Genomic DNA, 144,179 nt, shown 5'->3' on the forward strand with positions numbered 1-144,179 from the left:
AAAAGCTACATTTACAATGTAAAGAAATATTGATGGAATCCGACACTAAATTATAATTTCAGTATAAGCAATTCAGTATATAATATATTTTTCAGCTATAATATTTGTGTACAGAAATATGCTATTCGCATCAAGAGAGTAGCCAATAACAGGAAAGCAATTCACATGCAGCACCATATCATTCATTATACGTGCCTATGGAAGGACTAGATAGAGACGTCATTTCCCCTAAATTTGATAAACAACAACCACAGGAAGGGATGTGTGTGTGTGTGTGTGTGTGAGAGAGAGAGAAAGAGAGAGAGAGAGAGAGAGAGAGAGAGAGAGAGAGAGAGAGAGAGAGAGAGAGAGAGAGAGAGAGAGAGAGAGAGAGAGAGAGAGAGAGAGAGAGAGAGAGAGAGAGAGAGAGAGAGAGAGGGCTCTAAATTATTACTATTATTATGTTATGCAAATAATAGTGTAAAATAGCAGACCCAAAGTAGCCAAGGGAGATGTAGAAAGGCATGACTTGCAACCAGGTCCTCAAGTGCTGAATGGTTTATTTACAGCGAGGGAGTGGAGCAGGTTGTCCAATGTCCATGTTTAGGCTACAGTGAAGAAAAATATCAAAAGACACAACTCTACATGACACCAAAAAAGGAAATTGACTCACAGACATAGCTGAATAAACCTTTAACGATAAATAAACAGTTTAACATGAATCCACTGCAGCTCAAAGCAGCACAGCCCATCTCCACGAATGCAGAATGTGTAAATGCACAAGGCAACTGGCTATCCCTTCCCTGTACAATACCACCCTCACCCTCATAACCAAGTAAATAACCAAGACCACAGACAAAGTGAAAAAACAAACCATGCAGTTCCTCTCTGCTTCCCTCATGTCAAAATAAAAGTCCCCCCACGTGCATGAGGTAAGTGAAGAGAAACTGCATGGGTCTACAACAGACCCAGGTTTAATTATACGCTCCATTAAATGTTAGTTATTTCACTTTGCCTGTGGTTTGGAAAGTCGGTTTAATTTATGTTCTATTAGATGATTTTTTCTAAATCCCCCCTGCATAAGGACCAACCCTACTTTATTTAACTTCTGGCTTCCGGTGGACTATCCCGTTTTTTTTGGCAAGCTAATTCCTAGCAATGCTAGTGTATACTAGCGTTGCTAAAAGCAGCTAAGGTCTAGGCTGATAACATCCCAAAAACATTCTGAGAATGTTTCTGACAAAATCTATTTATTTATAAAAATGTTTTAGATGACTATCCTTGCAATGTTCTAACGTTCACAAAAATGTGGTGCACAACATCTATAACAACCACCCCAGAACACTCCTCCAAAATGTATATGTTTGTATAAAATATTTCCCCACAATGTTCGCACCAGACTGTTTCCACAACCTAATGCAACATTCTGGGAACCTTCAAAAGAAAATACTAAATGTGTTGTGGGAACGTTCTTGTAATATCAGGCGAATGTTTTTTGCACCATAAAATAAATATTGTATAACTGGATCGTTTTAGTGTTTTGGGAACATGTCTTTTGTGATGTCTCCACAATGTTCTCACCAGACTGTTCCCACAACCTAATTCAATATTCTGGGAACCTTTTTAAAAAACAGCTTAAATGTGTTCTGGAAACATTCTTGTAAAATCAGGTGAGTGTTTTTTGCACCCTAAAAGAAACATTGTAGAATCATCCGCACAACAGGACAGTTTTTGTGTTTTGGGAACATGTCTCTTGTGATGTCCCCATTTTGTTCTCTTCCCACAACTTAATAGAACATTCTGGAAACATTTAAAGAACAGATGATTAAATGTGTTCTATGAACGTTCTTGCAACACCAGGTGATTGTTTTATACAAATATTCAATAATCATCACCACGACTGGACAGTTGTTGTGTTGTGAGAACATTTGCCGCGCCCTAACAAATGTTCTGGGAAGCTTTACAGAACCAATTTGGATTGCTGGGTTGGCAATATACACAGGGTACCAGGTAATTGAACTAGATATGTACATATAACTAGGAATAAAGTGACAGATGTTAAACAGTAGCAGCAGCATATGTGATGAGTAAAATAAAACATTTGTGCAAAAAGGGTCAGGGGGTGGGGTGTCATACATACTATGGATAATTTAGCTATTTGATTTAGAATGTTATGACCCCTTTAGGTATTAAAAATATATATAAAACAATAATTTTATAAAATATTGAATTTGGCCTTTACTACTATAGCCCAGAGAAACACATTGAATAGCACATTCGTAAATTGCGAAACAAAGACAAAAAAAATAAATCAGTAGACACAAGCTTTTGAAGTGTTTGTCCTTTATCTAGGAGATATAAGAAAGCTCAGGAAATATATTTTTTTTACACATACCGAACACCTTTTTTGGGTAGTGTCAAAACTACCTTCATACTTCCATTTATTTTTTAAAACCGGTGCCGGTTACTTTCAGACGAGTGACACTTTAGACGAGTGACACGGAGAACACCATCGCGTGAGAGTCTCCCCTTTCCATAGAGTGGTCATAATAGTGTGTAGGTCAAACCATTTAGACGCTACAGGCGTTTTCGCGAGAAGACCAATTTAGTTCTGCCACCTTTCACCACAGAAGCGGAAGTGCGACATCGGCGGACGCAGTGGATTGAGAACCACTAAACTGACAGATTTTTACGAGGATTTTTTTATTATGTTACTTAGATTGACGCACCGGTGACTTTAGAGGGTTACTAACTATTTAGCAGTGTTATGGCTTGGGGGTAGAAGCTGTTCAGGGTCCTGTTGGCTGTTGGTTCCAGACTTGGTGCATCGGTACCGCTTGCCGTGCGGTAGGAGAGAGTCCACGACTTGGGTGGCTACAGTCTTTGACAATTTTTAGGGACTTCCTCTGCCTGGTACAGCCAAGATGCTATCAATGGTGCAACTGTAGAACTTTTTGAGGATCTGAGGGCCCATGCCAAATCTTTTCAGCCTCCTGCATGGGAAGAGGCGTTGTCATGCCCTATTCACGACTGTGTTGGTGTGTGTGGACCATGATAAAGCCTTAGTGATGTGGGCACCGAAGAACTTGAAGGTCTCAACCTGCTCTACTACAGCCCTGTCGATGTGACTGGGAAAGTGCTCAGCCCTCCGTTTCCCGCAGTCCATGATCAGCTCCTTCGTCTGGCTGATGTTGAGGGAGAGGTTGTTGTCCTGGCACCACACTGCCAGGTCTCTAACCTCCTCCCTATAGGCTGTCTCATCATCGTCGGTGATCAGGCCTACCACCGTTGTGTCATCCTGCTCCTTGTAAGCGGCAGCTCTAGCCTTTAGCTCAGTCCGGATGTTGCCTGTCATCCATGGCTTCTGGTTGGGATATGTAAGTATGGTCACTGTGAGGACAACGTCATCGATGCACTTATTAATGAAGTCGGCGACTGATGTGGTAAACTCCTCAATACCATCATAAGAATCCCAGAATATATTCCAGACTGTGCTAGTGAAACAGTCATGTAGTTTAGCATCCGCTTCATCTGGCCACTTTCATATTGTGCGAATCACTGGTACTTCCTGCACACTCTTGGCATTCTCTCAACCAGCTTCACCTGGAATGCTTTTCCAACAGTTTTGAAGGAGTTCCCACATATGCTGAGCACTTGTTGGCTGCTTTTCCTTCACTCTGCGCTCCTACTCATCCCAAACCATCTCAATTGGGTTGAGGTCGGGTGATTGTGGTGGCCAGGTCATCTGATGCAGCACTCCATCACTCTCCTTCTTGGTCAAATAGCCCTTATACAGCCTGGAGGTGTGTTGGGTATTTGTCCTGTTGAAAAACAAATGATAATCCCACTAAGCGCAAACCAGATGGGATGGTGTATCGCTGCAGAATGCTGTGGTAGCCATGCTGGTTAAGTGTCCTTTGAATTCTAAATAAATCAAAGTCAGTGTCACCAGCAAAGCACCCCCACACAATCACACCTCCTCCTGCATGCTTCACGGTGGGAACCACACATGCAGAGATCGTCCGTTCACCTACTCCGCGTTTCACAAAAACACGGCGGTTGGAACCAAAAATCTAAAATTTGAACTCCTCAGACCAAAATACAGTTTTCCAACGGTCTAATGTCCATTGCTCGTGTTTCTTGGCCCAAGCAAGTCTCTTATTATTTGTGTCCTTTAGTAATGTCTGTTACTTGAACTTTGTGAAACATTTATTTGGGCTGCAATTTCTGAGGCTGGTAACTCTAAATAACGTATCCTCCGCAGCACAGGTAACTCTGGGTCTTCCTTTTCATGTGGCGGTCCTCATGAGAGCCAGTTTCATCATAGCGCTTTGTGGTTTTTGCGACTGCACTTTAAAAAAAATGTTCAAATTTCATTACATTTTCCGGGTTGATTGACCTTCATGTCTTAAAGTAATGATGCCATAATATCGACTTGGTCTTCTACCAATAGGGCTATATTCTGTATACCAACCCTAACTTGTCACAACACAACAGATTGGCTCAAACATATTAAGAAGAAATTCCACAAATTAACTTTTAGCAAGGCACACCTGTTAATTAAAATGTACAATGTAGAAAATAGTAAAAAATAAAGAACAACCCTTGAATGAGTATGTGTGTTTAAACTTTTGATTGGCACTGTATATTATCCATGTCCTTGCTCAGTCACAATTCCAAGAACCATAGGATATTACAATTATTCACTTCCCTTTGATAGGATAGTCTCAAACGGAGCTCGTCTAGTTTGTTCTCCAGTGATTCTATGTTTGTCAATAGAACGGAGGGTAGAAGCGGTTTATGAACTCGCCGACATAGTTTCGTTTCCGTGCCCAGTGCCCATACGTCAGCTTCTCTCACGCCACCTTTTTCTTTTCAGAGTCTCTGGGATTAGGGCCTGGGTGAGCAGTATGTCCAGCTCCTCAGATTCCTCGAAGTACAAATCTGCATCCGAATCGAGGTTAGTGATCGCTTTTCTGATGTCAAGAAGCTCTTTTCGGTCACAGGAAACGATGGCGGAAACATTATGTAGAAAAAAGCACAAAGATCAGCACAAAAGAACCATAAAATAACAGAATTGGTCAGGAGCCCGTAAAAGGGTTGCTATTCATTGCAGCGCGGTTCTCTACCAGTTGTCTGTGTGGTTGGTCCTTCAGCTGGTGTAAATGTTTGACAAAAATATCGACAGGAAAATATTATTTACTTAACCTTTTAGAACGCTGGTAGCGTCGTTGAAATTTCTATCACCTGGCACACGCGCAAAACCATGTAAACACCAGCAATACTTCAGTTAGTATGCATGCATTGCGTGCATGAACTTTCATCTTGGGCACGTGCCTTAGCTGATGAGCAAACAAGTATTGATTGCCACGCACAAAGACCCATGTTTAACTGACGCAAGCAGTAAAATTAGATTTAAAAAACAGATGAAAAAAAAACACTTTATGGAACAGCGGGGACTGTGAAGCAAAACAAACATTGGCACAGACACATACATACACACACGCACACACTCACACGATAACATACGCACTATACATACACATGGATTTAGTACTGTAGATATGTGGTAGTGGTGGAGTAGTGGGCTGAGGACATACAGTGTGTCATGAAATCTGCGAATGTTTAGTAATGTTTTTATCACGAACGTCGTTGTAAGGATTGTCGGACCAAAGTGCAGCGTGGTATGGGTTCAACATATTTATTTGGTGAACCGGCACAAAAAAAACAATCAAGCACAAACGGAACGTGATGCTATGGCGCGCTCACAGGCAACTAACCAAAACCACGATCCCACAAAAACCCAGTGGGAAAAGGCTGCCTAAATATTATCCTCAGAGACAACGATAAACAGCTGCCTCTGATTGGGAACCATACCATGCCAACATAGAAAACAAAACACCTAGTTAGGAACACCCCCCCCCCTAGTCACACCCCGACCTAACCAAAATAGAGAATTAAAAAAGGCTCTCTATGGTCAGGGCGTGACTGTACCCCCCCAAAGGTGCGGACTCCGGCCGCAAAACCTGAAACCAACTGGGGAGGGTAGGGGGGTGACTAGCGTCGGTGGCGGCTCCAGTGCGGGTCTTTGCCCCCGCCCAGACCACGGGTCTGGCCATGGAGCCGGGTAGAACGCCGTGCCCGGACTGGGCCTCGGTGCAGAGGAGGACCCCGGCCATGGAACCGGTGTTGAACGCCGCACCCGCACTGGGTACCGGCTCAGAGGTAGGCTCCTGCCATGGAGCAGGACTGGACGCCGTGCCTGGACTGGGCATCGGCGCAGAGAAGGGCTCCTGCCATGGAGCTGGAGGTTCTGGACCGTGGACCATCGCAGGAGGTTCCGGACCGTGGATCGTCGCAGGAGGTTCCGGACCGTGGACCGTCGCCGGAAGCTCTGGACTGGGGACCGTCGCCTGAAGCCCTGGACTGGGGACCGTCGCCTGAAGCCCTGGACTGGGGACCGTCGCCTGAAGCCCTGGACTGGGGACCGTCGCCTGAAGCCCTGGACTGGGGACCGTCGCCTGAAGCCCTGGACTGGGGACCGTCGCCTGAAGCCCTGGACTGGGGACCGTCGCCTGAAGCCCTGGACTGGGGACCGTCGCCTGAAGCTCTGGACTGGGGACCGTCGCCTGAAGCTCTGGACTGGGGACCGTTGCCTGACGCTCTGGACTGGGGAGGCGCACTGGAGGCCTGATGCGTGGGGCCGGCACAGGTGGCACCTGACTGGTGACACGCACTTCAGGGTGAGTGCGGGGAGCAGGCACAGGACGTACCTGACTGGGAAGGCGCACTTGAGGGAGAGTGCGAGGAGCAGGCACAGGATGTACCGGACTGGGGACACGCACTTCAGGGAGAGTGCGAGGAGTAGGCACAGGACGTACCGGACTGGGGACACGCACTTCAGGGAGAGTGCGAGGAGGAGGCACAGGACGTACTGGGCTGTGGAGACGCACTGGAGACCTGGTGCGTAGAGCTGGCACAGATGGTGCCGGAACGATGACACACTCCGCACGGTGAGTGCGGGGAGCTAGCACAGGACGTACTGGGCTGTGGAGGCGCACTGGAGACCTGGTGCGTAGACCCGGCACACATGGTACCGGACAAATGACACACTCCTCAGTACGAGTATGGGGAGCTGGCACAGGTGGCATCAGACGGCTAACACACTCATCAGGGCGAATGCCGTGCATACTATGCCAAACCCACAGCTCTCTCGCTTCACTCTCCTCCAATTTATCAAACAACTCCTCAAAGGTCTCTAACTCTCCCCTCCGTTCACTCTCCTCCAATTTAACCAATAACTCCTCGACGGTCTCTGACTCACCCCTCAACTTCGCCGACAACCCCATGTGTCCCCCCCAAAAAAAATTAGAGGCTGGTTCTTGGGCTTGCATCGTGGCCGCGAACCCCGGCGTCGTCGCTGTCCTTCCTTGCGTCTGCTTCCATGGAAGGCTTTCGTCTCCTGCCATTATCTCTTCCCAAGTCCAGGATGTCCTTACCGCCTGGATATCCTCCCAGGCCCGGGATACCCTCTCCTCCTGTGCAGGCTGCTTGGTCCGTGAGTGGTGGGATCTTCTGTCACGAACGTCGTTGTAAGGATTGTCGGACCAAAGTGCAGCGTGGTATAGGTTCAACATATCTATTTAGTGAACCGGCACAAAAAAAACAATCAAGCACAAACGGAACGTGACGCTATGGCGTGCTCACAGGCAACTAAGCAAAACCACGATCCCACAAAAACCCAGTGGGAAAAGGCTGCCTAAACATGATCCCCAATCAGAGACAACGATAAACAGCTGCCTCTGATTGGGAACCATACCATGCCAACATAGAAAACAAAACACCTAGATAGGAACACCCCCCCTAGTCACACCCCGACCTAACCAAAATTGAGAATAAAAAAGGCTCTCTATGGTCAGGGCGTGACAGTTTTTAAAATTGTATAAACTGCCTTAATTCAGCTGGACCCCAGGAAGAGTATGCTGCTTTAGGAGCAGCTAATGGAGATCCATAATAAATACAAAATACAATACAAAATGTTTTGAAGTCAGTTTAATACTACTCCCAAGTGGCGCAGCGGTCTATGGCACTGCATCTCAGTGCTAGAAGCGTCACTACAGACACCCTGGTTTGAATCCAGGCTGTATCACAATCGGCCGTGATTAGGAGTCCCATAGGGCGGCGCACAATTGGCCCAGCGTCGTCTGGGATTGGCCGGTATAGGCCGTCATTGTCAATAAAAATGGGTTCTTAACTGACTTGCCTAGTTAAATAAAGGTTAAACAAATTTTAAAAAATACATTCAATATTTTGTCTCAATTTTCGACGGCACGGACAATCAGCAGACTATGTTTATTCAACATTCATGACAGACAAGGGAGTTTTCGTTTTTTATTCTATGTAGCCTAAATGTGTGTGGCTAGGCCATACCGTCAATGGAAAGCTTCACCACAGTCAATTGAAAGAATCACCACATTCGAGACTAGCCTAGGCCTAGTCTGATTAATCAGGCTGTAATACACACATATTTGCTATACAGCCTGAGACATCAGGGGCGTGTGCTTAAATTGTGTAAATGTCCTTACAAGCCAGAATGTTGAATACAATTACATTTAAACGTACTCTACTGGTTGTATGTGAGGTTTCACCTGCTGCTCGAAAATTTAGACAAAATAGAGTAGTATTATTACTCCAACTTTCAGTATCTGGTCTCTATATCGGTTTGTACTTCCGGTTTTTATTTTCAATACTGATACAATTTGCAAACAAATACTTGCACAATATGGCCGAGCCTAACGAAACCACAGACCAAATGGCAAACACTTCCAGCTGATTGCGAGGAAACATGCTTCGGTTGACTACATCATCTGCAATGAGTCAAGAGATTTAATATACAAACGATGGAACGTACCAGCGCTGGAAAAAGTCAAATAAACAACACTTTCAGCCGCTAAAAGGACCAATAGCATGTACAACGTGTAAAGTAACCTCAAATATCATTTCCTTCAACATTCTCTCTCTCCCTTGCAGAGACTATTACAGTAACTTTTTTCAAACTGATATCATGGAGTAACCATGGTAACATCTGACGTTTAAGCAAGGCTAGGCTTACCTCCTACCCGTTTAAAACGCAATAGGCTACAACCCAAGCTAGGATACCCCAAGTATGTTATTGATTTATTGACCATCTAAATTCACAACTTTGTGGTGTCTATTGTAAAAAGATAGGGTTTTATCGACGTTATGAAATGTAGGCATATTCAATCATCACAGTTTGAATTGATGACTCGAACTTAGCGTAGCCATACATACAAACAACCCATGCTCTGTGTGCTTTTTTCTTTGTTAAAATGACCCAGGGATTGAGCTTCGGACAGACCACACAATACTGTACTTTTGTCCGTTTTCTTCACTCATTAATTCGGTCGGACAAAACACCATTGATTCCTCCGACCCACATTGGACTGGACTGCTGTATCTCGAAAGTTCCTACTGAGGTCTACAACCTGTTAACTTTATTCACCATCATAGTGGAGAGAAATAGCTTGAGATGGGTAAGTGAAATACAATTGTTTTCTTCTTGTTTATGATTTATTGGCGACTTGTTGATGCTACTTCCGAACAAGGATAACGGAACGTGGGTTTGGGTGCTGCGGTGATTGACACTTTCTGACACTGGATGAACGATGTTACAATAGAGCGTTTGAATTGCTGATTCGGAAAATGTTTAAATCATATTGCTAGTGCATGCATTTTAGAAAGAGGAATGCAATGTCCCCGCATGTGGAATAAAGGTGTTTTCATGATCTATTAAATAAACGTCAACATGTTTAGAACCAAATGCTGGGGAGGGATGGGTAGCCCGTGTCCAACCTTTATCAATCAGAATAAGAATTTGATATGATACAAGCAACAGTTTCTTTGTCTTGTGGGAGCCTTCTGTAACAGTATCTATTGAGTAGCCTTGAATAAGAATGAATGGCTTGAACTCAGTAGCTTTCCTGGGAAAGGAATGTGTACACTGTGCATGGAAAGGATATAACTAAAGTGTTTTCAATTGAGTTCCGTTGCCAGACGCCTTCAACCGAGTAATGAAATGGTATTGAACACACACGCAAAAACACACACACACACACACACACACACACACACACACACACACACACACACACACACACACACACACACACACACACACACACACACACACACACACACACACACACACACACACACACACACACACACACACACACACACACACTGTCCCCCCATACACACACACACACACACACACACACACACACACACACACACACACACACACACACACACACACACACACACACACACACACACACACACACACACACACACACACACACACACACACACACACACACTGTCCCCCACATACACACACAATTTCCTTAAAACATGTTGTTTTATTACCATGCCCTTTTATTTACCATGCTGCTAATATGTTATTAAGTAGTCCAGTATGAAGCTTATAATCAGATCACGCTGCTTGTCTGTTTGCTAGAAATGAGGAAGTGACAGAAGCTACGGTGATATTTTTAATGCAATTACAACTCACCAGGCACTAGATTTACAGCTACAATCTGGGATCTGGGAATTGGTTCAATGGTATATTCATTATTTTTCCAGCCACATCCCTCAGCTATAGAGCAAAACAAGTGGCAGGGCCGCCATTTTACTGAAAAACTGCTTTTACGACTGCTCATAATGACTGGATACATATTATACTGGTTTATACCACTGTTGTGTGTGGATGTCTAAAGATGCACAGTCCAATTGAAAACAAAGCAATGTACAGTATATCAAGAGCTTTGCCTCTTTTTCAATTTCCCCCCTGAAGGACAGGGCCGACTGCTATTTTCTTTGGTTCCCCCACTCTCTCTCTCTGTCTCTGTCTGTCTCTCTCTTTCTGTCTCGCTCTCACTTTTCGGTCCTGCTCTCTCTTTCTATCTCTGTCTGTCTGTCTGTCTGTCTGTCTGTCTGTCTGTCTGTCTGTCTGTCTGTCTGTCTGTCTGTCTGTCTGTCTGTCTGTCTGTCTGTCTGTCTGACTGTCTGTCTGTCTGTCTGTCTGTCTGTCTGTCTGTCTGTCTGTCTGTCTCTCTCTCTCTCTCTCTCTCTCTCTCTCTCTCTCTCTCTCTCTCTCTCTCTCTCTCTCTCTCTCTCTCTGTCTCTGTCTCACTCTCTCTTTTCGGTCCTGCTCTGTCTGTCTGTCTGTCTGTCTGTCTGTCTGTCTGTCTGTCTGTCTGTCTGTCTGTCTGTCTGTCTGTCTCTTTCTCTCTCTCTCTCTCTCTCTCTCTCTCTCTCTCTCTCTCTCTCTCTCTCTCTCTCTCTCTCTCTCTCTCTCTCTCTCTCTCACTCTCACTCTCTCTCTGTCTATCTCTCTCTCTCTCTCTCTCTCTCTGTCTATCTCTCTCTGTGTCTCTCTCTGTCATGTCAATTTGCTACTGGTGGAACACAAACAGATGTGAGGAAAGGAAAGAACAGCACAGCTGCCAGGAAAAACTCATCTTGAATGAGGGGAAGTGGCCTTGAGCCTCACCTGGCCCCTTGAGGAGAGTGTTTGTCACAGGTTCAAAGTAGTTTCTAATTGGTTTGTTATTGGTTTGTCTTTGTAGGCCTTGGTCAAAGGTGCTCATCAATCTAGAGAATGAAGGAAATAAATAATCTGCATTATGTCATCTATTGTTGTCTATGGTTGGTCTTTTATAAGGATATCTTTTTTCATGGACATTTGACACAGAGAAATTTTAGTGGGGTATATTGGCAGGGATATGCACCCTGAGAACGACTGCCATTTCATTGTTTGGAGTGTTTATAACCCGAGCAGCAAATTCCCCATGGTGTATTATGTCTGATGAAATCTCATGGAGAAAAGACAGACAGACAGACAGACAGACAGACAGACAGACAGACAGACAGACAGACAGACAGACATGGTTATTGTGTAACGGCCATTCAGTCTTTCAATCATTCTTTTTTGCATCATCCCTCCATTATGCATCCAGCAAATCACATGAGTGCTAAATGGTGGTATTATGCGGTTGTTCTGTGCCCCCTCCAAGCATTCTCCTCTTTCTGTGGGGCTTTTTGATAATCTTCACAAGCGTTGCAGTGTTTGTGGAACAATTTCACTTCATGTCCTTTGACTCCCTGCTCCAGCTGAGAACCGGGAGGATTTGCTAATGTGAATAGCTCTGTCTGTCTGTCTGTCTGTCTGTCTGTCTGTCTGTCTGTCTGTCTGTCTGTCTGTCTGTCTGTCTGTCTGTCTGTCTGTCTGTCTGTCTGTCTGTCTCTGTCTCTGTCTGTCTGTCTGTCTGTCTGTCTGTCTGTCTGTCTGTCTGTCTGTCTGTCTGTCTGTCTGTCTGTCTGTCTGTCTGTCTGTCTGTCTGTCTGTCTGTCTGTCTGTCTGTCTGTCTGTCTGTCTGTCTGTTTCATCCCAGGCTTTGCTGGGTCTGGGCCTACCCCACAGGTTGGACACAGACACTGACAGAGACACAGACATATGCACGGCTGCACACACACGTGCACACTCCTGGGGTCTCTAGGCGGAAACTCTTGCCACTTTTGCAGCCTTAGATCAAGTGTCATCAGATGGCATGAGAGTATGAGGCCCACAAACAGACCCCATCCCGCCATGCCAATAACATGTCTGCCTATCTCATTCCATCTGGCCAATAAGTCACCAATATGCCAATATGCTAAATATGCCAATATGCTAAAACGGCCATGACGCAGCTGTTCAGCCTCTACGTTGGTGAAACATTAGTTAGATGTTGTACAGACGTTACTGTGTGAAGAGTATGCAGTGACAGAGATTTGCACACTAATGTTGCATACACCGAATTAGAATACAGTTGCAGAGTTGAGTGATTTTTCAATTCTACCTGAACCTGAGAAGTTTTTCCGCTCCCTCACACCCTTAGCGAGGACAGATTACCCAGTGTGTGTGTGTGGCATGCACACACTACTGTGTAGGATAATTATTTATTATGATACAACAGCACTGTCAGCATTATGCTGTATGGAATTGCAATCATTGGCAGAGACCCCGGGCTAGAATCCCCCTTTGTTCCAAACTCCTATCTCCTTAATCGAAGTTCTCTCTGTGTGTGTGTGTGTGTGTGTGTGTGTGTGTGTGTTTGAAGAGAGGTCATTTTACTTTCCTGTATGGAATGACAAAAGCTCAAATCTCAAAAACAGACAATCTGTAGCAGGCGGTGCTGGCCAAGTTTTGATGTGCGGCTAATCCTGGCGCCAGCTTCTGTGTTTCTCTTCTTTCTCATCCTCCCGTCGGACTCCACGGTGTTGGATTTCCAAGCAGCAGTAAATAGTGAGCAAGCACTTGTATGTCTTGGGGGGGGGGTGAGTCATTGAGCCACCCACCTACTCCTGCTCTCCTGTTCTGTGTCTCTGCTTTCGATTTGGACGGAGTTACGGGTCGTGAACTGTTCCTAGATCAGATTTGGCCAGAGAGAGAGCCTGAAATACAAAACTCCCTTCCACCACCACTGACTCACTTCTCCAGATGCTCTGAGACACTGAACCAGTGAAAAGTCTCCTCTCTAAGTCACAGGGACTATCTAGCAGGGTTTACCCCCTAGCAGGGTCTAACTGTCTGCTTCCTGCTCTCCTTAGATGATCCTTTCCATCATAGGTTCATATTCTGACCAATTGTCTGTCGTTTCTCCCTTTCTCTATCATAAAGACCTTTCCGCTGTTGATTCCCTATAAGCCAAATCAAATCAATGTGTATTGGTTGCGTACACAGTTTGGCAGATGTTATAGCGGGTGCAGCGAAATGCTTACGTTACTAGCTCCTAACAACGCAGTAATATGTCAAACAAGTACCTGCACAAAACGTTACCAAATAGCCAAAAACTTGATCCACCGTTTTTTCCTGGTGAGGCTTTAGCGGAAAGTAGCCTCTTTTGCAACTGACCAGGGGCCAAAGGTGTTTGATCTAAAATCCAGACCCTCTCGTTCTCTGTCTTTGAGTCACATGGTCCTTCATCGTTGTTGGCTCCACTGTCTTGGTGCTATTCCATGGTGAGCTAGGCTGCTCTCTGTTCCTGTTTATTCCCTCAGGTGTGACTGTAAAAGAGGAACACATTGTGTTGTTCATATCTGTAGTGCAGCAGTGTACTGTAGTGAACACCCGAGTGTACACTTGTTGGATGCCCTTGAGTGTAGCAGACCAGCTAAGTGTGTTTAGTACAGTAGCTATGTCCTGCCACCAAAAGCGTTGTGGCTCTAGCAAGTGTACTTCACTGTTGCCAAGGCTCTCAGAACTCGGTGTCCAAACTCAATCCCCTCTGGAATGGAATTCAGTTCCCTTATGACACAATCGCCCTTTGACCTCCCGCATTCACCACACAATGGGTACTTAAAGAAGAAGAAGAAACATTCTCTGCAGGAGATTGTGTGCTGAGCTGGGACGGGCTGGCATTAGATGTAGATCAGGTCAGACAGACAGGGGGAGAGGAGGGAGGTAGACTGCGTTAAAGTTCAGACGGGCTATGGGGAGAACTTTATGGCCTCTGTATTGTGCATTTCAACAGCCTCAGCCCGCATTTTTTGCATATTGTGCAAAGTTACAATACACGCACGCACGCACGCACGAACACATTATGTAGGGGATTGAGTTGCTCTTTAGCTCTATTGTTAGGCTACTGTAATGAAACAGAGGTACCGTGATCCAAGGTTTAGACAGCCTTGTCCGTTCTCATCCCTTCAATATTGCATGAAGGAAGGGGACACATACTGTGTGTATTTGTGTGTGTGTGTGTGTGTGTGTGTGTGTGTGTGTGTGTGTGTGTGTGTGTGTGTGTGTGTGTGTGTGTGTGTGTGTGTGTGTGTGTGTGTGTGTGTGTGTGTGTGTGTGTGTGTGTGTGTGTGTGTGTGTGTGTGTGTGTGTGTGTGTGTGTGTGTGTGCACATGACGTCCACATGTCACTCTTAATCAGGCCTACTCTTTTGATTTCTCTCTCTCATATACACACACACACACACACACACACACACACACACACACACACACACACACACACACACACACACACACACACACGACCATATTCATTCTAACACAGTGGTCATAATTCACATCAGAGCTTCCACTAAAGGCACAGAAAGAGCATTCCCATGTCACTGAGGCATGGTGGCTATATGTGAGGAGAGGAGAGGAGAGAGGAGAGGAAAAGATAGGAGTAGAGAGCAGAGGATTCCCTCACTGATATAGCCCTGCCCCTTCCCCACTCTCTGTCCTCCTCTCCTCTTATAATATCGCAGTATAACTGTTATCCAGGTCATGGGTGGGGCAGACTGTCAAGTCAACCACAGCCTGCAGCCATAGCGCTCTGATACACATACTACACAAAACACCATCCTTCTTGGATACACACAATCTCCCAACACAGCCCAAACGTCATTTAATATAATCTCATTGAATGTCCCTGAGACTAGAAATGCCAAAGTAACTACCATGTATGTGTATTACATGTGGAGGCAAGAGGCAGTGCATCACACATGAGAAGCTTTCTGGAGCGTTGCCTGTATGTATGTCCCAGTCCCAAATGGCATCCTATTCCATTTATAGTGCACATCTTTTGACCAGGGCCCATAGGGCACTATATAGGGAATAGTATACGGAGTAGTGTGCAATTTGGGTCTGGTTCATAGCCATGACATCAGACTGTGATATGAGCTCCCGTCCCTCCCATCCCTCCCGTCCCTCCCGTCCCTCTTCCGCCGCCATCCCTCCATCCTCCACCTTCGTTGTTTCGCTCCTCCGTCCCTACATCCTCGCTGTTTCACTCTTTCTTCCTCTTCCTCTCATCTCTTAGCTGTTGTAGTGCCAGGCTCAGGTACTGTATTAAACCCAGACATAGACCATACATATTTAGACATTGGGCTTGCTTCAATCGAAGCAGGTAACATCTTTTATTGTGGTGTGAAAATACAGGACAACAATCTCAACTTAATACATCACATTACTTCAACATGCTAATTCACATAATCAAAAATGACATTCACTTCACAGAAACCCTAGTCCCTGGTTCCAATACAATAGTCATAAATATACATCGTTCCCTCTCATGGTACATATGCTCACCTAGTCACTCATCAGCTCCCTTTCTGTCTCTGAAAGCGTTAGTGCCTCTCTCACCACCTTGATGGCTTCCTCTTAGCAGCTATATTTGCACACACACACACACACACGCACACGCACACACACACACACACACACGCACACGCACACACACACGCACACGCACACACACTCTGCTCTTTCCCTGTAAAAAATTGGCCATTATGTGTTTGAAGCGGGATAATGTCCCCGAGACACATTTCCATCCATTTCCGACATAATAACTTTTCGAACTGCAGGAGGGCCAAACTGCTAGTGCTGCTCGAGGTGTTTCAGTTACTGACCAGCACACAGTCACCTTAGGCTGTTGAAGAGTTCCACCCACTTGAGGACAGAGTTTACCTTCTAAAAGGTTAGCTCATTTCCAATATATAGAGATTTTAAGGAAATTAACCGCAGAAGAGGAAGCGCTTAGCCTATATGTCTGGTACATCAGATGCTGAGAGCAAACAGTCACGTGCCGTTGCCTCGGCGATACCAGACCTACGGTGGCCTAGCGATGATGGAGCTGTTACTGAGCAGGTTGGTTTCAAAACAACCCAGATGTTGCTGGCTCACACCTGACGTCACCGCACTCCACTCTCTTCAGCGTCACAAGGCAAACATTACTTTGCATAAAAGATGCGTATGGCCATTTCTCCCAACTCCCCTGATAAGGGGTTTAAAATCAAATGCTTTAAAGGCACAATCCTGAGTTTAATCAGAGCAGGATCAGGTTCAGGGGAGAAACAGCTTTCAGTAGATCCATCATCTAAAGTGGATTGCGTACTGTAGGCTTAAAATAATAGGATAGGTCAGGTGAGACTGAATGATTGATAGGGTCTGTGTAGATATCAATATTGTTTGTGGTTGGGGTTATTACATTATCATAACAGGCTTCATTTTTTATTTAATATATTTATTTATTGAAATATTTATGTTGGTCACAGCTATAGTGGGAGGGAGAACCATCCACTGGATGAATAATACATACATGCTTTACACACACACACGCACACACACACACACACACACACACACACACACACACACACACACACACACACACACACACACACACACACACACACACACACACACACACTATGCTGTACATATCCCTATAGATCCCGTTTAGAAAACAAGGATGCTACTCAGTCTTTTGTCAGTGTAAAGAGAATTGGAACAGGGAGGTGGAGGGAGGAGGGTTAAATATTTGTGAATTAAGAAAACAAGTGAATGAATTTTTAATCCTGTTTTCGGAGAGCTATTTTAAACATCAAGGGAATCCTTGGGCGCCGCGATGCATGCATGCTCTGACTGGTCGGGAAAAATAGCACAATGAGGGGGAGATGGAGCGAGGGAGAGGAGGAGAGGAGAAGGAGTGAGAGAGGGAAGAGATAAGGAGGGGAGGAGAGGAGGAGTGTCTGTCCACTGTCTCTGGCCTGATTTTTGTGCAGTCTTCTTAAAAGATGTAATGGAATTATTCCCGGACCCGGAATAAGGGATGATAAGGAATCTGTACAGTACAAGTACTGTACGATGGACAATGAATTATAGCAGCCAAGAGAATGCCATCAGACATTGTTAAAATCATGTTACCAGACTCGTGTTGTCCTCGTTATTGTCAGTGGCACTTAATGGCAGACTGAGTTTAATTCACCCGAGGGAAGATTGCATTATGTTATATTGACTGGCAGATAAATAGATTACCCCTCTTTGACTTTACTGCAAAATCCAGTTTGGTATTGATAGTAGTTTATTACATCTTTACTAACCCAATGGTGGACAACTTGTGGTTCAGAATGAGTTCAATTTCTCCAAATGCCGCTGAGAATATGATGAGATATGAGAGGTGAGTTTGGCTATCTAGAAATCGTCTTTGCGTTGGTGTGACAATTTATGACGCATGCACACAGCACAGCAGAGCGATCATTCGTTTCAAGACGTTCCGTTTTTCTTTCACAATTCCGTGGACAGTTCTCTTTACATGGAGTGCCCGGTGGAAGTCACTGAAAGATAGAGGTCATTCACTTCTCAAACCAGGAAGTGGATCTCACGGTCGCCATGGTCGCCGTCTACCGTGGCGACCGAACTCGAGCCGTCTTGAATTGTTGTTTGATGTTTTGTGTCCCGTGGATGTGACCTCAGAGCTGTGTCTGAGAGCTTTAGAGTGTCGAGGCCATTCACTGACATGACCTTATACCTCTCCTTTTCTCCTTCTGTCTTTCTCTACCTCTTATCTTCCTCCCACGCTATCTGCCTGTCACTTTTTTCCCTCTTGTCTGCTGACTCTCTCTCTCTCTCGCTCTCTCTTCCTTTCCCCCCTCTCTATCTATTCCCTTTTTTCTATCTCTCTTTCTATGCTTCTTTGAAACACCAGTTGTCCTCTCTTCTTTCGACATGCTGTTTTGAAGCCAGTTGGCGGTCAGTCTGACTTTCAGCTATTCTACTGCACTGAAAAATATCTGCGGGACGCTGCAAGCACTGGTATACACACACACACACACACACACACACACACACACACACACACACACACACACACACACACACACACACACACACACACACACACACACACACACACACACACACACACACACACACACACACACACACACACACACACACACACACACACACACACAAACACACTTTGAATACATAGGCTACGTTGATCTCCTCCTAGCCAGGGTTCACAAAGAAAAGCTCTAGGAGCCCGTACAGTATTCACCGTGCTCCAACAGCATATCGTCACGATTACTAAAGAAGCGACTGCAGAGCCTAACTCTCTATGGCCGCCTTAATAAAACAGATTCCTGTCCAGCTCCTTCTCACGTCCTACTCAAACCGTGATGTAACCGTTGTAACCATTATCACTGTTAATAATGGTGTGATGACTGACTATTGCAAAATTCTATTCTAGATTTGAGCAGACACTTTTATCCAGTGTGACTTATAGCAGTGAGTGAACACATTTTTGTACTTGTTCCCATGCTGGTCCCCCGTGGGAATCGAACCCACAACCCTGGCGTAGCAAGCACCATGCGCTCCCAACTGAGCCACACGGGTCCATATAAAACATAATAAAAAATATTCCATTTAGCAGACGCTTTTATCCAAAGCGACACAGTCATGCGCGCATATACGTTTTTAAGTATGGGTGGCCCCGGGAACCAAACCCACAACCCTGCCGGCGTGCTCTACCACCTGAGCCACACTTAGAAGAACTTGACTCTGTAGCACTGTGACACGTTATTTGACAGCACTGTATGATCAACAGCCATCACTAATTATGTACCTACAGTATAACCTTCAGATGGGAACATCCATGTGGTAAAACTAACTACAGGGGGATACCTCGTAGGTTGACTGTCACACCAGTGGAACGTGTAAGAGATTGAGGGTACGTTATAACAATGTTCAGTGTGTTGACTGACTGATTGACTGATGGTGTTTGTTGTCCTTCTTTTCCCAGCGAGACTCCGGTCTACCCGCTGTAAGATATAGTCATTCACTGCGTCGTCTGACGTGAGTCAATTCAAGTCGTCTCTCTTTACTTCGCACATTATGAAGCCCTTTAGGGGAGACTGCCCAGGAATGGTAATTTGTCACACTATTGGCTAACATCACTGACTGACAGACAGTAGACCGCCAGTAAATAGTAATCCCACCTACCTACAAGTTGGCTTAGAGAGGCTTCACAAGCACAATCCCCGCTACTGTAATATCTTGTAGACAGACTACGTAGACATAAATGGTACAGACGATCTGTCATGATACAACGGGATGGTGAGATAACAAGCTGCATTGGTCCCAGTAGTTTGGACAATTCACCATTTTGTAGGTGTTTGGAATTTCAGAAGGGGAGGGGACATTTGGCCTGTAACTTGCAGAGAGAGAGAGAGGGTGGAGCTCCTCGTTCCGGTTCACGTATGGACCCAGAATTTATTCGAGCATCTGACCAATTACACAATGCTTTAGTGAGCAGTAAGCAGGAAGCAGCGGGCAAAAGCCCTATCACCCCCTCCGTCACTGAGCGAAGCAACACATCACGAGTAGCACACACACACACACACACACACACACACACACACACACACACACACACACACACACACACACACACACACACACACTAGTCAATCAGCTGTCTCATCATCTTCTGCATCGTCTGCTGACAAAAATAACAGCTCATCTTCTCATCACGCCGGTCACTAGACAGGGATCATATGTAACGCATGACTTGGATGTTTCATCTTCCTCTATATTATTCACTATCAGCCGTGTGTACACACACACACACACACACACACACACACACACACGCAAAAACGCACACAGGCACGGACGCACACACACACGTCGATGATATTGGTAATCATTACCGTTACTAGAGAGCGCCACCCTCCTCATTGAGCGCAGCATTCAGTCTGGTTTAACCAGGCTATCTTGCACACACCAAGCCAGGCTGATTAGTATCCAAGGTAGATTCAGGCGGTGCACAATCCATTGTATGTAGGTCACACAGTATACAGTATATTACAGAAGAGGAGAATCCCCCATCCGTCCTCCTTTCCTTTAGGCTAGTGCCGATGGGAATACCCAATTCATAGTGGGTTTGAGACACACTTATATATATACAGTAGATGAGGGATGCTATTTAAATGCAAATTCCATGTTTTAATTAGTTTGTTTAGGTTAGCATTTATAGTTATTTATTGGGTTGTTTGTGTTAATTCACTTAAACAAATAAGCTTTTTGTAGTACCTGTTATACACATACTGTAAATATGCATTTATGTAAGGTTATACACATACTGTAAATATGCATTTATGTAAGGTTATACACATACTGTAAATATGCATATAACCCTACATAATATGTCACTGCTACTGCATAGGAGGCTGGAATGGAATGCATTTTAACGGTATCAAGCAAATCAAACATATGGAAACCACATGTTTAACTCCGTTCCATTGATTCCATTCCAGCCATGACAATGAGCCCGTCCTCCTATAGCTCCTCCCACCAGCCTCCTCTGTGCTACTGTGAAGACTCAGTAGGAGACAATGTCCACCACCTTTGGCGTCATTCATGCTATCATGTGACATGGCTTTGTCTTGTCTGTGAAGGAATCAGTGACTTTGCCCTCACAGACACATATTCATTTCACTGCATATACTGTAGTCAGATATATGTGGCGGCTCGAGCTGAAAAGTGCAACCCGGCACCACTGAAAAATCTTTAATCTGCCATCTTGAAAGTGAAATGATGGTTCTTTGACGAACAGCCCTCTGACTTACTTCTCTGTTAAAGAACAAGTCGTGAAACTTCTGACCAAAATTCGAACTGAAAATCGTAGAAAATATGCTTTGTTTATTCATTAGGTGAGTTTCTTATGTTCACGAATGGTTCTGAAGCATCGTCATGATTTTCATAATTTCAACCAAAGACGTGTGTCTTAATATGTAAACATACACGCTTCCGTGCTTGTGAATAGCTTGCATATTTGTGTTAATAGCTTCCGCTCTCACGTAAACTAGCAACATTCAAGTTGTTCGTTCGGTTTGCTGAAATGTCCAGGACGTTCAAAATAAAATCCTCAGAGTGAAGATAGAAATGGAATGTCTAGAGCTGACTTGATTAGGTACATTGCATTCTGTTCTACGTAGACAGCCATTCCTGTTCTACACACAATACATTTTTATCGGAACACTCCTATACATTTCACCCCCCTGAACAGGCCGCATATGTTATAAGCCTGTGTTTCCCCACATAAACACATACACAGAATCTACCACCAGTTGTTTACAATGGAAATATCATGTGGAATCTAAAATGTCTGTCTCTCTGAGCCTGTGATTTCTGTAGGGTGCTAGCTCTACAGCACTACAGCCTCTCTATAATGGATAGGCTGCGCAGGCCGGCAGTCCCGATTCTGTCACTTCAACACTCCTCTGCTCCCAGCAATCCGTTTGAGCAATGAACGGCCTCCGCTAGGGGAATCCTATGGGGGCGTTTGGTTCTCTCTCTCTCTCTCTCTCTCTCTCTCTCCCGCTCTCTCTGCATGTGGAGGGGAGAGTGCTTAGATGAAGACACATTCTCTATGAAATGTTTAGGTATATGAACTCTTGAATATGTCAGAGAGAAAGAGAGACGTGTTTTTTGTAGCCTGTAACAGATCCAGAAGGTGCCTCAGTCTGGAAAGAGACGGCGTGTTTGAAGTGGTGTGTCTCGGAGATAGGAAGTTGGTAGCAGAGCAACAACACACACACACACACACACACACACACACACACACACACACACACACACACACACATACACACACTCACTCACACACCATCTGTTTGATTCCTAGAGTTGGTAGCTGTTGGGGAAATTATTTTATGATAACAAGGAGGCATACTGTCTAATCTCCTTATACCACCTATCAGCTGCTGACATACATACTCACAATTTATAGTTCTAAAATACATAGTAACATACATACTCACAATTTATAGTCCTAAAATACATAGTAACATACATACTCACAACTATTAGTCCTAAAATACATAGTAACATACATACTCACAATTTATAGTCCTAAAATACATAGTAACATACATACTCACAACTATTAGTCCTAAAATACATAGTAACATACATACTCACAATTTATAGTCCTAAAATACATAGTAACATACATACTCACAATTTATAGTCCTAAAATACATAGTAACATACATACTCACAACTATTAGTCCTAAAGTACATAGTAACATACATACTCACAATTTATAGTCCTAAAATACATAGTAACATACATACTGACAATTTATAGTCCTAAAATACATATTAACATACATACTGACAATTTATAGTCCTAAAATACATAGTAACATACATACTCACAACTATTAGTCCTAAAGTACATACTCACAACTTATAGTCCTAAAGTACATAGTAACATACATACTCACAATTTATAGTCCTAAAATACATAGTAACATACATACTCACAACTATTAGTCCTAAATAACATACTCACAACTTATAGTCCTAAAGTACATAGTAACATACATACTCAAAACTATTAGTCCTAAAGTACATAGTAACATACATACTTACAATTTATAGTCCTGAAGTACATAGTAACATACATACTCACAACTATTAGTCCTAAAGTACATAGTAACATACATACTTACAATTTATAGTCCTGAAGTACATAGTAACATACATACTCAAAACTATTAGTCCTAAAGTACATAGTAACATACATACTCACAACTATTAGTCCTAAAGTACATAGTAACATACATACTCACAACTATTAGTCCTGAAGTACATAGTAACATACATACTCACAACTATTAGTCCTAAAGTACATAGTAACATACATACTCACAACTATTAGTCCTGAAGTACATAGTAACATACATACTCACAACTATTAGTCCTAAAGTACATAGTAACATACATACTCACAACTTATAGTCCTGAAGTACATAGTAACATACATACTCACAACTATTTAACTGTACATAGAAGTCTTCCACCCATGTTAGAGCCAATACAGTCTCTGCATAGTACTGTTTGTCAACCTTCTACAGCCCTCATGTAAAACAACAAGTATGCTGCTATTTAATAACCTAGGTCCTAGAGGTAAGCAATGTTTAATATTGTACAATAAACCAAATAATGAATTCATAATTAATCTGTATGGCATATATTCAGAATGATTACATGACATATTCTAGGCTATCTGTATGTTGAGTCTGTGTCTTGGTTTCAGTAATGTGTCTCTTGAGAAAATTACAACTTGTATAGTAGAGAAGATTTGATTGTTTTGTCGTTGGAACATTGTCTTGTTCTACCAGTGATACAGAAGCACTAGTGAGTGTGTGCGGGCGCGCGGGCCTACGTCCAGGCCTGTGGTATGAGTCATCCATCCTGGCCCTAGGTTCTCAGAAACTCAACCTCTCTGCCATTCTAGCCAATTACAGCCCGTCTCTCAGGTTGTCATGGCGCAGCTCCCCATTGTCTGATTAGTATGCGTGAGAAACAAACCTGTAGCTGAGATTACAGACATTAATAGCATAGTAATGGCCAGAGAAGTGGCTGGTTCATAGCATAATTAGCAAAGGAAAAATAACTAAAAGTCTGCACTGTGAGTGTCACACACAAAAAAAATGTTTTAATCTGTCGTTGTTCATTGGCGTAGTAGGCCTACAATCCTGTCACTTGAATTCCACACAAAAGCACATGGCTTACTTCCAGATCTGTAGTATCTGTAGTATCAGTAGTTCATTCAGTATCGTTCTTCTATCTCTTATACGTCTAGACTATCTGCCTTGTACGTCTAGACGATCTGATTCAGTCCTGAGATCTTCAGTCAGCTGTCAGCCGAAGCCCAACCGGATCTGATTCCACATCCACTCCGTATTCCTATCTACAGTGTCTTTCATCAACGTGAGCTCTACACTCCCCTCAGACTATACCTGATGCAGGATCACTCCTCACTCCTCCTTTGAAACTCCGCAATTATTATCAGCTGCGCTGCTTTTCTCTGGAGTCTGCGGCTCAATCTCAATTTGTCATTCTGTGATTCCTTGCATTCTATCCCATCTCTTCCTTCTCAATTGTATTGGAGGACTTTCTTCTCCAAAGCATTTTGAGAAGGAGGCGAGGAGAGACGATGCAAGGAAAGATGAATTGAGAAAGAGTCGTCTTCGCTCCTATCTAGTAGCCATGAAAGGCCCTCGCTTCTATAGCTGCTACATTGTTAATGACCTCGCTGACTGCAGCCAATCATTTTCATCTCGGGCGCGGCCGCCACATCACATCTCACCGCCGTCGCCAGGCGCGCAGCTCGTGCTGTCGTTGCTAGGCTATTGTACCTGCCGCTGCATGCAGAGTGACACGCGCCGTGGTTACCGCTGCCTCCGTTCAGTTCATGCAGCCAGAGCACAGCAGAGTTGTGCTGTGGGTCTCCCACTCAGGTCTCCCACTTGTCTTTATGTGGACGTGCCACTGCTGCTGACAGCATAGAGAATGAACAGGATCAGATTCACACAGCAGTTAAAGACGGCTATGGTTTATTTCATCTGTGTGTGTTTTAATAATGAACTTGATTCATCATTTGTATTTTCATCATTTTTATCATCATGTGCTGTCTTCTATTGCCATCATTTAACACCAATTGCTAATATTGATTGATTGAGAGATCATTGATTTGGCTGCAGGTCTTATCTCAATGTGCGCGTGTGTGTGTACGAAGCAGTAACACGCAGCGCTACATTTTTGCGTCAACGCTTCCGCCAGAGTGAATGTGTGTGTGTGTGTGTGTGTGTGTGTGTGTGTGTGTGTGTGTGTGTGTGTGTGTGTGTGTGTGTGTGTGTGTGTGTGTGTGTGTGTGTGTGTGTGTGTGTGTGTGTGTGTGTGTGTGTGTGTGTGTGTGTGTGTGTGTGTGTGTGTGTGTGTGTGTGTGTGTTGGCTGTTGGCCAGAACAGTGTGATTGATTAGTGCTGTGTCCATCCCTGATTGTACTCTCCAACCATAACCAATCAGTGCCTCATACAGACAGTAGCCCTCGGTAGTACTGGTTGGGGTGCTGGGGAACCAGGCAGAGCGGAGATACACAACTCAAATCGATCTAGGTGTAACCAGTGATCAATTGTTTTCATTTAACCCTTATACAGGTTTGTCTCATTGAGATACAATCTCTTTTGCGAGAGGGACCTGTCTGATGACTAACCTTCTCTGAGACTAAAGCCATTAGTTCAGAGGGTTAACATAGTCTTCTGGGGCATCGGGTTCAAACACAATTACTGCCTGCTTCCCTCACCACCCCTGTAACCCTATAGGGATCAGCCAGGAGTGACCGTGTCCTGAGGCGCTATGAGAACCTGTCCCAGAGCTTTAAGACCAGCTACATAAGACAACAACACGTAGGAAACTTTGTCATTCTGTTCTCTTTGTGTCTATGACCTCCCCTGTAAAACCCCTACAGCATCCCCTATACTGTAAATCAGTCACTCTATATATGACGGAGATAGGTGTGTGTGTGTGTGTGTGTGTGTGTGTGTGTGTGTGTGTGTGTGTGTGTGTGTGTGTGTGTGTGTGTGTGTGTGTGTGTGTGTGTGTGTGTGTGTGTGTGTGTGTGTGTGTGTGTGTGTGTGTGTGTGTGCGCGCGCGCAATTGTGCGGGGTGTGTGTGTGAGCGTGCGTGTCAGGCCTGGGAATTGCCAAGGACCTTACCATACGGTATTATCACGATATTTAGGTGCCGATACGATATGGATTACGATTCTCACCATTCTATATGCATTGTGATTTGATACTGTGATTTTATTGTGATTTGATGTTCCTGAACATATTGCTCACTATTGTGACTGCTGCAGAGAGACAGGAGAGAGCATGGATCAGTCATGGAAATGACAGTGCTGAAAACATGTTGGCTCACTTTTTCAAAAGAAGATGGAGACAAGCTATAGGATGAAAAATGCCAGAGTTTTGGCGCAGGTACAGCCGACTAGCGCTGGCAACAACAAAAAAGTCTCATCAATACTTGGAGTCAAAGTATCGATATAATATTGTCCAAAATAATTTTGCGATATGTAATTGTATCGATTTTTCCCCCTATCACTAGTGTGTGTGTGTGTGTGTGTGTGTGTGTGTGTGTGTGTGTGTGTGTGTGTGTGTGTGTGTGTGTGTGTGTGTGTGTGTGTGTGTGTGTGTGTGTGTGTGTGTGTGTGTGTGTGTGTGTGTGTGTGTGTGTGTGTGTGTGTGCGCCTGCATGAGTGCGATTGTGCGTGCGCGCTCTTTGCCATTGAGAAAAGGGTTCCTTGAGAGCCATAGCACTGTATATATTTGTGACAAAACACAGACATACTCCCATCCAAGCCCAACACAGCAATGAAAAAAAGGCATTATTCAATTTCAGAAGGTCAAAACATATATCCTCTTCCTTTCACTAGTCAGTGCAGCATAACTTAACCACGGGCAGGCTGACTGGCGGGCTCTTCCATTTACTCTAAAAACCAGGGGGGTTTAGTGGGGGACGAGGGTGAGAGGGAGAGTGGCTGTTGGGCTGGTTACACCCCTCCATCTGCTCACAGTGTGCCGGGCTGCTGCTGCTGCTGCTTTCACCATCCTGCTTCTAATACAAACCCTCAATCCCTTGTTTTTATGGCTGAACACCTGCTTCTGTCTTTCTCCTTGTGGCCCGTTCCTCCTTTTCTGTCTTTCCAACTCAGCAGTGTTATTCCCAATTTACATTTAAAGAAACACACAGGGAAGTAGAGTTTCTCCTTCCATTCCCCCTGGACTCAGTCTCTCCTTTACACTCCTTTCTCCAAAAACATGGTTGTTCATATTTATGCTTAAGACATTTTAAAGGGAAGAGGAGTTTGATCTTTCTCTCCCAGTCCAGTTATGTGCATCCTGGTGTTGTGGTTTCTAGTGATGGACAGGGGGAATTGATCATCTTCAGAAGAACCCGAAGGAATGAGACCAGGGGCTGCAGCGCTCTGAGACAGAGAGATACGGGTGTGAGAGTCCGAGAGATGGAATGGAGTGAGAGCTGAAAGAGAGGGAGGCGTGTGAGTGCCGGAGAGAGAAAGAGAGAGAGAGAGAGAGAGAGAGAGAGGAGCGAGGGAGGGGTGTGAGTGCTGGAGAGAGAAAGAGAGAGAGAGAGAGGAGCGAGGGAGGGAGGGGTGTGAGTGCCAGCGAGAGAGAGAGAGAGAGAGGAGCGGGAGGGGTGTGAGTGTCGGAGAGAGAAAGAGAGAGAGAGAGAGGAGAGGAGCAAGGGAAGGGTGTGAGTGTCGGAGAGAGAAAGAGAGAGAGAGAGAGGAGAGGAGCAAGGGAGGGGTGTGAGTGTCGGAGAGAGAAAGAGAGAGAGAGAGATGAGCGAGGGAGGGTGTGAGTGTCGGAGAGAGAAAGAGAGAGAGAGAGAGAGAGGAGCGAGGGAGGGAGGGGTGTGAGTGTCGGAGAGAGAAAGAGAGAGAGAGAGAGAGAGAGAGAGAGAGGAGCGAGGGAGGGGTGTGAGTGTCGGAGAGAGAGAGAGAGAGGAGCGAGGGAGGGGTGTGAGTGTCGGAGAGAGAAAGAGAGAGAGAGAGAGAGAGGAGCGAGGGAGGGGTGTGAGTGAGAGTCTGAGAGAGACGACACAACACTGAGACTTCCCTAGGAGCTGCTCACTGCTACAACGCCACAACTCACAGCTAGGGGACAAAACACACCCCAACACACACTCACACTGTACACACACATAGCCGAGAGAGGAGGCTTTATACACTTGTGACCGAGAGGATTTGTGACATTTCTGTGTATTGAAATCGAAGTGGACACAAACCCAGTCACAATGGAAGAGAATATGGAAGAAGGACAGAATTCAAAAGGTATGGTGTAAAATCTTTTTTTAAATAAAAAATCCTTTGTGTTGCTGCTGCTGCAACTGTACGTACTGTATGCCTATGTTACACACTCTCTCTTTGACACAGACATGTATTTGGATGCTTCCAAGCAAAGAATAAGCTACTGATGCAGACAAAGAAACACATGGATTGTAATTACTTGAGTGTTTTTGGGAGATTTTTTTCATTACTATTGATTGTCATCATCATTCATTGGAATTGCGCTGGTTTTATTTTGATTTGAGCGATGCTGTTTTGAAAGGTGGAGGGAGGGGAGGATGGAGGGAGGGAGGATGGAGGAGGCGGGTGTTTGGGGGTCCCTTGTTTGTTGAGTGGTGGATTGGAGGGGGGGTCCGTGGGAATTGTCTTGTCTTCTGCTTGAACGCTTGTCTTGACGGCTCACAAGAGACAGCAGAGAAGTGAATTTACTTCCCTCCATCCCTCCCTCCCTTCTCTCACTCTCTCGATTTTCCCCGGCTATGGCAACAATGCAGCCATTACTTTGCTATCTAAGCTGAAATCAGCTCAAATCAGATTAGCGCGCCTGTCTGTCCTCCTGTCCCTTTGTCTCAGTAACAGTTGTTTGTTTAGTGGCGGGGTGCATGGCCACTGTACCGTTCATCTCATTAAACGGCACTGTGCTGGAGGATGGGCGGGTGTTGTCTTGTCGAGGGGGGATCAACAGAACACGTATGCAGCGCTAGCTAAGACTATATACCCGTTATGAATGACAAATGTGAATGCGTTGTCTGTTGTGGAGATGGAATGAATATTTTTGACTGTTTTTATAGATGACGAACACTCTTAGCCAATCAGAGCAAAGCATGGGGAGCCATCTTTAGCCCAAGCAGGTGCTTCCCTTCCCTTCCCTTCCCTTCCCTTCCCTTCCCTTCCCTTCCCTTCCCTTCCCTTTCCTTTCCTTCCCTTCCCTTCCCTTCCCCTCCCTTCCCCTCCCTCTCCTCCCCTCCCCTTTGCCTCCTCCCCCACACCGCTTTCACATACACAATGTACACATATGAACCACATATGCTCTGTTCACAAACACATACCAACCCCACAGAGCCACAGGACAGCAACACAATTAGACCCAACCAAGTCCTGAGAAAACAAAAAGATAATTACTTCACACATTGGAAAGAATTAACAAAAAAACAGAGCAAACTAGAATGCTATTTGGCCCTAAACAGAGAGTACACAGTGGCAGAATACCTGAGCACTGTAACTGACCCAAATTTAACGAAAGCTTTGACTATGTATAGACTAAGTGATCCTAGCCTTGCTATTGAGAGAGGCCGCCGTAGGCAGACCTTGCTCTCCAGAGAAGACAGGCTATGTGCACACTGCCCATGAGGTGGAAACTGAGCTGCACTTCCTAACCTCCTGCCAAATGTACGACCATATTAGAGACACATATTTCCCTCAGATTACACAGACCCACAAAGAATTTAAAAACAAATCAAATGTTGATAAACTCACATATCTACTGGGTGAAATACCACAGTGTGCCATCACAGCAGCAAGATTTGTGACCTGTTGCCACAAGAAAAGGTCAACCAGTGAAGAACAAACACCATTATAAATACATGTATAAATAAATGTATGTTTATTTATTTTCCCTTTTGTACTTAAACTATTTGCACATCGTTAAGACACTGTATGTAGACATAATATGACATTTGAAATGTCTTCATTCTTTTGGAACTTGTTATTGTTTGTTTCACTTTTGTTTATCCATTTCACTTGCTTTGGCAATGTAAACATGTTTCCCATGCCAATAAAGCCCCTTGAATTGAATTGAGAATGAGAAAGAGGGAGTGAGAGAGGGTGAAGGGAGAGAGAGAGAGAGAGAGAGAGAGAGAGAGAGAGAGAGAGAGAGAGAGAGAGAGAGAGAGAGAGAGAGAGAGAGAGAGAGAGAGAGAGAGAGAGAGAGAGAGAGAGAGAGAGAGAGAGAGAGAGAGAGAGAGAGAGAGAGAGAGAGAGAGAGAGAGAGAGAGAGAGAGAGTAAAGAGAGAGAGGGAGATGGAGGGAGAGAGAGAGTAAAGAGAGAGAGGGAGATGGAGGGAGAGAGAGAAAGAGAAACAGGGCAGCTTAAACATATCATTTTGTTTTTGTAGACCCCATAAGCTTTCTTTTCTCACTGTCTCTCTCATCCTCTCTCTCTATCTCTCTCCCCATCTCTTCGCTCTGTCTCTCTCTCTGTCTCTCTCTCTCTGTCTCTGTCTCTCTACCTCTCTATCTCTTCTCTCTCTGTCTCTCTCTCAATTCAAGAGGCTTTATTTGCATGGGAAACATATGTTAACAACTCTGTCTATGTCTCTTCTCTCTCCTCTATCCCTTCTCTCTCTATCTCTCTCTCTCCCTTCCAATGCCAAAATAACTACAACCATATGGCGATGGTACTCAATGTGACCAAATCCAAAATGTTCCCCATCACAGTTTGTCAGCAACAGCAACAGAGTCTGTCTATGTTTACCGACAGGGGTTGGTGGGATTAGATGGTTGTCTACTTCTGAGTGAGCACCACCCACCTCTGGGAGGAAATGTGTTAGCTCCAGCCTTTGGAAAATCTTCAACAGCTGGACTCGAACCATTTGAAGTTCCCAGTTCAATGAGTTGTTTCCCTGCATGTCATGTCTTCATTACCATACTCTCTAGAGTCTTAAGAGTCAGGTGCTGAAAGCAGAGTGTCTGTGACTATTTGTCCAGGCAGTTGTTGCCTTGAGATAATAATGAATGCCTTGGGGTGTTGGATAGCAGAATACTGATAGTCTTTCTCTCTCTCTCTCTCTCTCTCTCTCTCTCTCTCTCTCTCTCTCTCTCTCTCTCTCTCTCTCTCTCTCTCTCTTTCTCTCTCTCCCCCCCCCTTTTCTCTCTCTCCCATTTTCTCTCTCCCATTTTCTCTCGCTCTCTCTCCCCCTTTTCTCTTTCTCTCTCCCCCCTTTTCTCTCTCTCTCACGCCCCTTTTCTCTCTCTCTCTCTCTCTCTCTCTCTCTCTCTCTCTCTCTCTCTCTCTTTCTCTCTCTCTCTACCTCCCTCTATGCCGCTGCGGGTCTCCTATACTTCATTGCGGCATGCCTGGCTAACCACAAATATAGCCGAACCCACAGAAGAAAATGATCAATGCAAATCTCTTTAGCAGGCGAAGGGAAGGGACAACTGGAGGGAGAGGGCAGGGGATGACAGAAGGAGGGATGGAGGGAGGGAGGTAGCTGGGTGAGGAGAGATGTGCTGTGGAGAAACAAAACGACAGCGATGGTAGTGACGACGGAGAGATGGGAGGTGCTCTTTCGCTCTCTCTCTCTCTCTCCCTCTCTGATGGATGGAGGGATGTTGTTTTGGAGAAAGCAGGAGGGATAGCGGGAGTGGGTTTGAAGAAGGACGGATGGAGATTAACAAGGTAATGGTGTCGATTTTTGAGAAAGCAAATACCGCCTACCCATATATCAATGCGGCAACACACGCTTACACAGACATTAATCACTGTACGCACACACACACACACACACACACACACACACACACACACACACACACACACACACACACACACACACACACACACACACACAAACATATCTGTTCTCCCCAAACACTTAGATTTAGAAATACAGAGCATTAGGAAGTACTATGTGGGGGGAAATCACGGGCAGCTGTGGTCATAAAGTAGGCTCATAGCGGTGATGACGGTACTGACGAACATGGTGATGATTCTGATGACGTTATGGTGTTGATTATGGGGACGGTGATGCTGAATGTTATGGTGACGACTGGTTGTGACAAAAGTGCTATTTGTTGACTAAAATCTCCTGCCTGATTTCAATATCTGAGCAGCTAACCGATCACTGCAGCTGTACATAGTCCATCGGTATATAGCCCACCCAATTTACCTACCTCATCCCCATACAGTTTTTATTTATTTACTTTTCTGCTCTTTTGCACACCAGTATCTCTACTTGCACATGATCATCTGATGATTTATCACCCCAGTGTTAATCTGCTAAATTGTAATTATTCGCTCCTATGGCCTATTTATTGCCTACCTCGACATGCCTTTTGCACACATTGTATATAGATTCTCTTTTTTTTTCTTTTTTCCCCTACTATGTTATTGACTTGTTTATTGTTTACTCCATGTGTAACTGTGTTGTTGTCTGTTCACACTGCTATGCTTTATCTTGGCCAGGTCGCAGTTACAACTGAGAACTTTTTCTCAACTAGCCTACCTGGTTAAATAAAGGTGAAATAAAATAAAAAATAAAAAATAAAATATTCCTTGTCATCCTCAACCATCTCCAATCTCTTGTTGATTGTATCAGGAAGTACAACACTTCCACATTGCAAGGCATTCATAGCTTGGAAAATGGAGGGCTTGTAATATAATTCAATTAGAATCAAGCCGGTCTCTGAGGCAGTTTGAATATTGAAGCACTATTGATTTATCTGGGCGTGATGAGCCGCAGCGGGAGTGAAATGAAATACCCAGGCTGCACTCCCCCATCTACAGCTAGCATCATGCTGCCGTTGCTATCAACAGAACTCCGACGTATGCATGTATGAACAGCCATCCTTAGCACTCTCTTGGATCTTTGTAACAGCGCTGTGTGGGATATTCGCGGCTGATAGATTTATGTTGATCAATTTGAATGACTAATTGGCTCTCTTCCTTCACCTTGGGGTAAAGTTTTTGGATGTTGCTTGTCTTTTAGGACAGTGGAGCTTTTTTCTGTTCGTACAAACAGTCGAGTTGAGACAATTGTTGTCACATTACTGACTCCGGTACATAAATAATCGACTACTGGCCCACCGTGGACTGCATCAATGATTGAGCCTGAAAATATAGCTAGAGAGTGTACTGTGCTGTGAAATGAGGGCTGAAATGACACTGGTCCCTTCCAAACTGAGGTTCTGTGACCAAAATAATCTCATTCTCTATGCGCGTGGATAAAATGTTGAACCAGTGTTTTCAGTGATATAGTTCTATAGAGATCCCTCACACTCTACCGACTACAAACTCACCTTAGGGCTTGTCTAGGCTCTTTGATGACATTCTTGATGGTCTGTGACTCAGACTGTGGGTTCCAAGATAGATATCTGAATCTACTTGATACAGTACCTGTGCGAGCCATAAGCTACAAATCACCGTTCCCTTCACCCACCAGTGGGTATTGGCCTAGAGAACGTGATCCATAACACTCAGTATCCAAGAGGCAGAGGGAGTTAGTGGGCCGTGGGGGTCATGCAGAGAAGGAGGCAGGCAGGGAGAGAGGGAGGGACGCAGGGAGCAAAGGAAAGAAGCATGTAGGCAGGCCTATGGGAGGCAGGGAGAATGGGAGGGAGGGAGGCAGGGAGAGAGGGAGGGAGGGAGGCAGGGAGAGAGGGAGGGAGGGAGGGAGGGAGGGAGGCAGGCAGGGAGAGAGGGAGGGACGCAGGGAGCAAAGGAAAGAAGCATGTAGGCAGGCCTATGGGAGGCAGGGAGGGAGGGAGGGAGGCAGAGAGGCAACCCTACCGTGTTTCAGAAAAGGGTGCAGGGAGGGAGGCAAGTCTGGGAGTAGTGTTCCGTTGCTCCAGGGTGATTGCTAGACTGGCCTTGGCACTGATAAGACCTGAACCATAAAACTTCCTGCCTGGATGGTCCTAGTGTAGTCTATTTAGGCCAGAAAGACCCGGCCGGGGCTTCCCTCTCTTACCTTCTGTCTGCTCCACTCCTCTCCGGCCTGCAAATATGCTAACAAGCTTTATCATTGTTACAGCTTGAGGAGCATGGTGACTAAAGTTCTGAGAGAAAGGTCAAGGTACCAGGGCAACGCCACCGATTACGTCCGATGAGTGTTCTGACTGGGGTCTCTGGGAAAGCGGACTTTGGCTAGGGCTGGACTGGCTATAACTGGACGATAGTTCCTCTTACAGTCTTCTAGATTTTTGTTGTTGTTTGCTTGTATTTTGGAGCAGAATTGTATTGAAGTCAAGCAACTGTTTTGTTGTGCTCTGTTCAGATGGGTACGATTGCTTACCTCAAGGCCTTTGTTGATTAGCCTGCTCTACCAGACTGTATGTTGCCCAGGGCGCCACTGTATAACCCCATTGTTAGGCTAAATGACGTGTGACACCAAGGTCATGGGTTCAAAACCCAGCCAGGAATGCAGTCATTTGCTGACATTACATCAACACATACTGTCATTTAGTAAACATCAGCTGATTATGACACATTTAACATGTAGCTCGGAGTAAATTACTCTGTGTGTACTGTCAATCTAGAGCACAGTAGAACATACTAGAACTGCATACTCAATCCAGCTGGACAGGGTTATAGACATTGGTCTTTGATAGTGCACAGTGACAGACAATAAAACCTATAGATTGGTGCCATTTCACTGGCGTTTCAGGTTAATAGCAATTATCTGGCCTGAGATTTGTCATTTTCCATCCCATTGTCCTTGCGACAGGTAGCCTACATTGCGCCACATATTTGTGTTGAGAATCGGTGTTTTACAATGATCGCTTTACGATTGAAATTTCCATGCCACTGGCCAGTTCTAAAAGGACCATCTTTAAATGTATCATGGAATTTGTCCCCGGGTGAAAATGGGATGTTTTGTCTTCTATCGATTTTTGGCGTTCGCCTTTTGTTTTTGGGGCAGAGTATTATTGAAGTCAAGCGACTCGTTTTGTTATGCTGTGTGCAGACAGACAGCCAGACAGCAAACTGTCACTGTCCACTCATCATCTGTTCATTGTGTTGTCATCATAAAAGAATGTCAGCTAAAGAACAGTCAATTCCTTTTCATTTGCAGTTATCAGACGATACGAAGACCTTATGAGGCGTTCATAGATACTATAATGCATTATACCTGTTTGCCTGAGGTAAAGTGCTACCCTCGGGGGCTATATTGTACATTGTCAGTCTTTTGCAATGGAACAGGAAAGCATCATAGCTCCCTAGCAAGGCCACTAAATATGTGTATACAACCAATCAAATGTGATTTGATTTCATTAGCAAAGCCATTAGCAGTGGTGTCTTGCAGGATGGACTCCATCAAGAGACACTCTGTTTAATGCTGTGGCCGAGTGTTCCTGGTTTACGATGCTGCCTGTGTCTGTACTGACACAGAGGCTAATGAATGGCCTCTAATTACAGTGCAGTTAGTACCAGCACCATCATTTAGCACTTCCTGTTTCTCCCCCCGGCAAATGAACATGAATCAAACCCAGTTAATAACACTATAGCAGGACACAGACATGGACACTCTTCTCATTCCCCAATGTCATGCTGGTGTTAGGAGATTGTTGTGGAATTGGTGGCTTAAAGTGAGACCAGAGGGGATTGAGTATAATGATGGGGAGGAGGACGATGTTGAGGAGGAGGAAGGGAGGGAAGGGAAAGGGGAAACCTAGTCAGTTGCACAACTGCATGCGTTCAACCGAAATGTGTCTCGTTAGAGGATAATGGTGTAGCGAGACACACGAGATACACGATGAGGTCGCAGTGGTACATCGTTCCCGAGCTGTACGACTCCCAACGTAATGACTGCAGAGGTAGTGCAGTGTACTAATGTCCACAGACTGAGGCAGTTCAAATTCTGTTGATTCAGAATTTAAGATGAAGTACAGGGCCAGAAGGGAGAGGTCAGGGTTCTGTTGTTGTGTCTGCTGCTCTTGAGGGAAGCACCCAGGTACTTAACCCCTGTGTTTTATTACGACCCCCGGCTGACGTCGTAAAAATAGGCCTTTTATTTATTTGATGCCTCTTCTGGTTGATAGCAGCCACAGACCTCATGTATTATGGAAGACATGTGGAAAGGTTGCTGTTGGATTGTTGGACTGGTAAAGGGTTGCCACGGGCACCGATGTCTGTTTCAAGCCATGGGTGTTTCGTCCAAAGACTATTCTCTTTACCACAGTTGCTAGAGCGATCAGCTTTGTTACTCTCAGCTCTCGGGGTGATGTGGTAGTGAAACTATCTATCTAAAAGCCTTTGAGCTATAGAAGGTAGCGTTTCAAAGGGAAGAGACACATATGAGCGTGAAAGACGTTCCACTTGATGAAAGACTGCATTTTCTTGCTGTGCAGGTATACATTAAAATAGTTTGTTGATGTGAAGACTGGAATGCATTGGCATGCCATTGGGAACCAACCTGTGGAAATGAATAGGATGCAGCTATCTTTTCCCCTCTCTCATAGTGATGTGATGACACAAGCTACAGTCCCTAATGCCCCTGCTTAGTGAACGTATGGGGTGATTACAGGGTATCTGTTACTGGAGGGCATCACTTACTATGCTCTCACAGAAACACTATACACCGCTATTGATTATAGTAGCATCCCCAACACAAAGTTACATTATTCGTTTTTTGAGCACATATTATTTTATTTTCACATTTTTATTGCTGGACATAGAAGACAGTAAAAACACCAGGAAATCAGCTCCAAGTGGTTTTAATGTTGGAAATCTGTACCCAAGTATTCCCACGCATTATAGAGAGACACATGTAAGCAAGGTTTGAAATGATTATGCTTTAGTCAAAATATTATATATGTTTGGGCTTCTTGCAGTCAATTTGCAGTCTATAATTTATTTGTAATTATGTTCCGACCATCCGCTCAAGAAGAAAATCGGCCTGCGGCTAAATCTAATTGATCCCTGACAAGCTTTAATACTCCCAGTGACATATAGTATGAGACCCAGGTTTATGCATGCTTATAACAAGTGACGATGAGCTTTAAGTAAAGTCTTACCCAAAAAGCACACAGGTTTGGATTTATTTCAACGTTTATTTGGCCCATCTTTGTACCATGAGAGGTTAAGGTAATGCATATTAGATTAAGCTGACCCAGAATTAAAGCTAGTGAATGAATAATACATTTACCATGAGTCATCCTGTGGAAAATGGTGCTATGGAATAATGCATTTGACGACGCTTAAAAGAAGACAGAGCTGCTTTTCAGCCTCCCAAAATGGCCACTTACCCCACACAGCAAGTTAATTGAGCAACACTATGTGGATGAGAACAGTGGTGCTTCTAAATTGTAGACAAAAACACTAAGCCCAGATTCTGTTTAGCTACAGATGTAGGATCTTAATTTGAGCCGGGTTTGTTACAGCAGGACAATAATCCTGCAGCAACAGGAAATGTGAATTATAATGTGGATTCTAATGAATGGACATTTTTGTAGAGGTTGATACATTTCTCGTTACGGCAAATCAAATCTGAAATTTGGAAACAAAGTGGAAACATTAGAAGCCTTAAATACACTACAAATGTGCATTTCCTGCAAAGCAGAAATATCCTACATCTGTGCATAAACTGTACCTAATGGTGCTAATTGACAGACATGCCTGGCGCAGGACTTTTCCAGTGAAGTACACATCATGTAGAGGTGCTTTTGAGGGATAGCTTCCTGTGAAATGGCAGCTTGCCTGCCAGTACCCTGTGATGTTTAGTTCTGTCAGGACTTAGCCTGTATAGCAGTTGTGGGATTCAAATCAAATGTGATTTGTCACATGCGCCAAATACAACCTTCCAGTGAAATGCTTACTAACCAACAATGCTTTGAGAAGTTAAGAAGAAAAACGTGTTAAGTAAAACATTGATAAGTAAAAAAATATAATAATAATTAAAGTAACAAATAATTAAATAGCAGCAATAAAATAACAATAGCGCGACTATGTACAAGGGTTACTGGTACAGAGTCAATGTGCAGGGGCACCGGTTAGTCAAGGTAATTGAGGTAATATGTACATGTAGGTAGAGTTAAAGTGACCATGCATAGATAATGAACAGAGAGTAGCAGCAGTGTAAAAGAGGGGTCTGGGTAGCCCTTTGATTAGCTGTTCAGGAGCCTTATGGCTTGGGGGTAGAATCTGTTAAGAAGCCTCTTGGACCTAGACTTGGCGCTCCGGTACCTCTTGCCGTGCGGTAGCAGAAAGAACAGTCTATGACTAGGGTGGCTGGAGTCTTTGACAATTTTTAGGGCCTTCCTCTGACACCGCCTGGTATAGTGGACCTGGATGGCGGGAAGCTTGGTCCCAGTGATGTACTGGGCCGTACGCAATACCCTCTGTAGCGCCTTATGGTCGGAGGCTGAGCAGTTGCCATACCAGCCAGTGATGCAACCAGTCAGGATGCTCTCGATGGTGCAGCTGTAGAACCTTTTGAGGATCTGAGGACCCATGCCAAATCTTTTCAGTCTCTTGAGGGGGAATAGAATTTGTCGTGCCCTCTTCACGACTGTTTTAGTGTGTTTGGACCATGATAGTTTGTTGGTGATGTGGACACCAAGGAACACTGAAGCTCTCAACCTGCTCCACTGCAGCCCCGTCAATAAGAATGTCTTCCTGTAGTCCACAATCATCTCCTTTGTCTTGTTGTCCCGGCACCACATGGCCAGGTCTCTGACCTCCTCCCTATAGGCTGTCTCATCGTTGTCGGTGATCAGGCCTGCCACTTAGGTGTCATCGGCAAACTTGATACTGGTGTTGAAGTCGTGCCTGGCCATGCAGTCATGAGTGAACAGGGAGTACAGGAGGGAACTGAGCACAAAACCATGATGGGCCCCCGTGTTGAGGATCAGCGTGGCGGATGTGTTGTTACCTACCCTTAACACCTGGGGGGGGGGGGGGGGGGGGGCGGCCCGTCAGGAAGTCAAGGATCCAGTTGCAGAGGGATGTGCTTAGTCTCAGAGTCCTTAGCTTAGTGATGAGCTTTGAGGGCACTATGGTGTTGAATGCTGAGCTGTAGTCAATGAATAGCATTCTCACATAGGTGTTCCTTTTGTCCAGGTGTGAAAGGTTTGTGTGGCGTGCAATAGAGATTGCGTCATCTGTGGATCTGTTGTGGCGGTATGCAAATTGGAGTGGGTCTAGGGTTTCTGGGATGATGGTGTTGATGTGAGCCATGACCAGCCTTTCAAAGCACTTCATGGCTACAGACGTGAGTTCTACGGGATTGGTTGGTCATATAGCCGCAGAGCAATCCAGCTGGGTTGTTGTGGAAACAGCTTGGTGATGCTGTGAGCTTGTTGTGGTACAGCCAGGATGTCTATGTGTTTATTTCCATCACTGTAGTCTGTCTATAGGCTACATGAGGATCAAATACCGTATGGCCATGGAGATCCTATACAATTCTATATGTAATTCTCTGTGAATGGCTAATGGCCGTATTACAGAGCCAAAATGAAACCTCTCTGCAGTCAAACTGTGTACGTCACCGCACATTCAGAAGCGTTTATCTTTCTCCACCAGGCTCAAAGCAGTTAGTTTCTCATCCAAATCTACTAGATTTCAATTTTCTCTGACCGCCAAAAAAACACGATGGGTTAAGACGTACATCACCATGGCAGGGCGTTTTAAATTAACCTTTCCTTGGTACGTGAAGCAGCTTTAATATCATCCGGTCCCCCCTACTCTCTCCTCCACTGTATCCTCTTTGTATTAATCTGAGTCTGTCTCTTAGCAACCGGATGATTGACAGTTAAGGATTCCTTTTAGCGGCGAGAGGAGATGCTGTCAGCTAGAATCATACGCTCCCACAACAAAGGCAATTATGGTCAAGGTCTTTTCTTTTCATTCACCTTGTGTAGATTCAATCCTTTGCTGTTTGACATGGAGGGATGGTCATCGTATTAGGTGTTTAGATCAACACCCTTTTGTTTGTATTCATCGTTACATTTTAGCAGTGACGTTTGAGACAATTATTGACAAAGGAACTTAGATTATTATGGTTTGATTGTTTGTTTTGTGATTTTGTGATTTTGGTTAGTCCTCTCTGTGTGTGGTGTCAGATGTTTTGATGTGTCGTTTTTACACACACACACACACACACACACACACACACACACACACACACACACACACACACACACACACACACACACACACACACACACACACACACACACCGTTTTATAATCCTTGTAGGAACCAGAAAATGTATTTCCTTTCAAAATAGTTTTTTCCTTAACCTAAACCTTAACCCTAGCCCTTAACCTAGCATTAACTCTAAACCTAACTTCTAAACCCTAACCTTAATTCTAACCCTAACCCTAATTTTAACCCTAACCCTAAACCTAACCTTTAAGCCTAAAATAGTATTTTTCCTTTTAGGGACTGGCAAAATGTCCCCACTTGGATAGTTAAACACACACACACACACACACACACACACACACACACACACACACACACACACACACACACACACACACACACACACACACACACACACACACACACACACACACACACACACACACACACACACACACACACACACACACAAACACACACCACATATTGCTTTATAAAGTCCTGAGAGCATCGATGTCTCTGGGCTTGGGTTGTGTTTTCAGTCTCACTGTCAGTGGTGGAAAAAGTACTCAATTCTCATACTTGAGTTAAAGTAAAGATAGCTTAATAGAAAATGACTCAAGTAAAAGTGAAAGTCAACGGGGGCCTCCCGGGTGGCGCGGTGGTCTAAGGCACTTCATCGCAGTGTGCCACCAGAAACTGGGTTCGAGCCCAGGCCGGCTGCGACGGGGAGGCCCATGGGGTGGCGCACAATTGGCCCAGCGTCGTCCGGGTTAGGGAGAGTTTGGCTGGCAGGGATATCCTTGTCTCATCGCGCACTAGTGACTCCTGTGGCGGGCCGGGCACAGTGCGCGCTGACCAGGTCGCTAGGTGTACGGTGTTTCCTCCGACACATTGTTACGGCTGGCTTCCGGGTTGGATGCGCGTTGTGTTAAGAAGCAGTGCGGCTTGGTTGGGTTGTGTTTCGGAGGACGCATGGCTCTCGACCTTCGCCTCTCCCGAGTCCGTGCGGGAGTTGTAGCGATGAGACAAGACAGTAACTACTAACAATTGGGGAGAAAAAGGGGGTAAAAAAATAAAAATTAAGTGAAAGTCACCCAGTAAAATACTACTTCAGTAAAAGTATTTGGTTTTAAACATGCTTAAGTATCACAAGTAATTGTAGTTGCTAAAATATACTTAAGTATCAAAAGTAAAAGTACGAATAATTAAAAATTCCTTATATTAAGCAAGCCAGACAGCACAATATTATAATTATTATAATTTTTTAACAGATAGCCAGATAGCCACACTCAGACATCATTTACAAACAAAGCATTTGTGTTTAGTGAGTCCACCAGATCAGAGGCAGTATGACCCTGGCACTGAATTGGACCATTTTCTGTCCTGCTAAGCATTCAAAATGTAACGAGTTCTTTTGGGTGTCAGGGGGAAAAAAAGTTATGTAAATAACTTTCTTTAGGAATGTAGTGAAGTAAAAGTAAAAGTTGTCAAAAATATAAATAGTAAAGTAAAGTACAGATACCCCAAAAAACGACTTAAGTAGTACTTTAAAGTATTTTTACTCAAGTACATTACACAACTGCTCACTGTAGTGGAGGTCAGAGCTGTAAATAATACAATGGAAGGGTTGAAAAGGAGGAAGGAAAACCCTGGACCAGGGCCAGGGCTTGAGTGAAGGCTGGAAGAATTGTTTTAGGGGAGGCTTGTAATGTAGCCAGTGACAGCTGCTATCACATAACATTCCCCAGGCAGTACAGTGCATGACCTCTCTGGAGCATCACTCTGATTATCCTTTGTAGAAGAGCAATTCTGTGTCAAGGACCAAGAACCTGCTACAGCCAGAGGAAGAGGAGTGGCACACTGCTAGTATCAGTGCAAAAGCAAATTAACACTATCTCTCCAACCAAGGTGCATGAATGGAGGAGCCAACAGTAGAGAGGAGAATATACATTTTTCCACCTTGCCTGCACAATTTCCCCCTCCGGGATAAAGAATAAAACATTAACATTGAATTGAATTGAAAGAGGTATTACGGAACTATGGACTCTTAGTAAAAAGGGTTGCAAAAGGGTTCTTCGGCTTTCCCCATAGTAGAACTCTTAATGGTTACATGTAGAACCCTCTGTATAAAGGGTTATACATGGAAACCAAAAGGCTTCTACTTGCAACCAAAAAGAGTTCTCCTATGGAGACAGCTGAAAAACCCTTTAAGGTTCTAGATAGCACCTTTTTTTCTGAGTGTACCCTCACCTGTCCCATGTGCCCATCAAATCCCTCTTCTGTTATCTCCATCACTCCTCCATCACTCCTCCATCCCTCCTCCTCCATCAATCCTCCATCACTCCTCCATCCCTCCTCCATCCCTCCTCCATCTCTCCTCCTCCACCCCTCCATCACTCCTTCATCCCTCCTCCTCCATCACTCCTCCATCCCTCCCTCCACCCCTCCTCCCTCCTCCTCCATCCCTCCTCCATCACTCCTCCATCCCTCCTCCTCCATCCCTCCCTATCCATCCCTCCTCCTCCATCCCTCCTCCATCACTCCTCCATCCCTCCTCCATCCCTCCTCCTCCATCCCTCCTCCATCCCTCCTCCTCCATCCCTCCTCCATCACTCCTCCATCCCTCCTCCATCCCTCCTCCTCCATCCCTCCTCCATCACTCCTCCATCACTCCTCCATCCCTCCTCCATCACTCGTCATCACTTCTCACTGTGTCCATGACTCACTGCTTTATACAACACCATACATTATGGATGAGACACAAATGGATGCCCAAAAGTCTCAATCTGTAGAGCTATCGTTAGAAAATCCACCTCTGGATCTCCTGCCTGCCACAAGACAGTGTTAGCCAAACTGGGCTAAAGCCGATGGGTTGGCTTGGGGAGCTAACACAAGTGTTCAGGTACCAGTCAAAGTTACGCATCACTGTTACACACTGTAGTTGATCTGAGTCCTATGAGACGTCACATGCCTTGGATGCAGGACTATATATCTAGTGAACAAGTCGAACATCTGTAAACCCTGGCACTGATTCCTCCTGCATCTCTCTGCACTGCACAGCGTAGTGCATGTTGATAGACGGACTTTAAATGCTGCAGAAGATTCTGCTGCTGTGGTTACAACCCTAATGTTGCTTACTAGCTTTGGCTGCCAACACGGTTTTGTAATAAAGCCTAGAGCCGCATTGAGCGCTTAGGTTATTTGATACTGACGTAGAGTAACATTGTAAAAACAGACACTTACAATAGGGGTGATTGGGGAAAGAAATCGTGATTTATGAACATTCAATTCATAATAGCACAGTATTACCATAAGATAACATTATATTAAACTATGTTCATTCAACCTATGGAAAACCCATGAATGAAAACGGCAGCCATTTTGAAAAAGATAGCCATCTTGATGTAATAGCCTAGATAATTGGCGTCAAAAGTAATCGGGGGAATTATTGCTGTGAGGTGGGTTTTCCTTTGTGTTCTTTGTTGTTTACATGATTTAGTGACGATATCATGGTTGCCTCGTCGCTAACTGTTTTCCATGTCAGAGTTGAGTAAACACACGACAGGTTATTGTTTTTGTACAATCTGAGGCCCACTGCTTTATTGTTGTCTATTGTATGGTAATGGACCAGGCTGGGCATGGCTGTTTGTCGTGTCGCTGTCACCCCTCTCCCTCCTCCCCTCAGAGCAGTAGCTGCAGTCTGTCTGGGCTCTGGCTCAGTCGTAGACCCTTCTATCTGACCTACAGGCCCGTTGGGCATTTGTGTGTGTTGGGACAGTGCTCTGGTTCTTATCAGCAGGAGGGTTTTTGAGATGTTAATTTTCACATGGTATATAAAAAGGCCCTGTCTCTCTCTCTGTCTCTCTCTCTCTCTTTCTCCCTCTCTCTCTCTCTTCCTCTCTCTCTCTGTCTCTCTGAGGCTGGTAGATGTACATCTAGCTAGCCAGATAGGCCAGCTGGACATGGTGTGAATAAGCCAGCAGGCTATAGCCACCTGACAGCCAGAAGCCTCGGGAGTTTGGCCATGAGACTCAACCCTCCCACCTCCCCAAGTGGGCTAACACAGCATCCTCAGAGCTCGGGCCCTTCCCATCTCATGTCCTTGTTCAACCCCATCAGCCCAACCTGTCATCATAGCATGTCCTGTTTTTTATGAATGGCCTGTTGAATACAGAAACCTTTGAACATCTTAACTGCCATGACGAGTATTAATATACTGCATTAATTATATTCACCTTGTTCAGTTTGTCTGCGACAACATACAATTAAGTGGCCCATGGGGTTATCAAACCCACAGTCCTAATATTGCTGTCATCATGCTCCAATGCAATCAACTGAGAAATTGGTAACCTCTCTGAACCCCAAACTCCCATTACCTTAACCATAGATGTCACCTAACTCCCATTACCTTAACCGTAGAGGTCACCTAACTCCCATTACCTTAACCATAGATGTCACCTAACTCCCATTACCTTAACCATAGATGTCACCTAACTCCCATTACCTTAACCATAGATGTCACCTAACTCCCATTTACCTTAACCATAGATGTCACCTAACTCCCATTACCTTAACCATAGATGTCACCTAACTCCCATTACCTTAACCATAGATGTCACCTAACTCCCATTACCTTAACCATAGATGTCACCTAACTCCCATTACCTTAACCGTAGAGGTCACCTAACTCCCATTACCTTAACCATAGATGTCACCTAACTCCCATTACCTTAACCATAGATGTCACCAAACTCCCTTTACCTTAACCATAGATGTCACCTAACTCCCATTACCTTAACCGTAGAGGTCACCTAACTCCTATTATCTTAACCACCTACAGTAAGTCCCTGTTCTCACTGCACTGACCTCAGTGATCCCGACCGTCTGTCTCTCTGTTTTTCGAGTCAGTCTACCCGTCTACCCATCTACCCCCCCCCCCCCATATCCCTGGAACATAACACAAGCCCAATCAGTGGAAGACAAAAGAGCATTCTAACATCCCGAACACAGACCCCTCATTCATTCAGTCTGGCCTGTTGACGTCAGGACCAGACACAGAGTTTCTATAATGGGCTTCGGGTCAGCTTGTTATTTGTTAGTGAATACCAGTAATCACCATCAGTCCCGACTCACAAAAGACCCTCAAAGACACGACCAGAGCAGTGCGCCCCTTCCAAAATGCTTCTACAAATGATACCATAGCGCCTTCATTCTATCCAACCAGTCAAGCTTCAGTCACGAATCAGCCTGGGTTGCCAAACAAGCAAAGAACTTGACAGCCGCTGAAGAGGGTCTGCGTCCGTAGCTACCAAGGCTTACTTAATCAGACTGAATGCAGGCTCAGACATCTGCTGGCTCAGAACTGTCTGCCGTCAATAATTGCTGCAATGATAAGTCATGAAAGGGGGAAACTCGGATTGTTCTTTCGTGATTGGACACAAGAACGCCATGCAAGGGTTCTCAGTGAATAAACATAGTGTTGCCAAGTTACGGCATTGATAAAAGGGAAAACAAGGAAAAGGAAAAGCACACTCCATGTCAATGATTGGACCACATTGGACCATATCATTTATACACAATAGACTGTCGTTCATGCGTTGTCACAGACTCATCTTTTGAGACCGATATTGAGAATGTTAAGATATTTGGTAGGAACGTTACAGTAGGCTATATTGTATTGTATATTATATTGTATTGTAACATTGTATTTATTGTCTCTACACAATATTGTTGTAGGCTTATGAAGCAGCAGGCTGCCTGCTGTACTCTCTCTACTGTGTAGTATAGTACGTGACTGGTAGTGGATGAGTGGCAGTGGATCTGTCCTTTAAAGCCGTATTAACCGCATTACACTGCTGATACCCCTCAGAGCAGGTCAACAACACCTCAGGCTCAGGCCCCAAGGACTCAGACGCCAACGCTCTCTGGGTCATCCCTCTCACTGGATATGTCTCTGTCTGTATCTCTATCTCTCTTTATCTGTCTCTCTCTTTCTCTCTGTCTTTCTCTCCCTCTCTCGTTCTCTCTCTTTCTCTCTCTCTCTATCTATCTATCTACAGTTGAAGTCAGAAGTTTACATACAGTTTAGCCAAATACATTTAAACTCAGTTTTTCACAATTCCTGACATTTAATCCTAGTAAAAATTCCCTGTTTTAGGTCAGTTAGGATCACCACTTTATTTTAAGAATGTGAAATGTCAGAATAATAGTAGAGATAATGGTTTATTTCAGCTTTTATTTATTTCATCACATCCCCAGTGTGTTAGAAGTTTACATACACTCAATTAGTATTTGGTAGCGTTGCCTTTAAATTGTTTAACTTGGGTCAAACGTTTCGGGTAGCCTTCCACAAGCTTCCCACAATAAGTGAATTCTGGCCCATCCCTCCTGACAGCGCTGGTGTAACTGAGTCAGGTTTGTAGGCCTCCTTACTTGCACACACTTTTTCAGTTCTGCCCACAAATGTTCTATAAGATTGAGGTCAGGGCTTTGTGATGGCCACTCCAATACCTTGACTTTGTTGTCCTTAAGCCATTTCGCCACAACTTTGGAAGTATGCTTGGGGTCATTGTCCATGTGGAAGACCCATTTGCGACCAAGCTTTAACTTCCTGACTGATGTCTTGAGATTTTGCTTCAATATATCCACATAATTTTTGTCCCTCATGATGCCATCTATTTTGTGAAGTGCACCAGTCCCTCCTGCAGCAAAGCACCCCCGCAACATGATGCTGCCACCCCCGTGCTTCATGGTTGGGATGGTGTTCTTTGGCTTGCAAGTCTCCCCCATTTTCCTCCAAACATAACGATGGTCATTATGGCCAAACAGTTCTATTTTTGTTTCATCAGACCAGAGGACATTTCTCCCAAAAGTACTATCTTTGTCCCCATGTGCAGTTGCAAACCGTAGTCTGGCTTTTTAATGGCGATTTTGGAGCAGTGGCTTCTTCCTTGCTGAGCGGCCTTTCAGGTTATGTCGATATAGGACTCGTTTTACTGTGGATATAGATTATTTTGTACCTGTTTCCTCCAGCATCTTCACAGGGTCCTTTGCTGTTGTTCTGGAATTGATTTGCACTTTTTGCACCAAAGTACGTTCATCTCTAGGAGACAGAACGCGTCTCCTTCCTGAGTGGTATGATGGCTGTGTGGTCCCATGGTGTTTATACTTGCGTACTGTTGTTTGTACAGATGAACATGGTACCTTCAGGCGTTTGGAAATTGCTCCCAAGTATGAACCAGACTTGATGAGGTCTACAATTCTTTTTATGTCTTGGCTGATTTCTTTTGATTTTCCCATGATGTCAAGCAAAGAGGCGCTGAGTTTGAAGGTAGGCCTTGAAATACATCCACAGGTACACCTCCAATTGGCTCAAATGAGCCTATCAGAAGCTTCTAAAGCCATGACATAATTTTCTGGAATTTTCTAAGCTGTTTAAAGGCACAGTCAACTTAGTGTATGTAAACTTCTGACCCACTGGAATTGTGATACAGTGAATTATAAGTGAAATAATCTGTCTGTAAACAATTGTTGTAAAAATTACTTGTGTCATGCACAAAGTAGATGTCCTAACCGACTTGCCAAAACTATAGTTTGTTAACAAGAAATTTGTGGAGTGGTTGAAAAACGAGTATTAATGACTCCAACCTAAGTGTATGTAAACTTCCGACTTCAACTGTCTTTCTGTCTGTCTGTGTCTGTTTCTCTGTTTCTCTCTCTGTCTCTCTCTGTCTCTCTCGCTCTCTGTCTTATCTCTGACAGTCTCTCCATATCTCTCTTTATCCGTCCGTCTCTCTGTCTCTTTCTCTAGCATCCTTCCACTCTGTGTCAACATGTACTCTCTTGTATTTCCCTCCCTGTCCCCAATTTACAGATTTTCAGACTTCGTACTATGAATAATACAGTATTTGAAACTAGACTTTTGATCTGTACAACGCAGTAAATATAAGCCAGGGAACCAGCGTTTACAGAAACGTACACACTCTGCTCTGCATGTTTATCTCCCAGTCGATTCTGACATCTGTTCCACGTCTTAACTATCTCCAAATATGGAGATGTGGCATAGTAGTGGATTACTGTGAGTGGCTTTAAACCAGATCTTCCTAGACCTTACTTAATGTGAATGAACCCAAAGTCATAATATACAACACACACACACGTTGTCCTTCCCAGTGTATCTGTTGTGACATTCTACAGTTAAGTGGGTCACTGAGTGCTAGAGCCGAATTTGCGCTGTTCTCCCTCCCTGTCGCCCGTCGACATGGCAACCACGCTGGTCGATTAAACATGCGCACATGAGTCGGGCGGAGAGGAGGGGTGGAGGAGGAGCCGTAGAGGCCTATACACACCGGCACGAGGAGGAGAGGTTGGTACAGTGTAAAAGCTAACAGCCATAGGGAGCTATTCCTCACATCCGCAACAAGAGGAAAGAGGAAGCTGTCCTCTCTATTCCTCACTGTTACATAGGTGGGTTGTTCCTTCTGAACAATAGAAGGTCACTTATAGCTACGTTATCAACGAAACCCATTTGCTAATTCACTTTGATTTATATACTACACTATATAGTATTTCAAACCCTAACAATAGCTGCTTTGCCTAATGTCTATGACCCTTGTGTGTCTTTGTTCAGTCTTACTGCGTGTAGCGGGCTGTAATTCCCCTTCCATTGTCCCGTTACCCAGCCCCCTCCCTCACCTCACAGGATTAGCTGGTGTATAGCTATACAGAGAAAGGATAGAGTGGCAAAGGGGGCATGCTGCCTTGTATTCCAATTGCTTCTATTGAAGACGCCTGTTCTATTCTTTCCCCCACTCAGAGGTAACCATTAGATAATTATGACCTTTGATCCTGTATGGATTAAAGGCGGAGGGGAGGGGGGGGGGAGGGGGGGGGTAATCCCTGGGGTGCCTGTTTGACATGGGCTCTGACAGATGGAAAGACCGAAAAGGTGACAAGAGGGGGGAGAGGCGAGAGGGAGCACGAGGGGGTGGGCAGGAGAGGAGTCTCTTTGTCATGAGGGAGATGCCTTCTGTTGTTTGTACTGTAGCAGTGTGTGTGTCTCCACTAAACCGTCTGAACCCTTTAGAATTGGGTCAGTATGACCAATTAGAGGCCCTATTATATTATATTTATTGTCCAAAATGCAGCATGGATGTACTGTGTGGGATTGAGTAGGAACACACCACAGAATGAGGGAGCTTCAATAATTTTTGTTTGTTCTCATAAAAGTCAATTTTATATGCCGTTCTGCCTGATTGTAATTGCATTTCACCTATGTTACTGTCATTGTTGACAACAATGTGTCATGGTCGATATTGTCTTGTTTTGGCATTGTTATGGTGGTTATAGGACAAATACATATTTCACTGACATTACCTAAACACACACACGCACATGCACACACACCACTCACACATATAGTGGCTTGCGAAAGTATTCACCCCCCTTGGCATTTTTCCTATTTTGTTGCCTTACAACCTGGAATTAAAATAGATTTTGGGGGGTTTGTATCATTTGATTTACACGACATGCCTACCACTTTGAAGATGCTAAATATGTTTTATTGTGAAACAAACAAGAAATAAGACAAAAAAACAGAAAACTTGAGCGTGCATAACTATTCACCCCCCAAAGTCAATAGTTTGTAGAGCCACCTCTTGCAGCTATTACATCTGCAAGTCTCTTGGGGTATGTCTCTATAAGTTTGGCACATCTAGCCACTGGGATTTTTGCCCATTCTTCAAGGCAAACTGCTCCAGCTCCTTCAAGTTGGATGGGTTCCGCTGGTGTACAGCAAACTGAATTCTTACCACAGATTCTCAATAGAATTGAGGTCTGGGCTTTGACTAGGCCATAACAAGACATTTAAATGTTTCCCCTTAAACCACTCGGGTGTTGCTTTATCAGTATGCTTAGGGTCATTGTCCTGCTGGAAGGTGAATCTCCGTCTCTGTCTCAAATCTCTAGAAGACTGAAACAGGTTTCCCTCAAGAATTTCCCTATATTTAGCGCCATCCATCATTCCTTCAATCATGACCAGTTTCCCAGTCCCTGCCGATGAAAAACATTGTGTTCTCAGGGTGTTCTCAGGGTGTTCTCAGGGTGATGAAAGGTGTTGGGTTTGCGCCAGACATAGCGTTTTCCTTGATGGCCAAAAACTCAATTTTAGTCTCATCTGACCAGAGTACCTTCTTCCATATGTTTTAGTCTCCCACATGCCTTTTGGCGAACACCAAACATGTTTGCTTATTTTTTTCTTTAAGCAATGGCTTTTTTTCTGGCCACTCTTCCATAAAGCCCAGCTCTGTGGAGTGTACGGCTTAAAGTGGTCCTATGGACAGATACTCCAATCTCTGCTGTGGAGCTTTGCAGCTCCTTCAGGGTTATCTTTGGTCTCTTTGTTGCCTCTCTGATTAATGCCCTCCTTGCCTGGTACGTGGTGGGCGGCCCTCTCTTGGCAGGTTTGTTGTGGTGCCATATTCTTTCCATTTTTTAATAATGAATTTAATGGTGCTCTGTGGGACGTTCAAAGTTCCTGATATTTTTTTATAACCCAACCCTGATCTGTTCTCCACAACTTTGTCTCTGACCTTTTTGGAGAGCTCTTTGGTCTTCATAGTGCCGCTTGCTTGGTGGTGCCCCTTGCTTAGTGGTGTTGCAGACTCTGGGGCCTTTCAGAACAGGTGTATATATACTGAGATCATGTGACAGATCATGTGACACTTAGATTGCACACAGGTGGACTATATTTAACTCATTATGTGACTTCTGAAGGTAATTGGTTGCATCAGATCTTATTTAGGGGCTTCATAGCAAAGGGGGTGAATACATATGCACGCACCACTTTTCAGTAAAATTTAAATTTAAACAAGTAATTTTTTTAATTTCACTTCACCAATTTGGACTATTTTGTGTATGTCCATTACATGAAATCCAAATAAAAATCCATTTAAATTACAGGTTGTAATGCAACAAAATAGGAAAAACACACACACACACACACACACACACACACACACACACACACACACACACACACACACACACACACACACACACACACACACACACACACCTCTGATCCTGGTTATACATTTACATTTACATTTACATTTAAGTCATTTAGCAGACGCTCTTATCCAGAGCGACTTACAAATTGGTGCATTCACCTTATGATATCCAGTGGAACAACCACTTTACAATAGTGCATCTAACTCTTTTAAGGGGGGGGGGGGGGGGTTAGAAGGATTACTTTATCCTATCCTAGGTATTCCTTAAAGAGGTGGGGTTTCAGGTGTCTCCGGAAGGTGGTGATTGACTCCGCTGACCTGGCGTCGTGAGGGAGTTTGTTCCACCATTGGGGTGCCAGAGCAGCGAACAGTTTTGACTGGGCTGAGCGGGAACTGTACTTCCTCAGAGGTAGGGAGGCGAGCAGGCCAGAGGTGGATGAACGCAGTGCCCTTGTTTGGGTGTAGGGCCTGATCAGAGCCTGAAGGTACGGAGGTGCCGTTCCCCTCACAGCTCCGTAGGCAAGCACCATGGTCTTGTAGCGGATGCGAGCTTCAACTGGAAGCCAGTGGAGAGAGCGGAGGAGCGGGGTGACGTGAGAGAACTTGGGAAAGTTGAACACCAGACGGGCTGCGGCGTTCTGGATGAGTTGTAGGGGTTTAATGGCACAGGCAGGGAGCCCAGCCAACAGCGAGTTGCAGTAATCCAGACGGGAGATGACAAGTGCCTGGATTAGGACCTGCGCCGCTTCCTGCGTGAGGCAGGGTCGTACTCTGCGAATGTTGTAGAGCATGAACCTACAGGAACGGGTCACCGCCTTGATGTTAGTTGAGAACGACAGGGTGTTGTCCAGGATCACGCCAAGGTTCTTAGCACTCTGGGAGGAGGACACAATGGAGTTGTCAACCGTGATGGCGAGATCATGGAACGGGCAGTCCTTCCCCGGGAGGAAGAGCAGCTCCGTCTTGCCGAGGTTCAGCTTGAGGTGGTGATCCGTCATCCACACTGATATGTCTGCCAGACATGCAGAGATGCGATTCACCACCTGGTTATCAGAGGGGGGAAAGGAGAAGATTAATTGTGTGTCGTCTGCATAGCAATGATAGGAGAGACCATGTGAGGATATGACAGAGCCAAGTGACTTGGTGTATAGCGAGAATAGGAGAGGGCCTAGAACAGAGCCCTGGGGGACACCAGTGGTGAGAGCACGTGGTGCGGAGACAGATTCTCGCCACGCCACCTGGTAGGAGCGACCTGTCAGGTAGGACGCAATCCAAGCGTGGGCCGCGCCGGAGATGCCCAGCTCGGAGAGGGTGGAGAGGAGGATCTGATGGTTCACAGTATCAAAGGCAGCCGATAGGTCTAGAAGGATGAGAGCAGAGGAGAGAGAGTTAGCTTTAGCAGTGCGGAGCGCCTCCGTGACACAGAGAAGAGCAGTCTCAGTTGAATGACTAGTCTTGAAACCTGACTGATTTGGATCAAGAAGGTCATTCTGAGAGAGATAGCAGGAGAGCTGGCCAAGGACGGCACGTTCAAGAGTTTTGGAGAGAAAAGAAAGAAGGGATACTGGTCTGTAGTTGTTGACATCGGAGGGATCGAGTGTAGGTTTTTTCAGAAGGGGTGCAACTCTCGCTCTCTTGAAGACGGAAGGGACGTAGCCAGCGGTCAAGGATGAGTTGATGAGCGAGGTGAGGTAAGGGAGAAGGTCTCCGGAAATGGTCTGGAGAAGAGAGGAGGGGATAGGGTCAAGCGGGCAGGTTGTTGGGCGGCCGGCCGTCACAAGACGCGAGATTTCATCTGGAGAGAGAGGGGAGAAAGAGGTCAAAGCACAGGGTAGGGCAGTGTGAGCAGAACCAGCGGTGTCGTTTGACTTAGCAAACGAGGATCGGATGTCGTCGACCTTCTTTTCAAAATGGTTGACGAAGTCATCAGCAGAGAGGGAGGAGGGGGGAGGAGGGGGAGGAGGATTCAGGAGGGAGGAGAAGGTGGCAAAGAGCTTCCTAGGGTTAGAGGCAGATGCTTGGAATTTAGAGTGGTAGAAATTGGCTTTAGCAGCAGAGACAGAAGAGGAGAATGTAGAGAGGAGGGAGTGAAAGGATGCCAGGTCCGCAGGGAGGCGAGTTTTCCTCCATTTCCGCTCGGCTGCCCGGAGCCCTGTTCTGTGAGCTCGCAATGAGTCGTCGAGCCACGGAGCAGGAGGGGAGGACCGAGCCGGCCTGGAGGATAGGGGACATAGAGAGTCAAAGGATGCAGAAAGGGAGGAGAGGAGGGTTGAGGAGGCAGAATCAGGAGATAGGTTGGAGAAGGTTTGAGCAGAGGGAAGAGATGATAGGATGGAAGAGGAGAGAGTAGCGGGGGAGAGAGAGCGAAGGTTGGGACGGCGCGATACCATCCGAGTAGGGGCAGTGTGGGAAGTGTTGGATGAGAGCGAGAGGGAAAAGGATACAAGGTAGTGGTCGGAGACTTGGAGGGGAGTTGCAATGAGATTAGTGGAAGAACAGCATCTAGTAAAGATGAGGTCAAGCGTATTGCCTGCCTTGTGAGTAGGGGGGGAAGGTGAGAGGGTGAGGTCAAAAGAGGAGAGGAGTGGAAAGAAGGAGGCAGAGAGGAATGAGTCAAAGGTAGACGTGGGGAGGTTAAAGTCACCCAGAACTGTGAGAGGTGAGCCATCCTCAGGAAAGGAACTTATCAGGGCGTCAAGCTCATTGATGAACTCTCCAAGGGAACCTGGAGGGCGATAAATGATAAGGATGTTAAGCTTGAAAGGGCTGGTAACTGTGACAGCATGGAATTCAAAGGAGGCGATAGACAGATGGGTCAGGGGAGAAAGAGAGAATGTCCACTTGGGAGAGATGAGGATCCCAGTGCCACCACCCCGCTGACCAGAAGCTCTCGGGGTGTGCGAGAACACGTGGGCAGACGAGGAGAGAGCAGTAGGAGTAGCAGTGTTATCAGTGGTAATCCATGTTTCCGTCAGTGCCAAGAAGTCGAGGGACTGGAGGGAAGCATAGGCTGAGATGAACTCTGCCTTGTTGGCCGCAGATCGGCAGTTCCAGAGGCTGCCTGAGACCTGGAACACCACGTGGGTCGTGCGCGCTGGGACCACCAGGTTAGAGTAGCAGCGGCCACGCGGTGTGAAGCGTTTGTATGGTCTGTGCAGAGAGGAGAGAACAGGGATAGACAGACACATAGTTGACAGGCTACAGAAGAGGCTACGCTAATGCAAAGGAGATTGGAATGACAAGTGGACTACACGTCTCGAATGTTCAGAAAGTTAAGCTTACGTTGCAAAAAATCTTATTGACTAAAATGATATAGTACTGCTGGCTGGTGAAATAGGCTAGCTAGCAGTGGCTGCGTTGTTGACTTTGTTTGAAAGTGTAGCTGGCTAGGTAACCTCTAACTGGCTAGGTAACCTCGACAATTACTCTAGACTACACAATTATCTTGGATACAAAGACGGCTATGTAGCCAGCTAAGATCAAACAAATCAAACTGTTGTACTGTAATGAAATGAAATGTAATACTACCTGTAATACTACCTGTGGAGCAAAGCGGAATGCAACTACTCGCTCCAAACCAAACCGGAAGTGCGTATCGTAGAGGGAGAGGCAATAGAAGTGTTGTTTCTTGTATTATTGTCTTTTGTGTCTTTAGAGGACTGCTTCACCTTAATGTCCCCTTTCCCTTTTCTTCTGTCCTTATTTTGTCCCACTTTGTCCCTTCTTTGTCCCTTCTTCTCTTCTGCCAACTAGACACTCCTTGTTAGCTAGCTAGCTTCTTTCAGGAATGTCCCTAGCAACTGCCTAGCAACAGGTAAACAACTTAGCTAGCTAAGAAAACGGTATAATTTTATGAAAAATTGTTACTTTTTCAAAAGCCTTTCTTCTTTGTTTGCTGCTTGTTTGGTCTCCTATTCAGTTTGCAGTTTTCTTTTGATTTTTTTCGATGTACTTCGATGTTATGCCTTTATAATAAGTCCTCCCTCAGACCCGGCCACCTGAATTATTCTCCCCACAGCATCACAACAGCAGCAGCAGCACAGAGCAAGGCGGTCCCAGCGCGTCGCTAGGCTAGCTACATTATTAATGACCCTGGCAGGCTGACAGCCCTAAATAATGGAAGAAGCATCCTCTCTGTCTCCCATCCTGGGCTTTCTGCCTCTGCCTCTGCACTCTCCCATTTGTCCAGCCTTCTCTAACATATGCCCTGTCAAGGCAACACCATCGCTACGGTTAAATGTATGCCAGACAGATGCATAGCGCTAAAATCTAACTGCAGGTGATGGAGCAGATCGCTATAAGGGAACCTATGGACCTGTACTGACAGAGGAGGACAATGGGGTTGGATTTAGTTGATGTGGTCAATGCACTACAGTATGAAGCGTTCCAAAGGACTAGAGGTGGATAGTTACAGTAGGCCTATTGCCGTGTTTTAGAGGGATTTGAGTGGTTTAGGGCAGAGCCATGCTTTATGGAAAGCCATGTTTCTAATTCCATCTAAAGAAGATAGGACATAAGGATAAACCAAACAAGCTTTTCTGGATGGTAGATTATGTTGAATCGGAGAGGGATTTCAAGTTTGTGCTTCACATCCACATCCTGACCTCACCACACAAGGTGGAAGGGGCCATCTAAAGACGAGTAGGCCACACTAGACCAGGGTATAACCTTGACTATAACCGCCTATGACCCCAAACACCATAGGTCAAAACCAACTAACCGACTCAGAAAACCTACTAAAGATGACATCACAGAACTTCAGAACCGTTTTATCAAAGCTGTTTAAGGAGGGGAAAAGCTGGTTGTGGTTTCCCTAGAGAAAGAGAAGGGAAGAGTAAGGGAAACACTCACACACACACACACACAGCCTGTTTGACGTGACTGTGAGCTCCAGAACTCTGTCAGCTGAAGGGATGCTAGTGACGTGTGACGGCTGTCTGCGAGGGCTATCCGGCCTGTCCCCAGGGGAACGCCTCTGAAGTGGTGTCGAGGGAGGGAGGGAGGGTGGGAGGGAGGGAGGGGTGGAGGTTTGGTGACAACTCTCAACATAGCGTCACCTCAGGGCAGTTGAATTCTGTTTCTCACTTTTTCTCTTTTTCTCTTCTTTTTTCTATCTCTGTCTCTCTTTCTTTCTTTCTGTCTCTCTCTTTCTCTTTGTCTCTCTGTCTCTCTTTCTCTTTGGCGCTCTCTCTTTCTCTCTGTATCTCTTTCTCTCTATTTTGACTCCTCTGAGCGTCATATCAAATTCTGGTATCTGACCTCACCACTCTTTTCTCAGGCAGGAGGAGTTAGACTCAACATGAGGTGCTGCATCTCTCTGTGTGTAGACTAGAAGCTGATGCACCTCTTTCACAGAACATAACACTGTCACAAGGCATTGCTTCACAGCATTTTTGCCATTGAACCTTTGGGACAAATGATCAAAACCATGACCCAGTCTGTTGAGGAGAAAAACAATCAAGCATCACACAAAGCATGGGTCCGACGGCTCGGACACTCGTCGGATGTGGCAGGGCTTGCAGACTACGAAGGGAAGCACAGCCGCTAGCTGCCCAGTGACACAAGCCTACCAGATGAGCTAACTGACTTCTATGCTCGCTTCGAGGCAAGTAACACTGAAGCATGCATTAGAGCATCAGCTGTTCCGGATGACTGTGTGATCACGCTCTCCGTAGCCGATGTGAGTAAGACCTTTAAACAGGTCAACATTTACAAGGCTGCAGGGCCAGACGGATTACCAGGACGTGTATTCCAAGCATGCGCTGACCAACTGGCAAGTGTCTTCACTGACATTTCCAACCTGTCCCTGACTGAGTCTGCAATACCAACATGTTTCAAACAGACCACCATCATCCCTGTGCCCAAGAACACTAAGGTAACCTGCCTAAATGATTACCGACCCGTAGCACTCACGTCTGTAGCTATGAAGTGCTTTGAAAGGCTGGTCATGGCTCACATCAACACCATTATCGCAGAAACCCTAGACCCACTCCAATTTGCATACCGCACCAACAGATCCACTGATGATGCAATCTCTATTCCACTCCACACTGCCCTTTCACACATGGACAAAATGAACACCTATGTGAGAATGCTATTCATTGACTACAGCGCAGTGTTCAGCACCATAGTGCCCTCAAAGCTCATCACTAAGCTAAGGACCCTGGGACTTAACCTCTTAAAGCATTGTTGGTTAAGGGCTTGTAAGTAAGCATTTGACTGTACGGTCCACACCTGTTGTATTCGGCACATGTGACAAATACAATTTGATTTGATGTGATTCACACATTTTATTGAGTGCTTTGCACCACGGACAGAGAAAGTGTTGTTGGACTGTCTTTCAAATGGCTTCATACTATACCACCGATTTCTCCAATTAACCCATTTCACCCAAACAACAAACAACAAATCAATAAAACAAAACAATTATTTGCTGTGTATCTGTCTGTCTCCCTGTGTAAGGAAACATCCCATCACAGAGCCAAAGTAGACTACTTTGAGGCGCCTGAGAAAACGGCACCTGCAGTTACTGTAGGGGCTCTGGGACCCCGTTACTGCTCTTACCGCTACTTCTCTAGACTGATATGCAAATTATGCATATTAATTATTCACCAGGCTGCTTTCATATCTCCTGTAGTGTTAGAGGCTTGAACAGCTTATTTTCTTTTGTTGCTTGGTGTTGTACTGAAGGATCCTCCCCGGTTCCATTTCTCCCAGTCTCTCCTCGTCTCTCTGTTGTCTGGGCTGAGCCATATTACATTTTAATATTCATTTTAATACTCCAATGATGGACAGATAGAATGTGTGTTATCCTTCTTAACAGTATTAAAAAAAAAATGTTTACCTCGTCCCACCCCGCCCCCCAACCCAAATTTCCTATCATCCTTTGAACTTTGGAAATGGAGAGAGGGACGGCCGCTTCAAAGGAGCATCTATCCCTTAATAATGACTTTAAATCCTATTAGTGGAAATGTACACCTGCTAGAGCCACACTTGTTTTTTCTATGCCACACACACACACACACACACACACACACACACACACACACGCTTCTTTCCTCATAATTGTTCCGTTTTCTTTCCGTCTGTCTGCCTATCCTGTATTTTGAATACTGGCATCTTCATAAATCATTTAAAAAGTGATGGTTTAAAGGGAATGCACCATAGGTACCATAGCAACAAGGCTCTAATCATATGAAACGCATGTAGCTTGCCTGCCTCACTGCCCACAGGGATAATTCATCCACTTCTGGAAACTCATTCAGAACAGCTAGTCCAAACCTGATTTACACATGCATTACTACAATTAACCAGTTGTACCGACCGATCATTCCAATGCGTTCCCCACGAAACTGGTCGCCTAATTCGTTAGCGGACCTGATATTCATTTTAATGTTCTGGCATTTTTTCAAACATTATTGCATCTGATTTGATGGTAATGGTGATGAAAACACCTTCATATTTTGTGTGTGTGTGTGTGTGTGTGTGTGTGGTTGAAGTGGGGGTTAGCGTGTTATAGCCTGAGGAAAGTAGAGTGTTATTGTTGTGATCTTGGCTTGTCCGTCCTGCTCTGAGGGCGCTGCTTCCCTAACCGTCCCTGACAGTCACACTGTAGGCTTCTGTGGTGACACTACCACAATACTACCACACTACATCCTCAGTCAGACCCAGGGATTTCAAATCCCTTGCGATCAATTCTTTATTAAAGATAGATACACATTTAAGCCTGCAAGAACTATAAAACATTTATATGTCATTGAATTGCGCCGAGTTTGATTTGAGTCACACATCGGTCTGAAACATTTACAATTCATAAAGGAATGTCAAATCAAATTTGAGTTCTGTGACTTCTTTACTGTATTTAATTTTGGACAATGATATCTGTCTATTGGTCTCGCGTGCCGAGAAACTGTACTAATAACGATGATGAATATGCCACAAGATTAACAGATAGAATGCTGAGAGAGAAAAAAAGGGGCCAATCGTCACCCCCTGTGGAGCCGAGCAGCATGGGAGATATTACCCAGGATGCAGCCTGTCGGTGGAGCATGAGTTGCAATGAGACAAAGGGTTTACTTGAGACACAAAGGGAATATTATCTGCTCAGTGCCAAAATCCACACTAGCATACCCACACTAGCATACCCACACTAGCATACCACTTCAACTAAAGCAATATATTGCGACATACATTTTAAGTGCTATGCTCATGTAGATAATGGAATACATCGTATTCTATGTGGTTACTGTAAGCAATATTCTCCCATCTCTTCCTGTTGTGACATAGAAAGTAGGTAGATACTGTATCGTTGGCTTATGACATCGTCTTCTATCCCAACACTGTTACGGTGCCTGTCTCTCCCTACTCTGTGGCAGTAGATGGTACTCCAGGTAGATACTGCATCTGTATTGAATGTCTGGTATTGACTTAGCCTTCCAACAGACAGCTCGGTGCTGCTTGATTCAATTATGAAGGGACAATGGAGTAGAATGAAGTGGCCTGTGACATTGGCACCTCGGTTACTGCCCTATGAGACCTGGTGACTAGACTAAATGGGGTGTCTGGTTTCTATTGGTCTAGACTGCGAAAGGGTGAGCTGGACTGGAAGGGTGTGGTGTTAGTCAAGGATAGTTGATCTGATCATATTAGGATCAAGGTTTTGGATCTATATGTAATCTGTGTGTGTGTGTGTGTGTGTGTGTGTGTGTGTGTGTGTGTGTGTGTGTGTGTGTGTGTGTGTGTGTGTGTTAGAGCTGGGATGATAAATCGTACACTATTGACACCAACCATACCGATCACTTATCGCAGGCATTTTGCTGATATCGTTCATTACAATAAGGAGCCTACTGTATACTAGAGAAATGTGAAGTTTGAAATGAAATACGTTTGCTCACATTGTTAATGGGACAATTGATGGTTACAACCATCAAACTAGTGGTAGTAGTTCAAGGGATAATAAAAAAACAAACATTAATATTATAAACTTATCCTTCTATTTATCGCTATCGCATAAATGCAGGGATTTGTCCATTATCGCTGTAACGGCTGTCGTAGTCGTTCTCCTCCTCAGACGAGGAGGAGCATGGATCGGACCAAGATGCGGATTGGTAAGTATTCATATTTTAATGGGAAAACAACAAACACTACAAAATACAACAACCAACAAACGTGACTAACCTGAAACAGTCCTGTGTGGCCCAAACACTGACACAGGAACAAACACCCACAAAACACAAGTGAAACCCTGGCTGCCTTAGTATGATTCTCAATCAGGGACAACGATTCACAGCTGTCTCTGATTGAGAATCATACCAGGCCGAACACAAAATCCCAACATAGAAAATCAAACCTAGACCAACCCACCCAACTCACGCCCTGACCAACTAAAACAAATACATGACAAAGGAAAACAGGTCAGGAACGTGACAATCGCCCAGCTCTAGCGTGAGTGCATGTGTGCCTGTAGCCACGCTGCCTTTGTATTAAGTGACTGGAATAAGAATTATAGTCAAAGGAAATTCATTTAGTCAAAGGAAATTCAGGTTAATTTCACATTGTCTGGCCTCAGCTCCATAACTCCTATAATTGATGGGATGCTGTACTGTCTGCCAAGGCAGCTGGGATATCTCCTTCTGTATAGATTAAGCATGGCACCTCTTTATACACATGCAAGGGCTCTAGTCCCTTTCTGTAATCTATCAATACCTGCCATGCTATTCTACTGGACGCCGGTTTCCCCTCATCCACCGCTAATGAGTAACACCCACCTGGCTGATTCACGCCAAGGCAGCCATTTTGGCACTCGAGCTCCTCTCATCACGCATCACACTGGTGTGACACTGAAATGGTGGGTGTGAAACATCAACTAGACTGGCAATGTGAAATAATGGCTGCGTCCTAAATGGCCCCTGTATCCTTTTAGTCTGCATATATAGGGAATAGGGTGCCATTTCAGACGGCGTCACAGTCAGTCCTAGAAACATGGAGGTGTGAAACATGGACTGTACTGAAAATGTCAACCAGAGTGCCAGTCTCAGTGTGAGAAACAGCCGTGGTATATATCGGCTAGTAGCTAACCCACGGACGGTTAGGTCATTACCCATTTGCCCTTGGGCCATTCGGCCTGTTTGCTATTCCAGTCAGGAGTCCTGTTGGAGGATGAAGGCAGTGGAGCTTATCTCAGTACTGCCTCTGAGTCACACGCGCCGGCTGGCTGAGAGATGGGTAGTAGCGCCGACCACTAGCTGTCTGTATGTCTGTCTGAGGAAAGGGAGAGAGGCGGCGGTGGTGAAAACGCGCTAGCAAGGCTAATGATTGATCATCTCATCTCACTACGGTTCGGCTGCCCTTTACAAATGAGATTTGAATGGTGCAAAATGTTCATGCCTTAAGGAGTAGGACTCGATGCTGTGAGAAGTAGCTGTGACAGTAATTTGATCTTGAACTGCTTCTCACAGGTGCTGGGGGAAAAAATGTACGATTACACACAAGGTTTTGTGTAGGTTGATGTTTGATGTGAGGTCTCAAGGCGGTCTTTAAAAAGTCCCAGTTTAATTAGCGAGTTATCTCAGTACAGCTCCGAGCTCAGTTATAGACAATGCAGCATATTTAGATGTAGGAACTTGATTTCCTTTGCTTGTGTTCAAAAGCACGACCATAAGTAAACCCATGCTCTCTGCCTTATGCATCAGAGCTCAAACGCCAGGCTTTGCATAAATGAAGTCGTCAGTGCAGAAGTGGACATTGGCATGTCCCCTATTCCCAAGGCTGCACAGCCTATACCGAAGACTATGTATGCAAACACAGGATGGAATCAGTGGTAAACTGAATTGGCTCATTTGACAGTTGGATGAGCTAAAACAAAGAGCCTGAACAGACAGGGAAGCCAAACAGAAATCATTTGGGGGATTGACAAGTATATAGACTATTATTGTGTAAGGAAGTTCACAAACCTGCTGATTTGTATCTTACCCTCACTATGGCCAATCAGAAGGCGTGCATTCAAAATAGAAGAATATTTGAGGATAATAAGTGATTTATAGTGAAATGAATGTGTCTCTGTGTTGTTTGTTTATCTCCATGAGTGTCTGAACAGCTCTCTTCCACATCTGTCAAAGTCAATGACTGATTGGCCGCATTCGTAATGAGGTCGATGAGTGACTGTTAGTAGTATGAGCTGATTGGCTGTGATCTCACTCAGGTCGATGACTGACTGTTATTAGTATGACCTGAATTGGCTGCATTCCAAGTAAGGTCAATGACTAATAATAGTAGTATGAGTTGATTGACTGTGATCCCAATGAGGTCGATGAGTGACAGTTAGCAGTGTGAGCTGATTGGCTGCATTCCCAATGAGGTAAATGACTGACAGTAAGAGCAGGGCGGGCACAACCCCAACTCTAAATCTCGAATACCCTTCAAAGGAGTGGGCACAGAGGTGGGTCAATGTGCCAGCTGGAATGGAATATCACACAGCTTTTAAAATCATTGAATAACAATCCGACTGACGCCATACCTCCCCTCTGTCTCTCGTTTTATTGCCTCGCTTTAACGTTTGTTAAATGTCTGAGCGGCTGCTTTGTAATGACAGGCATTCTGGAAGAGGCCTATGCACCTGCAGGGGATAATAGTATACAAAGCCAATCAATGCTTATGCCACAGCCTACACTCTTTTGTACTAGCAACTTCTATGTCATTAGCACTTGAGGTATAGCCTAGGCTAAAATCCATTCTGCTCACTATTTCTGTAAGTGCTGGTTTCAAATCAAATCACATTTTATTTGTCACACGCACCGAATCCAACAGGTGTAGACCTTACAGTGAAATGCTTACTTACAAGCCCTTGACCAACAATGCAGTTTTAAGAAAACACCAACAAAGAAAAGTAAGAGATAAGAAAAACAAATAATTAAAGAGCAGCAGTAAATAACAATAGCGGGGCTGTCGCGCTCGTGATTAAAGACGGACCAAGGCGCAGCGTGTGTAGAGTTGCACATCTTTATTTCGGTGAAACTACAAAACAAAACAATAAACCAACAACGAAACGTGAAAGTAGTGGTGCACATGCACAAACACAAAACAATATCCCACCAACACAGGTGGGAAAAATGGCTACCTAAATATGATCCCCAATTAGAGGCAACGATTACCAGCTGCCTCTAATTGGGAACCATACAAAAGACCAACATAGAAATATTGAGCTAGAACAGCCCCTAGTCACACCCTGACCTACTACACTATAGAGAACCAAGGGCTCTCTATGGCCAGGGCGTGACAGAGGCTACATACAGCGGGTACCGGTACAGAGTCAATGTGTCACTGTGCGGGGGCTCCGGTGTCGAGGTAATTGGGGTAATTATGTACATGCAGGTAGGGTTATTAAAGTGGCTATGCATAGATAATAACAGAGAGTAGCAGCAGCGTAGGGGGTAGGTGGGTGGGAGTGTAGGGGGTGGGGCAATTAGTCTGGGTAGCCAGGTAGCCATTAGATTAGCTGTTCAGGAGTCTTATGGCTTGTGGGTAGAAGCTGTATAGAAGCCTCTAGGACCTAGACTTGGTGCCCCAGTACCGCTTGCCGTGCGGTAGCAGAGAGAACAGTCTATGACTAGGGTGGCTGGAGTCTTTGGTTTCCCAGACACAGATTAAGCCTAGTCCTGGACTGAAAAGCAAACTCAATGGAGAGTATCTAGTCTCGGCTTAATCTGTGTCCTGGAGCCGGCCCTAAGAGTATAACGCAGGGAATTGTGGGGTATTGTTCCTGGCTATCAAGCTTCATAACCAGACATGGTATCTAACCCTATATAAATAGCCTGTCTTAAACACCCGCCCAGGATTTAAAAAAAGAAGTAGGCTTTCTTAATTAAAATTCACAAGCGGGGGTTGCCTTGAAACGTCTTATTTTAAGTAAAGGGAACTTTTCCTCCGCAGAGCACAGGGAGGAGGCGAGAAGAGATTACCATTTTAATAAGTAGTGTAGAAGGCTGAGCAGACCAGATAGACAGACCAGGCCGTCACTGGGTGATTAGGCATCCAAGCCAAAGCCCCCTGGGAAATTGAGTTGATAGTGCTGACAGAGAACTATTGAGCCAAGCGAGCATCTCTATCCATCACCATTCAATGTGAGTGTTTGTGTGCGTGTCACCATCCATCTAGATGAAAAAACAACCACTTAAGACCCGCACAGCAGTACAGTAAATTTCCCCTAGCCTCCCCATTAAGAGACTCGCATTCCTTTAAGATACCTTCAAGAGGCCATTCGTCTACTGTTACCTCATCAATCAACAGGACATCCCACTGGGCACAGACGTCATTTATAATTTGGATTTAATATTTGGTTGAGTTTTCGACTAACATGAACTGAAAGTGAAATCTACAAACCATATCACTGGATTTAGGTGAAAACAAAGACAATTCAATCAGTTTTCCACTTTGATTCAATGTCATCACATTGAATTTCTTTGTTGAAATGACGTGGAAATAACATTGATTCAACCAGTTTTTGCCCACTGGGAGGGCTGTAACTACTCTGTGTCTGTTCGTTTACTGGGCCTTACATAGAGTTATTAATCATCTATGTAGCACTATTCATGTTCATAGGGTGGACATAGAGAGATAGATCATGGATCTGTGTTATTATTTGAGTCCTTAGACTATCATGGATCAGATGGATCCCATATCAGGTGCCATTAGTTGTACAGATGATGTGTGGTGTGTTATCCACTTGGAAAGTAAATATTGATTAGTTATCAATAAAATGTCAGCTATCTATCAATTCTGTATCCTAGCATAGATTAGACTAGATGAATACATGGATTTATCCCAATCATGAATATACTAGATCAATTAGACAATATGTTCCTTCCCAGATCTCAAACATGCACACACCGCCATAAGTTCTCTCTGTTGGCGAAATCATCCTTTTCCTGACATGCCTGTGGCGTCTATGACGTATCGCTAAGAATGATGATCCAACATAGCCCCCCCCCCCCCTGCTGGCTGTTCACCAGGCAACTGTGTTGAGTGCTGGACATTGTTAGATGTGTATTTGAACAGAGGGGTCTGAACCAGGCAGTCAGTAGGATGACATCCTATTGGGCGTGTGTGGAGGGAGGGAGTGAGGGAGGGTTGGGTGGGTTAGGGCTGGTGCCAGTGGTGTAAAGTACTTAAGTAAAAATACTTTAAAGTACTACTTTAGTCGTTTTTGGGGGCTTTCTGTACTTTACCATTTATATTTTGGACAACTTTTACTTCACTATATTCCTAAAGAAAAGAATGTACTTTTTACTCCATACATTTTCCCTGACACCCAGGGAAATGGGGATGTGGCGGCAGGTAGCCTAGTGGTTAGATTGTTGGACTAGTATGTCATGCACTGACCGTAGAGAGCTTTTTATGTCTCTATTTTGGTTTGGTTAGGGTGTGATTTGGGTGGGCATTCTATGTTAATTTTCTATGTTTTGTATTTCTTTGTGTTTGGCCGGGTGTGGTTCTCAATCAGAGGCAGCTGTCTATCGTTGTCTCTGATTGAGAATCATACTTTTTCCCACCTGTGTTTTGTGGGTAGTTGTTTTCTGTTTTGTGTCTTCACCAGACAGAACTGTTTCGTGTTGTTCCATTTTGTTATTTTGTCTCAGTGTTCAGTTTAAATAAATAAACATGAACACTTACCACGCTGCGCTTTGGTCCGATCCTTCTCGTTCCGATGACGAACGTTACATAGTAACCGAAAGGTTGCAAGATCGAATCAGCGAGCTGACAAGGTAAAAATCTGTTGTTCTGCCCCAGAACAAGGCACTGTTCCTAGGCCGTCATTGAAAATAAGAATTTGTTCTTAACTGACTTGCCTAGTAAAATAAAAAAGTACTCGTTACATTTTGAATGCTTAGCAGGACAGGAAAATGGTCCAATTCACGCACTTATCAAGAGAACATCCCTGATCATCCCTACTGCCTCTGATTTGGCAGACTCAATAAACACAAATGCCTAATTTGTAAATTATGTGTGAGTGTGCCCCTGGCTATCCGTAAATTAAAAAAAACAAGAAAATGGTTCCGTCTGGTTTGTTTAATATAAGGAATTTGAAATAATGTATACTTTAACTTTTACTTTCGACACTTAAGTATAGTTGAGCAATTATATTTACATTTGATAGTTAAGTATGTTTAAACCAAATAGTTTTACTCAAGTAGTATTTTACTGGGCGACTTTCACTTTTACAATTTTCTATTAAGGTATCTTTACTTTTACTCATGTATGACAATTGGGTACTTTCTCCACCACTGGCTGGCTCTGGCTCTGGGTGTCCATGCCTATCTGCAGGCCTGTGTCCGTGTACATGTGAGTGTGCATATATGCAGGGAAAGGGAAAGAGGGATACCTAGTCAGTTGTCCAACTGAATGTATTCAATTGAAATGTGTCTTCCGCATTTAACCCGACCCCTCTGAATCAGAGAGGTGCTGGGGGCTGCCTTAATCAACATCCACGTCGGCGGCGCCCGGGGAACAGTGGGTTAACTGCCTTGCTCAGGGACAGAACAACAGATTTTTACCTTCCGGTTACTGGCCCAACGCTCGGTTACTGGCCCAACGCTCTAACCACTAGACTACCTGCCGTATCCCCCATAGGCATGTTGCCCTAGAGACAACTACTACACTCCCCCACAGTGGGTAACAGCATGGCAGAAGAAGAGGATGGCGTGGCTACGGACACATCCTCCTCACAGCGTCTAGCCTGACATATTGTATAGAGGAGGGCAATGTAATTACGACCTGCCACCACCCTATTTAGTCATGTCTCTGCTGGGCTGAGGCTAATGGAAAACGAACATTGTCTTATTCCATTTGCAGGCCTTCGCTGTGTTCGGGCGTACTGTGAACACATACGCGTACACACACGTACACACACACACACACACCCCACTCACATCAGCTAATAGATTCGTAGAATGAAGGATTTTTTTCCTGGGAAAGATAGTGAACTGAGCTGCTCGTTCCCACTTTGTGCTGACAATGGCTTTCCCAGATTCAGTCCTGGGGGCATCCGTCCGACCGTTTCCAATGAATATCCATGGACTCTTTCGAATGTTTCTCAACTGAGAGAGCACAGTTTGTGTTAGTATTCTGAGCTGGGCATTGGGGCAAGACTGAAAGGCGTACTTCGGTGAAAGCAGTGGAGGTGCAATCGTGTCATCTTTGCAATTCATTGCACCAGTTATAGAATGAATAAGATGAAATAGTGAAGTTATAGCTATAGTATTTACAACTGACTCTAGTAAATGCAGTATGATTTTTCAAGAAACGCGATCAACCCATTATCACTTGGAATGGGAAAATACTTTGGTCTGTTAATCCAAGTTATACAGCTTGCTTGAATCATTCCCCAAGTCCTCACCCACATGACGTACCAGCTTTGTAAATAATTGATCAGCTGCCATCATACAGATACTTATGACTCCATCGTTTGGCCGATTTATCAGGTGTGTTTGTAGATTAATGAAGGTGCCCACTGCCCATATTGAGCTTTGATCCCTGTGGACTGGGCTCAGAAATCAATACCCCACTGTGTCTAGTCTGCCACACACACACACACACACACACTCCCTCTCTCTCGCTCTCTCTCTCACACACACACACACACACACACAAGAAAATGTTGAAGCCTGTGCAAGGGGTGTGTAGACATTCACTAGCGACCGTATATAGGCATGCCCATTCAGTCCAACACCAAGGAACCAATGTTACTAATATGACTAGGATTGGGGCAATTAGAAACAGGTGACCCTGTACTTTTTTGACACAGAGATTGGTTTTATCTTGCTGAATACCCCTGCATGATACAGTAATCTTCCCTCAATGCACAAAGAGGAGGGTACTGTAAAATGATCACATATCCTTTGCTTACTATTATCACTGTAATTTATTCACCAATATTTATTTATCAAGAATATACATTAAAATCAGTATACCACATGGCCTGATGGGGATGATGATGATATGAAACAGTATAGATTCAGATTATTTTGTCAGTTTCTCCTCTCCCTGTGTCAGTCTTGGCACTCTGAAGACATAGGGAGTGAGTTGACGGGTCTTTCCTGTCTCTCGCCTGACTGCACAGACACATACACACACACATGCGCACGCGCACACACACACTCCTCTGTGCCTTAAGGGGATAATAAGCATGATTGACAGTGAAAGAGACGTGCAGAGGATTCTGAACTAAGTCTGATTTCCTATTGGCTGAAGTCTGGTCCTGTGCTCACGTTAGACTCAATACCACCTGACATCAACTGACTAACACACACACACACACACACACACACACACACACACACACACACACACACACACACACACGGTTACGCACATTCTCCAGGCTGCAGCAGTGATGGTCTACCAGAGCATCCTGTGTATGCAGAGAGGGGTATAACAGAAATAGACAGGAGTGCTTTCAGGTGATGTCAAGGTGTAGCGTAGGTGTGAGGGTTATTCATTCACAACACAACTGGGACCCTGCAGTTTAAATGCCTTCCAAGTGTTCTAACTAAAGCAAGTCCAGAGGCACTAATGTACAACAGAGGCAGAACAGAACTGGGATTTGTGCTGTAGTCACCAACTGCACAGTAGTAATACAACAAGGAAAACCTAGCCTGAGTGCCAGTCTGTTTGAGCTATCATGTCAACTCCTTTTCATTCACTGTCATGCCAAACAGCAATGTTGTTGACATTGGCAAGAGCACGAATGGATCTGGGACCAGGCTATGGAAAATAGGAGTTCAATATTGCAATTGGACGTTTGTCGATTCATTTGATAAGCGATATCTGAACCTCGCCTATCCAGTCCAGTTGAAGATAGATGGGAGCGTTACACTCAAGTATCACAAACACGCTTTTTCTTCATCGGAGACGGTCAGATAGACACTTCCTGTAGTCTGAGATAATAAAACACACCCCCCCCTCACAGACACAGTATTATCCATTACACTGCATCTCTCCTTCTATCCCTCTCTCACTGTGTCCTCTCCTTCTAGCTATCAGTGTTCTGTTTTGTAGCTCTCACTCTCACTCACTCTCTCACTCTCTCACTCACCGTGTTTACGACTAGTCATAAATCCAGCAGCTGCTCTAGCCTGGGTGAAGGGAGGGATTCCATTTGCCGGGCCACAATCCGCAATCCACAGATCAATACTGTTTGCACTCTTTATATTAAACCCATAAATCTATCCGAGGAGCGATTATGATTGGCTGGAGTGTCATTAAACTTCCTTCCCGAGATGGCAACAGGCGATTTATTGGCTCTGGGTCAACTGGAGAAATGTGGTTTGTTGTTATCGGATGATAGATGGGATATAATTTGATCCCTGTGCGTTTTAAATGAGATGAGGTGGGATTTGGTGTAGTAAAATAGATGTAATAAAATAAAAGGTTGAATGAAAAACGCTGATTTAATGATCTTCTGATTCTGAATTAACGATTCCCTCGCTGTGCTTTTATTTATTTCCTTTGGTTCTGGTGTCAAACCTATTTCAATTCCTGTCAAGCCGTGAATAGAGTGTGACATGTACAGTGTTTCATGACTAAAGACGGTGGTAGAATATCTTAGATATTCACAGGTGCTCTGGTCTAAACGTTCTCCTCTTCTCTCTGTCCAGGATGCTTTGAGTGCTGCGTCAAATGCCTGGGCGTCCTCCCGTATGCCTCTCTCTTCGCGACCATCCTTCTGTATGCTGGGGTGGCGCTGTTCTGTGGCTGCGGGCACGAGGCCCTCTCTGGCACCGTCACCATCCTGCAGAACTACTTCGAGGTGGTCCGAGCACCCGTGGAAACCCTGGACATCTTAACCATGTGAGTCTGGGTGTGTTTGCGTGGGAGGGGTGTCACAGTGTTTTTTTTCTCGCCCTTTTCAAAATGACTCACGGTCTGGTTAGTCAAAACACCTACATGCAGCCTGGAGATGTGTTGAAACTCAATGAGGAGAAGTTGCCTTGGAATTTTCACTTCCTCCTACTCCTTGTCTGCTTCGACCCCTGGAGAAACTAGCCTCATTAGTGTGGTTAAAACAGCAGTCTGGGTGTACTCACAAAAAAAAGTGCCCTATTTTGAAAGCTTCAGTACCTGTAAAGGGAATGGTTCCACTCTCACCTGTGCTATGACTGGCACACCTAGTTAACACCTTATCGAGACGCCATAACCTCGGTCGCCCGAGACAGTAAAATGTACATGTCCCCCAAGTAGTCCCTGGTGATTGCTACTGGAAGTAAGTCACAGTTACTTAACGGAACATTTTCTTCTCTTTCTTTCTTCTGAAGTGATTAACCATTAGCGGTGCACAGCTGTCTTGTAAGTGTAGATTGAGGTCGGCAAATCTCCCTTACATCTACATTATTACTCACTATCTATACATATACCCAACAAGATTAGTATTTAAAATGTGATCACGTAAAACTATCCTTACTCTCCCTCCCTTATCTCAATACACAACAGTACAGGGCTGAACTGTTGAGGCGATGGTGAGTCTCAATATACAGTGACTGAAATGACTGCAACTCTTTGTTAAGTGTTCGTTTCAGAGTGGGTGGCAAGGAATAAGTTAGTTCTAAATATTTCAAAAACTTCAAGCATTGTATTTGGGACAAATCATTCACTAAACCCTGAACTTCAACTAAATATTGTAATAGATCATGTGGAAATTGAGCAAGTTGAGGTGACTAAACTGCTCGGAGTAACCCTGGATTGTAAACTGTCATGGTCAAAACATATTGATACAACACTAGCTAAGCTGGGGAGAAGTCTGTCCATAATAAAGCTCTGCTCTGCCTTCTTAACAACACTATCAACAAGGCAGGTCCTACAGGCCCTAGTTTTGTCGTACCTGGACTACTGTTCAGTCGTGTGGTCAGGTGCCACAAAAAAGGACTTAGGAAAATTGCAATTGGCTCAGAACAGGGCAGCACGGCTGGCCCTTGGCTGTACACAGAGAGCTAATATTAATAATATGCATGTCAATCTCTCCTGGATCAAAGTGGAAGAGAGATGGACGTCATCACTACTTGTATTTATAAGAGGTATTGACATGTTGAATGCACCGAGGTCTGTCACACAGCTCGGACACCCATGCATAACCCACAAGACATGCCACCAGAGGTCTCTTCACAGTCCCCAAGTCCAGAACAGACTATGAGAGGCGCACAGTAATACATAGAGCCATGGCTACATGGATCTCTATTCCACATTAAGTAACTGATGCAAGGAGTACAATTAGATTTTAAAAAACAGATAAAAAACACCTTATGGAACAGCGGGGACTGTGAAGCAACACAAACATAGGCACAGACACATACATACACACACGATAGCATATGCACTATACACACACGTGCACATGGATTTTGTACTGTAGATATGTGGTAGTGGTGAAGTAGGGGCCTGAGGGCACACAGTGTGTTGTGAAATCTGTGAATGTGTTGTAATATTTTTTAAATTGTATAAACTGCTTTCATTTTGCTGGACCCCAGGAAGAGTAGCTGCTGCCGTGGCAGGTGTATTTCTCAGGTGTTTGATCATGAATATGTGTGTGAGTGGGAGGGAGGGAGATTTTTCCCTGACGCAGCACACTGACGGAGATCGATTTTTCCACTCCTGTGTGGATTCCAATATCCTGTGTGTGTGTGTGTGTGTGTGTATGCTTGTGTTTGTACGTCTGCGTGATGTCTTGGCACGGGGCCGTTGGGGGATTTAAGCCCTCTGAAATCACTCTGGGTTGTCCCGGGCGCACCTGCTCACCGGAACTCTGCCTGCCGAGAGGGAGGGAGGGAGGGGGTGTGTGCTAGTGACTGCAAGTGTGTGTGTGCTTCTACTAGATGTTGGAAATGGCGGGAGATTGTGACATGAGCAGTAGACCTGGCCTAACTGATGTAACTGGGCTTTCTATACTGATGTAACTGGGCTTTTTATACTGATGTAACTGGGCTTTTTATACTGATGTAACTGGGCTTTTTATACTGATGTAACTGGGCTTGTTATACTGATGTAACTGGGCTTGTTATACTGATGTAACTGGGCTTGTTATACTGATGTAACTGGGCTTGTTATACTGATGTAACTGGGCTTGTTATACTGATTTAACTGGGCTTGTTATACTGATTTAACTGGGCTTGTTATACTGATGTAACTGGGCTTGTTATACTGATGTAACTGGGCTTGTTATACTGATGTAACTGGGCTTGTTATACTGATGTAACTGGGCTTGTTATACTGATGTAACTGGGCTTGTTATACTGATTTAACTTGGCTTGTTATACTGATGTAACTGGGATTGTTATACTGATGTAACTGGGCTTGTTATACTGATGTAACTGGGCTTGTTATACTGATGTAACTGGGCTTGTTATACTGATGTAACTGGGCTTGTTATACTGATTTAACTGGGCTTGTTATACTGATGTAACTGGGCATTTTATACTGATTTAACTGGGCTTGTTATACTGATGTAACTGGGCTTGTTATACTGATGTAACTGGGCTTGTTATACTGATGTAACTGGGCTTGTTATACTGATGTAACTGGGCTTGTTATACTGATGTAACTGGGCTTGTTATACTGATGTAACTGGGCTTGTTATACTGATGTAACTGGGCTTGTTATACTGATTTAACTGGGCTTGTTATACTGATGTAACTGGGCATTTTATACTGATTTAACTGGGCTTGTTATACTGATGTAACTGGGCTTGTTATACTGATGTAACTGGGCTTGTTATACTGATTTAACTGGGCTTGTTATACTGATGTAACTGGGCTTGTTATACTGATGTAACTGGGCTTGTTATACTGATGTAACTGGGCTTGTTATACTGATGTAACTGGGCTTGTTATACTGATGTAACTGGGCTTGTTATACTGATGTAACTGGGCATTTTATACTGATGTATCTGGGCTTGTTATACTGATGTATCTGGGCTTGTTATACTGATGTAACTGGGATTTCTATACACTTTCTAGGCCACTAATATGTTACTGTACTAGGTGTGAAGTTGACTTCAGATTGAGGGTACTAAAAAAACAAGTTTTACACCTCTATTAAATCATCTTTATCAGAGGAAAGCGTGTGAAATCTACCCACTGTGTTTGTCTAACACTATCTCTGAAATCGCTTCCTAACCTGCAGAGATGGAGCTAACCCCAACTATCCTACCCAGGTTTTTCCTGGGACATTAGAGCTTTTTACATAACCCTACAGAATTAAACACACACTCATTAGCTAAATGAGAGCTTATCCACTAGTCCAAGCAAGGGAAAAAAATGCAGAATGACTGTGGAAGCAAACTGACTGCAGTATACAGTCAGAATACTGTCTGTCACTGCTGGAAGTAATATCATTTGTAGTCCAATGCATTTGGACTATAAATGGGACTGCTGGGCCTAAAAAAACATGTAATGGTGAAGTACTGTACTAAATGGCCTGCACACTCAATGTACATAGAGATCCTATTCAATTAATATTTCATTAGTATTCTAATTCCCAATTCTATGGTTCCTGGGAATGAAATCGCTGGTCTTGGTGTGCTAGCCACACCAACTGAGTGATCCCATCGCGCTGCTCCTGTCTCTCTGTCTTCCTCCGCAGGATTGACATCTTGAAGTATGTCATCTATGGCGTGGCGGCGGCGTTCTTCGTCTACGGCATCCTGCTGATGGTGGAGGGCTTCTTCACCACCGGCGCCATCAGGGACCTGTACGGAGACTTCAAGATCACCGCCTGCGGACGGTGCGTCTCCGCCTGGGTAAGAAACACACTTAAATCAACCCCTATCCTCTGCGCCCTATCCGCTCCCTTTGTTTCTGAAGGCGTTGGATAGGTATAAGTATTAGGGTAGACAATTAGGACACGTCTTTCTGGAGGAAGAACCCGAGAGCCGGGATTAGAGATCTGGAGATGGCGAACTTACAGCTTAAGATGTCTCTTCTTTGAATTATGGCCCAATGCTAATGACAGCTGATGAGTCAGTCAGCCTTCTACCGACTTATAACTGTCATCTTCTCTCTCTCTCTAATGGGCCCATCCCTCACTTCCTTCTCTTCCTTCCTCCATCTCTTCCACCCCCTCTCTCTTTCTAATGGACCGTCCTTCTCTTCCTTCTCCTTCCTACATCTCTTTCCCTCCCTCTCTCTTTCTAATGGACCGTCCTTCTCTTCCTTCTCCTCCTTCCTCCCTCTCTTTCCCTCCCTCTCTCTTTCTAATGGACTGTCCTTCACTTCCTTCTCCTCCTTCCTCCCTCTCTTCCCCTCCCTTTCTCTTTCTAATGGACCGTCCTTCTCCTCCTTCCTCCTCCTTCCTCCCTCTCTCTTTCTAATGGACCGTCCTTCTCTTCCTTCTCCTCCTTCCTCCCTCTCTTTCCCTCCCTCTCTCTTTCTAATGGACCGTCCTTCTCCTCCTTCCTCCTCCTTCCTCCCTCTCTTTCCCTCCCTCTCTCTTTCTAATGGACTGTCCTTCACTTCCTTCTCCTCCTTCCTCCCTCTCTTCCCCTCCCTTTCTCTTTCTAATGGACCGTCCTTCTCCTCCTTCCTCCTCCTTCCTCCCTCTCTCTTTCTAATGGACTGTCCTTCTCTTCCTTTTCTTCCTTCTCCTCCTTCCTCCCTCTCTTCCCTCCCTCTCTCTTTCTAATGGACCGTCGATCACTTCCTTCTCCTCCTTCCTCCCTCTCTTTCCCTCCCTTTCTCTTTCTAATGAACCGTCCTTCTCTTCCTTCTCCTCCTTCCTCCCTCTCTTTCCCTCCCTCTCTCTTTCTAATGGACTGTCCTTCTCTTCCTTCTCCTCCTTCCTCCCTCTCTTTCCCTCCCTCTCTCTTTCTAATGGACCGTCCTTCTCCTCCTTCCTCCCTCTCTTCCCTCTCTTTATTCCCCTCCCTCATTTCCTTCTGTGCTCTTCCTTAACACTCTCACTTCCCTCTGTCTCTAATAAACCATTCTATCTTGTGTCCTCTGTTTCTTCCTGCAGTTCATTATGTTGACCTATATCTTCTTCCTGGCCTGGTTGGGTGTGACAGCCTTCACCTCGCTGCCTGTCTTCATGTACTTCAACATCTGGACCCTCTGTCAGAACACCACTGTGGTGGAGGGCGCCAACCTCTGCCTGGATCTGCGCCAGTTTGGTAAGGGCGGGCCCGGGTGGCGCCGCCATCCATTCACACCACTGTTGCCATTTACCGAATACGTACACAGTCACTGACACTGGCAGTGGTTAACCAGGGCTTTGGTGGTTTATTTCCAGTTGTTTGTTTGTTTGTTTGTGTTCTATCATGAATGTGGATAAGATGTCTGACAAGACAATGACCTATGGAGCATACTGTACTGAATAGTGTGTCGTTTAGTCTTCTCACTTCGCGGACACACAATTCAATCAATCTTCTTTACATTTCATTGCAGTTATTTAATGCTCCTGAAGGAGATCTATTTTACAGCCCTTTAACATGAGTGTTTGTTGTAACTCGCTGCAGTAGCTGTTGTTAGGTCTCTGTGGATCGAAGCGCCGGCCAAGCTAAGTCACTTGAAATGCAAATGTGAAATGGATTGTTGTTTTTTCGCAGGCATGGTAACTATCGGGGAGGAGAGGAAGGTGTGCACGGGCTCCGAGAAGTTCTTTAAGATGTGTGAGTCTAACGAGGTAAGTGTGTGTGTGTGTGTGGCTGGGGAGCGATGAAGGGGGGAGGCGAGGTTCTGTTGGCTGTGACCTTTAGTGATCGCCGCACCTCAGGGGTTAGGCTCCTCTCTCACATTGAAGGCTGTCTGTCCATAGAGGTGGAATATGTTTCTAAAATCATAAATGCTTTAGGGCAATGTTTCCCGATCCTGGCTCTGGGGACCAAAATTGGTGCACTTTTTGGTTTTTGCCCTAACACTCACACACTTGATTCAACCAATCAACTCATCGTCAAGCCTTTGATTTGAATTCGGTGTGTCAGTGTTAGGGCTAAAACACAAGATGTGCGCCCCTTTGGGACCCCGGGACTAGGATTGGGAACACTGCTATAGGGTTCCTCTGTCATTTTAAATGGTGATTTGTGTGAGTGTGATGAGTGTAGTGGCGCTACCAGGTTTCTAGGGGTTTGAACTTTAACCTCTTGTGGAAAGGGAACAAAAAAAAGCTTAATAAAGATTAGTCTGTCTTTTTGTTTAACCTTTTTCCTCCTTAATCCTTTGTTTAATTCCCTTTGAAAAAGTGAGCTAATATTGGACTGGGACAAATCTTAATACATCTTGCCCTCTCTCACTCTCAAAGCAACCACTTTGTGATTTAGTTTATTAATCTCAACATGACCTGGCAATATTGTAAACACAGACATTACAAGTTGGAACGATGCTTTGAGTCCCATTTTGAATACCAACAAAGCAAGCACCGTTGTTGTTAGTTGTCTTCATTTCCTGGTGACTAATAAAGCTGTGTTGTGTTTGATTGTCTTTCAGCTGGACATGACGTTCCACTTGTTCGCCTGTGCCCTGGCCGGGGCTGGGGCTGCAGTTATCGCCATGGTGAGACAATGACAGCTCTACTTTATGTCTGAGGGTTGTGTGACCTGCCTATTGGTCCTTAAATGTCTGTTGATAGCATCGCCACTCTGTTCCCTCCCCTCTGTCTGAACACATAAAGCTAGGCAGGCAAGGTAAACCTTAGTGGGAGAGGATTGTCTTGTTGTGTGGGGACATACCAAAGGTTATACTACTCAAGAGATTGGTAATCGGGAGGAAAAACGGACTGTTTTTTATGCTGCTGACTTTGAAAGAGGTCCTCCCAGTGTTAAGAGCGAGGTAGATCGAGAAAGTGCAAAACAGAGGCAGACTGATCGAGTGATAGACACAGAGAGAGACAGACAGAGAGAGACATTGAGTGATTGAGAGACACTGAGAGGGAGAGACACACACAGAGAGTAAGACATAGCGACAGAGAGAGAGAGAGAGAGAGAGAAAGCGCGAGAGGGCGAGAGAGAGAGAGAGAGCTGTTGATTAGAGGGAGGTGTTAACCTAGCGATGGAGAAGCACAGGGCGCAGTTGCCATGGAAACTGGGGGAGAAGAAAGGAGCTTGTTGAGAGCAGCTAAGTGATGGTGAGGACTGGAGCAACCGTCTTCACTGGAGAAGACTGCTGCGTCTGTAGCTAGGATGGAAGGATACACATTTAATGAAGGCTGTTATTCGATATCTAGTTCCTTTTTAAACAAAAACATATGTTCATAGGGAAAATAACAGCGAAATGTTTTGTCAAAACATGACACTAGTTTCTTATGGTTTGGTTGTCATCAAATAGATATGTCCATAACAGCTTCCTGTTACCACAAAACATAAACAACGTCATACATTTCCAGTCCTTAGACCCATGATGTAATGTTTTAAATCTACAAAATAGGACATTGTTGCTTCGTTGTCTGAGGTCTATAAAAGACAAGAGAAAATGAAATGGTAATCAATTTGGGCGGGAGTGGTTCTTCACAACACAGAGTCTGTATCTGTGGCCCAACTGTGTGCTCTTTGGCCACCCAGTGGATGTCTATGGTAATACACAATGAGATGACTCACCTAAGTGTGTTCGTGTTAGTTCTCACCGGCTAAGGTTTAGAAAATGGGTAAGAAATCAATTTGCATAGACAATATTGATGTACCATCTTCTCGTCTAATATTTTCTGTGATAAATTATCTTAGATCACTGTGAGATTGTATGAAGGAAGTACTGTCTGTATCTCCAACTTGGATCTATCTTGGTGAATCTGTTTATTCATGAGGAGTTTGGGTCATGTCGTTATATAACAAAAGAATAGAATAACTTCATTATCCCAAGCTTAGGGAATTCGTTAGGCATGTTAATCTTCACATCATCATTAGAACACAATATCATCATTAGATAAATGCAATACACTGGACCAGAGGAGTGCAGGTGTTTTTCTTTATTTAATTACCTCATAACTACTTCTTCAGAACCTCTGCAGCAGATGCTCTGGTTGGCTGATCACTGACACCTCGCTGCCTCTCAGTGGAGAAAAGAGTTACTGCAGAAACACATCAGGGATATGCTCCTTAGGGAGGGCACTCAACGTAGTCGCTACCTGTTTCAGTCCGTCTTCTTCCATTTGGTGCCTAATGAACGCGACCCAGAGTCCAATAACTGCTTCTCTCCTTTTCTCTTTCTCTCTGGTCTGATGCGGACAGGCGTCAGCTGCCACGGTCCTTATCCGTAACAATGTCCTCCTGACGTCTCAGAGTCTGGGCAAATACTGCACCCGCTTCTGACGGGGGCCTATCGGTTGGCCCATCACCTTTACCCCTGACCTCAGTGGTCTCAGTGACATCACTGTACGCCGTCAGGAGCTGAGAGGAGCCGACCGCCTCGATATCAACATGGCCGAACTGAACTCTGAACCTAGGAGCTTAGGGGTCGCCCCCAAAGCATCGCCAGCTCTGTCATCGGTCACGTCACATGATTCTGTTGTTATTCACTCAAATATGCTTTGCTGGCACCACTGATTATAATAACCAAGACCCTCTGGTTGCTATCGATAGGTATATTAATAACCGGGCTCTCCTGTCACGCCCCGTTCACCTGACTAGCACAAATGCTGACACAGCCGTAACAGACACAGAGCTCACTAAAGAATAAGGTTGATCAACTAATCCATCCCTTACATTTTGGTTGGTTTTGGTTTTAAACCAATGAAGGCACAGTGCCACTAAAAGATCTGCTTTGGGTTTTTGGTTATAGCTTTGTCTAATTATGTAACTAATTCTGTTTCAGCCTAATTAATTAATCAATACACTCTCCCCTGAGGTATAGGCTTGGTCGAGCGGTTAACAATCCTCCCACTAACATCCCTGTAACCCATGTGTCCCTCTAATACAGGTCCACTACCTAATGGTACTGTCCGCTAACTGGGCCTACGTGAAGGACGCGTGTCGGATGCAGAAGTACGAGGACATCAAGTCCAAGGAGGAGCAGGAGCTCCACGACATCCACTCCACTCGCTCTAAAGAGCGTCTCAATGCCTACACCTAAAGCACACGTCCGTCCCGTCCCCCCTATCCTTCCCTCCCTCTCCAACACACACACACACGTCCATGACACACACGCAGCAGAACACACACAGCAACCACACGAGCTATTCAATGTCTGGTGTTTATGTTCTTAGGGGCACAAGTGTAAGGGGGGTTTGTGGTGTCGTGTCGTGTTGTGGGTGGTTTCGACTTCACTAAGCTTACGGGTGTGATGAGACAAGTCGTTCCTGCGGGATATCGTGTGTCTTCTCTGACGAACCCTTCTTTCCTGTATTGAGATTTCCTTTCTGTTTCTCCTCCTCTTACTCCTCCCTTTCCTCTGCCCTTTCTTCTTCTTATATCCTACCCCTTTCCCTCTTTCACCTCTTCTACCTCTTCCCCTCTTTTTTCCATTTGCATTTTGTATATCAGTAGTAGCACATCTTTTTACAATGTGTCATTGCTTTTTACCGTGTTGTTCTATATCTCGACGTCGAGTACTTCCATTTATTTATGTTTGGTTTTAGGAGGGGTCGGGCTGGGGGCTGTTGAGTTTTTATCGCTTTTTAATTCACATTTCCGTGTAATATATTTATACGTTCCTAAACGCTCGTCATCCAACGGAGCTCCAATCCTACATAGGTTTTAACATACATTTTATTTCAACATATCCACTTAACAAGACCAAAATGTGACCGAACTTGTATAATTTACAGGTAAATTACAGCATAAATAAGCTTCCGAAACAGTAAGCATCGCCGGTATAAAAACTATGTACAGAATCTTTTTTCAGAGAATTCTTTATTGGTTGGGAGTGCCAGGGATTTTCAAACAAACAAAAAGTACCTTAAAGTGACTTTTTACATATTGCTATAACTGTAGCTTGGCCTGTCAGAAATGTATGCTAGCTTTGTTGAGTAGCCTAGTCATTCAAAGTGAAAAGACTGATTGTCTGTCAATAATAATAGTGTTCTGAAACTGTGAAAAGAAAACAGTTGTTTGAGTGGCAAGTCAGCGGAGGGATGAAGATGATGATGATGATGATATGTAGTATAAGGAGGAAGAAGAGGCTTGTGGGAATGACATGACGTAGAAATTCATCTGATAGAATGGCCTTTCAGGATTTTGCCGTGGGGGAAACTCTGTAGAAAACCACTTTTCTCATCCATCGCAAGCCATAACTCACATGCAAATAACATTTTACAGGTTTTATTTTTATGTTTTAATCTTCAACTTTTTAAATGCAAGTTATCAGAAGAAAAAATATAAGATGTTTTTTTTTGTCAGTATTCTGCTCTGTATATATATCTACGGTATATAAATATATACATATATGTGAGACACTTCAATTTCAGGTCATTCATTTCATTGGTCAAAGTTTGGTGATATTCTTGTGAACGTCCATTTCAGAGATACCAGTGAAATAAATATGGTAACAAAATCTAGACGGCAAGCGGATGAACAAGCTTTAGGCCTGAAACGGTCGTATTGCTACAAGTGAAAAAAGTTGAATATCACATTGAGAGATAACTTAACAGTCTGCAGGGTTGGGTTCAATTCCATTTATGTCCTGTCCATTCAGGAAATAGACTGAAATTCTTGCAGAATTTACTGAATTGAAAAAAAACGGACCCAAACCCTGACTGTCTGTGAAGCTATACTAAAAAACATGAAATGTCTATAAAACAATTAAAACTATAATACTTGAGTATGGACCAAACTCTGTGTTAACTCATTCTACTACTCTAGTTCTGCAGTACGGCGTTTCATCATTCCGTTGCTAACAAAAAATAACAAAAATGTCTTGGTGCACTTATTCAACCATCGTGAGCTCTTTCTTGGTGTTACGTGCGTTTGGATTTGAAGCTGAATCTCTGTACTGTAGTCATGCAGCGTTTGGTTATTAACCAAGAAAAAAATGACTTGTATTATCTAGTTAAAAAAGAACCGTGAATCTAGTTGTTATTTGTGGCATGGTTATGCATTCAGTGGTAATAGTTTTTAACTGATTCAAAACGTTTTTAAAAATCCTCTCTCTTTATCATTTTCATTTCTCATTTTTACGCTTGGACTGTCTGAGTCAACTGATTTCTTATATGTGCAGTATTGCGGTTCCTACGCTAACAGTATTATGCTAAGTAAACAAATAGCCTATTAGGTTGTAGTGAATGATTTTGTTTCCCTTCCTCCTTTAGTTTGTCATATTCATTTTTGAAAGCCATGTCTTATAAAACAGATACTACTTGTTATGATGTTGCGTATTCACTTCTTCAGTATAAACCTGACAATGCTTTCCGCTTTCTCCTCCCATATTAGTCTTTTGTACTTTCACTAAGAATGCTTTGTAGCAGGCTGTACGATTCTTCATAATCTGTTTTGTACATACATGTGCCAACGGCTTAAACAGTGGCTTTTTTTTAACTGTAGGAACAAACTTGCTTGCGTTAAATAAAATACACTTGTGTACTTGTTAATAATTAAACCCCGAGTCCATTTCTTTATTTATGTATTTATGTCAGAGCTGTATATGTATATACCTGTATACCCACTGGGCACACACGTCATTTCAACGTCGAGCTTTGATTTACCTGAATTCAATGTGAAATCAACAAAAAACGTTACCATGTCATTGGATTTAGGTTCAGAGTTGGGTGAGAAAAGAGTAAATTGCCTCACGTTGATGACTTTTTGCGAATCCAATCAGTTTTCCACGTTGATTCAACATCTTACCATATCTTTTTTTTATTACGTGGAAACAACATTGATTCAACCAGATCTTGCCCAGTGGGTACGTACATGCCAACAAGGATTCCGCTTATACACACCTCTGGTACTGTGCATGGAATGGAAATGGATTTACATTATTAGCGTAAGAAGAAAGTGGACCTTGCATAATGATGATGATGTTTTAGCTCTTGCAAAGATCTTTCTGAACCCATTTATGCAATGCAAGTGTGTTTGAAGACTGTCCAAAACACACATCACCTAAGGCATTTTCCATCCATCCACACACATAGAATGGCCTTGCTATACCCGACTATACCAGATAGCTTGGCTTGAAGAAGAGTGCATGATATCATATCACAAACATTCGCCGGCCTGGGGAAACATTATGCATGCTCTCTCTATACTGGCTAACCTTTACCCGTGGCATTTAAATAGCATATTACATTTGTGGATACAGTGTACCAAATGAAAATGTGTTCAGCAAACTCTCACTAACCCCAGTGAACTTCTCAGCCTTAGCAGATAGACTGGAGCCCTTGGGCCAATCAAAGACAGCCAGAGTCTGACCTAAGGTAGTGTGAGAAGAGAAACAAGCCTCGATCAGATATAGACTAGAGCAGCTTAGATGACATTCACCATATCACAGAAAGGCTAGACCGAGGGTGCGTCTGAAATGGCACCCTATTCCCTATACAGTGCAGTACTTTTCACTAGGGCTCTAGTCAAAAATAGTGCACTAGGGAATAGGGTGCCATTTTGGGATCATTGCAGTGTATACTAGAGGATCACATCCTTTGAATCAGGCAGACATATGTGACATGTAACGTACATGTGTGTATCTTATCCCCTCATTTGCACACATGACTTCAGCACATTTAACAGTTTGCCGCATTGGTGGTGTTGAAGGTATCAATGTTTAATAGGTCTTAAAGGGGAGTGAAGGTATCCGTGTTTAATAGGTCTTAAAGGGGAGTGAAGGTATCCGTGTTTAATAGGTCTTAAAGGGGAGTGAAGGTATCCGTGTTTAATAGGTCTTAAAGGGGAGTGAAGGTATCCGTGTTTAATAGGTCTTAAAGGGGAGTGAAGGTATCCATGTTTAATAGGTCTTAAAGCGGAGTGAAGGTATCAGTGTTTAATAGGTCTTAAAGCGGAGTGAAGGTATCCGTGTTTAATAGGTCTTAAAGGGGAGTGAAGGTATCCGTGTTTAATAGGTCTTAAAGGGGAGTGAAGGTATCCGTGTTTAATAGGTCTTAAAGCGGAGTGAAGGTATCCATGTTTAATAGGTCTTAAAGCGGAGTGAAGGTATCCATGTTTCATAGGTCTTAAAGCGGAGTGAAGGTATCCATGTTTAATAGGTCTTAAAGGGGAGTGAAGGTATCCGTGTTTAATAGGTCTTAAAGCGGAGTGAAGGTATCCATGTTTAATAGGTCTTAAAGGGGAGTGAAGGTATCCATGTTTCATAGGTCTTAAAGCGGAGTGAAGGTATCCATGTTTAATAGGTCTTAAAGCGGAGTGAAGGTATCCATGTTTAATAGGTCTTAAAGGGGAGTGAAGGTATCATGTTCTGTATGTCTTAAAGGGGAGTGAAGGTATCCGTGTTTAATAGGTTTACAATGCTGCTGGGTTTTTCACGCTCAGCAGTTTCCTGTGTGTATCAAGAATAGTCCACCACCCAAAGGACATCCAGCCAACTTCACACAACTGTGTGAAGCATTGGAGTCAACATGGGCCAGCATCCCTGTGGAACGCTCTCGACACATTGTAGAGGCCATGCCCCGACGAATTGAGGCTGTTCTGAGGGCAACGTTGTGTGGTTGCCAGTTTGAATCTTGGGTCTGTCAGTTCGCTGAAGTGAGCTAGCAACTGATATCAAATCCTAGATGCCTGCATTTGTGCTCTTGAGCAAAGCACTTAACCCCCCACAACAACTGCTCTTCTCTCATTGATCGAGACAGGTGTCTGTCATCATGACATGCAGCACTTTGGGGTGGACCCACCTGTCTCAATCAATTAGAGAAGATTACAAAAAGACAAGATGGCGGCATACACGTTGTTGAGTTGCTTCATGTAAGGAATTTATATTTTATTTTAATAACGGAGCATTTTCTAAATTCAAACGGACCCCTGCAACTGGACACGGACATTTTGAGACTCTAGTTTCCACAAATTGAGGACAAAGATAGTATCGCCAATACCAGCTTAGTTGAAAAATCTCTGCTGACTTCTTGTATAGGCAAACATGTAACTCCCAGTATAATGGTTACCCCAAAAATTGGTTAAATCACATTATCTGGTGTTACAATCTGTAGCTAGCTGGTGAGGAAACTAATATGAACAATACCTCTACTGAACAATACCTTGGGGAACCAAGGAACTAGATCACAGACTGAAGACTGCAGAGACTCAAGTTAGTTCCCCCAGTTTATAATGTATAACTTTTATTGTTGTCTTCTTTGGAAACTTGGTTTTCAGTGTTGTCTTATGTTCGCGAGTAAAAATAACAACATCTAGTTGATGGTGACGGTTGTTTTGTAGATGACAGAAAGTGTGTGCAATACTGGTTCTAGCCAGTTGGTGGCAGTGACAGCCTGTGTAAGACTTCACTTCTCTGAACAATGAAAGCTCATTTCAACTGTCGATGAACAATTAATCTGGGCGGCTCTGGCGAAGCACCAAAAGACACGCTTCCAAACCCACTCTATCACTACTGACAGTGATGCGTTGAAACCTAACAAAACTATTCAGGAAATAAATGGAAGACTAAGCCCTCCTTTTGTTGCATGAATTATGAGCGTGAGCTTTCATTGGCCGGTTGGAGCAGGAGCTTGTGGGATGTTTTAAGAGATGTGTGTGTGTGTGTGTGTGTGTGTGTTCAGTGCCACTCTTCAGTGCTACTGTTAACCCAAACATACCAAAAGTTCAGCTTCATTCCTGAGTGATTAAGAATGACTCAGTAACAATCCTAACCAGCCCCAGAAACGCAGGTAGGAAGGTAAAAGAGTAGAAAATAGGATGCTTTTCTTCTTCATCTTCAGTTCTTCCATAGTCATCATTTGTGTTGCTGTTGAATGTAAAGTAGCTTCCACAGCTGGCTGGTAGCATGTACAGGTTAGGCTTTTGACTGCATTACCATGCTGAGTTTGTTGTGTTTTGACAGGTGTGCCATCTTGTTTCACACTAGAGGGATGAAATTATAGAGAGCTCCATAATGACTGGAGATTGATGTCAAAGGGTGGTTTAAGGACAAGCATAGTACTGCTATGCTTTCCTCCCCCGTGGTGTCTGTCTATGTGTTGGGTCACTTTGAAAACTAAAGGGTGGGTAAAGTGCTTACTAGTGTTCATGTTCAATACACTGGAGAGGGAGTGTGGGCACTTACACTGAGGTTTGCGGGGGCACAGATCTCTGTTCAGATGGAAAGCATCGTGAACATAGCTGAAGTTGTTGCTGCCTCTAGTCTGAGGTGCTGTCACCTACCAAAAACAGGCTGAACTGGCAATCATAACAAATAAGAAAATATGAAGGAATGTAGAAGACAAAATGTATCCTCAAAGGTCATCAACAGCGACAAGAAGACTCAGAGACATCAAACCTTTAGAATGGCCTGAGACAGACATCCCTGTGTGCCAATGAAGCATTTTATAGTGTACAGTATGTCTCTATGGCCTCAATAGCCTCTACCTTTGCCTAAGGGTTCCATTCAATTGCTAGTCAGTGTGACAGAACAGTGTCTCTGCTGACGGCCAGAAGTGCCTGGTCCCAAAATAGAAAATATTAAGTAGACAAGCCCCCTATATAGTGCACTACTTTGAACCAGGGCCGTCTTGTCAAAAGTGGTGCACTATACAGGGAATAGGGTGCCATTTCAGATGCAATCTTTGAGTGATGAAAGTTCATTACTTAGCTCAGGGCCAGAAGTGTCTGGTCTCTGGTTTACATTCTTCAGGCTCCCTATCAGTCAGTCAGTGAGTGATGATAGTCACTCAGGGGCTAAGTATTGTATTGTGTTCACTGCTGAGTAAAGACACGACCTTGAGGAAGTGTAGGGAGAGAAAAACAACATTGATTTTGTCACGTGTGCTTGCTTCCAGCAGCCGATGTCGACTTAACACCGGAGCTTAATACAAAGCGTATCCCTATGGTAAAGTGTGTCTCAGTGAAGCAGCGGAGCAGCAGTACCCAGGCAGAGCAGATATAATCCACTCTGCTGTCAACTCCAATCGCCAATTCCCTTCTGTATATGCAGGCATAAACACAAAGGCAACACACATACTCTTACAGACACCAGCACACACACACACACACACACACACACACACACACACACACACGACGCAGACCCACCGCCAAGTTGTCAGCCTGCACTTGGTCTGTTATGATAAAAGCATCATACGGGACTGATTCGCACGCCTCATCCCCTTATCTCACTCCCCGTGTCATGAATTATGCAGAGGTGGCTTTATCTCCATAATATCATAAACAGATTCTAAAGCCTCTCTCTACGCCTCTCCTCCTCTCCGCTCCCTCACTCCACTGTGATTCACTTCTCCATTTCGAGTGGATGAGGAGACGATTACATTGGAATTAAGACGCAGTTGTACACACACACACACATACACGTGTGCATACACACGCAGTAAAACACACACACACACACATACAATCACACAGCAGACACACACGTGTAGCAAACAAAAAACACAGATATACTCTTGAGGAACACAAGCGGCCGTGAGATTTGCCCTTGGCTTCGCTGCCGGCTCCAGAATTCTAAATGAAACTGTTGGAGAGTTGCAGGAGAATTCTATAGCTACCTTCCTTCTATGTACAGGAGGATAATAGAGCCCGGTGACAGAGAAGAACTGTCTGAGAGAGAGAGTTGATCGCCACTGTAGACACCAATTAGTTACCTCGCTGAGGCAGTGTGTGTTTGTGTCCCAATGGCTTCCTTTTTAGTGCACTACATTTGACCAGGGCCCATAAGGATCCTAAAATCATGGGACTCCCTAAATCTATCTCAGATCATTACCAATCCCACGAGGTATCAAATAAAATAAAATGTTATTCGTCACATGCTTTCTAAACAACAGGTGTAGACTGCGTTCTTACAGGCCCTTCCCAACAATGTAGAGAGAAAGAAAATAGAGAAAATATAGAAAAGTAAAACACGTAATAATACAAGTAATAATAAATACACAATGAGTAGCGATTGCTCTATACACGGGGTACCAGTACTGAATCGATGTGCAGGTGTACGAGGTATTTGAGGTAGATATGTATGTGCATAACTATGAATAAAGTGACAAATAATAAATAGTAGCAGCAGCGTATGTGATGAGTCAAAAAAAGTTTGCGCAAAAAGGGTAAATGCAGATAGTTAAATAGTTATCCAAATAGCTACCTGGACTAACTATTTTGCAGTTTTATGGCTTGGGAGTAGAAGCTTTTCAGGGTACTGTTGGTTCCAGACTTGGTGCGTCGGTAATGCTTGCCATGTGTAGCAGAGGGAACCGTCTATGACTTGGGTGGCTGGAGTCTTGGACAATTTTTAATTGACCTCCTCCCTATAGACTGTCTCATCCTCGTCTGTGATCAGGCCTACCACCGTTGTGTCGGCAGAGTTGTGCGAGGCCACGCAGTCGTGGATGTACAGGAGGAGACTAAGCACGCACCCCTGAGGGACCCCCATGTTGAGGGTCAGCATGACAGATGTGTTGTTGCCTACCCTTACCACCTGGGGGCGGCCCATCAGGATGTCCAGGATACAGTTGCAGAGGGAGGTGTTCATTCCCAGGGTCCTTAGCTTAGTGATGAGCTTGGAGGGCACTATGGTGTTCAATGCTGAGCTGTAGTCAATGAACAATATAATCTCATAGGTGTTCTTCTGGTCCAGGTGGGAAAGGGCAGTGTGGAGTGCAATGGAGATTGCGTCATCTGTGGATCTGTTGGGGCGGTATGTGAATTGGAGTGGGTCCAGTGTGTCTGGGTGATGGTGTGAGCCATGACCAGCCTTTCAAAGCATTTCATTGCTACAGATGTGAGTGTTATGGAACAATAGTCAGTTAGACAGGTTACTTTGACGTTCTTGGGCACAGGGACTATGATGGTCTGCTTGAAACATGTAGGTATTACTGACTGGGTCAGTGAGAGGTTGAAAATGTTGGTTAAGACACTTGCCAGCTGGTCAGTACATGCCCTGGTAATCCGTCTGGCCCTGCAGCCTTGTGAATGTTAACCTGTTTAAAGGTCTTACTCATATCGGCTACGGAGAGCGTTATCACACAGTTGTCTGGAACAGCTGGTGCTCTCATGCATGATTCAGTTTTGCTTGCTTCAAAGTGAGAATCGAATGCATTTAGCTCATCTGGTAGGCTCTTGTCACTAGGCAGCTCGCGGCTGGGTTTCCCTTTGTAATCCATGATAGTTTGCCAGCCCTGCCACATCCGACGAGCTTCAGAGCTGGTGCAGTAGGATTCGATCTTAGTCTTGTGTTGATGCTTTGTCTGGTTTGATGGTTCGCCGGAAAGCATAGGGGGATTTCTTATAAGCACCCAGATTCGTGTCCCACTCCTTAAATGTGGCAGCTCTAGCCTTTATCTCAGCACAGATGTTGCCTGTAATCCATGGCTGTAACGGTTCTCGTGGGCTGAAGGAAGAGTGGACCAAGGTGCAGCGTTTAAAGTGTTCATGATTTAATAAAATAAAAAAATAATCGAACAAAAACAACAAACAGGAGAACGAAAGCGAAACAGTTCTGTCTGATGCAGACACAAAACAGAAAACAACTACCCACAAAACACAGGTGGGAAAAGGCTACCTAAGTATGGTTCTCAATCAGAGACAACGATAGACAGCTGCCTCTGATTGAGAACCACACCCGGCCAAACACATAGAAATAGAAAACATAGAACAAAAACATAGAATGCCCACCCCAACTCACACCCTGACCAACCAAAATAGAGACATAAAAAGGATCTCTAAGGTCAGGGCGTGACAATGGCTTCTGGTTGGGATATGTACGTATGGTCACTGTGGGGATTATGTCATCGATGCACTTATTAATGAAGCTGGTGACTGATGTGGTAAACTCCTCAATGCCATCGGATGATTCCCAGAACATATTCCAGTCTGTGCTAGCAAACCTGTAGCTTAGTAGCCACTTCATCGGACCACTTCCGTGTTGAGAGTGTCACTGGTACTTCCTGTTTGAGTTTTTGCTTGTAAGCAGGAATCAAGTGGATATAGTTATGGTCAGATTTGCCAAATGGAGGGTGAGGGAGAGTAAAGGTGATGTATAGCTTTTTGGGCTGTAGTTATTAGGGTAAGACGGATTTCAGTTAAAATCACTGGCCACTAGGAGTGCCGCCTCTGGATGAGCATTTTCTTGTCCAGTCTTCGTGCCAGCATCGGTTTGTGGTGGTAAATAGACGGCTATGAAAAATATAGATTGAAACTCTCTCGGTAAATAGTATGATCTAAAGCTTCTCAAGAGGTATTCTAACTCAGGCGAGCAGCTGTTGTTAACAAAGAGACACTCACCTCCCCCCTTGAGCTTACCCACCTCTGCCGTTCTGTACTGCCGATGCATAGAAAATCTAGCGAGATGTATATTATGTCCTTGTTCAGTCACGACTCAGAGTAACATAGGATATGTTAAAGTTCTTCAGGTCCCGTTGATAGGATAGTCTCAAACAGAGCTTGTCCAGTTTGTTCTCCAGTGATTGTACATTTGCCAATAAAACGGAGGATAGAAGCCGTTTATGAACTCATCAGGGTGCCCGCACGTTGACCTCTCTTAAGCCACCTTTTTCTTTTATTAGGCATTAGGGCACGGTCCGGGGTGAGCAGTATGTCCTGCGCCTCCAACTTGATGAAGTAGAAATGTTCATCAAAAACCAGGTTAGTTATCATTCTTTTCAGTAGTAGGAAGATGGCGGAAACATGTAACGGAAAATATTGAAAAAACCCAACAAAAAAATTCTGAATTGGCTATCCATTGCAGGTATGACCCCAAACACCCAGAAAAGGCTACTCTCCTTGCTGTTATCCTCACAAATAATCCTGATAGGTATCAGTCTGGTGTTTTCTGCAATGACCTTAGTGATCACTGTTTAAAGGCTTGTGTTTGTAATGCTCAGTTAAACAACCTGTCCTTATTTATTATAGACGCTTGCTGAAAACCTTTAATGAGCAAACCTTCCTTCATGACCTGCAAATAGTCTGGGTAGCCATTTGATTAGCTGCTCAGGAGTCTTATGGCTTGGGGGTAGAAGCTGTTAAGAAGCCTTTTGGACCTAGACTAATCACCACTTCATTAAGTCAAGAATCCTATTTGACTTAGCCATGCCTCCTTGCCCGTCCAACACTTCTTCATCTCCCAGCCCTTCTAATTCGACTAGCCCTGATGCTCCTCCCTCTTTTTTCCCCTGCCGCCCTACACAGCGTCTCCCTGCAGTCTGAGGTGCTAAAGGAGTTCCTTAAGCTTGACCCCAAAAAAACATCTGGGTCAGATGGTTTAGATCCTTTCTTCTTTAAGGTTGAAGCCCTTATCATCGCCGAGCCTATCTCTCACCTTTTTAACCTGTCTATCCTCTCTGGGGAGGTTCCCAATGCTTGGAAGGCAGCCACGGTGCGTCGTTTATTTAAAGGGGGAGATCAAGCTAATGCTCTCTGTTATAGGCCAATTTCTATCTTGCCCTGCTTATCAATTGTTGGGAAAACTTGTCAATAATCAACTGACTGGCATTCTTGATGTCTATAGTATTCTCTCTGGTACGCAATCTGGTTTCCGCTTTGGTTATGGATGTGTCACTACAACCTTAAGGTCCTAAATTGTCACCTCTGCCATTGACTCTAAGCAGTCTTCTGCTGTTATTGACTTGGCCAAAGCTTTTGATACGGGTAGACCATTCCATTCTTGTGGGTCGGCTAAGGACTATTGGTGTCTCTGAGGGTCTTTGGCCTGGTTTGCTAACTACCTCTCTCATCTGTCTCACCTATCTGCTGTCTCAGCCACTGCCTGTCACCAAGGAAGTACCCCAAGACTCGATCCTAGGCCCCACGATCTTCTCAATTTACATCAACAGCAAAGTTCAGGCTCTAGGAATCACTCTCATCCACTTATATGCAGATGATACTTGTGTGTTGAACGCTCTACAACAGAGTTTTTTTAGTGCCCAGCAAGCGTTCTGTGCCCTCAACCTTGTTCTGAACACCTCCAAAACAAAGGTCGTGTGATTCGGTGTGATGACTACCTCTGAGGGTTTAGAGCTTGAGTTAGTCTCCTCATACAAGTACTTGGGAGTATGGATAGACCGTACACTGTCCGTCTCTCAGCACATATCCAAGCTGCAGGCAAAGGTTAAATCTAGACTTGGTTCCCTCACTCTGATTCAGAGGACCATCCTACCCATACTATGATTACGGATAGGTAATTTATACATTAGTAGCTAAGGGGGCTCTCGAGAGGCAGATTTTCCACCGATGCTCCTTATAGGACACATCACTGCACTCTATACTCCTCTGTAAACTGGCCATCTCTGTATACCCGACGCAAGACCCACTGGTTGATGCTTATTTATAAAACCGTCTTAGGCCTCACTCCTCCTTATCTGAGATACCTACTGCAACCCTCATCCTCCACATACAGCACCCGTTCTGCCGGTCACATTCTGTTAAAAATCCCCAAAGCACCCACTTCCCTTGGTCACTCCTCTTTTCAGTTCACTGCAGCTAGCAACTGGAACAAGCTGCAAAAAAACACTCAAACTGGACAGTTTCATTTCCATCTCTAAACTCAAATGACACTTGTGGCTTGTTCGTGTGATGTTTTTTTGCGCAATTTTTTCATTTGTGCTGTTGTCTGTGCCTAACAATGTTTTTGCTGCTGCCATGTTGTACTTCTGCCATGTTGTGTTGCTACCATGTTGTGTTGTTGTCATGCAGTGTTGCTACCATGGTGTGTTGTTGTCATGTAGTGTTGCTACCATGATGTGTTGTTGTCATGTAGTGTTGCTACCATGTTTGATTTTATTCATTAGGATCCCCATTAGCCGACGCCAATGGTGACAGCTAGTCTTACTGGAGTCTACATATAACGAAAAATACATTACAGACAAAAGACTTTACAATTTACATACATTTAAACAAAAATCATAAGTAGTTTGTGTGTGCATCTATCAGTTACACATACATGTCAGTTCATACACACAACAGGTAGGTCACATGGGGGAGAGGGGCTGTGCCGTGAGGTGTTGCTTTATTTGTGTTTTGAAACCAGGTGTGCTGTTCACTTACGCTATAAAAGATGGAAGGGAGTTCCATGCACTCATGGCTGTGTTTAATACTGTACGTTTCATTGAATTTCTTCTGGACCTGGGGGCTGTGAAAAGACCCCTGGTGGCATGTCTGGTGGGGCAAGTGTGTGTGTCAGTGCTGTGTATAAGTTGACTGTGCAAACAATTAGGAATTTCCAACACATTGTTTCTTATAAAAACAAGAAGTGATGCAGTCAGTCTTTCCTCAACTGAAGAGCAAGACATGCTGCTCTGTTCTGGGCCAGCTGCAGCTTAACTAGGTCTTTCTTTGCAGCACTTGACCGTATGACTGGACAATAATCAAGATAAGATAAAACTAGAGCCTGCAGTACTTGCTTTGTGGAATCATGTTGTGTTGTTGTCATGTTGTGCTGCTACCATGTTGTGTTGTTGTCATGTTGTGCTGCTACCATGTTGTGTTGTCATGTTGTGCTGCTACCATGTTGTGTTGTTGTCATGTTGTGTTGCTACCATGCTGTGTTGTGTCATGTTGTGCTAAGAGAATGTTGTGTTGTTGTCATGTTGCTGCCATGTTGTGTTGTTGTCATGTTGTGCTACTAGCATGTTGTGTTGTCATGTTGTGTTGCTGTCATGTTGTGTTGCTGTCTTAGGTCTCTCTTTATGTAGTGTTGTGGTGTCTCTTTTGTCGTGATGTGTGTTTTGTCCTATTTTTTATTTATTTTAATCCCAGCCCACGTACCCACAAGAGGCGTTTTGCCTCTTGCTAGGCCATCATTATAAATATGAATGTGTTTATAATCGACTTGCCTGGTTAAATAAAGGTTAAATAAAATAAAGAAAGATACTGTGGGGGGCAAATAATATGCCACATTTTCCATAGCTTAAGTCAATATCTGCTACAGCATGTCCCTTTTTAGTAAATAACATCACTTTTGTGGCTGTATGACTTTGTAGTGTGACTCGCATGACACATTTTTAAGAAGACGAGGTAGCACATTTTAACAATGCAACATTAACGAATCTAAACGGACGGCGCCGGTGCCAGTAGGGTTGAAAAGTGCGTCGCCGCATTCATTACGGACTATCACCTCTCGTTAAACGAGCGCACTAGAGTTGACATCCTCGTTAGCGCGTCCGCGTGGCCCGTTCAGATAACTGCCACAGTTCACTATACGTTTACGCCGTTACCAAGAATGTGTCTCAATCGGCACCCTAGTCCCTACATTGTGCACTACTTTGGGTCAAAAGTAGTGCACTATGTAGGGAATTGAGTGCCATTTGAGATGCACTCCAAGTTACAACCTAATGGGTTGCTACTGATGCCTCCAGTCAATTCCAAGACAATCAGTGTCTGGGTGTGGGTAATATGAAGCTCTGGGTTTTTAGACGAGCTTAAATCCACTCTGAAGTCTTCTCGGGTTAAGGATTATTGTTTTTCTGGATGGTGCTTTGAATAACGAATGAAGTTGTGCGATATAGTCAATAAGTCTGGGTTATTGGTTTTGCTTCTGACCATATACATGGGGTGGAGATTTGTACCAGCCTTAGGGTCATTTCTATTGTAGCTTCTACATTGGGTTTGATATTGAATACAAACTATGAAATGCTTTAGTAACATTTTAGATGGACTATTTTGCATTTTACGACCAATTTGGATCCTGGAATGGCAATTGTTCTGATCTCTTTTTGAAACAACAGACATAGTATGTATCTGTGCAAAGGGATCCACCAGGGCTCTCATTACAATTCATACACCCATACGGCCCCTTCCCACCCCCAGAGACCTGTTCATACTTGATTTGGCCTGTTCCCTGCCATGTGGTCAGCACAGATGGACTGTTCCATCTCCAGCCACGGGTGACGAGTGGAGGTCCCATCTCACGGACCTGGGGCCTCAGTGGTGACGGTGGATGGGATGAGAGAGGGAGCAGGTAGGAGGAGAGGTGGAGGTGCGGTAGGAAGAGAGGGAGGAAAGGTGGATTTGAGGACAGCACAAGGAGGGAAATGGAGGGGGTGGAGGACGATGAGGACAAGAGGAGATGGGTTCTCTCAAGCAGAACTCTCCTGGGAATAAGGTTTCTGTCCAACCCAGGGAACCTTTACCGAACCATACAATAGGCCACCTTTCCATGGAAATCACAAAACTCATGCAAATGACCAGGCATTCAAAGCCTCCACAAAGTTATTCCATTATTAGATACCAGGAATTTTGTGGGAGAAGATGGAGAGAGCATGTTCTGGAGAGAGAATGTTCTGGAGAGAGAATGTTCTGTGAAGACAGTAAATAGTCTTCCTGGACTGAATGTTCACTGCTTGACTTCGCACGAACGCTGCATACAAATTGTTCACGATATCGTCATTCCATATTTAGAAATATCTCATAAAACAATATTGTCTATCAGCACTAACGGCTGTTTATGCCTTCATAAATATGAAACTATGATAAACAAAATTGCTGTCAGGCAAGCCTCATATAAATTCTGGAATTCAATACATGTTTGCTCCATTGGCCCCAGGTTTATCATACATAAAACATAACAGAATATGAATCCAGTTTTTCATTTTGTAGGATAATTGTCTTTCGTAGGGGAAAATATAATCTACCATATTTCCTTGTACTGAATGGCAATATGTTATCTAAGGCAAGCTGTGTGTGTGCGCGTGTGTGCACGTGCATGCGTGCACTGGAAACCATGCCTGGTACAGAAGTTAATTACGAGAGCTGACCACTCTCCAGGTTCACTCACGTTGGTGGCAGAGTTGGCTCGTTTGGGATCGTATTCCCATTTAGACGGTTACAAAAGAAACAACTTGTCTTTCATTCAGGCGGATTAGAACATGGTCTCCTCTGGAAAATGTCTTTTATTGTTTTTATAACACCCCGTTATGTTACACTTTGTTCTTAGAATATGCGTTGCTATGCAGGATGGGCATGTGTTGCTAGGGTGTTTTGCTTGATTTACCGACATGGTTAATTGAGAAGAAAGTGTCCACTGTAATGCTAATGACTCTAGTCCCACAGAGCGATGGGGAGAGAGAACTGAAGAGACAGACTGGTGGAGGGAGGGAGAGAGAGGGAGAGAGCGGGAGAGAGAGAATAAGCAAGAGAAAACAAAGACAGAGGAAGAGAGAGAGAGAGAGAGAGAGAGGACGCAGAGAGGTAGAATGAAACAGTGTACATACGCACAGACTACTGCACTCTGGTATCTCACTTCACTCAAAGCGCTTGTACACAAACAAACATAAAAGGCCTGACAGTTGAAATAAACATCACATTCAAGCTTGATTAGTCACTATAAACAGCATGACATTTAGACCGTGGGAGCATCTCGGGTGTGTCCTTCCAAGCCCCCCCCCCCCACAACAGCAAGACCCTGATTATAATGAGCTGAATCAAACTACCTCCCTGATTTCTCCATGTTGAATGTGAAAGGTTATTCACTAACTAAGACACGCGCTGTGCTTGAGACATCTGCGGTAAGGGTATCTGGAGATGCTAGGATATTGCAAACGGCTTCTGGTTAATTTGCTGGCCATAATCACACACTAGAAGTGCATCTGAAATGGTACCCTATTCCCTAGGCACTCCATTGGGAATAGGGTGCCTTTCAGACACCCCTAGGCCTATGGATATTATAATGGGATAATGGGTAACATTATGGAATGTGATGCCATTCTACTGACATTCTACTGATAGTGTTATGTAACTGACACAAATGAATGATGCTGTTATGTGCCATAGGAAAAGGGCTTACAAGCCTTGAACATATAACCAGATTAATTTCATATATACCTATATACATATATACCCTATTTAAACCCATATCTACACCCCATGATACTTTCATAGCTAGTGTAGTATCACTGTACACGTGAATACCTTGTTCATTCATATCAGTCGGTGATTCACTAGTCACACAAAGTCAGTTTGAGACTATACGGTAAACATTAACTCAGGTCGACAACGTGAGTTGGGCATCTTCTCTCCTGCTCTTTGCCCAGAGTGTTAGAGAACTCGAGACACCGGTGTCACAGGGTGTGTGTGTGTCACAGAAAATGTGTTCGGACAGGAGCGAAGGCGGGTGGCGTCACGGACACACTGCAGGTACCTGCCACTGCCCGAGCAAACGCTGCCAGAGCAACTGCGGTACGGCCTGATGGGAAGGCGGGGGGAATGGGGTTGACACAGAGCGAGGGCGGTCCTCAGAACACCTAGCCCTGTCAGTGACTAGTGACATGCAGCTCCTGAGAGAAGGGCATTGAAAGCATAGAGGGCTTGCCTGGTTCCTCTCTAGGTTTCTTCCTAGGTTTTGGCCTTTCTAGGGAGTTTTTCCTAGCCACCGTGCTTCTACACCTGCATTACTAGCTGTTTGGGGTTTTAGGCTGGGTGTCTGTACAGCACTTCGAGATATTAGCTGATGTACGAAGGGCTATATAAAATAAAAATAAAATTGATTGATAGAGGACACGCTGTGTTTATTTCTAATGATGCCTTGTTTGTTGGGTCCACTTTTATGATGTAAGAATGTCAGTAGGGTTCTGTCTGGCCCTGTCAGTAACTGGCTACAGCTGCTGAGAGAAGGGAATTGAGTATGTAGTGGTTCTTTGACTGCACTTCACTTATTATTTGACGGACGTGACACAAGATGCCAGTGGTGCTCAGTGTCGCTTCACTAACCTGTTGGGATTGCTGGAAGGTGTGTGTTCAGTGCCGCTTCAGGAACCTGTTGGGATTGCTGGAAGGTGTGTGTTCAGTGCCGCTTCACGAACCTGTTGGGATTGCTGGAAGGTGTGTGTTCAGTGGCAGTGCTTAGGGGTTGAAGGTGAAAGTCAGGGTGTTGGGGGGAGGGGGCCAGATTGTTCACAGAGCCTGATGGAGTAGGTTATTGATTGAGGTGGGGAGGGAGAGTGGCAGATCGTTCAGGAATGAAGGGTTGTTGAAAGGGTGGAGCAGAATGGAATGCTCAGTGATGAGGTAGTACTATTGATGGGGGTGGGAGCTGAGGCAGATGGCTTTTACTGTCCTCATTTCTGTTGATAGCATGGTGTTTGGCCTTGGGTTGGGGAGGGGGGAACCTCTGTCTGTGCTCAGCTTCACTTTACCTCTCCATTAACCCCCCACCCACTCCTTCACCCGCTCACCCCTGCTCAGCAATGGCTCTGCTTTCCGTGGCGAGGGAGGGAGAGAGGGGAGACAGTTTATTCCATGCGACAGGATAGTTTTAGTGCATTCTGGGTATCAGGGCTCAGTGGTGCACCTCCATGACGTGATATAAAGAAGAGCAGCGTGGCATTGCACGTCTCATTACAGAGATTTAACCGCTAAGCACACTGGCAGTGAGAGTGGGGCTATAATTGTGCTGTCTGTCGACAAGGGTGCTTAGTAAACAGTTAATAGACCCATACATTAACCTGTGAGGATGAGACTAGAGCACAGGAAAGAGAAGAGGAAAGACACTGTTTTAAGGAAAAGACTGTTTAAGAAAATACTGTTTAAGGAAAAGACACTGTTTAAGGAAAAGACACTGTTTAAGGAAAAGACACTGTTTAAGAAAATACTGTTTAAGGAAAATACTGTTATAGGAAAAGACACTGTTTAAGGAAAAGACTGTTTAAGGAAAGACACTGTTTAAAGAAAAACTGTTTAAGGAAAAGACATTGTTTAAAATATCCTTAAGAGTTAATTGACTCACCCGTGCATAAGTCTAAGTAACGTAATAAAATACCCATCAAAATCCATCAGTTTAAGCTAGAGGTATCATGGGCATAGGCTACGAATGGAAGTATGAAGGGCATTTTGTGCCAACATAAATAAGGGGTTAAATATGTGTCCAAAAAAACAAATATATTTCTTAAGCTTTCTTATATCTCCTAGATATTGGACAGACACTTCAAAACCTTATTTCTTATGTCTTTCTTTCCGTTTCTGAATGTGTTATTCAATGTGTTTCTATGGGCTATAATAGTAAAAGTCAAATTCAATATTTTATTAAAGAATTAAAAAGAAATATATATATATATACCACAAGGGGTCCTAAAATTCATAATCAAATAGCTAAATGATCCATAGCATGACCATCTTAAAAAATTCCATATGTCAGCTTAGAGGTTAACCTAGGATAGAAGAAAGCTCAGGAAATATAGATATCATTTTTACACATATTTAACCCCTTTTTATTTTTGTTTGCACAAAACTACCTCCATAATTCCATTCGTTTGTATGGGTTACCTTCAGACGAATCTTCTGACACTTGTTGGGGTCGTCGAGCAAAGAACAACATGGGAGAACGCCATCGTGTTCGTGAGTCTCCCCCTTCCACAGTGGGGTCATGTTAGTTTGCAGGCCAAACCGTTCTGAAGCTACAGACGTATTCGTGAGAAGACCGATTTTCAGGGTTGTCTCATGGTCTAACAAACACCGCTGTAGCTTAGCCACCTTCCACCGCAGATGCGGAAGGCCGACATACGTGGTTGCGGTGGATTGAGACGCAGTCCATGCTAAAAACGGATTTCTCTAGCTTGAACTGACGGCTTTTGATGGGGATTTTTTAAATTGTTACTCAGATTGACGCATGGGTGCGTCAATAGACTCTTAAGGATTTTAAGGAAAATAAAATCTTGATGTAAAATAAAGAGAGAAGAATGCAATGGGAGTGAGTGATTTAAAACAGTATGCAATGGGAGTTAGTGATTTAAAACAGTATGCAATGGGAGTTAGTGATTTAAAACAGTATGCAATGGGAGTTAGTGATTTAAAACAGTATGCAATGGGAGTAAGTGATTTAAAACAGTATGCAATGGGAGTTAGTGATTTAAAACAGTATGCAATGGGAGTTAGTGATTTAAAACAGTATGCAATGGGAGTTAGTGATTTAAAACAGTATGCAATGGGAGTGAGTGATTTAAAACAGTATGCAATGGGAGTGAGTGATTTAAAACAGTATGCAAAGGGGGTTAGTGATTTAAAACAGTATGCAATGGGAGTTAGCGATTTAAAACAGTATTCAATGGGAGTTAGTGATTTAAAACAGTATTCAATGGGAGTTAGCGATTTAAAACAGTATTCAATGGGAGTTAGCGATTTGAAAGGACATATTAATTTTGTGTGGCTGTGAGAGTCTCATCTTTCCATAGAGGGGTCAGAAATCTTTGTAGGCCAAACCGTTCAGACACTACAAACGATTTAGTGAAAAGACCGATTTTCGGGATCTCTCATGGTCTGACAAACACCGCTCCAGCTCTGTCACCTTTCACCACAGATGCGGAAGTGCGACATCGGCGGATGCGATGTATTGAGACACATCCAGTGCAAAAAAACATATCTCTAGCTTAAACTGACGTTTTTTAATGTTTTTGTATTATTATTATCCTAATTAGATTTTTGAGGGGCTGCGGTAAATCAACTGTAGGGGTTAAAAGGACATATTCATTTTGAGTGGCAGATACGGCATGTACAGATGTGGTTAATTTGTGACGACCGTATTCAACATATTGTAGCATAATGTGTCAACATTGGATATTTAATAAAGGTTGATCTATGAGCAAGCTGTGTAATGTAATCTTGAGAACAAATGGTGGAAAAGGCATCACAACATTGTCCCCCCCCCAGCAGTTTTGTTGATAAATCCATATGAAACACTGTTTATTAGCTCCTAACAGCCTATTAACAAATCAGCTCACGGCCATGTCATCTTTAATGTATCAAGTTTTGCGTGATGTTAGTAATATTTTCCACTTCGCTTTGCATCAGGAGAATACCATTTTGTTGTTGCAATCTCTTAAGATGTAGGAGGAAGACCTGGGGCATGTGTGTGTGTGTGTGTGTGTGTGTGTGTGTGTGTGTGTGTGTGTGTGTGTGTGTGTGTGTGTGTGTGTGTGTGTGTGTGTGTGTGTGTGTGTGTGTTCAACAACTCTTTCTCTGATTTGTTATTAATGTGGTAACGTTGGGGTTCCGTCCCTCTAACTCTCATTTACCAGCATGTGCACGCATCACTGGTTTATTAACTAGAATAAATGAACCAGTGCTTGGAAGTTAAGATAGGACACACACACACACACACACACACACACACACACACACACACACACACACACACACACACACACACACACACACACACCAGGATATCCGGATGCACCGTCACCTTTGTTACCGCCCCAGCGACTCCAACTCAGACTCTAAGAATAGGCCCCACAGACCTCACACCACCTGAGCCATTCCCTGTAGACAACCACGTGGAGGCTTCAGTTGTACACATCTCATAACAGCTATTACACTAAACATGTACAACTCAATAGTCAAGACACACCTAAGCTTCGCACCTGAGCCTTTTTCCAATAGACAAGCACACTGAGGCTTCACAGAACCCAACTGTCTACGACTGTACCCTACCCTTCCATGCAATAGTAGTACACATCTTATAACAGCCATGATTGACATGCTGAACATGTACAACACAAGTCAAGACACATAAACTTTACAGCTGAGCTCATTCCCTGTAGAGGCCCACATTCAGACTTCATGGAGAACACCCACACACACGACACCCTGCGATTAGCATGCTAAACGTGTACTTACTACATCACGATTCAGACATGCAAATGTGAGAAAGTACAGAGGGCATCATCAGCATTCATCATACAGTGCCTTCAGAAACTATTCAGACCCCTTGACTTTTCCACATTTTGTTATGTTACATACTTATTCTAAAATGGCTTAAATAAAAAACAGGCTTTTATGCATTTTTGCACATTAAAAAAAAACAGAAATACCTTATTTACATACGTATTCTGACCCTTTGCTATGAGACTCAAAATTGACCTCAGGTGCATCCTGTTTCCATTCATCACCCTTGAGATGTTTCTACAACTTGATTAGAGTCCACCTGTGGTAAATTCAATTGATTGGACATGATTTGGAAAGGCACACACATGTCTATATAAGGTCCCACAGTTGACAGTGCATGTCAGAGCAAAAATCAAGCCATGAGGTTGAAGGAATTGTCCGTAGAGCTCTGAGACAGGATTGTGTTGAGGCACAGATCTGGGGAAGGGGACCAAAACATTTCTGCAGCATTGAAGGTCCACATGAACACAATGGCCTCCATCATTCTTAAATGGAAGAAGTTTGGAACCACCAAGACTCTTCCTAAAGCTGGCTGCACGGACAAACTGAACAATCGGGGGACAATCCTTGGTCAGGTAGGTGATCAAGAACCCGATGGTCACTCTGACAGAGCTCTAGAGTTACTCTGTGGAGATGGGAGAACCTTCCAGAAGGACAACCATCTCTGCAGCACTCCACCAATTAGTCCTTTATGGTAGAGTGGCTAGGCGGAAGCCACAGCTCAGTAAAAGGCACATGACAGCCCGCTTGGAGTTTGCCAAAAAGGCCCCTGATGAAACCAAGATTGAACTATTTTTCCTGAATGCCAAGCGTCACGTCTGGAGGAAACCTGACACCATCCCTACAGTGAAGCATGGTAGTGGTAGCAACATGTTGTGGGGATGTTTTTCAGCGACATGGACTGGGAGACTAGTCAGGATCAAGGGAAAAATGTACGGAGTAAAGTACGGAGAGATCCTTGATGAAAACCTGCTCTAGAGCGCTCACGACCTCAGACTGGCTGCGAAGGTTCACCTTGCAACAGGACAACAACTCTAAGCACACAGCCAAGACAATACAGAAGTGGCTTCGGGACAGGTCTCTGAATGTCCTTGAGTGGCCCAGCCAGAGCCCGGACTTGAACCAGATCTAACATCTCTGGAGAGACCTGAAAATAGCTGTGCAGCAACACTTCCCATCCAACCTGACAGAGCTTGAGAGGATCTGCAGAGAAGAATGGGAGAAACTCCCCAAATACAGGTGTGCCAAACTTGTAACGTCATACCCAAGAAGACATGAGGCTGTAATCACTGCCAAAGGTGCTTCAACAAAGTACGGAGTAAAGGGTCTGAATACTTATGTAAATCTGATGTTTCCGTTTTTTATTTGTAATAAATTTGCAGTAATTTCTAAACCCTGTTTTTGCTTTGTCATTATGGGGTATTGTGTATAGATTGTGAGGGGAAAACTATTTAATACATGTGGAAAAATTCAAGTGGTCTGAATACTTTCCAAAGGCACCATTTAAGCTTTGTGTTTTGTTTGTTTGTTTGTTGGAGGCATCGCCGTCTTAATACACAAGCCTGTTTGAATTCCTCGAGGCAAATTGGAACCACCGTGTCATATGGATCAGTCTTTTCTTTTTATAAACATCTATTTGACTGAATTGAATACATTTTACATTGTATTTTACTGAATTAAATACATCATGAAATGTATTAGTATGGGAGATGTGGTTGTTAATGTGATATATGTATTAGTATGGGAGATGTAGTTGTTAATGTGATAATGTATTCGTTTGGAAGATGTAGTTGTTAATGTGATAGATGTAGTTATTAATGTGATAATGTATTAGTATGGGAGATGTAGTTGTTAATGTGATAGATGATTTAGTTTGGGAGATGTAGTTATTAATGTGATCATGTATTAGTATGGGAGATGTAGTTGTTAATGTGATATATGTATTAGTATGGGAGATGTAGTTGTCAATGTGATACTATAATAGTATGGGAGATGTAGTTGATAATGTGATAATGTATTTGTCATGAACACGAGGGGAGACAGAGAGCTGGTTTCAAGCGTAGGGCGCAGCAGGTGTTTATAGAAAAGGAGGAGGAGGCAGGTAGCTGGGTCCAGGGGCAAGCAGAAGGTCATACAGAGTGGGTCCAAAAGGGCAACAGTACAGGCAGGGAAAAGCCTAGTAACATAGTCCGGGAGATCAGGCAATGGGTAGATAACAGGAAATCCGATAGGCTAAAGTACAGGCAGGAAATAGGCAAAAGGCGTCGTTAATGAGGCAGGCAAAAACTATCATACACAGGAGGAGTAAATCACGGGATAAACAGAGTTCCGAAAGACGTGTGTCAAAAAACAAACAATACCTCACAATGATGGGGTGCAAAGAACTGAACTAAATAGTGTGTGATAATGACATACAGGTGTGTGAACTGGTGATTAGAATTCAGGTGATTGGGATCTGGAGAGTGAGCTGCGTTCAGGGGATCTAGGTGTTTGAGAGTGTGAGCTGGAAGCAGACGTTACAGTATTAGTATCGGAGATGTAGTTGTTAATGTGATAGTGTATACTAATAGTCGTACGTAACCTGCTGTGTACTATCATAATGGATTTAAAACAATGTCATATCAGTGAGATAATGCTAAGACATACTATGACTGCTTAACACTGTCGGTATACATGTCGCTCGCCAAAATTACTTAATATATCCAATAACAGCTATCTACATCATGTCTCCTGCTGAGTGCAGCTTTCACTGACAGAAGAACACTGCAGAGCGATTTGTGTGACATTAAGGCTAATTGTGCCTGACTGAGGAAACTTGTAAATAGAAATGGGTGACAAGGGTCATCCTTATTGAGTCCCTCCCTGTCAATCCTAAAGCTAGCGCTGTCTTCTGCTGGATCTCTGTCTCAAGTCTGTTTCTGCTGACTGCTAAGTGGTGTGTCAGCTTCTCAAAACTCTTTTGGTCACCAGCAGGTTTTAAAATAAGAACTGATGCTCTGTCAGTGTCAACTGACCAACATTGTCTTACAATGCCTTATAACATAGTTGTAGAAAGGTAATAAGCCTAGCTTAACATGACGCAACTGTTAATGACAACAAATATTTTGCTTATGACAGCTGACAACACTGCATATGTAGGATCTTAAATTGATCGCCCTGTTCCAGGACAACTTTTCTACAATGCAGGAAATACAAAACTTGTAATGTATTTGAGGTTTAAAAAGGCTTCTGAAGTTTGTAATTTTGACTTAGAAATTTCAGACTTGATTTTCCATTACGAAAAATATATCAACCCCTACAAAAATGTCCATTAGTTAAAATCCACATAATAATTCACATTTCTTGTTGCTGCAGGATTATTTTCTTGCTGTAGCAAGATGGCTCAAATTATGATCCTACATCTGTATAGGCTCAGCTAGCTACAGTGTATTCCTATAGGCAAAACAACGCAGCAAAGTAAAATGTCAGTGAATGTACACATTTATGGGTGAAGCTGGCAAGAAACATTAGTGCAAATCCACCCCCAAAATTGACAAGGTATTACTTCCACGCCTGTGATCAGCTCAAGGTATTTTAAAATGTTAATAATTTTGACATAATTCAGGGTTTTCCTTTGTCTCTGGAAGGGAGAGAGCAGAGAGAACATATTTACATACTGTAAAACACGCCACCTTATCCTGCACTGTAACATGCGTGACCCAGGAGAGAGCAGGAGGGCCTTCAGCATGACAATGTAGAAAAGGGAATGTTGTGTGTGTGTGTCTGTGTGCGTGTACAGTATTTCCGCCCGGCGCACAGGGAGACTCCCGCTGTGCTTTTCCATGTTGAATGAGTGTCTATCTAGGAGGAGGCACGTCTGTTGGAGGCGAGGAGGAGTGTGCTGACTCTCCGAGTTGACAGTTTCTCCCTCACCCCCAGGGAACCGGGAGTGACTCAAATAAAGAGAGGGAAACAAAAAAATTGAAACAGAAAGCTAATAGATGCAGTGTGTTTAACTTCACTGCCTCGGAAGGTCAGCCGTACAAGAGGAAGCAGGTATGATGTAACATCCTGCCTGTCTCATTAGAGTCAGTCGCGTGGCAAAACAATGTCTTCTTCTTCTCAACCTCTTCACAGGTATTGATGCACAGGGAAAGGTCCCGGGACCAAAGAGGCATATTTATGGGTATTTCTGGGTATTTCTGAGTTTCATGTAATGGTTATATGGGCAGTTGTGTTTCAAAAATAATTACATTGTTGGATTCCATAACTGATTCTGGAAATATAGGTATTAATGCACATGGGAAAGTTTAGGAACAAAACAGGGAAAATATATATTTATAGATACTGGGGAGGTCTAGCTGTCACACCCTGACCTTAGTTATCTTTGTTTTCTTTCTTATTTTGGTTAGGTCAGGGTGTGACGAGGGTGGTATGGGTGTTTTTGTCTTGTCTAGGGGGTTTTGTATTTCTATGGGGTTTTGGTATTGTCTAGGTATATGTAGGTCTATGGTGGCCTGAATTGGTTCCTAATCAGAGACAGCTGTTTATCGTTGTCTCTGATTGGGGATCCTATTTAGGTTGCCATTTTCCATTTAGGTTTTGTGGGTTATTGTCTATGTGTAGTTGCATGTCAGCACTCGTGTTTATAGCGTCACGTTCGTTTTGTTATTTTTGTTAGTTTGTTTAGTGTTCTTCGTTTAAGTAAAGAAGAATGTATTCATCTCACGCTGCCTTGGTCTCCTCGTTATGACGAACGTGACACTAGCAGTGTAATAGTTGAAGACATGAAGCTATAGGCTACTTCACTGAAGAGGATATCACGTTTATATTTTACATTGTTGGATTCCCAAGTGTTCTTGTTTGGCAAAGCACTTAGTGTGTATTGGTCCCATTAACATAGCTAGCTGTATGAGTGCCAAATATGCCCAGTAAGCTAGGAGGAGGTAAACAGGTTGTCCTGGATATGGAAGGAAAGGCAAAGTAATAATAGAAGACTTTGATGGTTAAACTAATGGATATGAAGTGCTACCCTCGAAATCATTCAATCGCTATATCCAAGATGGCGTAGCAGTCAGACGCCTTTGTCCTTCGTCTTGTAGTGTCCCATGTATATATATTTTTCTTCGCATATCTTTTTTATATTTTTCTAAACCTCAACTTCAAAATACTCACCTGCAACCCGCCTCACCCAATGTGGTGTGGATCTGTTTTTTCTAAAGTATTTTTTATTTACCTCAGAACCGGAATCCCCCAACAGAAGCTAGCCAGCTCACTAGCTAGTAGTCAGCTAACCACTGCTAGCGGTCATCAGCTAACCTTTAGCTCGGAAAGCTCTCGCCAGTTTGTACAACGTGACTCAAACCAGAGCATACCGGACCTATTTTCTCTCCATATCCCCGAAAAGCCCTGAACCTTTTCACCTGGATCATCGCAGCTAGCTAGCTGCTATCCGAGTGACTACTCCTGGCTAACGTCTGTCCTGAAGCAAGCACCAATTAGCCTGGAGCTAGCTCATGCTAGGCCCATTCTCTCGGCTAGCTGAAGAGGCCCATCAGCCACTCGTGGGCTGCAATACCCGGACCCCTTCAACTGCTGATACGGGGCACATAACCCCGCCGATCCTTCACGACTGGACTACGACGTAATCTGCTCGAGGGTGTACTCAACTGGCCCCTATGTCGCAACGTCCCCTGATTGCCCATCTGCTAGCCTGCTAGCCGCAGCCCGCTAGCTGCTAGCTGGGGCCCGCTAGCTTTCTAGAGCATATTGGACTGTTAGCTGAATAGATCCATCGGCCAATTTCTTGGGCCACTATACCTATTTTGCCAATTGGACTTGGACCCCTCTGCTACTTGGAACCCTATTAATCCATCACGACTGGTCTATCGACGTCACCGCATGCAGAGGCTAAAACAGACTTTTCTCCGTCGCGACGTCCCTGCTAGCTGTCTGAATCGCCATGTCTCCAGCCAGCCCAACCACTCACTGGATCCCTATGATCACTCATAGCTACGCATGCCTCTCCCTAATATCAATATGCCTTGTCCATTACTGTCCTGGTTAGTGATTATTGTCTTACTTCACTGTAGAGCCTCTAGCCCAGCTCAATATGCCTTAACCAACCATTTAGTTCCACCTCCCACATACGCCGTGACATCACCTGGTTTTTAAAGTCTCTAGAGACAATATCTCTCATCATTACTCAATGCCTAGGTTTACCTCCAATGTACTCATATCCTACCATACCTTTGTCTGTACATTATGCCTTGAATCTATTCTATCGCGCCCAGAAACCTGCTCCTTTTACTCTCTGTTCCGAACATACTAGACGACCAGATCTGATAGCCTTTAGCCGTACCCTTATCCTACTCTTCTGTTCCTCTGGTGATGTAGAGGTTAATCCAGGCCCTGCAGTGCCTAGCGCAGTGCCTATTGCAGATATCATAACCGCCATCGATAAGAGACATTACTGTGCAGCCCTATTCATCGACCTGGCCAAGGCGTTCGACTCTGTCAATCACCACATTCTTATCGGCAGACTCAACAGCCTTGGTTTCTCAAATGATTGCCTCGCCTGGTTAACCAACTACTTCTCTGATAGAGTTCAGTGTGTCAAATCGGAGGGCCTGTTGTCCGGACCTCTGGCAGTCTCTATGGGGGTGCCACAGGGTACAATTCTCAGGCCAACTCTCTTCTCTGTATACTTCAATGATGTCGCTCTTGCTGCTGGTGATTCTCTGATCCACCTCTACGCAGACGACACCATTCTTTATACCTCTGACCCTTCTTTGCACACTGTGTTAACAAACCTCCAGACGAGCTTCAATGCCATACAACAATCCTTCCGTGGCCTCCAACTGCTCTTAGATGCAAGTAAAACTAAATGCATGCTCTTCAACCGATCGCTGCCCGCACCTGCCCGGGTAGTGTAGTGATGCTGCATGGTTCTGACTTAAAATATGTGGACAACTACAAATACCTAGATGTCTGGTTAGACTGTAAACTCTACTTCCAGACTCACATTAATCATCTCCAATCCAAAATTAAATCTAGAATCGGCTTCCTATTTCGCAACAAAGCATCCTTCACTCATGCTGCCAAACATGCCCTCGTAAAACTAACCATACTACCGATCCTCGACTTTGGCGATATCATTTACAAAATAGGCCCCAACACTCTACTCAACAAATTGGATGCAGTCTATCACAGTGCCATCTGTTTTGTCACCAAAGCCCCATATACTACCCACCACTGCGACCTGTACGCTCTCGTTGGCTGGCCCTCGCTTCATACTCATCGCCAAACCCACTGGCTCCAGGTCATCTACAAGTCTCTGCTAGGTAAAGCCCCGCCTTATCTCAGCTCACTGGTCACCATAGCAGCACCCACCTGTAGCACGCGCTCCAGCAGGTATATCTCACTGGTCACCCCCAAAGCCAATTCTTCCTTTGGCCGCCTTTCCTTCCAGTTCTCTGCTGCCAATGACTGGAACGAATTGCAAAAATCACTGAAGCTGGAGGGTCATATCTCCCTCACTTGCTTTAAGCACCAGTTTTCAGAGCAGCTCACAGATCACTGCACCTGTACATAGCCCATCTGTAAGTAGCCCATCCAACTACCTCATCCCCATACTGTATTTATTTATTGATCTTGCTCCTTTTCACCCGAGTATTTCTACTTCCACATTCATCTTCTGCACATCTACCATTCCAATGTTTAATTGCTATATTGTAATTACTTCGCCACCATGGCCTATTTATTGCCTTACCTCCCTTATCCTACCTCAGTTGCACATACTGTATATAGACTTTTTCTACTGTATTATTGACTGTATATTTGTTTATTCCATGTGTAGCTCTGTGTTGCTGTATGTGTCGAACTGCTTTGCTTTATCTTGGCCAGGTCGCAGTTGCAAATGAGAACTTGTTCTCAACTAGCCTACCTGGTTAAATAAAGGTGAAATAAAAAATGTAACTGGTGACGCATGATATAAGGTCACTGATATGGAAATGTCCATTGGGTTACAGCTAGGTTAGGCTACATCTACATAGATCAGCATTACTAAAGTAATGTATGCCATTTAGCAGACACTTTCAACCAACGTGACTTATTGTGATGCGTGCATACATTTTACGTATGATTGGCCCCGAGATCCAAACCCACAACCTTAGTGGTGCTAGCGCCATGCTTTACCAACTGAGCCATACACACTACACTCATATAGATATTGGAATACATTCTATGTCCACTCAGCCAGCACCTTAGGTTTAGTTTGTTTAAACAAAGGATTGCTATCTAACTGCTATTTTTGCATTGATTCAATAAATTATTTCCTATCACTTTCAAGCATTTCTTTTCATATGTTATCATTCTAGGACACAAAGGATCATTCTGTATCTAAATTGCATTCGCAATCCTCACAAATGTTCATCCATGATTTAGTGCAGTCACCAGCATATGTTAAACATGGAATGTGTGAGTTTGTTTGATTGGCCAGACCTCTCACCCAACAGAGTTACCCAACAGAGTGGGGTGGCAGGTATTGTGGTGGTTAGAGAGTTGGGCCAGTATTCAAAAGGTTGCTTTTTCAACTACCCAAGAAATCTGTTGATGTGCCCTTGAGCAAGGCACTTAACCTTCATTTACTCCAGGGGCGATGTACTACTATGGCTGACCCTGTAAAACAATACTGCACCTATTTGGTGTATGTGACAAATAAACACTGTTGCAGGATTCAATCTGACAAAACCTTTCCAGAAACAAGATTATTTTTGGATAAGGAGGAACCAACCACACACCACATGAGCGAAGGGAGCGATGTAGTGTAAATGTTACCTTGTGCAAATTATGGTGGAGTTCAAATCTCAACGGAGGGGGCTCATCAAGTTCAGGAGGAGTTTAAGGGAAGCTGTGGGTGTTAGATCGCCCCATTGCCCCCTGGGTAAATGTCATGTTCATCTGCGCTGTCTAGAACATTCGGCCCCCATACTGTCCAGACAGTGCATAATCAGCAGTAACATTTAGCCTTTCACAGAGGAGAACGGACAGTCTTTTAATCTGATAACTTTGGCCTGCGCAGACCAGTTGGCAGGCATCTTCACGCTCATTTTCAACCTCTCCTTGTCCCAGTGTAATCCCCACGTCTCAAACTGACTACCATCATTCCTGTTCCCTACAACTCTAAGGCTACCTGCCACAATGACTACCGCCCTGTAGCACTAACAGCTGTAATTATGAAGCGCTTTGAAAGGCTGGTCATGGTACACATCAACTCCATCAACCCAGACACCCTAGACCCACTCCAATTTTCATACCAACAGATCTACAGACGATGCAATCTAAATTGCACCCCACACTGCCCTCTCCCACCTAGACAAGAGGAATACCTAAGTGAGAATGCTGTTCATCGACTACAACTCGGCCTTCAACACCATAGTGACCTCCAAGCTCTGGACTCGGGAACTGAACACCTCCCTCAGCAACTGGATCCTGGTCTTCCTGACGGGTCGGCCCCAGGTGGTAAAAGTAGGCAACAACACCTCCGCCACGTTGACCCTCAATACGGGTGCCCCTCAGCGGTGTGTGCTTAGCCCCCTGCTGTACTCCCTGTTTACCCACAACTGTGTGGACACGAACGACTCCAACGCCCTCATCAAGTTTGCTGATGACACTACGGTGGTAGGCTTGATCACCAAAAGCGATGAGACAGCCTATAGGTAGGATGTCAGAGAACTGGCAGTGTGTTGCCAGGACAACAACCTCTCCCCCAACGTCAGTAAGACAAAGGAGCTGATTGTGGACTACAGGAAACCAGAGGAGTGCACACCCTCATCCACATCTATGAGGCCGCAGCGGAGCGGGTCAAGAGCTTCAAGTTCCTGGGAGTCCACATCACTGAGGACTTAACATGGTCACATCAAAACAGTCGTGAAGAAGGCACGGCAAAGCCTCTTCTCCCTCAGGAGGCTGAAATGACTTGGCATGACCCCTCAGATTTTCAGGAACTTTTACGGCTGCACCATTCAGAGCATCCTGACTGGTTGTATCACTGTCTGGTATGGCAACGGCACCGCCCTCAACCAGAAGGCCTCACAGAGGGTGGTAGAGATGGCCCAGCGCATCACTAGGGGCGAGCTCCCAGCCATCCAGGACACACATGCCAGGCGGTGTTTGAGAAAAGCCGAAACATTTCCAAAGACTTCAACCACCCTAGACTTGGACTGCTCTCCATGTTCCCATCTGGCGGTATTGGTGCATCAAGGTACAGACTAACAGACTCCGAAACAGCTTCTATCCCCTGGCCATAAGACTGTTAAATGGCTAACAACTACTGCTTTCCCTCTCTCACAGACTATCCACACTGACTCTATGCCCATCCACAGGTCTCTACCCACTCAGACACCTACGCTGCTGCTAAAATCATTATTGATTAGATGTGTTACTCCATTATGTTGCGGTCTATTGATTACCAGTACCGTTAATCTATTTATGCTGTTAATGGTCACTATTACTCCTGTTTACAAGTATTTATATATTCCTACTACCAGACACTTTTTATGTATAAACCACTCTAGTATCCCTGCACATTGAATAAGGTACTGGCAATGACCGGTATATACAGTGCCTTGCAAAAGTATTCATCTCCCTTGGTGTTTTTCCTATTTTGTTGCATTACAACCTGTAATTTACATTTGCTTTTATTTGGATTTCATGTAATGGACGTACACAAAACAGTCCAAATTGGTGAAGTGAAATGAAAAAAAGTACTTGTTTCCAAAAATTATTAAAAATGAAGAATGGAAAAGTGGTGCGTGCATATGTATTCACCCCCTTTGCTATGAAGCCCCTAAATAAAATCTGGTGCAATCAATTACCTTCAGAAGTCACATAATGAGTTAAATAAAGTCCCCCTGTGTGCAATCTAAGTGTCACATCATCTGTCACATGATCTCAATATATATACACCTGTTCTGAAAGGCCCAGAGTCTGCAACACCACTAATCCAGGGGCACCACCATGAAGACCAAGTTGCTCTCCAAACAGGTCAGGGACAATGTTGTGGAGAAGTACAGATCAGGGTTGGGTTATAAAAAACTGTCAGAAACTTTGAACATCCCACAGAGCACCATTAAATATATTATTAAAAAATGGAAAGAATATGGCACCACAACAAACCTGCCATGAGACGGCCGCCCACCAAAACTCACGGACCAGGCAAGGAGGGCATTAATCAGAGAGGCGACAAAGAGACCAAAGATATAACCCTGAAGGAGCTGCAAAGCTCCACAGCGGAGATTGGAGTATTGGAAGAGGGCTTTGCAAGCACGTTTGGTGTTCGCCAAATGACATGTGGGAGACTCCCCAAACATATGGAAGAAGGTACTCTGGTCAGATGAGACAAAAATGTTGCTTTTTGGCCATCAAGGAAAAGTTATGTCTGGTGCAAACCCAACACATCTCATCACCCTGAGAACACCATCCCCACAGTGAAACATGGTGGTGGCAGCATCATGCTGTGGGGATGTTTTTCATCGGCAGGGACTGGAAAACTGGTCAGAATTGAAGGAATGATGGATGGCGCTAAATACAGGGAAATTCTTGAGGGAAACCTGTTTCAGTCTTCCAGAGATTTGAGACTGGGACGGAGGTTCACCTTCCAGCAGGACAATGACCCTAAGAATACTGAAAAAGCAACACTCGAGTGGTTTAAGGGGAAACATTTAAATGTTTTGGAATGGCCTAGTCAAAGCCCAGACCTCAATCCAATTCAGAATCTGTGGTATGACTTAAAGATTGCTGTACACCAGCTGAACTCATCCAACTTGAAGGAGCTGGAGCAGTTTTGCCTTGAAGAATGGGCAAAAATCACAGTGGCTAGATGTGCCAAGCTTTTAGAGACATACCCCAAGAGATTCCCAGCTGTAATTGCTGCAAAATGTGGCTCTACAAAGTATTGACTTTGGGGGGGTGAATAGTAATGCACGATCAAGTTTTCATTTTTTTTGTCTTATTTCTTGTTTGTATCATAATATATTTTTTTTAGCATCTTCAAAGTGGTAGGCAAAGTGTGTAAATCAAATGATACAATGTTACGGCAACAAAATAGGAAAAATGCCAAGGGCGGTGAATACTTTCGCAAGCCACTGTACAGTGGATTCTCTTTGTAGTTCTTGTGTGGTTTTTATTCTTATTTAAATGTGTTATTATATTTTATATTATTATCACTGCATTGTTTGGGAAAAACCTCTCAAGGTAAGATGTCACTGTACTGTTTTACACCTGTTTGTCCTGTGCACGTGGTGAATAAAGTTTGAAAGTTTGAAACTTGAAACATTGTTAAGTCTAGCCTGTTATCTCTAGCCTGTTTCTTTTTTTCACTGCAGATAAGGGAAAGTATTTTAATCTTGCCTGGTTTATCTAGGCTGGTTTCTCACTGAGGAGAATGGGTTTTTTTTTGTGGTAATTTGAGAGATCACAAGCCGGGCTGTCAGATTAAATCCTGCAGTGCAGGACATCACAGGGAATGTTTGAGAAGCTGTGACTTAAAAGGCCAAAATAATGCCAGAGGGCAATGGGACAACCAGAAAGAAAAAAGACGTTACCTGTCTCGAGCAAAGATATGCACCAGTAAGTGAAATGGAAATGCCTGGAACTGCCTGAAGGATTTTCTGGGTTTAGTCAAAATACCAAAATCTACACATTTTGTAAGAAGAAATAGAGAACAAACATGCACGCGCATACACACACACACACATACACACACACACACACACACACACACACACACACACACACACACACACCCACACACACACACACTCATGTACACACACACACACACACACACACACACACACACACACACACACACACACACACACACACACACACACACACACACATACACACACACACACACACATACACTCATGTACACACACACACACACACACACACACACACACACGCATATACACACACACACACACACACTCATGTACACACACACACACACACACACACACACACACACACACACACACACACACACACACACACACACACATACTCACACTCACACTCACACTCACACTCATACACACACTCATGTACACACACACATACACACACTCACACACTCATATACTTATGCATACACACACCAACACACGCGCACACGCGCACACACACACACACGTACAGACACACACACACACACACACACTCACACTCACGTACAGACACACACACACACACACACACTCACGTACAGACACACACACACACACTCTCACGTACAGACACACACACACACACACACACTCACGTACAGACACACACACACACACAAGCCTAATAGACGTTCAAATCAATATGGCGGCTATATGAAAAGGCTAAGTATGAAAGTACAATTAACATTTCCAAAATGTCACCCTGTTGATAGTAATACATCATGTCGACAGATTACAACCAAGTCTAAATTGAAGAGGCGTAGAGGGCAATGATCAGCCACCATAGGCAATGCTAATATGGAGGGAACCAGCTCAGTCTGCATACTACAGTTTTTTACAATCACTTTGGCACTATTCAGAACCTTGATGGCATTTTTCAAAACTCTAGACACAACACTCACAACCAATGATCAAAATGCACATTTTTCAAAACTCTTAACACTTTTTCCAATTGCTTGTATATAATACACATAAAGCTAAAATAATTTGTTCATTGAACTAAAATCATTGGTTCAAAATGACTTAACATCAAAATATTACCATTTCAAAATACAATTCACACATTACGTCTGAGATGACTGTCTATTCATTTCATTACAATGATCTAACTATCAATTGATACAACTGCTCAAAATGAGAAGTAACTGTTGCATTACTCTTATTAATGCACGATCAAGTTTTCAGTTTTTTTGTCTTATTTCTTGTTTGTATCATAATATATTTTTTTTAGCATCTTCAATGCAGCATACCACCCTGCATACCACTGCTGGCTTGCTTCTGAAGCTAAGCAGGGTTGGTCCTGGTCAGTCCCTGGATGGGAGACCAGGTGCTGCTGGAAGTGGTGTTGGAGGGCCAGTAGGAGGCACTCTTTCCTCTGGTCTAAACAAAGATCCCAATGCCCCAGGGCAGTGATTGGGGACACTGCTCTGTGTAGGGTGCCGTCTTTCGGATGGGACGTTAAACGGGTGTCCTGACTCTCTGAGGTCATTAAAGATCCCATGGCACTTATCGTAAGAGTAGGGGTGTTAACCCCGGTGTCCTGGCTAAATTCCCAATCTGGCCCTCAACCATCACGGTCACCTAATAATCCCCAGTTTACAATTGGCTCATTCATCCCCCTCCTCTCCCCTGTAACTATTCCCCAGGTCGTTGCTGCTAATGAGAACGTGTTCTCAGTCAACTTACCTGGTAAAATAACGGTAAAAAAAAAAAAAAAAAAAAAAAAAATGCAGAGTTTTATGGAAACTGACACACAATATTCCATGTTTAGATCATGAAAGTTTCAGGATAACGAGATCCATTGACACCAATTACCACTTTATTAGGTACACCTATCTAGTACTAGGTATGACCCCCTTTTGCCTCCACAACAGCCTGAATTATTCACAGTGTTGTACGTTAAGAGATGCCCTTCTGTACACCTCTGTTTTAAACGGCTGTTATTTGAGCATTTGTGGCTTTTGTTAGCTTGAATGAGTCTGGACATTCTCCTCTGACCTCTCTCATTAACAAGGTGTTTTTGCCCACAGAACTGCCTCTCACTGAATGTGTTTTGTTTATCGCACTATTCTTTGTAAGCTCTAGAGACTGTACAGTGTAAAAATCCCAGGAGGGCAGCGGTTTCTGACATGCTGGAACCACCATGTGTAACACCAACAATCATACCACGGTCAAAGTTACTTAGATTACACATCTTGCCCGTTCTAATGTTTGGTCGAACAACAACTAAAGCTCTTTACTCTATATACTCAATATATTGAGTTGCAGGCAGCCACATGATTCGTTATTCGAAGGAGCAGACTATTTGCCTTAACAAGCAGGTGTACCTAATAAAGTGGCCGGTGAGTGTATGTATGCAGGTCCTTGTCATTGCTTTTCCAATACTGCCAACTCGTTACTGATGATTGATTTCACATTGTGGTACGAGTATATAGTGAAATGAGTGGTATCCACCTACAACAACATAGCGATAACATGGAACCGGCAGGTGATCCAGGTCACAATAGAGGCCAAGCAGTGGGAGGAGGAAGATGAGGAAGACATGGTGGTCAAAGGAATGGCAGGGGACAAGCACCCCTTCTGAGAGGTGGTCGTGGGCCTCATTTGAGAGGTGTGGGGGAACGTGGTAGAGGACAAGGCCACGGACCAAGACAGCGGCAGCAACAGCAAAGAGTGTCCAATGAAACCCGAGCAGTAGTTGTAGACCATGTCGTAAATCATGGCATGACAATGACTGAGGCAGCTACAATGATTCCACCAAACCTCAGAAGATCAACCTTGGTCTCATCAGAACTTTCTGCAATGAGAACCGGTAAGTCTTCAGCATGCATTAAACAATAGGCTACTCTCAATTGTCAAATGACTGTATACTGCATGCCAGTGTGTACCACAGAGTAGGTGATGTGACTAAATGTGTGGTTACTGTAATTTTCCCTGCAGAATTGAGACTAGGCAACATAGAAGAGGCAAAATTCTGACTGACCAACAAGAACAGGCTGTGGTCAATTTGGTTCAGGTCAGAAATGATGTTCCCTTTGGAATTTGGCAGCACATCTTGGACAATGACGACATGTTCAACAATGTGGAAGCCATAAGTTTGCCGACTATTGCACGCATGCTGAAAAGGCACCAGGTGTCTCTAAAACAGCTATGCCGTGGGCCTTCTGAAAGAAATGCTGACAGAGTGACGCAACTGAGGACTGAGTATGTTCAGGTATGTTCAGTTTCAAGATGCCTGTTGTGAAAAATTCCCCCCAAATTCTACATCATTGTAATCAGTAATTCTCTTTCCGAAATGTATTTTTAGAGGGTTATGGAGCTGGATGCTGACGAAATCCAAGGCAGGCTTCAACCTGGCCAAGACAAGGAGGAGAGGTCGGAATTTAATTGGCCAGCGGGCAACAATCCAAGTACCTGGACAACGTGGGGCCAACATCACCATGTGTGCGGCTATATCGGAAGATGGTGTGGTGGGACACAGACCTCGTATTGGATCATATAATGCAGCTCTCCTTGTAATCTTCCTTGATGAGCTAAATCAGGTCTGTAGAGCTGATGGCGTGACCTATGTCACTGTGTGGGATAATGTCAGGTTCCACCACGCTCAAATGGTTTCAGGCCTATCCACAATTTACCACCCTGTACCTACCCCCATACTCTCCTTTCCTTAACCCGATTTAGGTATATGATAGGTGCCCTCACGAACAAGCCACCCTTCTCCAGGCTATGGATGACGCATGCAATGACATCACGTCAGACCAGTGTCAGGCCATGCCCGAAGATTCTTCCCAAGATGTTTGGCTAATGAAAACATCCATTGTGATGTGGATGAGAACCTGTGGCCAAATCCACAAGACAAGGTTGATGGAAATATAGAAGTACAGTAATCAATCCTTTGTTTTGCTTTTTTACAGTAAGCCAGGTGAGGAACACTGCAGTGGACGTTTTACTGCAGTTTTTTTCTTTTTTGTAGCTAATTATTTTTGATATGATTCAAAGAAACCTATGTTGAGATTTTATTGTATTTCATCAATAAAGTTCAGATTTTGTTCAATGATTCCACTGTGTCTGTAGTATTCTCTCTACCAATCATTTTATAGTGATGTATTTACATGTAGTACCATAATGAAACATGTATCACATATTTTGAACTACAATATTTAATATATATATATATATATATAAAACAAATAAAATTAAATAAATGTAATGCAACAACAAAAAACATGACCATGTAATTTCATATAATATGTTATAGTCTGTGTGTGTGTGTGTGTGTGTGTGTGTGTGTGAACGGCAGGACACAGGACAGTTGGGGCCCCTCAATAAACTTCACCATGGTTATAGACATGTCGTTCAACCTGATGTTATCCATATATTCATGTCCGGAGTAGGTACAGTAAACTAGAAAGAGAACCCCTCCCTGCCCCATCTGTCTACTACAGAACTTTAAATGGAACCCCTTCCTGCCCCGACCGGAGACGGTACAGTAGACTAGAGAGAGAACCCCTCCCTGCCCCGACCGGAGATGGTACAGTAGACTAGAGAGAGAACCCCTCCCTGCCCCGACCGGAGATGGTACAGTAAACTAGAGAGAGAACCCCTCCCTGCCCCGACCGGAGATGGTACAGTAAACTAGAGAGAGAACCCCTCCCTGCCCCGACCGGAGATGGTACAGTAAACTAGAGAGAGAACCCCTCCCTGCCCCGACCGGAGATGGTACAGTAAACTAGAGAGAGAACCCCTCCCTGCCCCGACCGGAGATGGTACAGTAGACTAGAGATGGATAGGAAATAAGATGGAGGCTGAGATGTTATCACTGGTTAGTGACATAACTATCGGTCACCTTGGATGATGTGTAACTACTATGGTTAATATGTTAACATTCTGTGGATTTTCTAATGCCATCTCTATCTTTGATTACATCTCCTACTGTACTGTACTGTGTTCCTGACTATCATAACACACACTGAGGTACCCTGCTGTTGTATTTTTTACAGAAATGTCTCTTTCAATTGAGTAGAAGAACGCTAGCAAGAGGAGTCAAGCATGTTGAGCACAGAAAAGATATAGACTGAGAGAAGAAGAAAACAAAATCACAAAGATGGACAGAAGAAGAATCGAAAGACTAGGGTTGGCTGGGAAACTTTACAACATCGCAAGATTAGAGGGAGCTCTCTTCAGACACACAACCCACTGGGCACAGATGTCAATTCAACGTCTATTCCACGTTGTTTCTACCAGTGTGTGCCCAGTGGGAAGTGTGTGATTTCCTATATTGAAGTGCTGTGAAGGTCTAGAAGTGAACGCACGGGGACATGTTATTTTTGTCTGTGAGAGTATGTATGTGTGAAAAGGTATGAAAATGCGGGTAATGTTTTCAGACACAAATTCATGACCAAATGTCAGCAGCAACTGGACTGCAGAACGGCTGGACGTCACTGTGAGGATGAAAAATAGACGCCAGCCCTAAGAAAGAAAACCAGTTGGAGCGCCTCCGTCGTCGGAAAGAAAATAAGTGCAAGGCCCATTAGACTGATATCATGACTCTTTTGAACTCAGAAAGTGTGTGTGCGTGTGTGTGCGTGTGCGTGTGCGTGCGTGTGTGTGTGTGTGTGTGTGTGTGTGTGTGTGTGTGCGTGCGTGCGTGCGTGCGTGCGTGCGTGTGCGCGCTGAGCGAAAGGCACAGAGAGATAAGAAGTCTAGCAGTTAGCAGTGCATTGTTATGTCATCACCCTCTTGGGGGAGAGTGGATGAAATCGCTGTTATAACAGCATGCATTATTTAGTATGTGCACCACAGAGTGACACCAAGCAAGAGTTCTGCTTCACTGGAGCACAGAGGTCTGGTCAGTCCCAGACTTCAGACACGTTTCTTTCCCACTGATGTTAACAATGAAACAAACTGGAGCGTCTGTTTAATGGTGGAATTACTGACGCTGTAGCAAACACTAGTTCTGCTCTTTGACGTCAACCGTGACTGAAGCGATTTCCGTTTCTAGTTTGTACTCTAACTTTACCTTCCAGTATAACTATTGTACCTTCTAAAAATGACTGCAATATTCTGAATGAGAATATACTGTATCTCTGCAGAAATGTGCAGTGGGTTATCTCTGAGACAGCCGTTAAAGAGACAGTGACTTAATAAGACAGTAAATGGTAATGCAGCTCACGGAGGTGATAGTAACGCTTTGCCGAATTGTTCAAAGGCCTTTGTCTCTCTTCCTCATAGGTCTCTCACTAGGCAACAAATCGATTCTCCTCAGCTTTATCAATTCTGTTTTCCGTCTCCATCTCTCCCCTGTAGTGCAGTTTGCCCATGCTGAGAAAAAGACATGTGTTACTCTGGGTCTATTGACTCATAATTCCTTATCCTTATCCTTCCTTATCCTTTCAACAGCCCACAACTCTTATGAGTTGGGCCTCTTATGGGCTGTTGAAAGGATAAGGCATTCACAGTAGCAGACCCTTTTATCCAAAGCGACTTACAGAACTGTCAACAAGTGTTCAGTATGTGGCCCATGACACTGTTTAAATTAGTGTACAAGGAACCATAACAGGAAGCTAGCTGGTGGATGCGTCACATGCTATTATCACCAGAGGGTTTCCTTCTGGTGGGGGACACGACCCAAACGGGATGGGGTTATTGTGGGGTTACAAGGAAGTTCTCCCATTTTAAAAACCCTTTTTACCAGGGAGGAACGGGATCGAACGTGACAGCTAAGTGTGGGGGAGGGGATGATTCTCATTCTGCTCACTTCAGTACCCAAATGCACTTTTCTCTTTTCACTCCCCTGAAAATGTTTTTTTTCTTTTCTCCTTGTTCAGGCTGCAAATGTCTGCTCACATAACTTGTAGTGTATTTATGTTTAAAAAGGCTTCTAAAGTTTGTCATTTCCACTTTGAAAAATCAGACCTGATTTTCCATAATGAAAAATGTATCAGCCCCTACAAAAATGGCCATTAATAATTCACATTTCCCGTTGCGCAGGATTATTTTCCTGCTGTAGCAAATTGGCTCAAATTAAGATCCTACATCTGTACACTGGCTGTGTCTTAAATAGCACCCTAGTGCACTGCTACCATGCTCAAAAGTATTGCACTATATAGGGAATAGGGTGCCTTTGGGGAGGGACAGTCTGTGGAAGCCAGGGAGGGATGTCAGATAAAGCCCCCAAAATATGGAGCCTGCACAATGCCTGCTCAATTATGTAATATCGGTCATAGCGGTTCTGGTAGATTATCTGAAACAAAATACTATGATATGTGACAGATGGGACCTTTTGTGAGGTTCACCATTATGGGGGTGATAAAACATGTGTCTGTTCTATTAGCTGCAGCGATTTTGAAATGACTATTGTAATCATGCATGCAAAAAGGCTACTACCAAAGGTTCAGACACTCTACTAAACTGCTACGACCTTTAGTCCTTCACAATGAGCCTAGATGGATATTTGCCCTGTGTCCCCAATGTTGTTTCTGCTAGTTATCTTATTGTTGAAAACCCGTTTGTTTAAATGTCCTACATAAGTTTCTCTTTCTTTAGTAAAACTGACATTTTGGACTGGAAATGTTATGGGTTGAAATCTACCCATACTAAAATAAGTGTGCTTATCTATGTTCAGCATTGTGAGGAAACTAGCAGCTCTACTACAATAATCCCACCATGCCGCAGGCTGAGAAGAGATAATATGTATATTAAATATATTAAAAATATGAATTCCAAATGAATTAAGAGCTCATTAAGGAAACCAATTTCAGTAAAATACCTTTTCTAACTCGCGTAACACTTCACAGCTGCACACAATCAATCCAAGTGCAATTTCCAAAACCGTTAATTATTTTTAAACTTTATCCATATTTAATGTTGTTCCAAGGGAACGAGGGGGAGTGAGAGCGCTGAAAATAAGTCCAATAACTCCAGGTTTTTAATATAGACATAATATTTTGTAAATGTTTCAACAGCCTTAATTGCACAGGCATTTTACCGTCAATGTGAGAGGGAAAGAAACACAACCTGTAGAGGATGCACTTCACGTGTTTGAGATGTATTGACTGTATTGCAGCCCAAACAACTATTATTGGATCTAGATTATTTCCGTTTTAGGACCACTATTGTTTTCACTATATATTTTACCTCTTGGGGATGTCATTCGAAAACATAATGTAAACTTTCACTGCTATGCGGATGTCACACAGCTGTACATTTCAATGAAACATGGTGAAGCCCCAAAATTGCCCTCGCTGGAAGCCTGTGTTTCAGACATAAGGAAGTGGATGGCTGCAAACTTTCTACTTTTAAACTCGGACAAAACAGAGATGCTTGTTCTAGGTCCCAAGAAACGAAGAGATCGTCTGTTGAATCTGACAATTAATCTTGATGGTTGTACAGTCGTCTCAAATAAAACTGAAGGACCTCGGCGTTACTCTGGACCCTGATCTCTCTTTTGATGAACATATCAAGATTGTTTCAAGGATAGCTTTTTTTCCATCTGCGTAACATTGCAAAAATCAGAAATGTTCTGTCCAAAATTGATGCAGAAAAATGTATCCATGCTTTTGTTACTTCTAGGTTAGACTACTGCAATGCTATACTTTGCGGCTACCCGGATAAAGCCCTGAATAAACTTCAGTTAGTGCTAAATACGGCTGCTAGAATCCTAACTAGAACCCCAAAATTTGATCATATTGCTCCAGTGCTAGCCTCCCTACACTGGCTTCCTGTTAAGGCAAGGGCTGATTTCAAGGTTTTACTGCTAACCTACAAAGCATCACATGGGCTTGCTCCTACCTATCTTTCCAATTTGGTCCTGCCGTACATACCTACACAAACGCTATGGTCACAAGATGCAGGCCTCCTAATTGTCCCTAGAATTTCTAAGCAAACAGCTGGAGGCAGGGCTTTCTCCTATAGAGCTCCATTTTTATGGAATGGTCTGCCTACCCATGTGAGAGACACAGACTCGGTCTCAACCTTTAAGTCTTTATTGAAGACTCATCTCTTCAGTAGGTCCTATGATTGAGTGTAGTCTGGCCCAGGAGTGTGAAGGTGAACGGAAAGGCACTGGAGCAACGAACCGCCCTTGCTGTCTCTGCCTGGCTGGTTCCCCTCTCTCCACTGGGATTCTCTGCCTCTAACCCTATTACAGGGGCTGAGTCACTGGCTTACTGGTGATCTTCCATGCCGGCCCTAGGAGGGGTGCATCTCTTGAGTGGGTTGAGTCACTGACGTGGTCTTCCTGTCTGGATTGGCGCCCCCCCTTGGGTTGTGCCGTGGCGGAGATCTTTGTGGGCTATACTCGGCCTTGTCTCAGGATGGTAAGTTGGTGGTTGAAGATATCCCTCTAGTGGTGTGGGGGCTATGCTTTGGCAAAGTGGGTGGGGTTATATCCTGCCTGTTTGGCCCTCTCCGGGGGTATCATCGGATGGGGCCACAGTGTCTCCTGACCCCTCCTGTCTCAGCCTCCAGTATTTATGCTGCAGTAGTTTATGTGTCGGGGTGGCTAGGGTCAGTCTGTTATATCTGGAGTATTTCTCCTGTCTTATCCGGTGTCCTGTGTGAATTTAAGTATGCTCTCTCTAATTCTTTATTTCTTTCTCTCTCTCTGAGGACCTGAGCCCTAGGACCATGCCTCAGGACTACCAGGCATGATGACTCCTTGTTGTCCCAAGTCCACCTGGCCATGCTACTGCTCCAGTTTCAACTGTTCTGCCTGCGGCTATGGAACCCTGACCTGTTCACTGTGATTACTATTATTTAACCATGCTGGTCATTTATGAACATTTGAACATCTTGGCCATGTTCTGTTATAATCTCCACCCAGCACAGCCAGAAGAGGACTGGCCACCCCTCATAGCCTGGTTCCTCTCTAGGTTTCTTCCTAGGTTTTGGCCTTTCTAGGGAGTTTTTCCTAGCCACCGTGCTTTTACACCTGCATTGCTTGCTGTTTGGGGTTTTAGGCTGGGGTTCTGTACAGCACTTTGATATATCAGCTGATGCTATATAAAAATAAAAATACATTCATTTGATTAGCGATTCGGCTCCTTCCTTGCTCAAAACTGATTCCCTCAAACACACTGGATGTTTTCTGGGAAACAGGGAGTCGTATATTAGCACAGAAGGTAGGGTTGGTTTGATGTGGTGATGGCTACAGTCCCACTGCGATGATGCCGAGAGAATTGTCTCTGGAGCTAAGTGATTCACATCATATACGCTCCCTGTTGAAAGCCAGCCTGTTCTATGGACAATGTATTAACCTAAAAGTAAAGGGGCATGCCACTCTCCTTCAGGTTTTGATATTTTTTTATTTAACCTTCATTGAACTAGGCAAGTCAGTTAAGAACAAACTCTTATTTACAATGACGGCCTACCCCGGCCAAACCTGGGCCAATTGTGCGCCGCCCTATGGGACTCCCGATAACGTCTGGATGTGATTCAGCCTGGATTCAAACTAGGGACTGTAGTGACGCTTCCTGCACTGAGATGTAGTGCCTTAGACCGCTGCGCCACTCAACTTTCAGGTAACCATTTATTTTTCTCCATGAACACTTTCTTTTACTTCAAACGCATATCAAGAATAAATGGACATTACTCACTATGAACAGCTGGTGTACTAGAGCTACTGTAGTAGTATTAGATGAACTAGAGCCTGCTCTATTTGAGGACATTCCTTTGGGGGAAGTAGTATCTCATATAATACCTTCAATATTTGTTTTGAATATGGGGTCACTTGATGTTTTCTTGAACCTTACAATACTGACTATATGATCTACTGACTATGATATATGCAGCCTGCTATGTCACGCTAATGGTGGCTATAGTATTACGTTGACTGAATACCATCGTTGACTGACTACCAATATACAGTGCCTTAAGAAAGTATTCACACCCGTTAACTTTTTCCAAATATTGTTGTGTTACAAAGTGGGATTAAAAATGTATTTAATTGTAATTCTTTTGTCAACGATCTACACAAAATACTCTAATGCCAAAGTTGAAGAAAATGTCAAAACATTTATGGAAAATAAAACACTAGTATAACTATTCAACCCCCTGAGTCAATACATGTTAGAATCACCTATTGCAGTGATTGCAGCTGTGAGTCTTTCTGGGTAAGTTTTATATGGTTCCTACTCACACAGACTAAGCAGAAGAGGTAAGTAACCAGACCCAGTACAACTCCTCCTCCCACACCAGCACATTCCCCTTGTCAGAAAGGTCTGACCAGACCTCCCCAAGATCCTCACATCCCAGCCCCAGAGCAGCAGCACCAGTGGAGCCATGCTAGGACCCTCAGGAGACAGGAAGACAAGGAAAGGCCACCTGTGGTCCCCAGCCAAAGAGCATCGCGGCAGACACCACAGCCCACAACAGCAGCACACAGGCTGAGTACCCTATAGCCTTAATTTTATGTGACTCCGAAGGGAAATTTATCAGCGAGAAACTGCTATTCCCTGGCATGTCAGTGTGAAAGCTATGGAGCCCAACAACAGCAAGTGCCTTGAAAAGTCTGTCAAGCAACAAATTAAACAGGGCTAAACGTCTTATAATCCACACAGGTACTAATGATTTGATGGCAATGAGAGGACATGTACTGTAGCTACTGCAATGCAGCAAGTGGCAGCCAGAGATGCAGAGAGGTTTCCTAACACCAAAATCACTATGTCCAACCTGTGGCCATATGGAGATGTGCCCTTCCACATTATTCAGAGCAACAACACTGAGCTGTCTAGAGGCTGTGCTCTCTTGGACAATGTTTACCTATCGAACCACTGTGACATTCACCCCCGGCTGATGTACGACCTAGTACACTTGAACAAACAGGGTGTCAAGGTGTTTTCTAGGAAACTGAAAGAAACTGCTCTGGGACAAAGCAATAAGCAAAATAAGAGGAACTCTGCCATACATCCTCCAATATCATGATGCAGCCACCAATATATGCTTCAAAATATGGAGAATAGTACTCAGTAATGTGTTGTATTGGATTTGCACTAAGCATACCACTTTGTATTCAGGGGAAAAAGTTAATTTGCCTTGCCACATTTTTTGCAGTATTACTTTACAGGATGCATGTTTTGGAATATTCTGTACAGACGTCCTTCACTCTGTCAATTAGGTTAGTATTATTGACTCAAGACATTTCAGCTTTACATTTTCTATTAATTTCCTTAAAATGTCCAAAACATAATTCCGCTTTGACATTATGGGGTATTGTGTATTGATCGTTGACACAAAATCCATTTGAAATTTGGGCTGTAACACAACAAAATGTGGGAAAAGTCAAGTGGTCTGAATACTTTCTGAAGGCACTACGTCTTTTGTGCCTTTACTCCAAGGAATTGCTTGCCTGACTGACAGCTGAGTGGAATCCATGCAGCAGAAGACTGGGGATTTCTTGTGTATTGTGTGTCCATATTTGGGTTAGATCTAGATGGATTGGAAGCCTGCTCCTCCTTGATTGTGGCTCCTGGGGACAACTGTAACATAATGCAACTCATGTAGCATCCAATTACTCCCAGGTGAAAGCAGTAGCGTAACTCTTCAACATTCTGGAACTCTCCAAGATTCCGTTCCATATTTATTTCCCATTGCCATTCTTATGAGTCACTAGCGACATGAGTGATTAAATATTGATGCAGAGTGGATTTTCAGTCTTTAAATCGCTGGGAAACACTGGGGCTGATACATTTCCCTGCCTCCTAGATATTGATATTGTCTGACAGTTCGAGTTACTGTCAGCCCAGTTGGTTTTTCTGAGGGAAACCAGCCCACATGTTCTTATGAAAATGTAAAGTGTGTGAATGTAGAGCATGGAGATTTGACTCGGTCTCTATCTCTGTCGCTGTCTCTGTGTGTGTATTTCAGTGTACATTCCACAGTGAGTTGTATTTGTATCTTTATAGGCAGATACAGTACACACTGAAGATAGGGGCACACTTGGGAAAAGTTGTTGTAATGAGGTCTCTTGACTTGTAAGGGTCAGTTTGGTTACCGGTTGTGGTAACACTTTATTTCACTTCATAACACTTTCATAACCCTGTATAACACCTAAGCAGTACATAAACATTTCATAAAGACGCCTTTATCTGCTTGTTGTCTGGTTATCTGATCCCACCCCCCCCCCCCAAAAAAATATACAGTATATATTACATTTTGACGTCTCATGCCAGGCCTCTAATGTGTGCATTGTATCCTCTACAAACCAAGGATATCTCACAACATTATATACAGGGGATTGTTCCCATCCATTGTCTAGATGTCTGCTAAATGGAATGAACAAATCCAGGGATCCTTAAAAAGACATTCGCTAGAGGACAAGAACGTCCGTTCATCTCCCTCTTCTCTACATGACTTAGTGAAAAGGCATTTCCTGTCTTTTGATTTCCCATCCAATCAGTACCATAGAGCAGAAGCAGACCGTATTGGACTTGACTGACTCAGCCACTTGCCTGAGGTGAGCGCATCTAGTCGTCCGCCTTGATATCAGTGACCAAAACCTATTGTTGCGCTTGTTTGTTTCTTGTTTCCAAGGAGACAACTCCCATCTCCGTGGTAACCCGTCTGTTTGCATTTGTCCATCGAACTTGACCTCGCGTCCTCCACCGCTTTGCGTTTGTTGTATTGACTGGGAATGCCCTGGGTGAATAAAATCCAAACCAACTGACAAATCGGCAGTGACATGATCACCTAGCGTTGGACGCTAATAAGTTCACTCTTCGCCCAGAGAGCTTGTTTCCATTCGAGCGAGCGTTAGCATGCAGTGAGTCCAGGTTAGCAAAGCGTCTAGGCCTCAGGGCATTGCATTGGACCCTGATCATCATGAATCATGTCCAATAAATGTCCAGCTTGCCATCTCCTGTGTGCGAGTCGCAAGACTCCATCAAACCGGCTTTTTAAGTCAACAGGCATTTAGGGAATCCATTTTTTGATGTAGAAGTAAATGTTGAGATCTAGTAGCAGTAAATCTGCTTGACATAATGTAAATGTTGAGATACATGAAACAAAACATACATTTTACATAAAGTTACTATTAAGCTATAGATAAACAAATTAGGGTAATGGCTGGTCTGTGGGGCCTGTCACTTGGCTGACACTATGGTCATAACTGTTAAGGGGGTTGTCCTCCGCAACGCAGTTTGGCAGTTTAACACATCCCAGGGGTGACCCCATCAATTAGACTCCTTCTACACTTAGGACATCAAAAATAGATGACTACATTAGGTTAAAATAATACAGAAATTGTAAATACAATGAAACGTAATGAAATTAAGTATAATACAATAGTTATACATAATAAATGCCACTTTAATAATGTTTACATATCTTGCATTACTCATCTCATATGTTCAGTTGAAGTTGGAAGTTTACATACACGTAGGTTGGAGTCATTAAAACTCGTTTTTCAACCACTCCACCCATTTCTTGTTTAACAAACTATAGTTTTGGCAAGTCGGATAGGACATCTACTTTGTGCATGACGCAAGTACTTTCTCCAACAATTGTTTACAGACAGATTATTTCATTTATAATTCACTGTATCACAATTCCAGTGGGTCAGAAGTTTACATACACTAAGTTGACTGTGCCTTTAAACAGCTTGGAAAATCCCAGAAAATGATATCATGGCTTTAGAAGCTTCTGATTGGCTAATTGACATCATTTGAGTCAATTGGAGGTGTAGCTGTGGATGTACTTCAAGGCCTACCTTCAAACTCAGTGCCTCTTTGCTTGACATCATGAGAAAATCTAAAGAAATCAGCCAAGACCTCAGAAAAAAAAGTGTAGACCTCCACAAGTCTGGTTCATCCTTGGGAGCAATTTCAAAACGCCTGAAGATACCACGTTCAACTGTACAAACAATAGTACGCAAGTATAAACACCATGGAACCACGCAGCCATCATACCGCTCAGGAAGGAGACGCGTTCTGTCTCCTAGAGATGAGCGTACTTTGGTGCGAAAAGTGCAAATCAATCCCAGAACAACAGCAAAGGACCTTGTGAAGATGCTGGAGGAAACAGGTACAAAAGTATAGTAAAACGAGTCCTACATGGACATAACGTGAAAGGCCGCTCAGCAAAGAAGAAGCTACTGCTCCAAAACAGCCATAAAAAAGTCAGACTACGGATTGCAACTGCACATGGGGACAAAGATCGTACTTTTTGGAGAAATGTCCTCTGGTCTGATGAAACAAAAATTGAACTGTTTGGCCATAATTACCATTGTTATGTTTGGAGGGAAAAGGGGGAGGCTTGCAAGCCAAAGAACACCATCCCAACCATGAAGCACAGGGGTGGCAGCTTCATGTTGTGGGGGTGCTTTGCTGCAGGAGGGACTGGTGCACTTCACAAAATAGATGGCATCATGAGGTGGGAAAATTATGTGGATATATTGAAGCAACATCTCAAGACATCAGTCAGGAAGTTAAAGCTTGGTCGCAAATGGGTCTTCCAAATGGACAATGACCCCAAGTATACTTCCAAAGTTGTGGCAAAATGGCTTAAGGACAACAAAGTCAAGGTATTGGAGTGGCCATCACAAAGCCCTGACCTCAATCCTATAGAGAATTTGTGGGCAGAACTGAAAAAGTGTGTGCGAGCAAGGAGGCCTACAAACCTGACTCAGTTACACCAGCTCTATCAGGAGGAATGGGACAAGATTCACCCAACTTATTGTGGGAAGCTTGTGGCAGGCTACCTGAAATGTTTGACCCAAGTTACTGGGAATACATCATTCTCTCTACTATTATTCTGGCATTTCACATTCTTATAATAAAGTGGTGATCCTAACTGACCTAAGACAGGGAATTTTTACTAGGATTAAATGTCAGGAACTGTGAAAAACGGATTTTAAATGTATTTGGCTAAGGTGCATGTAAACTTCCGACTTCAACTGTATATACTGTATGTCATACCACCTGTTGCATCTTGCCTATTCCGCTCGGTCATCGCTCATCCATATATTTATATGTATATATTCTTATTCCATTCCTTTACTTAGATTTGTGTGTATTTGGTAGTTGTTGTGGAATTGTTCGATTACTTGTTCGATGTTGCTGCACTGTCGGAACTAGAAGCACAAGCATTTCGCTACCCTCGCAATAACATCTGTTAAGCATGTGTATGTGACCAATAATATTTGATTTGATTTAAATGAAGTAAAAGGCTAAATAAGGTAATTCTGGCCTGATTAAAGGTTAAAAAAAGAAACAGGTAGACATTTTAAATGTTAATGCTGTACGGAGACTGAGAATACCTTTACGAATCATTAACTCAAAGGTTGGGAGTACCAAGCGCAATTTATATAATTTATCAATATCATCAGACCTAGGGATGAAGTTACTTTTCATTCCATTAGTGGTTTTTTGTCCACAAATGGTATTTTCATTAGTGGGGTATATACTGTAGTACTGCAGTTTTCAGCCTCCCAAGATCCTCGATCAACAGGGCCGTTGGGATCAATATCGTATTTTTTTATTTTTATAATTCAAATAAAAAATACATTATTTAACCTTTATTTAACTAGGCAAGTCAGTTTAAGAACAGATTCTTATGTACAATGACGGCCTACAACGGACAAACCCGGACGACGCTGGGCCAATTGTGCGCCGCCCTATGGGACTCCCAATCACGGCCGGTTGTGATACAGCCTGGAATCGAACCAGGGTGTCTGTAGTGACGCCTCTAGCACTGATGCAGTGCCTTAGGCCGCTGTCTCCACCCACCGCCCTGTCTCCTTCACCTTCATCTCCCTCTCCATTCCTCCATCCTCCCTCCAGTCATCCAGTTGTGGAAAAAGTACCCAATTGTCATACTTGAGTAAAAGTATAGATAGACTCAAGTAAAAATACTACTTGAGTAAAAGACTAAAAGTATTTGGTTTTAAATATACTTAAGTATCAAAAGTAAGTGTAATTGCTAAAATATACTTAAGTATTCAAAAGTAAAAGTATAAATCTTTTCAAAATTCCTAATATGAAGCAAACCAGGCGGCACCATTTTCTTTTCTTTTGAAATGTACCGATAGCCAGGGGCATGCTCCAACATTCAGACGTAATTTAGTCCGCCAGATCAGAGGCAATAGGGATGACCAGAGATGTTCTATCCGGCTAACCATTCAAAATGTAACGACTACTTTTGAGTGTCAGGGAAAAGGTATGGAGTAAAAACGACACAATTATGTAGTGAAGTAAAATCTAGTGAAGTAAAAGTAGAAAAAAAAGATTAATAGTAAAGTAAAATACAGATACCCCCAAAAATTACTTAAGTAGTACTTTCAAGTACACCCCTGCCTTCATACTCTTCCTCCCATCCACTCTGCTGCGTCTTTCAAGCCATATTCCCATCTGAGCTCAACCTCCCTTATAATATAACCAACGTCCTCTTCTTTTTCTTTTTCACTACTATACTTTTTGCTTACTATGCTCTCCATCCAATGCTCTACCATCCCCTTTGCGTGACTCCGATCCGGAGAGAGGAGAGCAGTTTGACTTTGCACAGAAAAGCACGCGTGTCCCCGTGAATCAGAGACTCAGCAGAGCAAGCTACATGTAGCGACATTTGCATGACTCAGATGGTTTTCTGTTTTGAGAGGGGAGTCACGGGAGCCGATGAACAAATGGTTGCCCCGTTGTCTTTCAACCCTCCAGAGGCTTGGAGTCTCTCAGAGTGACTCGTTGCCAGTCGCAGTTTGTTCCTCACTCAGCTCAGCAGGACTGTTCCTGCCAGAAGATAGAGAGGACAGATGGGAGAGACTGGGCCGGAAAATGGCCGGCTCAGAGGCAGATGGTACAGCATAGAGCAGTGGTTCTCAAGCTTTTTTGGTCACTATACACCCTGCTTGAAGTCCCCGCTCATGTGCAACCGATCATTAGGCTTATGCACTTCTGGGTTTTTCCAAGTACCCCTTGTGGCAAGGCCAGGTACCCAAGGTTAAGAAACAAAGTCCTCTTCATAAACAAAGAAGATATGTGAGGCGTTTGTTTTTGTCTTTACACTCCATTCCTCTAACAGTCTTGTTATCTTGGATGCACCGGGAAAAAGCTGGCTGCATAATTGGCTTCCCAATTGACTTTGTTTGTCTTACACAGCTCTACCTCCACTACACTGCTCTTGTCTTCTTGTGTTTAAAGAAGGGAGGTGTTGTGCTTGTTTTGAAGAGACCTCATCCTCTGCAAATGCAAGAGCCATGTTACAAAGGGCTGCATGTTAAATTACTAATGGGCCAGGGATATACTTGACAAGCGTAAAAGATACACCTTGACATTTCTGTAATTGGATTTCTCAATAGTTTTCAAGGTAAGACAAAGGGTTGACTTAAAAAACTATTTTGAGATGAAACTTTTTTTGTGTAATGGTAAAGTTGTGTGGATTTGCACAGTAAGTGGGGACAACTGAATGAGGTGAACTGACACAGTGCATGAGGTGAATTGACACAGTGAATGAGGTGAATTCACACAGTGAATGAGGTGAACTGACACAGTGAATGAGGTGAACTGACACAGTGAATGAGGTGAACTGACACAGTGCATGAGGTGAATTGACACAGTGAATGAGGTGAACTGACACAGTGAATGAGGTGAACTGACACAGTGAATGAGGTGAACTGACACAGTGAATGAGGTGAACTGACACAGTAAATGAGGTGAATTGACACAGCGAATGAGGTGAACTGACACAGTGAATGACGTGAATTGACACAGCGAATGAGGTGAACTGACACAGTGAACGAGGTGAATTGACACAGTGAATGAGGTGAACTGACACGGTGAATGAGGTGAACTGACACGGTGAATGGGGTGAACTGACACGGTGAATGAGGTGAACTGACACGGTGAATGGAGTGAACTGACACAGTGAATGGGGTGAACTGCTTCAGTAAATGAGTTAAACTGACACAGTAACTGGGGTGAACTGACACAGTGAATGGGTTAAACTGACACAGTGAATGGGGTGAACTGACACAGTGAATGGGGTGAACTGACACAGTGAATGGGGTGAACTGACACAGTAAATGGGGTGAACTGACACAGTAAATGGGTTAAACTGACACAGTGAATGGGGTGAACTGACACAGTGAATGGGGTGAACTGACACAGTGAATGGGGTGAACTGACACAGTGAACGGGGTGAACTGACACAGTGAATGGGGTGAACTGACACAGTGAATGGGTTAAACTGACACAGTGAATGGGTTAAACTGACACGGTGAATGAGGTGAACTGACACAGTGAACGGGGTGAACTGACACAGTGAATGGGGTGAACTGACACAGTGAATGGGGTGAACTGACACAGTGAATGGGTTAAACTGACACGGTGAATGGGGTGAACTGACACAGTGAATGGGGTGAACTGACACAGTGAACGGGGTGAACTGACACAGTGAATGGGTTAAACTGACACGGTGAATGAGGTGAACTGACACAGTGAACGGGGTGAACTGACACAGTGAATGGGTTAAACTGACACAGTGAATGGGGTGAACTGACACAGTGAATGGGTTAAACTGACACAGTGAATGGGTTAAACTGACACGGTGAATGAGGTGAACTGACACAGTGAACGGGGTGAACTGACACAGTGAATGGGGTGAACTGACACAGTGAATGGGGTGAACTGACACAGTGAATGGGGTGAACTGACACAGTGAATGGGGTGAACTGACACAGTAAATGGGGTGAACTGACACAGTAAATGGGGTGAACTGACACAGTGAACGGGGTGAACTGACACAGTGAATGGGGTGAACTGACACAGTGAATGGGGTGAACTGACACAGTGAATGGGGTGAACTGACACAGTAAATGGGGTGAACTGACACAGTGAATGGGGTGAACTGACACAGTGAACGGGGTGAACTGACACAGTGAATGGGGTGAACTGACACAGTGAATGGGGTGAACTGACACAGTAAATGGGGTGAACTGACACAGTGAACGGGGTGAACTGACACAGTGAACGGGGTGAACTGACACAGTAAATGGGGTGAACTGACACAGTGAATGGGGTGAACTGACACAGTGAACGGGGTGAACTGACACAGTGAACGGGGTGAACTGACACAGTGAACGGGGTGAACTGACACAGTGAACGGGGTGAACTGACACAGTGAACGAGGTGAACTGACACAGTGAATGGGGTGAACTGACACAGTGAATGGGTTAAACTGACACAGTGAATGGGTTAAACTGACACAGTAAATGGGTTAAACTGACACAGTAAATTGCCAAATAATCATAATTTGTGAACTCACTTAGAAGAGGGAGAGAGTGAATGGGGTGAACTGACACAGTGAATGGGGTGAACTGACACAGTAAATGGGGTGAACTGACACAGTAAATGGGTTAAACTGACACAGTGAATGGGGTGAACTGACACAGTGAATGGGGTGAACTGACACAGTGAATGGGTTAAACTGACACAGTGAATGGGGTGAACTGACACAGTGAATGGGGTGAACTGACACAGTGAACGGGGTGAACTGACACAGTGAACGGGGTGAACTGACACAGTGAACGGGGTGAACTGACACAGTGAATGGGGTGAACTGACACAGTAAATGGGGTGAACTGACACAGTAAATGGGGTGAACTGACACACTGAACGGGGTGAACTGACACAGTGAACGGGGTGAACTGACACAGTGAATGGGGTGAACTGACACAGTGAATGGGGTGAACTGACACAGTGAACGGGGTGAACTGACACAGTAAATGGGGTGAACTGACACAGTGAACGGGGTGAACTGACACAGTGAACGGGGTGAACTGACACAGTGAACGGGGTGAACTGACACAGTGAATGGGGTGAACTGACACAGTGAATGGGGTGAACTGACACAGTGAATGGGTTAAACTGACACAGTGAATGGGTTAAACTGACACAGTAAATGGGTTAAACTGACACAGTAAATTGCCAAATAATCATAATTTGTGAACTCACTTAGAAGAGGGAGAGAGTGAATGGGGTGAACTGACACAGTGAATGGGGTGAACTGACACAGTAAATGGGGTGAACTGACACAGTAAATGGGTTAAACTGACACAGTGAATGGGGTGAACTGACACAGTGAATGGGGTGAACTGACACAGTGAATGAGGTGAACTGACACAGTGAATGGGGTGAACTGACACAGTGAATGAGGTGAACTGACACAGTAAATGGGGTGAACTGACACAGTGAATGGGGTGAACTGACACAGTAAAAGGGGTAAACTGACACAGTACAGTGGGGCAAAAAAGTATTTAGTCAGCCACCAATTGTGCAAGTTCTACCACTTAAAAGGATGAGAGAGGTCTGTAATTTTCATCATAGGTACACTTCAACTATGACAGACAAAATGAGAAAAAAAAATCCAGAAAATCACATTGTAGGATTTTTTATGAATTTATTTGCAAATTATGGTGGAAAATAAGTATTTGGTCAATAACAAAAGTTTATCTCAATACTTTGTTATATACCCTTTGTTGGCAATGACAGAGGTCAAACGTTTTCTGTAAGTCTTCACAAGGTTTTCACACACTGTTGCTGGTATTTTGGCCCATTCCTCCATGCAGATCTCCTCTAGAGCCGTGTTGCTGGGCAACACGGACTTTCAACTCCCTCCAAAGATTTTCTATGGGGTTGCGATCTGGAGACTGGCTAGGCCACTCCAGGACCTTGAAATGCTTCTTACGAAGCCACTCCTTCGTTGCCCGGGCGGTGTGTTTGGGATCATTGTCATGCTGAAAGACCCAGCCACGTTTCATCTTCAATGCCCTTGCTGATGGAAGGAGGTTTTCACTCAAAATCTCACGATACATGGCCCCATTCATTCTTTCCTTTACACGGATCAGTCGTCCTGGTCCCTTTGCAGAAAAACAGCCCCAAAGCATGATGTTTCCACCCCCATGCTTCACAGTAGGTATGGTGTTCTTTGGATGCAACTCAGCATTCTTTGTCCGCCAAACACGACGAGTTGAGTTTTTACCAAAAAGTTATATTTTGGTTTCATCTGACCATATGACATTCTCCCAATCTTCTTCTGGATCATCCAAATGCTCTCTAGCAAACTTCAGACGGGCCTGGACATGTACTGGCTTAAGCAGGGGGACACGTCTGGCACTGCAGGATTTGAGTCCCTGGCGGCGTAGTGTGTTACTGATGGTAGGCTTTGTTACTTTGGTCCCAGCTCTCTGCAGGTCATTCACTAGGTCCCCCCGTGTGGTTCTGGGATTTTTGCTCACCGTTCTTGTGATCATTTTGACCCCACGGGGTGAGATCTTGCGTGGAGCCCCAGATCGAGGGAGATTATCAGTGGTCTTGTATGTCTGCCATTTCCGAATAATTGCTCCCACAGTTGATTTCTTCAAACCAAGCTGCTTACCTATTGCAGATTCAGTCTTCCCAGCCTGGTGCAGGTCTACAATTTTGTTTCTGGTGTCCTTTGACAGCTCTTTGGTCTTGGCCATAGTGGAGTTTGGAGTGTGACTGTTTGAGGTTGTGGACAGGTGTCTTTTATACTGATAACAAGTTCAAACAGGTGCCATTAATACAGGTAACGAGTGGAGTACAGAGGAGCCTCTTAAAGAAGAAGTTACAGGTCTGAGCCAGAAATCTTGCTTGTTTGTAGGTGACCAAATACTTATTTTCCACCATAATTTGTAAATAAATTCATTAAAAATCCTACAATGTGATTTTCTAGATTTTTTTTCCTCATTTTGTCTGTCATAGTTGAAGTGTACCTATGACGAAAATTACAGGCCTCTCTCATCTTTTTAAGTGGGAGAACTTGCACAATTGGTGGCTGACTAAATACTTTTTTGCCCCACTGTAAATGAGGTGAACTGACACAGTGAATGGGGTGAACTGACACAGTGAACGGGGTGAACTGACACAGTAAAAGGGGTGAACTGACACAGTAAATGAGGTGAACTGACACAGTGAACGGGGTGAACTGACACAGTGAACGGGGTGAACTGACACAGTGAATGGGGTGAACTGACACAGTGAATGGGGTGAACTGACACAGTGAATGGGTTAAACTGACACAGTGAATGGGGTGAACTGACACAGTGAATGGGGTGAACTGACACAGTGAATGGGGTGAACTGACACAGTGAACGGGGTGAACTGACACAGTAAATGGGTTGAACTGACACAGTGAATGGGGTGAACTGACACAGTGAATGGGGTGAACTGACACAGTGAACGGGGTGAACTGACACAGTGAACGGGGTGAACTGACACAGTGAACGGGGTGAACTGACACAGTGAACGGGGTGAACTGACACAGTGAACGGGGTGAACTGACACAGTGAACGGGGTGAACTGACACAGTGAACGGGGTGAACTGACACAGTGAACGGGGTGAACTGACACAGTGAACGGGGTGAACTGACACAGTGAACGGGGTGAACTGACACAGTGAATGGGGTGAACTGACACAGTGAATGGGTTAAACTGACACGGTGAATGAGGTGAAATGACACAGTGAATGGGGTCAACTGACACAGTGAATGGGGTGAACTGACACAGTGAATGGGGTGAACTGACACAGTGAACGGGGTGAACTGACACAGTGAACGGGGTGAACTGACACAGTGAATGGGGTGAACTGACACAGTGAATGGGTTAAACTGACACAGTGAATGGGTTAAACTGACACAGTAAATGGGTTAAACTGACACAGTAAATTGCCAAATAATCATAATTTGTGAACTCACTTAGAAGAGGGAGAGAGAGACTGAGAGAGAGAGAGAGAGAGAGAGAGAGAGAGAGAGAGAGAGAGAGAGAGAGAGAGAGAGAGAGAGAGAGAGATACCTTGTTTTCTTTCTACGTTTTTATGATGCAATCTGTGTATTTATACGTTTTGACCCTACACTTTGTTTATAATTATGTACGCAAATTTAATTGAGGCATAGAACTATTTTCTACGAATTTCTTGAGTATCAATGTTGATTTTACACAACTATTGCCATCTTTCTAAAATACTTTCATTCTGGGTCTGACATTAATGACCTTGTTAAAACACAGAGAACATTATTATCACGTAAGATCCCCTTGGCCCTTTGCTAACGGATGTACCGTACTATACCGTACAGTATGTGATTTAATTAGCAGAAATATCCCTGAGGATCTCTGGAGACCTCTGAGACCCATCCTTCATGAAAATCACAGGGGATGGCACGCACACACACACACACACATACTGTACACACACTTGCATACACACATGCCCACTCATTGGCACGGATGCACACATACACACCTCTTCGTAAGCTATACATGGCATCTGCATATACAGTGCCTCCACACTTGACTTTTTCCACATTTTGTTGTGTTACAGCCTGAATTTAAAATGGATTCAATTGTCACTGGCCCAAACACAATGCCCCATAATGTTAAAGTGAGATTATGTTTTTAGAAATGTGTGCTAATTAATACAAAAATGAAAAAGTTAAATGTCTTGAGTCAAAGTATTCAATGACTACTTATTCTCTGTACCCCACACATACAGTTATTCGTAAGGTCCCTCAGTTGAGCAGTACATTTCAAACACAGATTCAACCACAAAGACCAGGGAGGTTTTCCAATGCCTCGCAAAGAAGGACACCTGTTGGTAGATGGGTAAAAAAAAAGCAGACATTGAATATCCCTGGATGTGTAACGATCGTCTGTGGTGGTAGAAGGATCGGACCAAAGCGCAGCGTGGTAAGTGTTCATGTCTTTAATAAAAATCCCAAAACTGAACACAGGAACAAAAACAATAAACGATGACCAAATGAAACAGTACCGTTTGGCGACAAACACTGACACGGAAGACAAACACCCACAAACCAAAAGACAAAACAGGCTACCTAAATATGGTTCCCAATCAGAGACAATGATAAACACCTGCCTCTGATTGAGAACCATATCAGGCCAAATGACAAACCCAACATAGAAACACAAAACATAGATAACCCACCCAACTCACGCCCTGACCACACTAAAACAAAGAAAATACAAAAGAACTATGGTCAGAACGTGACAGGATGGTGTATCATACCCCGAGTCGCAATGAAGATACAAGGGTCCTTCCTAACTCGGTTCCCGGAGAGGAAGGAAACCGCTCAGGGACTTCACTATGAGGCCAATGGTGACGTGAAAACAGTTAAAGAGTTGAATGGTTGTGACAGGAGAAAACTGAAGATGGATCAATAACATTGTAGTTACTGAAATAACACATATGTAATCAAGTAGTAACCAAAAAAGTGTTTAACAAATCAAATTATATTTTAGATTTCAGATTCTTCAAAGTAGCCACTCTTTGCACACTCTTGGCATTCTCTCAACAAGCTTCATGAGGTACTCTAGTCACCTGGAAGGCATTTCAATTAACAGGCATGCCTTGTTAAAAGTTAATTTGTGGAATTTCTTTCCTTAATGCGTTCGAGCCAATCAGTTGTGTTGTGACAAGGTAGGGGTGGTATACAGAAGATAGCCCTATTTGGTTAAATTCCATATTATGGCAAGAACAGCTCAAATAAGCAAAGAGAAACAACAGTCCATCATTACTTTAAGACATGAAGGTCAGTCAATACCTTAATGACAGCTTTGCACACTCTTGGCATTCTCTCATCCAGCTTCACCTGGAATGCTTTTCCAACAGTCTTGAAGGAGTTCCCACATATGCTGAGCACTTATTGGCTGCTTTTCCTTCACTCTGCGCTCCAACTCATCCCAACACCATCTCAATTGGGTTGAGGTCAGGTCTTCTGATGCACTACTCCATCACTCTCCTTCTTGATCAAATAGCCCTTACACAGCCTGGAGGTGTGTTGGGTCATTGTCCTGTTGAAAAACAAATGATTGTCCCACTAAGCGCAAAGCAGATGAGATGACGTATCGCTGCAGAATGCTGTGGTAGCGTGCCTTGAATTCTAAATAAATCACTGACATTGTCAACAGCAAAGCAACTCCACACTTCAAGATGGGAACCAGACATGCAGAGATTTATTTTACTAGGCAAGTCAGTTATGACCAAATTCTTATTTTCAATGACGGCCTAGGAAGAGTGGGTTAACTGCCTTGTTCAGAATGACAGATGTTTACCTTATCCGCTCGGTATTCAATCTTGCAACCTTCCGGTTACTAGTCCAACGCTTTAACCACTAGGCTACCTGCCGCTCACCTACTCTGTGTCTCACAAAAACACGACGGTTGGAACAAAAAATCTAAAATTTGGACTCATCAGACCAAAGGACAGATTTCCACTTGTATAATGTCCATTGCTCGTGTTTCTTGGCCCAAGCAAGTCTCTTATTATTCGGTGTCCTTTAGTAGTCGGTTCTTTGCAGCAATTCGACCATGAAGGCCTGATTCACTCAGTCTCCTCTGAACAGTTGATGTTGAGATGTGTCTGTTATTTGAACTCTGTGAAGCATTTATTTGGACTGCAATCTTAGGTGCAGTTAACTCTAATTAACTTGTCCTCTGCAGCAGAGGTAACTCTGGGTCTTCCTTTCCTGTGACGGTCCTCATGAGAGCCAGTTCCATAGCTCTTGATGGTTTTTGCAACTGCACTTGAAGAAACTTTCAAAGTTAAAGAAAAGTCTGCATTGACTGACCTTCATGTCTTAAAGTAATGATGGACAGTCGTTTCTCTTTGCTTATTTGAGCTGTTCTTGCCATAATATGGACTTTTACCAAATAGGGCTATCTTCTATATACCACCCCTACCTTGTCACAACACAACTGATTGGCTCGAACGCATTAAGAAGGAAAGAAATACCTCATGAAGCTTGTTGAGAGAATGCCAAGAGTGTGCAGAGTGGCTACTTTGAAGAATCTCAAATCTCAAATATATGTTGATTTGTTGAACACTTTTTTGGTTGCTACTTGATTACATATGTTATGTCATAGTTTTGATGTCATATAGTACAAATAAAGAAAAACTCTGGATGAGTAGGTGTGTCCAAAGTTTTGACTGTTTGTAAATGAGATATTTCTATATTTCATTGCCAATAAATTTGCAAACACTTCTAAAAGCATGTTTTCACTTTGTCGTTATGGGGTATTGTGTGTAGATGGGTGACAAAAGAATATATATTGAATCCATTTTGAATTCAGGCTGTAAGGCAACAAAATGTGGTCAAAGGGCATGAATACTTTCTGAAAGCACTTTTTGCATACACCTGTCACTATCTCTCTACCTTTCTCTCACAACCTAATGAATTTCCATATTTAAATTATCCCAGAGCTTTTCTATATGGAACTCTCAATAACCCTCCCTCCACTACAAGAGAGAGGGATATTCTATCACTTCTCTCCTCATACCTCAGTGCTCGAGTGGGAATGAGTGAGCAACAAACAAAGGGGGTTAGAAAGAGAGGAGGGTTGGAGGTGGTTGGTCCCATGGGAGGTCCCCTCCTCCCCCTCCTCCTGTCATCTCCTCCTCTTCTCTCTCTCTCTCTCCCAGAGCCTGTTGAAGCTGCAGATGAAAAGCCCTGAGCAGATAATTAGTCTGCAGTGGCACTGCCTTAGCTTTGTCTCTCATCCTCCTCTCCTGGTGTGTTCCTGTGTCGCTAAGCTGTGTAGTCCGTACGGTTTCATGTTGAGTTTATGACTGGGTTGTTTGTTTCATGTTTTGTAATGACTTGTTAGCGGGTTAGTTTACATTTGGGACTATTTCTGTTAGTCGGTAATGAGTTGCTTATGTTCTCTGCTGGTATTCAGAATCATGGACTTTGTCTAGAAAACCCCTCAAATTGACCTTACAGCAGCAGATGCCCGTGACCATAGATGGTTCAATTAATAATCAAATACTTGAGATTTGAAAGCACCCCCCCCCCAAAAAAAAATGATCTGAAAGAATCTAGGTTGAGAAGTTCCCACAAGCTCTGAGCGCTCTGCATCTAACTTTTTCAAGTCGCGCGTCAGATCTTCAGAGGGAGAAACGAAGCATTTGAAACAAATAGTATTTTAAAGCGACCTAGATTCTCCTGCTGCCTGCCTGCACGAAGTGCGTGAGTCAAACACAGGAGAGAGGAACATCACAGAGTCAAAATGCCACTTCTTATTACCGCCATATAGACATCCTGCTATCCCACGTTTACTTCCTCCCTCCCACAATGCTTTTAGCCGCGCCACTGGTTAGGTACATCACAGTACCTCTCATGTATGCTGTACTGTATATTAATGCATCGATACTGTACATATACCATAGTCAGAAAGACACGCGAGGCGCTACCTCCACTCACGGCTATAGTTCTCACTCTGTAACCGTGAACATAATGCTGTCATGCATATGGAACTGACAGACTCCCACAGCTAAATCCTACATGTTTACTATAGCCAGGTATCCCCAAGCATTTGAAATCTCCAACAGTTTTCAAATTTGAATGAATCCTTTGGAAGTCAGCAGGTTTAGTACATACATTTTCTTGGGGGGGATAACTTGCAATATAATATCACCCTATTCCAAGCCAGAACAGGATCTAATGTAGCTAGCTATATGTCGACATTTTATCAAGGTGAAAGTGACATTTTCTCCGACTCCATCATAACATCAGGTTATTGCTATAGGGAGAATGGCACAAGGCTAAATCCATGACACGTCTAACAGCAGAACACATTAAGGAAGCAGAGAGAGAGACAGAGCAGAAGCAGAGACCTTCCACTCATAGATCAGGCAAGAGTCCCTAAAGGGGAAGAAAATCAGCTCAGATGAAATGAAATGCTAAACCTATAAGGCTAACAGAGGGAACGTGCTGACCTAGACAGGTTAAAAAAGAAAGGCAAAGAAAAGGCAAAGCCGCCATGATGAATTTAGCTTCTGGTCAATACATTGCTAATATCCATCTATTTGGACATGCAACAAGCTCTTTGTTAGTGATTAACAACAGAAATATCAGGTCGTAAATTGCTGATTCTCTGTTTTATTCTCTGGGCTTCGACAACCGGTGAAAAATTCAAGTCTGATGTAGGATCGGAAGATCAGAGGATCTGGCTTTGGGCCAGAAGGACCTGTTAGGGACCAGTTTACTGGCCCATTGTACAGGCAGTGGGTTGCCATTTCTCATTTTACCATTCCTAAGGCATAAAGGGGCCTATCCTGCTGATATACTGTATATCCTATCCATTCTTTATCAGGCTCTCTCTCTCTCTCTCTCGCTCTTTTCCTCTTTCTCTCTCTTTCGCTCTCTTCATCTCCCTCTCTCCTTCTCTCCCCAAAAGGATGAGAGTGTGATGAGAACTAAAGAGGTGACAGAGGGAAAGAAAAGAAGGGATGAAGAGAAGAGGTAGCTCTAGGGATAAGAATCTCTCAGCCACACTTAAGGCATCGCAGCGGATGCGTGTCAGGAATCACAAGCAGACATAACACCCTGCCTAGGACCACATACGCACTGAGACACACACTGAGACAGAGACAAACTTACACACACACACAGACAGACACAGAAACTTAATTGTTATCTATTGCAGTATAACGTTTTTAGTGTCAGAATGTTATGGAATAACCCTTCATTTGACTAATTGGAGGATGATAAGTCATAGATCAGATGTGTGGGGAGTCAGCCCACTCCTCCTCGCTTGTACCCTCATTCCTTTGATTGACTTAATTCCATCTAGTCTACACGATTCCACAGAATCTCTCAGTATACAATGCAGTGGACATGATAAACGCCAGTCCAGTCTACCGACCAAAAACCTCCACTATAACACACTCCAACACACTGCCATATTACACACTCCATTTGCTGAGATGCTTAAGACGACATCCAATAAGATGCTAGATAAACTCCCGGATGGGTGTAACAGGCTCAGTGCGTCTCCATGCTGTGGCATAATGGAATGGCCAATAATTGATGTGGATCAGTGTGTGTGTGTGTGCACATGCGCGTGAGTGCGTGCACGTGCTTCTGTCGATCTCTTTATTTAGGATCAATTGACCATTCAGTCGGCTACTATTGGTCACCAGTCTGGGCTAATTCCCATGTTGTCATACAGACTGCCATTCATTAGATATATTGCTGATGCTGTGCTGTGGGGTAGCCAGGCCAAAGTCTGTTATCCAATGGGAGAAGAGGAAATCAGAGACAATGCAGTGACCATCGCCATCCCTTTGGTCCAAGGTTTATATTTTCATTACAGTAAGAAAGATAACCACACACAGTTGAATGCTCCCGCGGTTCTATTTTGCAGTGTTTTGACTGAGGGCTAGGTTTTTATCAAGCCATCCAACCATTCAGTCTGGGAAGGGGATTCTTGCAGGTGTATGGATATTGTGGTTATTGGTTTCAGGTCTACTGTTTTCATTACCACTAATTTTATTGAACTTTGCCACTCAGCAATGATTCTATCAATCCCAGGTGCTGAATAATTGACTAGAAAAAAAAACATATACTATAAATCAAGTCAAACTTTATTTGTTGCATGTGCCGAATACAAAAAGTGTAGACTTTACAGTGAAATGCTTACTTACAAGCCCTTAACCAACAGTG

At 44.0% G+C, this 144,179-nt stretch overlaps 1 protein-coding gene across 3 annotated transcripts; it reads left to right on the plus strand.

Annotated features, from left to right (window-relative positions):
- Positions 1-9,411: 9,411 nt before the first annotated feature.
- gpm6ab (glycoprotein M6Ab) lies at positions 9,412-81,855 on the plus strand. 3 transcript variants are annotated; one of them, XM_071407399.1, is made up of 7 exons: positions 9,412-9,533; positions 70,012-70,204; positions 73,985-74,141; positions 75,356-75,509; positions 75,945-76,021; positions 76,822-76,887; positions 79,243-81,855. In XM_071407399.1, the coding sequence occupies exons 1-7, from the start codon at positions 9,530-9,532 to the stop codon at positions 79,393-79,395; spliced, it is 804 nt and encodes a 267-aa protein (XP_071263500.1). In that variant the 5' UTR covers positions 9,412-9,529; the 3' UTR covers positions 79,396-81,855. The 3 variants fall into 3 exon arrangements, with proteins under 3 accessions (XP_071263500.1, XP_071263498.1, XP_071263501.1); XM_071407397.1 differs by lacking the exon at positions 9,412-9,533 and adding an exon at positions 28,297-28,531; XM_071407400.1 differs by lacking the exons at positions 9,412-9,533; positions 79,243-81,855 and adding exons at positions 28,356-28,531; positions 78,555-78,761.
- Positions 81,856-144,179: the final 62,324 nt, after the last annotated feature.

This window comes from Salvelinus alpinus, chromosome 6 (assembly GCF_045679555.1).
Source record: "Salvelinus alpinus chromosome 6, SLU_Salpinus.1, whole genome shotgun sequence".
NCBI lineage: Eukaryota > Metazoa > Chordata > Actinopteri > Salmoniformes > Salmonidae > Salvelinus > Salvelinus alpinus.

Excerpts from the sequence above, each read along its gene's own strand:
- gpm6ab (XM_071407397.1), top strand. The coding sequence starts at position 28,495 with ATGGAAGAGAATATGGAAGAAGGACAGAATTCAAAAG. Across the intron at positions 76,022-76,821 it reads AGATGTGTGAGTCTAACGAG|CTGGACATGACGTTCCACTT; the intron begins GTAAGTGTGTGT and ends ATTGTCTTTCAG. Across the intron at positions 76,888-79,242 it reads GGGCTGCAGTTATCGCCATG|GTCCACTACCTAATGGTACT; the intron begins GTGAGACAATGA and ends CCTCTAATACAG.